Raw genomic sequence first — 143,011 nt, 5'->3', positions numbered from 1 at the left:
CAAGTAGCCAGTCAATGCTTTTCACAGGGACACTGGGAAGGGGGCCTAAGCGATCCTCCTCTGTCACATTCTGATCCAAGACAGCTTCAAAACCTGCATGTACAAACAGTAAAATTTGCAATTTTACAGGGCTGTCCAATAAAACAATAACAAAAAACAAAACAGCTTATGCTTTAAGAGCATCAACAGCAATCACAAATCACACATCTTAACAGCAATCACAAATAAAATAGTTTTAAAGTAATAACATCCCCGATGCAAAGACTATACACACCAGTCTGGTTTGTGATGAAAGATGTCAGTGTTTCCAATGTCCTGTCAGTCTGGTTGAACCTGGCCATTGGCTTTACTCCTTGAAAGAGAAGAATGTTTGGAACAGCTACAGTTCCAAACCTTGTGGAAAGACTAAAAAGGAGAGAGAGACAAGCAGAACTCGCATTTAATTTACGGAGGCAAGAGAAAGAAGTTTCTATATTCATGGCTGGCTGATATGTTTTAAGACACTTGTCACACTCAGACAGCTTACCTGCTGTGCTGGGATGCATCCAGAGCAAGGAAGTGCATACTAGGAAAGACCCTCGGTAGGGCATTGAAGTGTGGTGCAAGAGAAGCCGAGAACTGGCACCAGGTAGTGTAGAATAAAACTAAGGAGCACTCTGTACTGTTGGCGTTCAAGAACTCCATCAAATCCTGCAGAGAAAGAAAAAGCACACTGAAAGAGTTACCCAGAGCTTGCTCTCAGTCATTTTACACACATACACAAAATGTGTGACTGTCAGGTGGCATTAAAAATGTCTGAGATGCAATGAGGTACCTGTGAAGCATTTAGTATCGTCACTGTAAAGTTATCCATCTCTGTGATGTTCCTTTTATCACAACTGACTTTGTAGGTCTTTGTAGCTTCGGTGGAATTCTGTTCGTCAGCTGTCATGGTGTCCACATGTACCATCCCCAGAGTGACTGGCTCAGTCTCCTCTGTGGTTTTCGCATTAGGGGTCTCTTCGCCAGTCAACGGAGTAGGAGCTGCACTGCATTTTCCATCTTCCTCGCAGGGTGCAGAAAAGTCAGCCTGGAAATCTTTCGCATTTTTTGGAATAAGGGACTCCATGCTGGCTGGATCTGAGGGCACGTTTGTTCCCATCACCGCGTCTGCGATTTCCGCCGTCTTGAACTGCCTCTTCGTCTGCGACTCCAGACCATCTATTATTCCTACAAATTCGGGGCTGTTTTCCATTACGGAACTTGTGTAGGGTTCTTCAGAAAACTTGGCTTCAGACGTCTCATCTTTCTCTGATAGGAAAAAAGCGATTGTCGGAGAGTCTGTCTGGCCAGAGTAGCATTCGACAGAGAGCATATCTAGCTGGCTACCTTTGGCAACAGTTGTACTGCGCCCTAAAAATATTAACTACCGTTACTTTCTTTAGAGCTGGCTACTGAGATCAGCTAGCCATGACCACTGACATCTATTAGGCATATTCACGCAGGCTAATTAGCTAGCTAGCCTGATTGCTAACTGGCCATACTGACCGTTTTCGACACTTCTGGTAAAGGTCGTTTAGCTAACCAGCTAGCAACATTACTGTATTTTCTGTCTAGTTTAATTGACCAGAAGGTAGTTGCTTTTAACGTCAACTAAGATCATTTGACAAGTAACTCCACTTTAGCAAGCTAGGTACCTAGCCAGTTGGCTAACTAGCACAAACACTGCTGAGCCGGAGCAACTAGCCGCTAACAATCTATGTAGCAAACATTACTTACCTGTGGATGAAACCTGGCCCAGTTCAATCACATATAACGTAAAACACAAAGTGCATACAAATTCCAGTGTATTTGATGCCCACCCCATAACAGCACGAGCTAGCCTGTGCAACCAATTTTTGATATTCTACAGCCAAGCAGTAGCTTGTTAAATACGCTGTCACTTCATGTAAGCATGTATCTAGCTAGCAATTAACACGCTAGCGACAACATTGCCCACGATACAGTCAAGGCTGTTCGTATTAAGGCTGAACCGGTGAACTATTGAAATGATCTATTTCCAGGGCAAAGGTCTCGCTTAGTCTCCTCTTCCACTCTCGGTTTGGTTATGTTGTGACCGATTTCGGGGGGAAAATTAATAATTTAGGTACAAACCATTACTATTTTTGGGAAACCACATTTTAAAGAGAAAACATATTTGATGCTATAGCATGACCATTTATAAAAACCTGCGAAGAAAGGTTTTAACAGAGTGCTGATGGTCACGTGGTGCAGCGCTCGTGTCATTGGTGGTGTTCTTTGCGCGACACGCTTCGCAGATGTTGCGTAGATTTTGCGGGGGTCGTTTATCTCTCGGTCATTTCTGTTCTGCGTCAATCGGCTGCTGTCAACAGCTGAGGAACCCGGAAGTCAGCGGAGCCGCATCGCAGCTTCTCAGATCAAAAAACGCTTTGCCCACCACAAATCCAAACTCCAGCTCTTTAATGTGTAATTGTATTATTCTGATGCAGGGTGAGTTGTTTAGGGCAGAGAGGGCGTAAACCGACAGATACGCTAGATGCAATGAGCATGTTGGTGAGCCTGAAAAAAAAAAACAGACTCCATAAAACAGAATCTCTCACACATGCTTAAGCTGTCCCATTTCTTGGTATTCAGTACATAAGCCATATGTCCACGATTCAAAGCCACAGTCGTTCCCTTGTGGCCACTTGGATTACTGACGTTGGGGACATTCGCAGCGTTATGGTCACAGGCAGTTGGCAATCTACTCATCCCCAAGATGATTTCCAAACATAGTACACTGAAATTCTGCCTGTGACTCTGAAAAGACTCATGTGACATCATGTGAGACATCATGTGGGAGAAGACCGTCTCAGTGTAGTATAGTGGTAAGGGACAGGGCTCTTAACCAAAAGGTTGCTGGCTCAATTCCCTGCTGGGGTACTGCTGCTGTACCCTTGGGCAAGGTATTTAACGCACAGTTGTCTCAGTAAATATTCAGCTATATAAATGGATGACATGTAAAAATTGTAACCAATGTAAGTTGCTCTGGATGAGAGCATCAGATAAATGACAATAATGTAATTAAAAGCCTCTCTATGGTCTTTGTTACGGATTGAAAATCTGCTTTCCATATGTACTCTGTGTTTCATCCATAGCTATGTTGCCCTATTTTAACTGTTGCCAGGGTTCCATCATGATACATCTCCCTGGGTTGATTTATGATACTACAAATCTGTTAGCACACACTCTTTCAAATTACTGTCAAATTACTATGAATTTCAACTGAATACAACATGCTAAAAGAACACAAGTGATTTACTGTAATTATTGGGGCTTTAATACTGCAATTTGTTTTCTAACTTAAGATTCTGTCTGGAGTGATGGTTGCCAGCTGTATACTGCTACAGAACCTGCAAGCAGCATATTTTCAGGAGGCTTTGGTACAATTAAGTTTCCATTTGTCATGGTTTGTCTCCCAATCAAGCTTTCAATTTCAAATTTCTCTCCTAAAACACCATACTGCATTCAGTATATGAACTGAGCACAATATACACTCACTGTATTATAACATTGCTATTTGCAGTAATATCTTCAACATGTATTCATAAAAAAACCTCAAAAACCCACACATTATTAATTCTAAATTCATTTTTAGAAGACATTCCTTCTACAATGCTGGAATGGACATCAGGCACTCCGTTGGTATGCACAAGGACTAATTCAGTTCATGTGTAAAAGGGCTACACACAGTTTCATCCTTGTCTTTTCAGATTTAAGTTTAAAAGGAATGTGCAACTGTCCATGAAGTAGGGCAAGTTTTACAGAGTGCTACACAAGAACTGTATAAATGTGATTCTTCATTTTTCAGCTGTAGTGGTTAAGGGTCCAAAGATAGAGTATTACTTCAGAATATGGGATAGGAAGCTATCCAGGAACTTTAATATAATGTTTTGTACAGCAACACCGCTAGAGAAATTTCAATATTGATCTTAATAGTAGCTTTTTCCTCAGTTGTATTTACTGTGGAAAAAAATATATTATATATATATATATATATGTGTGTGTGTGTGTGTGTGTGTATTGTATAGGTAGTGTATCTTTTTTGTGGTTAAAAAAAAATGTTAAAATGTAAATGTATTGATCCCATTGCTATGAAATGAAGGGGTTAATCCATTAAGTCATTTTTTAGAAAGCAAGCAATATTCAGGATATCAATTTAAGGTTTATTACACAACTTGTCTCCACACTCAACAATCATGCAGGGAAAGCAAAACAAGAAAATAAAATACATACGTTTTCTATTCTGGTTATAATATGTCGATTATTGGGCTTCATTTCCAAGTAAATAATTTGGTCAAAATGGATGTGTCTGTTGAGGAGAAAAACATCTTCAAAAAATGATTTATTGGGAAAGTGTAACTGAAGTCCATGAAGGTTTCTGCTAGTAGAACTGTGTAGAACTGTAAAGAGAGAAAAAAAGACAAGCCCTTGAAAACAAAGTTCAGCATGTGATGGATTTCTCTGTCATTTATACAACTTCAACACATTTATGAGCAAAACACAAACACGATTATGTCTATCAGTTCACTTACATTGCTCTTTTTTGACAGCTATTCACGATATTTCCCTGTAAATATCTGCCCTGAAGGCTACACAACCGGCTATCGGTTCTTTTGTGTTTTCTAAATGTATTGAAGACATGGACAATATACCCTGTCAATACATCCACACAAGATGTGGCTTTGTGTCTCATAGTACTACCACACAAAGGCTGTCAACGGCCTACATTCATCATTGAACTGAATGAAGTCAGCGATGCAGGAATGTCCACTTTGGAATGCTGCTTGTTATTTAGTCCCAGGTATGTGTGTGTGTTTGTTTGTTTTGATACAGAATACTTTATACAATTTCTTCCCTACTTAGATGAAAACCTTAGGTTCACAAACATATTTCTAACAACAGTGTTATAGCAAGCAATATATCAGTACACATTTGATAAACAAGTGATAACTGTGTGATAGAAACCAAGCACAAATGGTCATATAATTTGAACAACAGGGTTCATTCTCACAAGACATCCAAAGCAAAAGGTACATCTTAAAATACCTTATGTTATCAAAGTAAAATACAAGTGAACTAAATACATATAAACTGAATATTGTACCCACAATGTCAAGCAAATGACAAAGCCCCTCTTCATAATAGCACAAAGGCAGGTGGTCATAGCAATATTATGAGTATGAATTTATAAACATTGTATCAAATATGAGACATTGCTACATATAGGCACTACAAAGGCAGTAAAATAGCACTGCAATATACAAAGTAAAGAAAAAGCAGTGGTCAACGCTCTACTGAATGTCGTGTTGTTTTTCTTAGGCATTTATAGAATTACCAATAGTTTCGGTTATTTGGAAAAGCTCCGGATGACCAGACAACATCTAAAATCTACATACAGCATACATACACACTTTAGAATACACATAACTTATGTAATCTTTATTAAAAAACATAATAAAGAGAAGATATTAATTTTCTTGATTATAGTAAAAATAGTAGAGGTAAATAAGTGCTCTTTTTTCCTGTGCGAGTTGCAGAAAAATCTACCATTTAAAATGAGAAGATTCATTTTGACCTTTATTCAGCTGCTTTGATTTTATTGAAGGAGCCAAGCTACCATGCACAAACGTAAATTCACACATAATTTTTGAAAGTTAAGAGGCAGATTACAGATTCTTTGGTTACGGGCAAAAAGAAAAAAAGTATGCAGAATGGTTGCAGGATATCGCAGCTCACTGAGGTTGGTTCATTTTTCAATAAACATTTGGAACTCTTTGTATGTTTTCCATTTTTTTAAAAATCCCCAAATACTATTAACCTTTTACAGGGACAAAACACAATAACATTTTTGGAGTTCTTTAAGGAAAAAGCCCAGAGTGGTATACAAAATTTCAAATGACTATCAATACTAATAATGGAATGAACAGAACATAAAACACACAACATCACATTTAATATTGCACTCAAAATGGCTGCCACAGGACTGTAACACATCAGTGAATTTATGTTCTCAATAACAAAACCTATACGTTGCCCAGTTTTAACTGTAAATGTTTCGTAATTGTTAGACTGTTGCCCTACAACCTTGAATTTATTGTCACTCAGTACAGACAGAAAATGTTTTAGATGTACTTCACAACACATGAAGGGAGGTTAAATCAACATCAGCCTACAGTGCTACCATTCATACCAGCACACACACAAATATAATCTATTCAGTGATATATATATGCTTTTACATGATAGTTAAACACATGTTCTCTTAATGTACTGGTGATCAATTCTTGTTAAAGTAGCAAAATCCATGAGTATTATTTCAACTGGACTATCATTAGTCATAATGAAAGCTGTACATAAGATGCTACATTAATATGTTAAAATATGAACATATTTTATGTTTTCATCAGCTGTAACATACACCCATTAGCACGATGGCTAAATCTCTATCTGGTACACACCATTTGTAAAAGCATATAACTGGCTGATTGTCTGTCACTTAAATTCAGTTCACAACACAAACAGCCATATTTCTGGCATTGCAATGCCTGAAAGTCTCAATATTTTATGGTGAGATGAGGAATAGCATTTTCCCTTATTACAACAGATAATGGCAAGCCATATTTGGTGTAGAAGACCAAAGACAGTAAGATCCATTAAATACCATTAACCTGTATCAAACACATCAACAAATTAAACAGGCCACACAGTATTTCCGATGTAATATTATCAGCGTGGTTTGGTCTTTAATACAATACGATGGGCAGGATTAATAATCCTTTCAAGGAATCTTGAAATAACTGTACACATTACACTCTCCTGAACAACAAGCCTACATCAATACATTCTGAAACATATAGCACCATTTAGATCTGTGGATATCAGCATGGCCTTTGAATGGTATGCATCTTCCAACATTCTTTCACTCTTGTCTAGCACATATTATGTCCTCAAACAAAATGAAAACCAATCTCCATTTTATTCATACAGTAAGAATAAAAAATGATTTATTTGTTGTAATATACGTCTTACAAGGGCAAAGAGACCCGAGGGAATTACAAAAAACTCATTTTCATTTGAAGATGTCAAGATTAAATTCAGACCATGATCAGACTTAAGGTTAAGTTCAGACCATGATCCCAAATTCTTGCACAATTGATTTAAGACAAAAAACTACAAATGGAGGGATACCAAAGTTGCTGGAGTGGTCACAGTCACAATCCTCTACCCATCCTCTGACTCACTAAAGCTTTATAGCTTTACAGTTTGGCAAACCTTTTACTCCTGGAGTGTAAGACGACAGTCATGCCCTGTCAATTCATTGCACCCTTGGGGACACTGTATAAAATATTCCCCATCCGTTGTCCCTTCTACATGTGCTGACTATATTTATCACAATTGCTACATACTTGTGACAAATAACGTGAGTCAGTGACTTTCAAAAAGACTGCACTGGAAAAAAATGCACTTCTATAGCGAAGGGATAGTGACTTTTTTTGCTTTAAACAGCATCGAAGATATCAAAATTTTAAAATATAGATTTTAAAGATAAAAAGCTTTTCAATTAGATGATTATATTTATTCAATTGTAAATGACAGCATGCAAGACACAACAAATGAGGGAAACTGGTGTTAGATACTCGAGTAACAGGTTTTTTTTTTTCTTTTTTTCACTGGAAGTCCTGTGGCAAAAGAAAAAAACTACTTTCTAATGTGAAACTATGACCATAGCATTTCAATTTTTGTTTCACACACAATATATATTTTATATATATTCATATGGAAAACAGATCTGATTGAGGCAGACACAGAGTAGATGTACATGCCAATCGAAAGGTAAAATTATTTTTTTTTAACATCGCTACGTCCTCACAAGAGTTTTGGAAATATTACAACACACTCTCTAACCGACAGCACTTGGGACATGCACTCAAATCTTTACTCCTCACAAGCAATGTGATAGATAGGAAAGCGGAACTTTACTCATTAGTTTCCTTCTCTTTGCCAGTGGATTCGCACAAACCTCTCTTGTGCATCATGGTGTATGGGAAGGCCGCACCGCTGCATGTACCATAGCCCAGTTTGGTGAGGCGAGAGAGGGTCTTGATGCTGCCAGGGGGCCGGCCTGGACTGACCTTGTAGCCTGCAGCCTTGGTCGTGCCCAGAGGCCTTCCTGGACTCGTTTTGAAACCCGCCGCCTTGGTGGTGCCTAGCGGCCGCCCAGTGCTGGTTCTGTAGCCTGCGGACTTAGTGGTCCCGGAAGGCCTTCCTCTTCTGCCGGATCTTCCTGTGCCTTTCTTTTTCTTGGAGTCCTCAGGCTTCTCATTGTTTTTGACCCCGCCCGCTTGGGGAAGGGGTTCGTTTCGGACATCTTGCCTTTGGCAGGACATGGGCTTTAGGGGGTTCTGTGGCGGGGGTGGAAGTGGAGGCAGGGGCATTTGCAAGGGGGGAGGGGGAGGAGGGGGGTAGAATTTGTTCGACTGTGAGGTGCATAGGTCAAAGTGACTGGTGGGGTGTCGACCGTCTTCAGCTAGGCACGACGGTCTGCCGCTCATACAGTAGTCGTTAGTGTTGCTGGCAACCTGGCGCATCATCTTCTGCTGGGGGAACAAAATGTGTGCAAGGAATGTCACATTGCCAGGTATCTCACTGCTGCTGAACTCCATGCTGTTAAATACAAGTAGTTCTCCGGTTTGATCTGAACACTGAAAAACACTGACTTGCGCACAGAAATAATAAAATGGTGAACTCTCAAGGTGAGTAAAACTCAAACTTGTAAAACCCTACAAGGTCTACAAAAATGCTGGCCTCATGCAATTAAGACATGGTCCCAATAACATCCGTCAGCTAAATGATAATAAATCATATTATGATGAGCCTAACACTAATTTGAAACAAGAACTTGAAACAGGATTATTTTCTTTTCATATGAATCAACCATTTTACATGTATCAATGTAAAGAAATGAATGCAATGTAATCAATGTTCCTTCCCTTAGTAATTGTAGGCCAGATCATTTTAATTAATTCTACATAAAAATAAAACATAAACAATACATCTCTGTAACTATCTGTAATGTGCTTTTGGCCAAGGAATGTCATGAAAGATTATAAAAAAGGTTCAAGACACATTTTGCAACAAGTAACAGTTACAGCTACTTGACAGTTACAAGAAAGTACAGTTTGTAGCTGTACTACATATTTAGAACTCATATGACACAGTTTTATGTAACTACCACAAAGGTAATGTAGGCTATTCTTGATTATAAATTTTGATCAACGAAGATTTCTTCGTGAATACATCAACAGAGCCTTCACAAAAATATATGCAAATGAACCACACAAAAGCACACCTACGTAAAACGTGAAGTAGTTTCCTGAAGGACTGTTATAGAATCTCTTAAATCAGTAGGGTAAAACAATCGGCCTGGCTCTCCTCTGCTTATGATTGACATGGCAGCTAGCTAACGAGCTAATTTTTTACTTGCAGATGCTTGAAAGCTAAGCGAGGTGGACGTTTATAATGCAGTCATGTCCAGGAACACACATTGTCACCATTGCCATCGGTTAAAAAATTCAGCACAGCTACCTACAGCATATGGCAGTAACCTAATGTTAAATGCACATACACCGTGTGCAGGAGTGCTAGCTCGCAAGCTAGTTACATAGTGGGCACTGTTGTCCCCGGAGGTTTTTCTTTGATCTCGAATAAAATGCATAGTCGGCCTACTACGCCTTGTCTTTAAATTTCTGTGGTCAAGACTGAATCGAACTATTAATCCTGACTAGAATATCCTATACCATTCTCGTCTGCTGTGATAGACAATCATAACGTTACTGTAAACGAACAAAAGGGTTCTTTGTTTTCCCGATAAAGAAAAAAATGATGCATCCTCTTAAGTAACTCGCATCGACAAAAACAAGAAGACTGTCTACAAACTGCAGTTTTGGCTCTACTGGACCTTGCACCATTACGTAATTTAAAAAAAACAACAAATTACTGTACCTCGATTGTTTGCAGATCATGGAATGCAAAGGGTTAAATATAAAAACGACAGATCTTCCATCCTTTAAATCCTAAAGCAGATTCATTTTTGCAGTAGATCGCAAGCGATCAACTACTACAAGTCAGTTGTATGTCTCTCTAGACTGCAAGAATATCCGAAACGTTGGTTATTTTCGAGGTATAGTTTCCTGTTGCAGAGAGGTTTGGTTGAGAAAGGCAGCCATTTCCATTAAAAATTAATAAGACAGGCGAGAAAACCTGCGCATGCGCAGTCTTTGAAAAAAGGAGGGGGTTGCTGCAACACAAGAGAAAATAATCACTGAAATTTTCATCATATTTAAACAGCTGCTTCAGCACGCACAGTTTGGAACTTAAAACGATTTAACATGTTTTATGTGGGCAGAGTAGCCTTCATGGACCGGACCCCCTTACTCTCTTTGCTTATAATACGTGCGCGATTACGTCATAGATGATTTCTCCTCACAAAATTTAAGACGAAAAGCAGAACATTGCCCCTGTCTATTCATAAACTTCACTGCCATATTATTTTTGAGAGATCAATATAAAGCCCACAAACGCGTATTGCTTCCTAAAATCAGCATGCATTATTTCTGAGTCAGATCTGTTCAGTTGAATTTTCAGATGGTGGTGTCTAGTATTGTAAATTATTTAACCATGGATTAGAAACTCCGCTCCCTACTACTCCCTAAATTATACTAACCCTGTCACTAACTCATTCAATGCCTGGATTGGTTTACTTTTAAAGCACATTAAAAAGGCAAAATGATCTTGTTCAAATTGCAAACCCAAAGCCCATGAACTTGTACTGTGCCATCCTGCAATGGAAATGAATTAACGCTGTTATACTTCTAATCATGAATTTGTGACAGCTACCATAAATATAGCATACTCTACAAAGAACCACACATGCATTCATTAAGAACCACTTTATATACAACAGATTTATCAATCTGTTCAAACGTCAAAATTTACTTGACTGTTCAAAATCCAAAGAGCAGTCTAGTATTTTACCTACACATTTGTACTTTTTTTTTATTACTGGAAACAAAAATAAAAACATATTACATCATTCAGATGGTTGTTTACACAAAGAAAATGGGTTCAAATTTAATTATACTGGGGGAAAAAAAAACACAAAAGTAAACAGGTTGCTAATCTTATACATCCTGGATGAGCAGCCTTCTCACCCAAGGGTATGGTGGCTTTGTAGAAATGAAATCTTATGAAAAGATTAGCCAGTTTTCCTCAGAGACACTGTGCAGTTAGAAACCTGGTGAGAAGCTTGGAAAATACAATGGAATGTGTATGAACTACATAAAATTTAAAACAGGTAAAGAGGAAGAAATGGGGAAACCAGCTACAGGAAGACAGGAAGTTTTAAATTTGAGTTCTAAATGTATTATTTATAGTTGTAATCCTTTTATTTGCCATTTAAAACAGGGATACAGCAAAAATGTGTTGTACTTGTGACACTTCAACCCGCACTGTGATTTCAATGACAGCAGATTAACAATGACCCTCAACAAGTCAGCAAAATTTGTAACTTGAGTGATTTATCCTAATCTGACATTGACTCCTCCAATCTTAATACACACAGCAAGAGAAGCTGAAAGGATAACCAAGTGGACATCTTTAGATCACACTAAAAGAAAAAAGGAAGTCCAGCTAAAAGACTGCAAGTGGAAACTTTTTTTTTATGTCTAACATGTTTAAAAACATACTAAAACATACTCGAAAAATCAATTTTAGGACGTGATGAAGGGAATTGTCACTGATGTCTCCTGGTTCGGCTCCCACGCTTCTACAAGACCTTGTATCTTCCTTTGCTGGTTGGCTGGTATGAGTTTTGCTGAAATTAAATTAAATGCAGGTTAATTTTAATCATCCAGGAAAAAAGCTGGAGCCACTGCAGCTGTATTCTAATGCATTAATGTTCTATAGTAGTTATAACCGCATATGATCAAGCCAGGGCTTGTTTTACTCTAGTTACCCTTACAGTACTGCAATTTGAGACCACAGGAATACTTATTTTTGTTGACTTTCTCCCCTTTTTTCATTCAAATTTTTTGGACGCCAATTATACATGAGGCTTGTTCCAGCATAACAATAAGTAACAATAATGCGAATACAGTCATCCTATAAGCACACCTACCGCAACTTTTTTCTACATTACAAGTCTCATGGTGCACCAGGAGGCAAATGCCATCAGAGGAAAGGTACATACCCTTATCTTGGTCTCTTAATGTTTTCACATGAACCAAACAGCTACATGAAGCTGAGGTTAAAAAAAAACAAAACAGCTGCACTCACCAATCGAATAAGCTCCTCTTTGATGAGCCTGGTGATTTCAGCTTTTGCCTTCTGGACAGCCAGTTCATTCGCACCTTAAAAAAAAAAACAGATTTCATTTCACCAAAAGGCAGAAAAGCTTCCCACAGGACACTGCTCAGATAACTGTAACCTTGATTAGTGCCAAGGTGGTTGTGCGGGACTCACTCTCGATGGCCAGGTAGATCTTGCGCTCTCCCTCTTTGGGCTCTTTGCCAGGAGGGAAGTATGTTCCTCGGATGGTAATGGCCGCCTCGGAGTATTCACCGATCCTCTGTAGGGCTTCCTTGGAAGTGACCTTCCACCTGGCCGTCTTTACAAGAGACAGAGCATCACACATTTCAACTTCCAGTCTGCAGACAGTGGTTACGGCCATAAGTCTGGATCACAAGTGTCACATTCTGTCATCTTAAGAGACAATAACCAATTTAAGAATTGTTTTGAGCAAAGAGTTACGCAAACCAAAAAGCCAGTTTCCCCCTCCCTTTCAAAAATGCAATTGAGGAACGAATAACATGATGATTTATTCTTGTAAATTTACCACAGACCATCTTAACATCTGCTAGTGGACTTCGCAGCCAGCCAGCTACAATGAAGGGCTGAAGCAGTCCCCAATGAATGGGCACTGGGCCAGGCATGCAATCTGACCTGGGGAAAGTCGTTGATCTCCAGCTCTTCCTCGTATCTCTTGATGGTTTCCGACTGTTCCGCGTTCTGTCTCTCCTCCTCCATCTTCTCCACCGGGATATAGTTGAGCTTGGCGTTGATCTTCTCTGCCAGCTGCTCAGCAATGGTCTTGGCTGAGACGGACGGCGCCATGATGGTGCCGCCCCTGAGGATGGCGTTGGTGGCTTGTTGCATCACATCCTGTTGCGGAGGGAATGGAGAGGGTCAGTGAAGGATGGGAATGGGTGCTTTGATACCTGCTGCAAATCTATTTACACACATTGCACCCCTGGGGCAAGACCTCCAAGTGCATCTGTTAGCCTGCCCTGTCAAGTGTAAGGAAGACTCAGTCTAGGAAAGGGTTGTGCTGTTGACATTTGTCCTTCTGCGCTCTGTGCTTATATTACAGGTGAATGTCTGGTTACCATCCTCACTCACATATGCACCTCTGGGCAAGTGTGGGAAAAGGAAAAAAAGGGCCAATTTAAAAAAAAAAAAAAAAAAAAACTTACTACAGCTGTGGGTCAGAAAGGTCATCCTATTAAAGGAAAGGCTGAACCGTGTGTATTTTATTTATGATGTAGCAGGGAAAACCAAGACAGGGTCGTCCTTCCCAGGCTGAGAGGTGAGATATGCTATGCGGCTGTCTTTGGGGCAGGCTAACTTTTAAGCACCATCACTGGCACTGACCTGGGCCTCAGCACCCAGGTTCTTCTGGGCGTTGATCTTGAGCGCCAGCCTCTTGGCGATCTCCAGCTTCTGGATGTTGCCAGCAGAGGGCATTGCGAGGCTAGCCAGCCCTCCGGCCGCTGCAGCGGTTCCCGCGGCGCCCGCCGCCGCTCCCCCGCCTCCTCCCCCGGGGGCCGACAGGTCCTTCACCCGCTTCTTGGAATTGAACATGCTCTCGATCTGCTCATCGATCTGCGAGGGGGAAAAGAGGCCAGCCGCATTAAAGCACAAAGCACGCTTCGTGGACCTCAGGGAACACAGGGGGGCTAGCGCTCGCTTCCTAATGAAATTGGTTAACGTGCTGTGGCAGAAGGAAAACCCTGAGAGCTGTCCAACTGCCTCAAAGGCCATCAAGGCTGGCATCTGCTATTTTCTGTCAAAAGTTGCCCTGGACTTCAGACAATCCGCTTAAGAGGCAGTGGTGGGAGGGACTCACGTCCAGGGCCGTGTCCTCGTCGTCTGAGTCCTGCAGGCCCAAGGCGGCCTTCTGCAGCTTCTTCCTCTCGTTGGCCAGGGCGTGCTCCGTTTCGTCAAACTTGAAACCCTTCCCGGAGAACCCGCTGCTGCTTTTGATGCTTTTGCCCTCCTGGAAAAATATCAAAAGGTGCACTGCACTGACTGGCTTGTTTACGGGCTCCGCACAACGACGCAACCCTTGCCAAGAAAGAAAGACAGTATCGGTTCCCAGCAGGCTGGATCTTGTCAGACTTGAAAACCAACAGAACATAGATAACACATTAACCCCGCAGTTGCCTAGAATGAACACTAATGCCCATCTCGTAAAATATAATTAATTGTACGAAATGTCACTTTGGGCTGTTAATAACTAAATAACGTGCCATGGATTAGCATGCATTTAACATTAACCTGCATTTATAACAGGAGCCCTAGCACAAGTAATTTATAAAAAGGAGTCTGAATATTTAAAAACAGATACTCAGGAGACCCTCACAAGGCTGACGTCTGTTTGGCATTTCCTTGGACTGCATGTTACTAGCACTTGAAAGGCAAATCTTTAATATATGTCTTTAATATATCTTTAATATATATCTTTAATATATTTTGGTATAAACATACCAAAAGAAAATCTGATACCAATCTGAATACCTTAAGTGGTTATTTTACATATCATTAGTGTTTGAATCAGGTGTAGGGCAGCAGTGTAGCACCGTGGTAAGGAGAAGGGGCTGTAATCAAAAGGTTGCCAGTTTGATTCCCTGCTGGGGCACTGCTGCTCCAACCCTTGGGCAAGGTACTTAACCCAGACAAGAGTGTCTGTTAAATGACAATAATGTAATGTAATGTAAAAGTGTTGAGACAGTCTCTCCTTACCGCTTTCTGCTGATCTTTGAAGTTCAGCCACAGCTGCTCCAGGTCTGTGGGTACAGGGGAACCTGCAAGCTCCAGGGCCTTTATGATGTCCCCAGCGTACCGCGCCTGTTCTTCTGTGATAAATGTGTATGCGTACCCCTGGAATCAAACAAACAGCACACATGCAACTTAACAAGCACAGAGATGGCTGTCACTGCTCAAGAGAGAGAGGTCTGGGTCAGTCTCTTCAACAGCTTAAAGATAAACATGAGGAAAGTCAGAAAAAGGAGCTCTGATGATCAATGCAGCATATGCAGTTTGAGAAATGTCATTCAACTCACTTTGTTCCCAGCCCTCCCGGTACGGCCGGCTCTGTGGACATAGTCCTCGTAATGGTTAGGGCAGCTGTAGTTGACCACCAGGATGAGCTGCTTGACGTCCAGGCCTCGGGCCGCCACGGAGGTGGCCACCATCAGCCGGCAGGTCCCATTCTTGAAGTCGTTGATGATGCTGTCCCTGTCGTACTGGTCGATTCCTGGAAGAAAAAAGGCACTCGTTAAGTGATGCCAACCTTTTCCATACTGCTTCCACGGAACACAGGGGCAGCAGTGTGGCATAATGGTAAGTAGCAGGGCTCACAACCAAAAGGCTGCCATTTCAGTTCCCCACTGGGGCACTGCTGCTGTACCCTTGGACAAGGTGCTTACCCCAGTACTGTCTCAGTAAATATCCAGCTGTAACAAGTGAAGAACTGTAACCTATGTAAACTGCTCTGGATAAGAGCATCTGCTAAATGACAATAATGTAATAAAATATTTCTGCCACTTTGAACTTTGAACACGTAGAAGGTTACAGCACAGCATACATGGTGCTTCAACGCAGCAAACGGATCCATGCTCAGAGACAGACACAGAGCGCAGCAGGAGATAGAGCTGAATGAAAGTCTGTGGGCCTTTACCTCCGTGCAGGGACATGCAGGGATACGAGGCCTTCATCAGGTCTTTCAGCAGCCCGTCCGCATGCTCCTGTTTGTCCACGAAGATGATGACCGAGCCCTTCTCCTGATAATGGCCAAGGATTTCCAGCAGCTTCAGGAACTTGTTCTCCTCCTCGATAACAATCTGGACGAACGCACAACAACCTCACATCATTATACTGCTTTATTCAGTGGCAGACCAGCTTTGTTCACATCATTGCTGAGTTGTTCCAATAAAGTACTAACCACAAATTTGCTCCTTCCTGGTGGCACTGACAGTGCCAGTTCGTAACTAACAGGCCTGCACAACACAGCTCTGGGACAGATGGCTTAATCTACGACTAAGAGTTTATTTTACTGGACATCCACCAAAAATACCGGGCACCAAACTGTATGTTTAGGAGTGCAGTTTAAAGCGCCAGTATCAGAAGAGAGTATGCAGGGGGCACTTTACCACGTGCTGTTCCACGTCAGAGCACACCACACTCCTGCCTCCCACTTGCACCTCGATGGGCTTGGACAGGATCCTCCGCGCCAGGGCCTCCATGGCTCGCGGGAAGGTGGCGGAGAACATGACGGTCTGCCGGTCGGGCCGGATGTTGTCCACAATGCGCATCACCTGGAAAACACGCACCCAGGGCAATATTATTAAAAGAATGTCCAACCAGAACAACGCAAGACCTCTGTCACCCTCTACAGGGAGGGACCAAACTGCCAAGCATTGATATACCTACCCTGTGGCTTTTAGCATTTTAAGGTGCTTCACAATAATAACCAGAAAAAAACATCATTTGCTAATTAGAGTACAACTACAGATATTTTAAAGTCTATGTGCAAAAAGCTGTGCTCAGGGGGTAACGCAGGATAAGATAAATCAATTCAAGTTCAGCTTGTTTTAGAATCATTTTTCCTAAAGATGTTAAGAGCAAGACAGGCTAAAAGGCTGAGGACACCCACCTGTGGCTCGAACCCCATGTCGAACATTCTGTCTGCTTCATCTACGACCACGTACGTGACTCGGCGGAGATTTGTCACTCGACCTACACTCAAGGACAGACACACGGAGACAGCTATTCACTCGAGTGTAGGGCGAACCCATCTTTCACATACGGCTTCAGTGCACATCAATTTGCCATTTCTACTGGGCTATCTACGTTTCAGAGCACACCACTTAAAAAAACATTGTAATTATTTCCCAATAAAGCTATCTTAAGTGGCCAAATAGTTTTTTTCTCAGCTTGCGTACCATCTCAGGGGCACGGGGAACCTGTAAAAGTCAGAAAACAGCCACATCATACAAATAAAAGAGTGAGATGGGGCCACATGAAGCATTATCTGACCGCCTTTTCACCTACAAAAAAACATATTAGAGATTACCTCGCATGTGTGGAAGAAAAAAATAAGCTCTTTGCTCTCATCAGATAGATACATCAAGGGAAATACTCACAAATATAAAGATACACAGTGTACTAGTATTTAACAGCAAAGTATTACTCATACAGGTGTTACTGTGATCTTTTCCTATGTCTCGGCTGGAATTAAATGGTAACCACCTACTTCCACAGAAACATACACACATCCTCCACAATGACTTAGGAATTTCTTAATGTGATCCCTAAACTACAACACATGATTTGGGATATAATGTCCTACACCTCATGTGGCTTCAATGGTTAGTTTAACGTATGTATCACATACATGCGCAAAATTGTAAACCTAAAATACAAGGAGCGATAAACGTGACCTATACCTTTAAGCAAAGCCAAAAAGGCCTGAGGTTTAGTATCTCTCCACCTACCTTTGGCTGATTTATCTTCAGGAACACTTCAAAAGTCTTGAGGATATGTTTCCCAAGGTGGTCAAATAATGTCAACAGTTTAGTAAGTGGTACTGACTCGACTCACAAACAGCAACATTCCATGCAATGCATGACAATTTTATCTAATCTCTTTCAAGCTGCAGTAGCCATTTGTTGATGTCCATTTCTTAATAGGTTTGATGTTTTCAAATCAGCACCAAATACAAATTTGGCCTGTGAACAACCATTGTGGAAATTATTTTTAACATAATGCCGCTGTCTTGAACACTACCACCAAGGATGTGGCAAATACAGACAAAAGCCCATACAACTTCATAGAAAAATTCATATTTCATGTCAAGCCTCTGAAGGTGATTAAAAATAATATCTACATAAAAATATGAATAATGTTGAATTTTAGGGAAACCAAAGTTCAGCTCATCTTTCTTAGTTACTACACTGTAATGACATTTCCTATCATGGTAACGACAATGCATTTCTGTGACAGGGTTTTCACTAAAAGTACACTACTTATTTTAATCACACATTGAGCTCTTCTAAAATGAGGAAACTGTCAGTATGCTCACATCAGCTAATTCAGCTGTGCCTCTAAACTAAAAAAACTAAAAATGTAACAGTTCCCACTTGCATAATTTGTGTCATTTTAAGATACACATTTGAAAGATCATTTATCATTACAATTAATATTTTAATCAGGTTAGCATTAAATGATTTCAGTGTTAAATACAGGAGGCTGGCATCATTTGCTTGGAGTATGCCTAGAGACTTCCACTACAGGGAAAATCTGCTAATACTGTACCACATCAATGCGAAATACTTATCCAGAAACTACTATGCCTGACACCAAAAAGTACTTAAAGTATAAAGACACTGTATTAATGCAATAATCAAGTGATCAAAAAGTAATTTTAGGCAATAATGGGCTGGGAATTGGAAGTGTTATGTGACTTGCGTATTAAAAACCACTACCAGCAAGTTCTGATAACAATAATTTACCATGTTTAAATCTGGACATTCAAATGATTGGGTAAGACATGGATGTGTAATCTAATGAGAACACTATCCATGAATCAGAGCTGCCAACAGCACGTGGACAACTTATAAATGCAAGAAGGTTATGTTCTGGGTCCGTTAAGTCTTGAAATTTACGTTGCTAAAAAATGCAGGAAATGGTTTCCTCTCTGGTCACATTTTATTTGTATCTCTCAGGTTTTACACCAGAATCAGAGAGGATTTACTCAACCACAGACTCAAACATACAAAATATTGATCCAGGAAATACTTAATCTTCTCTTGCGATCTTAAAGAAAAAAAAAAAAAAAAACACAACGGATGCAATTCTAATTTCCTTTTCCTTTGTGATGATTTCCGTAGCATACCAGTAATAATTTACAGAGGGCTTATTATATAAGGCTAAAAAGTCTCCACTGATTGTGAGACGTAGAGTATTAAATAAATAGGTGCAACAAAATCAATTTTCATTAAAAAACAGATACTGCAGCTTTCACAACAAGACCACCAGAAGCCACAAACTTTTAATATTCCTCTACAAGCAAAAAGATGAGGGAAAAGCGAATGTAGATCACTTACCACTGTTGGCACCTAACATGTCAATCATTCGGCCCGGTGTGCAGACGATGATCTCAGCGCCCCTCTTCAGCTCAGCAATCTGCCCGCAGCCAGGCGGAAAGAACATCATGCAGGTCAATTTGTGTTACAACTTCCATTATTCCCAACAGTTTTCACACCTCCCCAAGTTCTCTGTATGCGTTATTTACATGCCACACAGTTTAAACTGGTAGCGAATCAGTGGTTGAGAATACCTGCTCACTAATGCCGGTGCCTCCATAAACGCACACGACCCGCAGTCCCAGGGGTTTGGAGAACTTCTTGCATTCCTTGGTGATCTGCAAAGCCAGCTCTCTGGTGGGAGTCATGATCACGGCTGTGATGACAGATTATAGGTCATACTGTTAGTATTTATTAGTCTGTTGCCCTAACCAGGCATCTTCGGCCACATTAAATAGTCCGTGTTTTAAAGGGAGACTCCACCAAAATGTAAAATTTAATTTGCTGCTCCTTATCAGCTCAAGATAACAAGTGCTGTGCTCCCACTCACTGAAAAGGTACAGAGTCACGCTGACCCTTAGGTGTTGAACTTGTAGTTTTCCAACGAGTAAGTAATTTAACATTCAAAGAGACTGATCCAAGAGGTGATTTAACACGACCGGGAGGATGCCCTTACCGATGGGCCCCTCCCCTTCCTCCAGAGGTCTCTGGTCCAGGATGTGGCGGAACATGGGCAGGAGGAAGGCGATGGTCTTCCCGCTGCCCGTTTTGGCGATCCCAATCAGGTCCCGTCCAGACATGATAGCAGGAATGGCCTGGGCCTGGATGGGTGTGGGCTTTTCGTAGCTGTGTCTGTCAGAGGAGGAAAAATTACAGAAAAATCACTGGACAAAGCTAACAACAGGTGAGAGATGGTACATGATGTGGCTGTCAAACACACAGCAAATGTTACATCATTGAGAACACGTCATTGGTTAACGGAAGAATTCAACATAGAAGTGCATGGATGGAAGTTACTACTGATGGAAAAAAGCACTCCCAGTGCATAGCAGTTTGAGCCATTCTTGGGTTCACTAAAATGAGGATAATGCACCAACACTGGCATCCATAAAGTAGATTAACCTGCTTCATGATCTGGGATGTCAAAAAAACTGCTGTGCATTTCCAATTTTAAACATCGTAATGACGAACGCTTACTTTTTAAGGGCACACAAAATCTTCATGGAGATTCCACACTGCACCCAGGTCTTGATGGGTTTGGGACAGCCCTTTCCCTTCACGGTGATTCCTTCCAGCTCCAGCCTATACACATTCACCTCTTCAGGCAGACAGAAAATATTATTCAGTAAAAAGGGTTTGCATTCTGTGGCAATACAATGTAAACCCCAGTCAACTTGACTGCTCAACTGCGTGATGTACCTTCCGGTGTCATCTTGGCCAGTTCCGGCACCTCCACATAGAAGTTCTTGCGGTAGGGCTCATACTCAATCTTCTGATGGTCAACGGGCTCCAACACCTTCCTCTGCTTGGTCTGATAGCCAGTCAGCGCCGTCTGCAGATCGACTTCCTCCTCCTCAGAGGAATACTGCACGGACATGTCAAAAGTCAGCCTCACATTTGTCTTTTCGCTCCACAGATGGTGGACTACAATGTAATAAACGATGAAACGGCCAGACATTTCTCATACAGCATCATAAATCTAAGTAACTGAGATCTGAGCATGTACTTTTCTCTGAACAAACATCAATGCACACAGATCCTTGGCAAATTCCTTGTTTGACAGATTGTTGGCTTCCTTTCAAACAGCATAGCATAGCACAGTGTAAAAAAAATATCACCCCAGATAAACACCACAGTAGACAGAAAAACGATCCAATGAAAACTCAGCACTTTACCTCCATCGCATCCTGGTCGTTCTCCATTAACTCTCCTTTCTTTTTGGTGGTGTGCGAGGCCTTCTTTGTGGTGACAACAGTCACGACCTTGGTCACCTTCATTCCTCCCTTCTATTTAAGATAATTAAAACAGACAACACTGTTGAAAACATGAAAATAGTCACCCACCACAACCATTACGTTCAACTTCATGAGTTTTGAAGTCTTTAACCAGTTATGATGTGTTGTGTAGTGCCAAAAAATGCTTAACAGCAACAGCCTCAGTGCACAGAGCTTACCTTGTCGTTCCCTCCTTTCATGGTACCCATGTTGAACTTCTTCACCTCCTCTTTCACCTCCTCCATGTAAGCATCCAGGGGGTCCAGCTCTTCACCAGCCTCCTCCTCCATGGGTGTGTCCTCCACTGCTGCCTTCGCCTTCTCTTCCTCCTCCTCTGCCTCCACAGGAGCTGGGGCCTCCTCATCATCATCTAAAAAGAAAAACCTCAAATAATTCAAATAATGCCCCTCTCATGTTTCTCTATGTGCACCTGCATGAATTAACCTTGAAATGAGACACGTGTTCTACAGCAATGATCTAAAATCATCAAGGCCCAGAATGGTGGTGGTTTCACACGTATCTTTAAATAAGAGTCTAACTTAGTCTGTCAATCTCATGTGACTTCATTTCCTGTCTGAATGATGACCTCTTTTAACAACCATGAATAAACATCCGATGTAGGGATGAAAACAAGACCTATTCTGTCATGAAACGCCCTCAAGGGCTACCAATCTGGACTGATTTAGTGTATATGTTTTTTAATGTATATTGGAAGTCCTGAGATGGCAAGATGTGCCTTAGTGGGGGTTTTTTTTTTTTTTTTCTTTTTCTTCTTATATGTGTTGCTTGTTTGTTCTTGGGTCTGTTTGTTACTTTGTATTGGGAAAACTAAAGTAAGTAAGTGAAAGTATTGTGTGTTCATCAACCCTTTCTGAGACCTAATCTAATGTCTTTACAAACCAAGGTTTAGATCTGAGCATTTTCCTCACCATCATCGTCCTCCAGACTCCATTTCTTGCCCTGTTTCATCTCCTCCAGCTCTTTCTTCAGCTCCCCAATGTTCTCCATGGCCTTCTTCCTCTGCTCCTCCCTCCATTTCTCCACTCGCTCCTTCCTCTTCCTCATCTCCTCCTCCAGCTTGTTCTGATCAAAGTCTTGCTGCACAAAGAAAGGAGCAGACCAATTGTTAAAAAATCTCCAACACAGGCTCAGCTCAAGAGCAATTTAAAAATTCTCAACATTGTTCCATCAAGGGAAGGTGAGCCTTTAGTGAACTTACATCTTCAACTTTTTCTTCCTCTTTTTCTTCCTTTATTTTCTTTTTCTCTGTAGATTGGTCTGTGCTGTCAGACTTTTCCTTACTTTTTGACCTGTTAAGAGCAGCCACCACAACAACAATGAAACAAAACCAGATCAAGAAGAGTGAGTGACTGTGTGCCCAGTATAATTTTGATATAGTCATATGTAAACTTCATTAAGACACTTGTATCAGTGATCACCAGCATTGGCATCGATATGTAATGACACATCAGGACAGCATGTTACTTCATCAAAACGTTGATTAGTACAATTAAAAATAAAACTATTTTGAAATCTTTGCGTAAATAATTTTCAAGTCATCTCCGGCAGTGACATCTCACCTGGCATCGTTTTTTCTGCTCTTGCTGGGGCTGGCTGACCGTGACCTGTGCCCTCTGGTTCTGCTATGACTCCTTCTGCGCTCACGACTGCGGGATCGCCTTCTCTCCCGGCTCCTCGAGCGCCTGAAACGCACAGCTACTTCTTAACTTCCCTTAACTTCCAAGTACGGACACAATTGCCGTCAACCTGCTGTTACGGTGATAGACTGGCGACAAATTTAAGCTCCTTCCTTGACGATCTCACCTTGGGCGTTTCCTGTCTCTGGACCGTGAGCGACGGCGATCTCTGCTCCGCGACCGCTCTCTCCGGCTGCGGTCTCTGTCTCGGTTGCGGGAACCAGCCCTGTCATCTCGCTTGGAGCGCTTCTCTGGAGAGCGGCTCTTCGATCGGCTCCCGGACCGACCCCTTGAAGCCGACCGTTTTCGGTAGTGTCTGAGAAAGTGGAATTTTACACACTCCGTTATCCGTTTCAACGACGGACAAATAACAACGCAATAATTCCCACGTAATTGAAACCAAGCAACACAATGTACGACTTACGTTTAAGTCAGACTGAAATAATGGCAGTAAAGTATGCATTTGTTATCGAACCTAACAGTAAATCACAGACTCGCATGATCGTTTGGTATTATGATTTATTTGTCAAAGGCAGCTTAAAAGGCAAACACGATAAAATGCAGTAAATGCATGTTAGAGGCAAAATAGGATCAAGGACACCGAATAACCAGTAACACTGACTGATTTATACAACATAGTGATGTTTTCTTATTTCCATACAAATCAACATTTAAGAGGCTTTCTCCACCCCTTAACATTTTAATACAAAATATCAACAACCTTCTTGTACAAAAATGCTTAGCCTTAGTGTGAACTTTGGACCTACACCGAAATCTACTGTGAGAGTGGCTAGCGGTTGAAGTTAACGCATCTGGAACCCACACTTCAGTGTCATGTAGCCTTGTATTTGGTGCTAAACAGTGGGTCCTGGACATTGGAGGGTCCTTTCAACGCTAATAAACGGGCCCACGTGTTACGAACTATATGCATTTTTGTACAGGGACCTTAAATGAGAAAAGTTTGCTACACGACTCCTAGACGACAAGCAGTGTGGGATTTTATATTACAAATTTCCACACACAATACTGGAACTAAGTAACTTCATTTCAGACAACTCTACTTTAATTTCAAGTGCACTTGTATACTACTGGCTGGCTAGCCCAAAACGACGCAGCCAGCTAGCTAAACGATTTTAGCTAAAGTTAAGAACAGCTAGTCCAATCTTGGTAACTACTGTTAACCAGCTAACTATAACGACGGGACACTTCTTAGCCTCACGATAACTACCCTACTTACTGATACGTAAAACAAACAACCCTCCATTATTATAGACTGGGTAGGAAATACTAATCAACGAAAGGAATACCGTGATGTTAACGTAACAGGTTAGCTAGACAACTAAACTACAGTCTTACAGACCAACCCACGCCAGAATTAATTTTCCAGCGTTAACAATAACTGCCTATCTTACACAAGAGTCCGGGAAAAAATAACAATGCGACTCCCGTGGCTATGTTTTCCGGGTTAACCTAGCTAAGATGCCCTATGCAGTTATTAGCAGTCAGTAGCTAACGCTATCCACCATGCCTCCACCGGGATGCACACATAGCTAGACAACAATACTAAACGGCAAATCCCAAGATCGACGGCGTGGTGGAATTACACAGTTAGCGAGATAACCAGCTACCTATGTTGCTATATTACAGTCAGAGATTTCAAAGTTAAGAGTTGCCTTAGCACATGTAGCAAGCTAGCAAATAGTAAGCATGTTAATGTGGCAAACGTTCTCACGTATCTGTCCCTTTATTTTGGGCCTAGCAAAAATGAGCTAGCTGGCTCGCTAGATAATACACACAGCTCAGGTTATCTAAGTTAGCGATATACGCGTTTTTAATATTTAAAACGTAACATTATTTTACCTCGATTCCCGGCCCATCTTTGTATTGCAGTAGATATTTTTTTCTTCGTTATTCCACTACGCGGTCCCACAATGCTAAACGCCTATTCAACGTAATAAGTCAGCGACCGCTGTAAACATAACTCTGTGACTGTAACATTACAGTGCCTCTAGTGGTCGGAGGATTTCGGCTCTCCCAGAACAAACAGCGCTCGCTAAATTTCTAGGGATTTGAAGATTTATGGAATTAGAACAAAACAATCATTATGATTATCCTTTTCTGTTTTAACGACAAATCTCACTGTACCTCCGTGACAACAGTTCGCAAAAATGTACTTTCCATGCATTATTCTCTGGTTGATAACTGTTTAATTAAAAACAACCCGTTTTTTATTCATTCAGCTACTCATTTCAATTATCCAGTTACATCACGCCAGGGTCAGTAAATACCATTCAGCTGACAAAAATCTGGTTAACGTCTGTTTCGTTTTGAATACAGGTAGGCAGATAATAAAAGTAACACTGATCAATCTGTGTTCCAACTAAACACATCAGCATTTTCATATTATATCAAAATTAAGTAGCAGATAATATAAACACAAATAAATAAGAGGACTAAAAAAGCAAACATTATTTACAATGGAATATTTTCATACACAGGTTCAATAATTTAATGTGGAGTTATTTCATATTAAACACATAACATGCTATGACACCAGGGGAATGATAGTCATGAATAGCTAGCACACAGAAATGGCATTAGCTCTAACACAATCTATCAAACACATATACTGCTACAAGATTACAAAGATGTAGGTCCCACATGGATAAAGTGACAACAAAATATTCACCATAATACTGTAGTAGGACCGCTACAATACCGATTAATCAAAGGATTCCACCAATTCAGGTAATTCATAAAATGATTACATGGGTTTAATGTAGAACTGCATTCTGTTTTCATGCAGGATGCCTTTCAGTCACAGGTGTCATCACTCATGTTTATATAGAGGACACTTTCAGGGCATTTAAAGTAATTGTAGTGAAAGTAAAGTGAATGCAGTGAAAACTACATACGTGAGGAAAAGAAAACAAAAACAAAACAAAATCTACAAAAAAACTGACAACCAAATAAATAGTTTGCCTCCAGTGTATATTGACATTTTTTTACCTGAAAAAAATGCAACTCATCAATATCTGGGCTAATTTTCTAGCCTTTTCAGCATCATGTAACAAAGCAGCAAAAATAACGGAATGTTTAGCAGCAGCAGCGGGCTTAGTTACGCCCAAAACTGAAACGCAAACATCGTCCTTGTCAACCTCCCAGAGCCGGTTACCTGCCAGGAGAAATTTAATCTCTCCTTCAAAATCTGATGTTTTTGGATCCCCACGGTGGACACATATTCAGCACCCTATGGCTGACCATCTGTTCCAGACACCTTTCGGAATTCAGCGTAGGTAAAAAGAAGGCAGCCTCCCACGGATATGGAGGGGCGGACAGCCTGAGCAGGGCAGGGGAGGGAGGGGAAGTCGAGGCCTACTGCATCAGCCAGATTAGAGGAAACAGCCAGGAAGCGGCGGCCATATTATCCCTGCCCTTCAGGGGATTTCAGAGCCGAAGAGAAGGAGGATCTCGTGACACAGGATGAACGTGAAGAAGTAGACGCAGAGGTCGGTGAAGACGTCGCCCATCTTGCTGTAAGTGTCCATGGAGCGGTTGATGACTTCGGCCGGGATCCCGGACAGCAGGAGGGCTGCGGTCAGCACAGTGGTTTTCATCTTCTTTTCAGTCTGGGGGCGGAGCAGAGCACACGCAGCCCAGCGTGAACCAACACACACATACACACATGCCTGATGACCCTGAACATCAATGCTCCTCTTGTAGTACCTACTGACACTGCTTTCATCTGTTAACCTTACCTGGTCTACATTCTACTCCAATTTTTGCTGTTGGATCTGAGTGACCTGTTTGGTATAATATGTACACCTTTCCATGAGTTAGTATATAAAGCATGTACTGTTTATTGTTAATTCTTATGTATTTTATTTGAAATAATGTGAATTTAATCTGAAATAATATGCTTTGTCATTAATAAGTATGTCTGGTATAAAAATTAATTATTAACAATCAAGGAATTAATACAAAAATACTGCATTGACTCACCTTTGGGAAATATTTGTATAACCCCATGTAGGCCAGCTGGAGGGTAAGAAATGGTGCAAATATGGACTGAAAATGAGAAAATGGATAATTAAAATACTGACAGGCCCCTCAGTCTTCTTATTGGTGCCTGATAGAATTTCCGAGTGCTTTCAGACACAAACGTGCAAGATATTTTTGGAAATGGATTGTCTGGAAGCTAAATACTGAGTGTCTCCCTTACTCACCACGTACTTGCAGATGAACACCCTGACAGCGATAGCGAGAATGACGCTCCCAACCACCCTGAAGAGCCGGAAGGAGTCAAGCTCCTCTGGCTCTGAGCCGCCGTCCTGGGGCGTCTTCACACCGGCCACCTGGGCCCGCAGCCTCACGGCATCATCAAAGCGGGACAGGTACTTCTGCAGCCCCCTGCGGGGGGATCGGGGGACTCCGTCTGGCGGCACGTCCCCCTGGGACCTTTGCCTGAGCGCCCCTGTCACCTCTTCCTCGGCATCGCCACTTAGTATGTCGCTGCTGTCCAACAAGGGCGACCCGCTCCTCTCCAGAACATCGACGTGGTGGTTGCCGCTCGCCACCGCAGCGGCATATGGGGAGAGTCTGGTGGATGAAACTGATGTAGACCAAGGCTCGGTTCTGTCCAGATCCAGGTGGAACCGGGGCTTCATTCCATGTCTGTCAACTTCCCATGGAGAGGGAGGGAAAAAATCTGTGTGAGCTATTCTGAAGGTTCATCATTAACATCTAGGGATCTGACTGGCACAATAGCATTATATTATATTATTGTCATTTAGCAGACACTCTTATCCAGAACAACTTGCATACAGTAGGTTACAATTTTATTTATCTACACAGCTGGATATTTAATGAGGCAATTGTGGGTTAGATACCTCGCCCAAGGGTACAACAGCAGCACCCTAGCAAGGAATCGAATCAGCAACCTTTTCGTTACAAGTCCTGTTCCTTACCATTACACCACACTGCTGGCCAGCAATTGGCATATGTTGGTTATGTCATTCAGCTGTGCATTTTTTAAATCCAAAATTAAATAAAAATCAATGCACAGCATGGCTATTTTCAGGCTACCGAGTACATGAGGGATTTATGTACTTCCATCCACTTTTATGACCAATTACAGGACATAAATCACGCAAGTGTGGTAATGAATCCGCACAGCCTCGTGTTTCTGCCATCTGGGACACCTGGGTGAGATGCTTTGTAAAGTGAATATATTGTCAGACTTTGTCAATATATCAGCAATACTAGCACAAGCGACAGTCTGTTACATCAACCTTTACCAGCAACATTACCCAGCACGATGGCTCTGCATCGCAGCATTTCGTTCAAGGGGCGAATTGTAAATGTTTTGTAATAATAATGTTGCAATAATACCCGTAAACACTTAAATGTTTGAAATGCGCCTTAACTAACCGCACAAGCTAGCTATATTTGGTTGTCATTCTCTGTCACGGGTGCCTATCCAGCCAAACCCAGCATTGTTATAACAATCTGATAAGACGCTGAATTATTCATGTCTATGATCAGAAACTAGCTAGCTCGTTATAATAATTTTTGTTGCGAGCTGGTAGTGTGAGTCTTCCTTACCATTGGGTTCTCCATCGCTTTTGCCATACCCAACGATCCTGTTCATTCTGTCTTCAGAATTCATCAGCAATTTTCGTCTCCGGATTTCTGCTCTTCTTCTCGACGCAGACAAAGTGCTCTTTTCTTCAGGGCACTTCTCGGTCGTTTCCTCAACAACCTCCATTATTAGAGAGATTCTCGGACAACCCTATTCCACACGATCAAAGCACAGTGCGCTCCCAATCCCAGCCGCAACTATACCCTCAACACTGGCTATCGGACTGCGTTCAATCGCTGAAGGCCAGGCAGTGGTAATACCACGGCATTTTCATGCTGACGCACTCTGATGATCTCATTCTTACGATGGCCCGATCCCGCAGCGGCCAATATTTAGGAGCTTCCAGTAGCAGACACGACTTACACGTTAAATCTAATTTCAACACTGAGACCCACGTTCCATCCGCATTGAGTAAATGCATGTAATAAATAACTTATAACTAAACAGCATGATACTACGCAGTCTCCCGATTGAGAATATTCGACAGATTGCTCCCAGCTGCTGTACGTTTTTGTGATTCAAAATGCTTATCTGACATTGATCCAACATGAAAAGTATACATGTCCAAATGGTATCCATAAAGTAAAACAGGCTAAGCGCATGGCTTAAAACAATTCAGACGAGATAAACATGTACTTGGTATGCAATATGTGCAATACACAAAAAAAATCAGCTTTCATTTTGGGATTTCTGACGGCTTTTATTGTCCAATTTTCTGTACAAAATGTCACTATGTCGTGCTTTTTTGCAGTTTACTTACGTTCCTCCAGTTGCTAACTGCCATCATACAATTAAAGGGCTACACACTTTTTGCAGATCTAGTTTTTAATAGTTACATGAATGTACACTACTTTACAAAGTTATTTTTGTGTTCACAATGTACAAATCGTAACTGAAATTGTAAAGTGTGATTTGTTCACCATCATGTAGACATCTGAATAAACACTCACAATGGGAAAACAACTGAAAACAAATATCACAAAAATCTTCACTGACACCTTATGGGAGACACACAGCAAACAATGTGAAATTTCTGGAATAATGGTCCCAGTTGAAAAACTGAGCTTTGGGGGGATGGGGGAAATGAATGGAATTTAGAATGATAGCCATTTTTGTTCTTGTTTTTTTATTATTTTTTCAACAATTCCCTAAAGTTGAACAGAAAGGTGGACACTTCTTGATTAAATCAATTAAAATTGGTAACTTTCCCAAGAGGAAACATCACTGAAAATAGTTTTTAACACTTCCAGCATTCATCTGTACATTCATACGTTACTCCTTCATTTTAATTATTGTGTAAGGTAATTCAGGAATATACAAATGATGATTTTTTCAAAAGGAGACTTTCAACAGACACTGAGCTCAAATGAAAAATAAAAATCTTGCACTTAAATGTCAACTGCCTTTCCTTGATGCTTAAGTTAGTGGTTTTCCACAGATATCCAGCTGTTTCACAAATATTCAAATCGTATCCCTGTATAGAATGGTAAAAATTAATTGTGGCCGCACTTACAAATATTTCATGAAAGAGAGCGATGGCTATGAATAAAGACACATTTTTTGACTCAATCATGAAAGACACACTTTTAGCAGACACAGTCTTTTAACAAACACTGAATAGTTGTAACCTTTCAAAATTCTTCCTTTTACAACATAAGTCAACCACTAGGTTTAAAAGTCCCATCCACTTTATTTTTAGCATCATTTCACAGTAATGTCTACTGAAATCAACAATCCATTACCATTATAGTGTAGGTTTTTTAATATACAATTTTCAATAAAGCACAATTTAAGATCACAATGGCTTAATTATGTCTGTGTTAAAGAATTTACCCTTATCCTATTATATTAAAATATTTCATATATATATAGTGTCTGTATTTAAACACAAATGTTTAATAGTAAAAAGTGAGTTCCCATACAAGGTCATTAAAGAATTAAATCCAAAACAGGGATTTTCTGATAAATTAAAAAACAAGCAACCAAAAAAAAAAAAAAGACAGACAACTTCAAAGGTGTTCCAAATTTCCAAATGCAGAGAAACAGACCTTAAAGAACAGCATGGAACTAAGAAATAATAGCATGAATTTACACTATTTATTGGACACAGTCAAGGCAGCTAATTGTAAAGAGGTAAGATCACCTTTGAACACCTACTCTTCTGCCTTTGCTCTGACAAGCCTATATATTTGTTCGATGCAGATGGAAAAAAGCACACTTCTATCCAACAGTCTAGAAATAAGGGATATTGTTCTTGAATAAATGATGAATTTTAAACCTGTAGAAGGCTTTACTGATATTGTGGGTTTGATTCTGTTCTCAATGACAAAGTCACCAATAATATCCTCAAATGCAAATAATATTACCCCAGAAAGTATAAAGTATGATACATATATTACTTTCTTATCAAACATAAATGTGCTTCTTGAAACAAAATGGCTTCACATCAATTGCCATTATCTGGAAAGCTCTTATAATCAGCAGCATTCTAAGGAGGATAAAACACTGACTTTCTTACCTCTTCAGGTTTTAAACTGGTTTCAGAATGTTGTTCATTACCGCAAAGACCCTGGCCAGCAATGTACTACCACTCATCCCAGTCACTTTCCCCTTAACATAAAAAGACTGAATGAAGTCCACAGAGGGGCGAATTCTTCAGGAGAGGCGAGAGCGGGAAAACTAAAGGTGAGCCGTTTACTGCAGATGCCGTGAGAACGAGGGACCCGGCAGGCTGTCCATCATTAACCAACACGGATACAATTCTGTTCATCGGTAATCTCCAGCCCTCCTGTAGGCTGACTTACTTGCTGATTTGCTGTTGCAAATGGAGCAAGAACTCGTAATAAGACAGGGCAGACTCAGTCCGATCCTCAATCATGTTTTGCATAAAGCTGGCTTTGAGCTGGCTCTCATCCCTGAAAAGAGAGGCATCACAATTGAGCAGCCGTTAGTCTCTATGACCATGCAAGGTCTCAATCTTATTTTAATATTTCCATTTTTATGATATTTATCCTTTATAAAGCTCTTTCCCCTCCCAGTATATAACATGATTATTCCTATGGACAGGCTGTGTCAGATCAAAGGTGACTACTTAATTTCTAAAACATTTTACAAATGCAAAATGCAACATGCAACACGGTATTTTCAAACACAAATCATTTGATTTCAGATAGACTTCAGCTTTGTGATGATTTGCAACAAATACAGTTTGAACAGTTTTTTAGATTTATGAAATATAGAAAACACAAATCCCCCCCCCCACCCTTCACAACCACTGCAAATCATGTTAATCATGGTTTGATAATAATAATAATAATAATTCAAACCCATAAAGTTCAGGCCCCATCGGGTCCCCAGCCACTGCCTACCTGATGACATGCAGGATGGGGAAAAAGGGCCGCTGTTCTCTCAGCCAGCCAATGAAGGCTCTGGTTCTGACTGACTCGGCTGTTTCTAATTCCGGAAGCTGGTGCTGTGGGGGAGACACACACAGAGTGTTACTCAGCACACACCCGTGCATAAAGACCAGCCTCAGGGGACACAGTACAGATCTGACTTACCATGTTCTGAGGTACGGCAGCATAGCTCGGGACCCCCAGCACCTGCGTCAGGAAGTTGGGATTGCAGTTCCGTCCGATCCAGAGGAACATGACCTGGAAGAACGATAGACACCTTTCACCTCCAGTCCTTCTGTCACGATCCATTCAGGGTGTGAGTGTGCTGTGTGTGTATGGGGTGAGAGAGCAGGCACAGAGCATACTGACCAATCCAGCATCCATGAGGAAGGCTCCTTCCCGGCTCAGTCTCTCCACCGACAGCTGCAGGACTCTGGGCTGGGGGATGGTGCGCTCACTGATGTTCAGGGCCCCCTGTGGCACACACAGAAAAGAGAAGGCTTAGTCCATGGGGCTGTCGCAGTACGGAGACAGTGTGTGAGAATCAAGTCTCTTCGCGTCCCCCCCCCTCACCTCATCCGTAAGGTCGTCTACCCTGTACAGCGACGGGTGGATCATGAGCGTGAGGTAAGACAGCGGCTGGTATTTGAGCTGGTACATGGCGAAGACGCGGTCGTCCAGGCGCGTGCTTGTACCCGTGCGGAAGGCTCTCTGCAAGAGAAAGACGTCTTCATTCTTTCAGCTTCATACCAGAGACGAAACCCTCAACAACAGAAAGCACTGGAGAAGGCCACAAAAGTAATACACAATGTTTGCTCAGCTCAATACATTTTCCTTTGAACCGAATTCAGGCATAAGTCATTTCAAGGCAATGTGCATATGGAGAAAGGGAGGGGGTGTATTTGTATAAGGAGGGCATGGAGGTTGGCAGAGGGGTTGCCGTGTCGGTTTAAGACAGCCCATTGTGTAGAGGGGGAGGGGTTTGTACCTGTTTAAGGAGGGCCAGGATGTAGAGGGGGAAGAGGCGGAGACAGGCAGGGGCCAGGAGGCCAGGCTGCTGGATGGTCAGCACAGATGAGCGGTACACAGACAGCGAGTCGATGGCTGCGTTGGTCATGGCGTCCCTGGCGTCACTCAGACTGGCCGTCACAGAGCGATCCACAGCTGGAGGAAGAACAAAACCACCGGAGAGTCAGGAGAAATACCTGCACCCATCAGTTCCACATTTTCCCCCAGCAATGTTTCAGTTCACTCCCATAAGGTTCAAATTCCCCTGTCACATGCCTGTAAAGGAAAAGCAGACAGCCATGGATTTATGCTGTCTTACTGTACAGGCAACTTTTTGGACTCCCTTTCGGCCCTCTCTGGGACCTCAGGGAGCAACCACAACAGCATGCATTTTGTATCATCCACCATTCACAAGTTCATCAACCAGAACTGCCAGACTCCTGTGTGTGCAATATACCAACAGTTTTGTTCAAGATTGTTTTAAACCAAAGGCATCAAGGGTTCACATGTTATTAAGTCATAATAATAACAAAGACATTTTATCCAAGTGCTTTTTTACATGCTGATATATTTTGCAGGAACAATCACTGTAAATTTAAGATGAAATTCAACAGCAGATTTTTATGATCTTAATGCATGAAATTGCATTTTACATCTGTTGTGCTTGTATTTTATTCAGGACAAAAATGAAGCAAACAAGATTAATCAATTAATATGGTCACATTAACACAGGTGTATTCTCCACAAATATGTGGTTTTATTAAAAAGCTAATTCATTTCTTTTGTTTATTACCTTGCCTGCTGTTTGTCTGTATCAGGCTCCTTAAACAGACCCCAGATCACTGCAAACCAGTGTAGCAGTTTCCCATTAATAAAAGGGTTGCCAGGATACCAGGCCAACTTGAAAACCGCTCTCTTGCACAAGCTTAAGCTATTCCTGTCCTTCTGCCAGAACAAGCTGTTGACTCTTGAGCTGATTCTGTGCTGTTCAAACAGCATAAACGCCGCAGGTTCCCTGACATCCTCTCGTTCACTCTGACAGCCCAGCAGTCTTAGTGGGATTTTCGTGTCATTATGACGAGCGGCGTATTTCTTACCCATACTGGCAAGCAGTCCAGTCATGGCCTGGACATCGGCCCCAGCGAAGACGTCGGACAGAGAGTTGACGACGGGCAGACACATGGTGTGGACTCTGATCCGCCTCTCTCCTGTGTAAAAAAAAAAAAAAAAAAAAAAAAAAAAAAACCACTTGAGTCAAGACCATGACCGAGATTCCCACAGACATGTAGAAATGTCACCTGGGAAATGTAGTCACTGCATGAAGACACCCTCATGATATGACCAACCATTTCCTGAAGAACAAGCTGAACTGCACTGTGGGAAAGCACAAACTATCACATTTGAGTTCTTCACCAGGGAACAGCTTCCCTTTCCCTTTGACGGAACTGGACTACTATGGGGAGTGTTTACACCATCAAGAGGGTAGCAACCAAAGTACTTCATTAAGCCTCACTGCAGCACATACCTTTGCTGGACGTGTAGAGAAGGGCTGCCTGGAAGGACACCACCTGCATATCTACCAGGTTTTCCTCAATAGACATCTGCACAGCAAAGCCCGCATCCGGGTTCACGTTGGGCAGTGACAGCAGGTCCGTGGAGCGGACGAAGAAGTTCCCGTGGAAGGTGTGTATGGACAGACCTGAGGGGAGAGTTTTCCCAGGTGTTCCACAGGTTTCCACAGGTTTGAGTTTCAGCACATGAACTGGTCACTAAAGCACTTACACTAATATTGATTTGCAAGGAGGAAAGGAAGCCGATGAGGAGGGCGGTTACCCTCCCATAACACACCTTTAGTGCAGCGTATCCTCATGACAGCCTCAAAGCCGATCTTGCGGGTGAGATATCTCTTCAGATCTTTCTGGAAGCGCTCTACCTGAGCCAGGTTGTGCTGGTGGTGGTAGGAGGGGTAGTAGTAGACGCTACCTGCAGAGAACCTGGATATGCAACCTGGGAGGGAGCCGCAGAGGAAAGGAGGGCAGCGATGAGTCCATTAATCAGAGAGCTTCATCCTGTCTTCTACAGAACTTCATGTCTCACAGATCTCTATCTTAAGACCGCTGTGCACAAGAGGGCAACGCTCACCTAGGGAGGCCAAATCACAGTACTGTCCGCTCAGCAGGAACAAATCCACAGCCACCTGCTGGCCAGAACAGTCAAGCGCCAGCTTCTTGTAGAAATCGGTGGCAGGAGAGAGGTGCTGAATATCCTAGGGACAAGAACATGGAAAAATGGAGCACACACCACTGTCAGGTGACATGGTCACATAATGCCCCGTCTCTTTAGAAACAAAGGGAATTTAGTGAAAACCCACAGTGAATTGTCTACACAAAATGAGAGAACAGGACACAGTTGTAATCACCCTCGTCTTGTGGGTAGAATGTGGGCAGCAGTGTGGTATAATGGATAGGATGAGGGCTTGTAACTCAAAGGTTGCCAGCTCCTTAGTGAGACATTCTTGCTGTGTACTGTCTGCTAAGCAACTGTAATGTAATGTAGTGTAGTGTGTACCTTTGCAGACGCCCTCTGGTTGGGGTCCTCTCTGGATTTTAGGGCCCCCACTCCCAGCGTGGGAAGCTGGGTCTGGAAGACGGACACTCGTCCTCCGGTGGGCGACAGCAGTTTGAACGCAGCCTGAAGCGCCGGGCCCAGCGCAGAGTGGGTCTCCATCGTCTTGGTGAACATCTGGGGCAAACCCTTCAGCAGATCCTGCACCAGCTGCTCACAAAAAACAGCTCTTCTTAAACAGATGATTTCACGCAAAAACCAGAACATAAACCTGCTGCCTGACAAAGCCCTCAAGAATGAAACATGATGTGCTAACACCTGAGTGCAGGTAAAGCTGTTTTGTCATTAATCTCATAAGTACTTTTTGAGACAGAGAAAACACTTGTAGCATCAAGAATGATTATATGCACTTTGTAAGTGTAAAGGAAGCCCTTTTCACTTAATACAACAATGATCAAAACAGATTTTGTAAATCTGAAACTGCAATAAATCATACTTTCTGATGGTCACACAAAGTTCGTTACTCTTTTAATGCTCCACAAGTATTTACATATCTCTGATGAATCACAAGTTTCTCTCCAATCTTTCAAAGTGAGTGGATACCTTCAGGAAAAATACAAGAAATATATGGAGAAAGGAGGGAAAAAAAACTGTTTTTCAAACATTCTCATACCTCCTTGCACTCACTGAGGTTTACTAAAAGGCTGTCGGGAGTTGGGAGAAAAATATCTGCAGGGTAAAAAGAGAGAGCATGTTGGCATGAAGAAACAAACTATCTACCACACCTTCAGTTTAAGAAGCTCAACTGTTATTTTCTCCTTTCAAATGTATGCAGGAATTCACAAGTTCCATTTTTTGCCTGGCAATGGATTACGCCTGATGATTATGCTTTAAAAATGCTTCTCACCAGCAAGAGAGAATAAAATTCAAAGAAATAAACAATTTGGATGCTTTGGGTGGTGAAAAGGGGTGACTTTTGATCACAGCCAGTCCCACCCAAGTGACCTCATTCTAGCAGCACATTTATTGTTTACATTAGGCCTCAAGTGTTCATAACATTTCCGGGCACCATTCAAACAGTCAAAAACTGTCAAATATGAAATATGAAACAAAATGAGGCAAAACTTTCTAGAGACCAGTTACTTTGTCATCTTCTCACCTTCAATGTCTGAGACAATAAGCATTTGTGGTTGGGACAGGCCTTCCTGGAGGTTGTAGAAGTGGATTGTGCTGTCAAACGTGATGAAGCCAATCTTTGTCCTGGTGTCTCCTGGAAGTCTGGAAAACAGAAAACCACACACATCAATTTCTGCTCTAATATATTATCGGATGTCAACATGTCTGCCTCCCAAGTTACAATCCTTCATGTAGGACAGAGTATCTTATTTCAATATTCACACTGTCATCTAAAATGACAGCCCCTGCATCAAAAATGGTGTTGCTAAGCAGCGGCAGCAGCATTTGAAATGGTGATCGCCATTGAAAACCGGCAACAGAATGTCTCCAAATGAGGCGTGGTGTGTGCAAAATGAATTATGGAAATGTCGCACCACACAGGAATTACCACTGTCACACTCTCAGAAATATTCCACGGATACAGCTACATTTGTACTGTGCTTTCTCCCTGAGCATAATGAGTGCTGTTCATGTATTGCTAAAACACAATGTACCACACAATAGCAGACAGCACAATAAAGCAACACTGATGTGTTCAGCGCAGCCGGGTTTTGCGTTCCACTCTACGAGAGAGGTATACTTACGAATTTAGGTTGTCCAGGAGCGACTGACAGACAACATCCAAGTATCCCGTTTCCACGGCGTTGTGGGACACGTCAAGTACAAAGAGGTACACAGCGGGCTGAGGGGGTCTCAGCTGAGGAACAGACACTTGACATTAGACACGCAGACTGTCTCGAGTCAGGCAGCAAAGCAAATCATTTGAGCGCATCCAGTCCAATTCTTACACATCACACACAAAGTGAAGCACCATTCAGTGTTTCAGTCAAACACTACTACATGCATTGAACATTTCACACCAAATGATGATTTTGTAATCCAAACATCTGAATAACACCATGCCTCTAGTGCACCTCATTGCATTGTATCTGGAGGTTCATCCAGAGGAGAGGGCACAGTATAGTCACTTAAGATAAGAGGACCTGACTTTCAGGTAATATAACATGCTAAGTATAAATGAACTCATACTGCCCATGGGAGAATTTATTATTCAATCTGTCACCTCAAGTCAATAATCTACTATCTATTCAAGCCAATGGAATATTGTATTAATTAATGCTAGCACGGCAAATGACAACTTAATTAACCTTATAAAATCTTACTTTAACACCAGATAGTGATTACTGATTTTATACCTAGCGGTAGCAGGTGCGGTTAAAGGTGGATTACCATGTATTCCGATGGGGCGATAAACTCGATGGTGGGGTTCTGCACCTCAGGCCGCTTATGTGGCTCTCCATAGGATCTGCTGACGGGGTTGTACATGAACTCCTCGGGAACTGCACAGAAACACAGAGCAGAACACTTCTGTTGGAAAATGAGAATGAAGGACGAACATCTCAATCTCCACCACATGAGAACGAATGGAAAAAAAACGGTCCACCCGATGCCACTGTGGAACTTGCCTTAATATCCTGGCACGTTTCTAATTGCACTTTATTTACAGGGAAGGAAATCGCTTTGTCCAAACTGAACGGAGTAAGTAAAAAAATCCCGAAAAGCCTTCTGACAAATGGACACTTCACAGACACAAATGACCCCAGAATGCAGTCACACACCGTCATTGACCCTGTAGCACAGGTTACACTTCCATCTCCTCTGGTCCAGGAAGGAGACGAAGGGGTTAATGTAGGTTCTGCATGAGCGACACCGGACGATGGTGCTTGAGGTGACCACTGGCAGCTGCTGCAATGAAAAAAGAAAATTCTTCTTTAACCACAAAATTCCGGGTTGCGCTTATGGAAAAAAAAAAATGAAAACAACTCTTCAGATTTTAATCACTGCACTTCGTTTCCGTACTAACGGTGTTTCGTATATAGCGCACAGGAACATACTGTGCGCCAGCCATGCATCCACACTGCAAGGACACCGCATGAACCGCAGCTGCTAGTACCATCGCTGGGTTTTATGTGGTGAGCAGAGAGGTCCTGCAGACACTGGGAGGAGGAGCGATCAGCCTTACCGAGAGGTCTTTGAAAGGATGCAGCAGTAAGCCCAGGGGGAGTTTCGCTTTGCTCAACAGAGACTGCGTCTGAGGGATGTTGGTCAGCGTACTGCGGAAGACCCTGCGGGGGAAAAAGACAGAAAAGGAGACAGATAAAATACCTCGTCCATTGAAACAAGCGTATGCGCATACACTGTCTACTCATCCAGAGTGGTGTACAATGCTAATATGGCATTATGCATTTAATATATACCACAGGAGCAACAAGAATAGATACAGCCAGAATTAGCGGTAACACTATGTAATAAACACATGCTTTGTTTATACATATAAACACACTGTAACATCCTGCATAGGAAAACTGCTTGCAGTGTTACCTGCAACTGTAATTTCTAAAACTCTGCGACTGTGCTAGACCTTTTTAGAAAAGAGTAACTGGACAACTAGGTCCATACTACCAGAAAGAGTGGCCTTCAAGAGGAGGGCCAGAAGAAGGACTACAAGCTTTCGATACGGCCATCTTGAGGGTTTTTGAAACCATGAAACTACTTCTGCGAGCAGCAGCGGAGGAGATGCACTCACTCTGGGCTACAGTTGAGCTTCTGCAGGTCCTGAGGCAGGCAGGGCGTGGGGGCGGGGACGGGCCCCGGGGGAAGGAGATTCCGCTCCTGCAGCAGGTTGACCACCCTCAGGGCCTCTGGGGTCTGGGACTGCAGGCTCAGCCCCGCCATGGAGGGACTCAGCTGGGCCGGGCCAGCCGAGGGCTGCGAACACAACACGACACGGCATGGCGTGAAGAGCTGGCCTTAGCTGGGCCGGGCCAGACAAGGGCTGCCGACACCGCACTGCATGAAGGGCAGGCCACAGCTGTTACCCACTGCAGAATGCCTACAAGGCTTGAAATTACTACAGGGTCATTCACCAAGACCTCAAGTGTCAGTTAAACAAGATGACACAAGCTGCTGCTGCATCATTTGGAAGTGTTTTAACAAGATGTTGTAAATGGAATCCCTTTGTTGTTCATTCATTGCTTGCTATTTATTGATTTATGTAATGTGTTACGTGTTTTTATATTAAGATACAATGAAATGAGCCAAAGAAAACTTTCCAGCTGCACTATGTAATGGATAATAAAGACTTTTATATTGACTTCCGCCATAGAATAGGTTGAGAAATTATCCTTAAGCATTGCTCTCATTTTGGGGACACTATGCTAGGGTTAGGGGCTAGGTGGGTGAATCTCTGGATGTGGCTGGGACTGTGGTGTCTGTACCTGCTGATATGGCTGTGCTGCTGGGCTGTAAGGCTGCTTCAGCGGTGCCGCGGGGGAAGCGTTCGGGGGAGGGCCCGTGTTTTGGTAACCCGGTGGGAGCGTGGGGTACGAGTGGCCCAACTGCCTGCCAATCGTGCCAGGCTGAGGCGGGGGCGGACCGGCTGGAATCGGAGAGTTCAGCACAATTAAACAAACCAAAGCATCACACTGGTCAGCTTCAACAGGTACTGTTAAGAATATGGTGCAAAACGCTGCATTAGTCAAAAACGTGTGTGTCCTTTATATGGAGTAAGATGCACGTCTCATACCCATATTTTTTGCACCTGTCTCCAAATGGTCGAAGGCATTTGGGGCATGTGGGCCATCACCTGGGATGGGCAGGTGCCCCGCCACTGCTGTGGAATAGGAACATGAGATGTCACAAGAACTTGCAGGAAAGGTGTATTCATTTACAGTACCAGTCAAAAGTTTGGACACACCTGATTAAGATAATGGGAAACATGCATTCCAAGATATTTTGATCTGAAGGCTTATGCTTAAATGCTTCAAATGTGTTTCCTATACAAATATAAATAGTGAAGTTGATGTCTATATATGAATTTCTTTCCAAATGTTTTTTTTTTTAATTTTAAAAATTATTTTTGGCTACTCTGAAGAATCCAAAATATAAGATTCCATAGTTTTTGTCTTTACTATTACTCTAAAATGTGAAAAATAGTACAAATAAAGACAAGCCCTTCTATGAGTAGGTATGTTCAAACTTTTGACTGGTACTGTACAACAGTTACAATTATGCTGAATACCTGAATAGTCACACCTGACTGTGGAGACAGAAGAACAGCATGTGTGTTCAGTGACGTTGAAAGGCTAGCACGACCATGAAACAGAGGGAGTCACAAAGCACGACACCAGAAAGACTGAGGTATGCGGGATGTCTCGTCTGAATTTGTCTGAAAGGCCTACTGAACACTGGATTTAGCTTTCAGCTGAGGCCAAACTGTCAAATCCAAAAGGAAATCATGAAATGGGGGCGAGGGGGAGGATGGAGGCGAGTGGGGTCACTGAACTAATTATCAGCACGAACATGGACACAATGTTGGACCCAGTGATGATGTCACACCTGAGTGCTCAATATCACACTCCTTGTCCTCGTCATCAGAAGGGGATGACAAGGGACAGTCATCCGGAACCAAGCTATTAGCAACATTTCCACAAAGAACGGCTGGCGTGAAAAGAGCGAGAGAGAGGGAAATCCACAGGATGAAGTAAGAAAGTCATGCTATTTAAACAGACGGGAAACACTGGAAAGATCCTCTGAAACTGAAAGATGCCCCAGAAATATGCTCTGATCCCTTCACTCTTCCATGTGTTCAGTGTAAATGTCTCCCACTTTCATTCTTTACAGATCAAACAGAGTGCCCATACGTCAGTATCAGACAGATGTGCAACAATAAAGAATTATAATCAAACACACCCAAATTGTACAGCCAGTCCAAGACAGCTCTTTAAATACAGACGGCGGGTGCTTACCTTCATGTTTGGGGAGATGGGGGGGTGGGGTGGCACTGGCAGGAGGACCAGTTGGAGGCGGTGTGGGTCTCATGGCTGGAGGGGGCCCAGCTGTGAGTGGGGGTGCATAGGGTGCTCTGCCAGGCTGATATGGGTGAGGTGGTACAGGGCTTCCAGAGGGCGGGACAGGGGCTGTCAAACAACACACACAATACCACGATCATCTCGTCTCACCCAGTATAACGGCAGCCTCTTTTCTTTTCTATATTCCAGTAAAAAGCCTGTCAATCCTTTAACTGCATGCTTATACCTGGCACAGTTCAACCGACACTTGCATTTAAGACAGGATGAGACATTACTGCTTTCCAGTAATCATGAAGCCGTACAGCTCTGCTGTTACATTGGACACACCACCTACAGTTTGAGGGTCCCTGCATTGCTGGATAGTGTGATTACCTCATATCCAGAAATCCAATTCATATTCAGAGTTCAAATCAATGCAGGCAGGTTTCAAAAGCGGCATTCAGCACTTTTCAGTTGAGCTACTTTGTGAGTCGTTTTGAATTGAGAAGTTATCTTATGCCACCACTACCGTCTCATCAAACGCCCAAAAGTAAATACTCAATCCAAGTGATTTTTTGTACAACACCAGCTTTTGCTCTGACTGAACTGAACCTCTTCACGAAGGCCGACCTCACTTTGCCTCGGCACACATATACACGGCGGGGAAACTCTGCTGCAGCCAAGGCTGTAAAAATCATATATGATCTGATGACAGCAGACAGGGCTGACCCAGGACCAGTTCACATCAATGAGAGGAGGAGCACCGGGATGAGTCAGGGCTCTGCGGTCGCTCTCACTCTCCAGCCCTCACGCTGAGCCACTGGAGCGAAGACTTACAATACAGGCATTCAGAGTCTCACAGCACGGTACCGGCCGCTCACCCCGGAGTCCGACAGCACCGCGTGCGAGCACAACCTTAAAAGCAGTTAGCCGTCAGGTCGCTGCAGCGGCAGCTGAATCAGAACCGGATCTGAATAATTTGTACAGCCATTGGCTGAAAGGCCGCACTAGGCTGGTTTGCATTTCTCAGCACGGTTGCGCAATAGCGCCGGCTTTGTTGTGAAACGGCGGTGGCTCGGGGCAAAACGCAGGCCGCGCAGTTCAGAGCAGGAACAGAGCAGTATCTGGCATTGGAAAGATAGGAGCTCTTCAAGGAAAAAAAAATATGCGATAATAAAGGAGTCCTTGATGTTAAAAGTATTCAACAAAATCAATCGTTAAGCAACTCCCCACCTTCTTTGACAACATGAAGGCCAGCGTGTCTGTTGACAGCAGCAGATATGATAGTGACAGTCCTGTGACGTCTTGAAACTACCTTGAGAAGGTTTCAGTGACACCCGACAATCAGACTTCACTGTCAGTTTAGGCACACAGACCACAGCGGCATTCACAGCCAAGTCTGGGATGTCATATTATTTCTGGTATAAGGGAGTGAGATGAGCATGAAAAATAAAACAATCTTGACTGAGTCATCCTTTCTTACAGGAGAAAACATGAACAAGCTTCGGTCACACACTCTTCATACATGGACCATGTATAAATAGATATATGTAAATAAACACAGTAAATGTTATATATATGTGTGTGTATATATATATATATATATATTTACATTTACATTTTATTTATTTGGCAGACGCTTTTATCCAAAGCGACTTACATAGGTTACAGTTCTTTACAATGTTATCCATTTATACAGCTGGATATTTACTGAGGCAACTGTGGGTTAAGTACCTTGCCCAAGGGTACAGCAGCAGTGTCCCAGCGGAGACTGAACCGGCAACCTTTCGGTTACGAGTCCTGCTCCTTAACCACTATGCCACACTGCCGCCACATATATATATATTAAAAAAAAAAGTGAACATCCATAATAAGGAACGCACCACACCCTCGTAAATGGCATCGTCATCAGACAGATGGCACACTATCTTCGATCGTCACCTGACAGTAAACGGTTAGGTTTACTACGCTCCCTGATGCTTCCTTCCTTTACCCTATGATGTAAATAGGGGTAACTAGTTCAGCTCTTTTCTTATTATGTGTCAGCAAATCCTGAACCGAAACCTCTACAAGCTTGCTTTGCATGTAGCGGTACGACTGTCGGTTTCCACGTACACGCAGTAATTCTCAGACTTTAGAAACTATTTTGTGTTCAGAAGCAGGAGAAATGAAATATGCATATGAATTTACATGCGAGTTCTATAATCTCTCACACAGATGGGTGAACACACCTGTCAACATACTCCATCTGGCAGAGACAATGCCTAGATGCAGGATGGAAAGGGCACTAGAGCTGAATATCTAGCTATAATAGAACATCTGCGGCTCAGTCCTTCAGGTCTGAAAGCCCTTTTCCATGCTTCTGTAAAGGATCAAATCAAAAGATTGAGTTTGATTGGTGGTTTAGATTAGCCAAGGATTTCAGAAGTGATCTGACATTCTTGGTTGAACCAATGCGCCCATGCTCTGGTAAGCTCATAGCTACACATGAATCCCAGCCAGGAAGATAAGTGCTGCCAAGCTGGTCTCTAATATGTGAGCAGAGGGCAATGTTCACTTCCAACATCAGCCAGCTTGATTATGTTCCTGGAGTGATCCTTCCTGCCATCTCTTTTTACAGTTACTGTATTTCCAAGGCCGTTCAGAAATCTACCATCTTGGAGCCAAAGGTAATCGTTAGTCATCGCGGAACAGTCCTTCATTTCAAATGATTGGTTCAAAAAGTGTTCTTGGTTTGTAAACATGACACCATTCCTGTGCAGTGAGCAACAAGTTAAAATTAGAAGTATGCACCAAAAATAAACAAGAGATCTACCGCTGTGGACAGCGAGCCTGTCTCCTACCTGAGTGGGTGTAGATGGAGGCGGGTGGCGCCGGCGGTCCGGGGGCGAACGAGGCAGCGTTGTGGAAGGCAGGAGGCGGAGCCACGCTGTACCCTGATGTCGAAGGCTGGTTTGGTGCGGAGCTGGGTACTGAGGTCACATGATTCCCCACAGGGACGAGGGGCGCCGTGCCCATGGGCGGAGGCGCCCCGTACTGCCAGGTGGGCTGCGGGGGGTTCTGGGAACCCGGGTAGAAGCTCTCAGTGGACACCAGGGGAGAAGGGGAGTTCTGCCCGGGCACCGGGGGCAGCATCCGGGGGCTGTGGGCGGTGGGCGGAGGTGGCGTCATGGACTGCGGCGGGCCCATCGGCGGCCGGCTTAACGGCGGCTGACCGGGGATCTGATACGAGCTGACTGGGGGGACGATCTGGTAGGGCCCAGAGTTGTACAGCGGGGCCTTGGTTGGAATCTGGTTTGAATAAGGAGTCTGGCCGGCCATGTTGTAGCCAGGACCGGCAGGCTGCAGCAACAAGGGATTCTGGGAGGGGCCTGGGAGATGAAACACAAGGAAAGGAGAGCATTACAGTGAAGCCTTTTTTACAGGGCAGGAAGGTTGTTTCAACTCAAAAATCACAGCCGCCACCCCAAACAAACGCGGGTGACATTACGTTCTGAAAACGGTTCCCTTTTTTTTTTTTTTGTTATTATAATTTTTTAGGTTGAAAAGCTGCATACAAAATGCTGACACTACCACGCCTACGCTAATATGCATATCTGTAAGTAGAGCCAGGTGGATCCCCTCTATCTGGCAGAGCTGCAGAGGTAACAACAGCAGCACTGGGGAAGATGAGGACCACAAAGCCTCCTGAACAAGTCAAATGATGTAGGAAACGGTACAGCAATCAGATTAGACACAGCTCTTGATATAATCCCTTCACCTGGATTTGCAGAGCCTCCCAGGGCCCATGGCTGTGGAGAGAGGCTCTCCAGGAAATAATGACAAAATGAACACTGCAGGCAGAGTAAAGGGCCTCCTTCATGTAAGATGCCCTGCTTCACAACTGCCCAGGAAAATACTTTACATATAACCTCCTGGCTGCTGTGAAATGGCAGGAAATTTTCAAGGCAAAATAACTGGTATATTTTGCTGATCTTTTGCTTTACATTACATTATATACATCTCAATGAAGTTACAGGTCTGACCACAAGCCTGATTTTTACTATTACCGCAATTAAAGTGATTTAGTGGGTGAAAGGTGCAGGTGAAGTGCAGGGATTAAAAGACAAAACCTTTCGATGGGGCATAATCCCAGCACTTCCGCTAAGGGGGGGGGGATCTCCTGAATTAACGGCCTTGTCAACCCCGGTCAGGGCACACGGCCCCATTCAGACAACAGCCAGTCATTACAGTAAGCCCAGGGATGGGTCAGCTACACTGCTGGTTCAGAATACAGTGTCATACAAGGTTTAAAATGCTCACACAATTAACACAACATACAGCAAAGTATGAGCTTTAATACATTCACGTGATCTGCGCAGAGGAGACCTACACTTTTTTTTTTTAAGTAATCTGACTCACTAAACAGACAGAGGAACTGAAAGTAGCACAAGTTGTTTAAAATGCATTTTTGACAGGTCAGCCTTACATTACTAATTCTTACATACAGAAAAAAGTGCCAGAATAATTTAAGACAATACTATTTTACAGCTAGAAAAAATTGGGTGCACTGGTTAGGCCTTACTATATTGTTGTTATCATTATTACTACTAGTATTATCGCACTGAAAGTTAAGGATTTGTTTGTGATTGAGTAAATCTTAATATACAAGGTGGTCTGGAAAAGAACAGCAACCGCCATTCACACTTAAAGTCGACTATCAGAGAGTTTTAGATTGATACAAGCACAAACTGGATCAGAATGGCTACGTTCACAGTTCAAAGATCAATGTGGGCACAGAGGTAACTGCAGGTAGATAAGACTACCAAAGAAATCAAGACACAGGTAAGGTCAGATGTGCTTAATCATTTGTCATATAAATGCCACAACTACAACCTCAGCGACACCTGTTGCTTAAGCACACTGAAAGTATAGCAAAGTTAGTGTTACTATTGCCACTGTCGATCCAGCCTTTGGGGCGACACTAATTAACTACTGCAGGCTGACTACTAGGAGTTATATGAAAATAAGGCCTAAGTACGTAGAAGAAAGCATCCGTTTGAAATTTCACTATACAGACAAAAAGTTTTTTTACATACAAAAATACAATTTCGGGATAAGTATGTTTTAGTTTGGGTATGTTTGCCTGCAGCGAACCTTTATTAAAATTCTTATGTATAGTATGCTGCGTTTTAAGATATTTATTAAAATCTTCGTAAAAATATACAAAACCCTGCTAACCCAGATAACCTAGTAAGTCATATACGCCAAATAACCTATTAAATTCAACTACATTTCTTCAGTTGGCACACTCACACATGCCACATGTACACTCAGCTCTGCGACTGCAAAAAAAATGCCAGTTTCTTAACATCGGAATAACTTAAGCAGATCAACAACGTACTTGTGACAGAAAGTCAGCTGTATTCATCTTCAGATTTCACTGTCGAGCAACAGACCCCTTTCAATAAGCCTCACAGACTAATTAATGACCTTTCGTTATCACATGATCACGCGTAACAAAACCCAAACAAAGAAGAGCAACTGTTAAGGCCTTGGCCACAGTCGCCAGCTAGCAAGATCACAAGGTAATCAATTCAAATGTGTGTGGAGTGGAGGGTGTGTGTGTGTGTGTGGTGGGGGGCTCCTTCCACTACCTTCTCAACTAACAGGTCTTGAATAAAGTGTGACGGTAATGTTTAACCAATGTACATGATGAAAAATAACGCATTTAAACGCACCACCAGTACCTGCCTAGCAAGTTCCTATTTGGCTTAACGTGCACTACACTGATGAGCATGGTCATTGTAACACAGTATCAGTAAGCATTATTTCCAGTTTGGTGTTGGAGAGCTAAAAGGAATTTACTTATTAATTGTGCTTTTGTCGTTATAAAATTAAGTTGTATTTATCTACTAGATAATAATTAAGTCATTTCACAGCGTGCCTCCGATAGTGTTACGGTATTCTACTCCTAGTGAACAAGCTACATACGGCATTGTGCTACGGATGACATCATGAAACTTGTGCAATTTCAATTAGCTAGCTAGCGACTGTACTGAAGCTAACCTCAGTTAGCTGGCCACAAAGTTACTCAACATTGAGCACACTACCATACCACTACAACGAACTAATCTCATGAGACTTCCTTTAATCTCTTAAATAGCTACATTGTCTTGAGTTTACGGCGCGTACACTGCGTCTTTACCGCATCCAGACGAAGGAATTAAACTAGCTACCCAGCACAGCTTGCTAGCTCAAGCGCCAAGTTAGCGGGCTAGCTATCTTGCGAACTACCTTAGGGTACCTGCAGTTAAACTTTTTAACTAAACCCAAAGTTCTTTGTGGCGACAATAACAACGAGATAAACAACTAAGAAACAACAACGACAACATTTTTATTAGACTACTCACCATTTGTATACGGCTGTCCTCCTGCCCCATTCTGAGAGTTGTACCCAGAATTTGACATCTTGAAATTGATACCAGATCAAATTTAGCTAGAGGTGTTGCGCTGGCGAATAGTACGCCTTTAAACCTAGCTAGCTAACTAGCGGGAGCAGATCTGTAGATTGGCCGATCGGGCCTCTGACTTCGAGGTCGGTGTTAATAATCTGGCTAACACAGAACCATGGTTGGGGCTGTTCCCAGTATTTCTGGGGTACAGGCCCTGGTAAAAAGTAATCGTAAAAATCCTCCTCTGCTTGCACAGGAAGTAGGGATCACCCTGGATCAACGTAGATAGAGGTAGAGCCTTCCTCACACATGCGCAGTTGGTACACGTGGCATTTCCTGTGTAAGACGTTTTTCTGGTGTACGAGAAACAAGATGAAATGGGAGACGTGTCGGCCTTTTCTTTGAGGAGTATGTCAGAATAACCTTGAACGCTTGTAGCTTCTCGATTAATAATGAAAATCATGTAATTGCTTGCCATGATGAAATTAGCTTGGTAACGAAATAAATAGTAATGAGTGAAAATAGATGCTGATTTACTTTTAGAGAGAGGACAGTCATAGATATACATATTTGTTGATAGGTTAGTTGTAACAAATTAATTTTTTTCAGTAAGACGTAATGTGCACCGTTTAGTTTGTGTTCAATGAAACCATCGCAGCCAAGAATCTGTCCCTGCTTTGTATCTGCATTCATAAACGTCTGGTTAACCAATGTCTTTTGTTTCCACTCCGGAAAGATTATTGTGAAACACATGCAGGAAGAAGTACTGTCAGGATCAGGGAGCAGTCAGTCGGCCATTGATGTGTGTCGTGGCTCTTTAACAAAACACGAAGACAGCGAGGAAAGGTTAAATACGGGCTTACAGCGGGAGGGAGGCCTATTTTCTTAGTTTTAAGAGCAATTCTTCAGCACACAGATTACAGGTGAGTATTTGAAGGGACTGATGTCAATTCGTTTTTTAGCTAAACGGTTAAGGCTAGCTAGCTAACGTTAGTTAGCTTCCTTACTCGCTTTCAGGCTAACCAGTTGGTAGTTAGCCACATAGCTAAAGCACAAATGGGAAGGCTCAGTCTAATGTGAATTCTTGTGAAATATTTGCGATTTCTGTCGAACGTTCTTGATCGTGTTGGGAGCCTAAAAGCAGTTCTAACATGATCTTATGACAGATTACTAGCTCGCTGGTGTTGTTTTGGCTATCGTGTATCTCATGACTACCTGGTGTTTTTTTAGGTAGCTAGCTAAACCGCTTTAGCTCGTCTGGTAACGTTATCAGTGTGTTGAATTGTGTGGTTATGTGAAATTTCCAGCTAGCTGGCTTGCCCGCTTCACAAAGAACTAGCAAACAATGTGTAGAACTCCGCTAGCCACCGAATTGTCTAGCAAGCAAAGAGCGGCATTTGCTAACTTAGTGGCGAGCCTGTTCACAAGCGGGTAGCTAACCAGGAACGGTCAGCCTTTTAATTCCTAATGATAGCGGGCTAACTAATTGTTATGTTCAAAACGATTGGATACAGCTGACCGACCGGCTACCTAGTTTACAACTCGACACACGATTCCGATACTGTACGAAACCTGTTGGGTGACATGCCGGGTTGCGGTCCAGTTGTACCTTGTTCATAGGAGGGACACATCGGCTCTAGTGTTACGTGTGAGGTGTACTTGGTGCTGATTATGCGCGGAGATGTGCCAGCCTGACATTTCGACATCCGTTGCCCTGTGTTACGTGGAAACGCTTTGCCTCACGTACTTGGGTTCACTGGATGTGCTGATAACAGCTTACATTTCATTCTATCACGTTTTTGTGGGTTCGCTGCATGTCTATTCAGCTAGTATCGGCTTATTTAGCACACCGGAGATCGCCAGAACACGCTGGCATAGTATATGGCATGAATGAAAACAAGGCCTCTGGTTCACACTGACAACGAGATTGAGAATTCATTTGTTTTCATAGTTTTTTCTGATTTTTTCAATTTGCTATGAGTGACGACAGAGCACCAGTTGAAACCCTGTGAGCCCCCCCCCCCCCCCCCCCCCCCGGCAGCAGAATTCCCTTTCTTCAGAGATGAATTTCTTTTGAATTTGGAATTCTTTACCTTATACTGTAATTTCAGAGTTGGAGTTGTCTTTGTTTGACTAATTGCAATGGAGTTTTAACTGAGAAGTATCTGCACCTTTGGACATTAGGTATTTCTCCAGTTGACCTTTGTTCTGCAGTTTGATTCCTTGGTTATCTTGCAATTTAGTTTGTGGTCCTTTTGTTCCCTATCACTAATGTTTCATTAGAGTTCTTTGACAGTTGGGGTATGATCACAGTGTAGCATATGTTACATATGTTATGTTACCACTGCAAGCAGCAACAGATTAGGTCACAGCCCAGAGTAACAGGTGTGATCCTGTTCAGTGATCTTAAAACCTTGTAGATGATTTGCATTTATTCAGCTGTTCATTTGGTTTCTTCTTCATGCATGTAGTGTGCGTAAATATTCCCTGTTACTCAATTATGATGTCATAGCAACAAGCTGAAGTAAGCATGAAGAAATATGAGAGGAGCTAGTGACTGGTGTATTTTTGGAGGAGGATCACCCTGGTGTCACTTCACCCATGTGTGGACACAACATCCACTTTAGACTTAACGCCCTTTCTGCCTAGCTCAGTTTATGACCAGTGTGTGTTCACTGTTGTCCATGGGAGTTTTTTTACTTTGCATATACGCTGATTCTTTGTTTGATTTATAACTTTCAATAAAAGCTACAGTTGAGAGTGTTTTGCCTAAATGATATTGCTTCCTTTCAATTATGATTTGTGCTTGGAAATCGAGATATTTTTTCTGAGGCCGGTTGTTACAGTCAACATAAAAGAGGGTAGGGCTGTACATTACAGGGCTGGACAGCATTCAGTAAACAATCACCGCCACGGTTTCTGGTTAGAATGGAATCCTGCGAGTTTCATTCTGCCCCGGGGTTTAAAATTCTGAAAATTTCTGCAAATCTGGCTCGGAAGACTGTCACGTTAATCCACACAAGGGTACATGTAGAGTTGTTACACGCTGTTTAAATCCACACAGCCTGACACACAGTCACGTCACGCCTGGATCTTCCTGTTAGCAGTGTGTCTGGAGTACCGTCAGAGTGAGTGAGCGGGCGAGTGAGTGAGTGAGAGAGAGAGAGAAAGCTGCTGACGTGGATATTCTGTGGTATTTGCATGTTCTTGACCTTTGCTTCCACTATACCTTACCCAGAGCTTCTGTGCATGTTGTGTAACTAGAGCCACAGGTTAAGATGGCACATTCTGTTACCCCATTGATCTGTGCAAAAGACCGGTAGCAGCAGAGCTGTCAGTTAAATTGATACTTAGGCCGGTCACTCATTTAGAGTTCTTTTTAAATGCCAAGACATGTTCCCACTGAGGATACTCATTAAGTTGGCTTTGTAGTTTTAAGTTGCAAAAAACATTATTTCTTTTTAAACTGCTGGTGTTGATTGCATTGAGACAGGTGTTTGTCAAGCATGTTTATGTATTGCAGAGTTTCTCATTCTGAATGAAAATAAAATAGGCTTAGATTTTGCAAGAATAAACTAGCCGAGATTATACTGTTGCAACTGTAGCCTATTTCATCAGACTCTTAAATATTCTCAGTAGCAGCAGGATAAGAGATTTTACTGACCAGACTTAGTTTCCATTTATTTTGTACTTTTGATGCCTTCTTGTTAGTATTTCCTATTGCAATGTTTTGATGAGCTGCATTATTTTGAACTGTTTATAGAAATATAGGCCTATTGCCAAAATGGCTGGTGTAATCAGAAACTGCAGCCGAAGTGGGCACCAGGTGGATGGATATTGGTCTCGATTTCATACACTGTGTCAAGAGTGTTCAGCCAGTACAAAGTAACACAACTTGTGGATTACAATTAAGTGACCATTTCTTTATCATTTACAGCCAAACCTTAAAGATAGTGAGATATTTCTTGTTAGAATCACAGAAGATCAGGCCACAGGCATTGTTCACAGATTGCAGGGATTTTAAAGTCCAGAGCATGGTTGCTTGTTATCGTCTGTCCAAACCGGCATGTTTTAACAGAAGAAACGTAAGTGATACTTTTTCAGCTATGGCCTCTACTTACTCTGTCCACAAAGCAGTTTGTTACGTTGGCTTTGAGTCACAAAGTTAAGCTATTGTTGAGGTATTTTTTATTCTTGGGTTCTTTGTTTTCATTAACTCGGTGTGCTCTTAGCATTATGAATGAAACAGAAAAGAGAGTAGGCCTAAGCCTGATTTGTCAACTTCAAGCAAAGGACAAAGTGTGTTGCGCTGGTTAGAGTAATGGTCCATATCTTATTTAGCCCGTAACATGACCTGGCCTATAAACTTGCCAGAGTTATAAAACTAATGAATACTTACAGTTTTTGTGTGACATGGAAGCGTTTCAGTACATTTTTGCAGTCCTAAAGCTACAGGCCGGACATTGTTGAATGAGTGTCATTTCGTCAGGTCCTCAGAGCTGAGTCAGAGATGAAATTTGCTTTAGGTAATGATTCAGGAGAGAGATTACCATTTTTTTTCCTCGTTGTTTTTGCTTTTTCAAAAAAAGGGGACAGGGAGTACTAGTTTCACTGGATGACATACTGCTGTAAGACTGCAAAATATGCCAAGTTTTTCTGTCATAATACCTTGAGGCAGGGTGGTTTTCCAAGTGTGTCTAAGTGGGTGCAGCACCTATGCTTTCTAATTGTGTTTTTTCTTCATTTAGCCCTTTCTGTGTGCCTGTTACTCCATCCTTTGGTTTCTGTGTCTGATAAAACCTCACCAAACTTGATTTACATGAGCCTAGATCATTCTTAATATTGTATTTCCTCTTGCTGTCTTTCAGGATTGACAACATCCGGATATGTCCTTCATATTTGATTGGATCTACAGTGGTTTCAGTAGTGTATTACAGTTTTTAGGTAAGTAGTTCTTGGACATATTTCAAAATTGTATTTATCTGAGGGGTATCTCAAACCTTGTTGTGCATACATATTTTATTTCTCATATTTATCTAGGTTATTTACTTTAGGACTAGTACATATCCTGGTCTTTGATACCACCAGTCTGATTGTCAAAGTACATACTTGCCTTTATATGCCATTGCCATACCTTGAGGCATCATACTATTTCGTCACCATATTATTATGCAAGTATGTGTGCTGTCAGTAACTGAATATCCATAAGTGAAGAGTGTGATTCTTGTCTGTCAATTAGAAATTGATTCATTTTTTACCGACAACTCAATGAAAGTGTTCGCTTGCGCCATCTAGTGGGTAGGAGCAGCAGTGAAGTTTCTGCCTTGGGAGTGTTGAGCTGCATTTTTTGTGTAAAATGAAGTATGGCCCCTGTCCCCAGAGGCTGACTTTGGCTGCCTCGGCAGTCTGTCTCTTCATCTCCCCCACCGTCAGGAAGAAATTACCACGTGAGCCGTGACCCTGACTGAGGGCAGAATGGCATGCACTCGTGGTGTTTTTGTGTCCCAAAGGAAGGGCACATCCATAGAAGGGAGCGCTTATATTGAGTGTGTTTTCCGACTTTTGACTCTCTTGACTTCACCATGCAAGTTCAGTTCGGATTTATTTGAAGACGAACATCTGTGTTTTTCACATGATAGTGATGAGAAAGGAGATGCTCTGCTCCTGAACTCGGCTGACTGATGAGCGTTTAAGCCTTGAGACTTATCCAAGGCCTCTTTGTGGGAAGAGCAGAATCAACAATGCAAGCCTCTGCTTTCAAAGCAGACTGTTCACAGAGAGGGGTTTTCCAACTGAATTCATGTCACTCTTCCAGAAATAATATACAGAATCTTTGTATGGGGGGGGGGGGGGGTCATGGTATCATATCGCATTGTATTAAGTGCTTTTTCTGTCAGTTACATTTTTTCCTCCTGTGTTTCAGGACTGTACAAGAAATCTGGCAAGTTAGTATTTCTTGGACTGGACAATGCTGGCAAAACGACGCTACTGCACATGCTCAAAGACGACAGATTGGGCCAGCATGTGCCCACCTTACATCCAAGTAAGTTGACCTTCCCGCTGAGCTTCAATCAAACTGAAGCACCCTGTAGCGGTCTGGCTACATCCATTCATGCAGAAGAGTTATTATGCTATTTGCCAAGGGTAATGCATTCCAAGAACTCCTTAAGAACAGAAATAAGGGTGAAAACAGGAAATCAGTGATATTCTGTTAAGGAGAGGTTAAACGATCCCACGTAATGCTGAACATAATGTACATACATTGTGTATATTTTTATGTTGAATTCTTGAACTAGTTGTGTTTGTATGCACTCTGGCCTCTGTCAGTTAAAGCACACCATATTAGAGAGGAATCAATGAAGGAGGGGAATGGTTTGTCATTTGTATTGTCCGTATGTCTTCAACATATGGTAAATTAGACCAGAACTTTAGTGTGTACATTCTGGCCTGGGATTCCAGAATACCATGATAGGGATCTGCCCCAAAAATATTAATGTATATCTTGCTCCTTTGCGAACAGTAATAACCTTGAAGCATGTGTAACGGGCACAGGATTTCCAAGATATTCTGAAGTTTTTTTTTTTAGAAACGTCACCACCTCCGTGGCACAACTGGACCCCCTCTCTGTAATGAGGAGTGAATATGTGTTTCCTGTTACCACTCTCCACTGCTCTCATGTCACATAGAGAGGAAAGGGGCCCTGTGTCTTTGTGCTTATGTTTCTCTTTGTGTTATCATGGAAGTGTGCAGAATGTCTCTTAGTTTTTCTTCAAGCTGCTTTGGCAACATGGCATAAGGCATCACTATTAAAAGCAGTTTGTAGGAATATAAACTGTATAAACTGAAGAAATTAAATTTTTTGTTCCCTTTTTTATAACTCGGTGGGTATTGTGTGTACGTGTTTGTGTGTGTGTTTTTTTTTCCCCTTCTGCTTATACGTACACACATGCACATATCCTAGGATGGCCTTTCAGAGCTAATGCTCTCAGAGATCCATGATTTAACTGGTATGTTTTTCCACCAGCCTCTGAAGAGCTGACCATTGCTGGCATGACCTTCACCACCTTTGACCTGGGTGGCCACGCACAAGGTAAGCGCCCCCTTCTCCCATGTCTTCTGTTTTAATTGCTGTCCTCAGGACATCCATAGTCTCACTGCCCCCATCTCTATGTCCAGCTCGCAGAGTATGGAAAAACTACCTCCCTGCCATCAACGGCATCGTCTTCCTGGTGGACTGTGCAGACCACCCAAGACTCGCCGAGTCCAAAACAGAACTTGATGTAAGTGTTGTCCAGCCCGCCTATCCTTCATTCAGATTTCATATCGCACTTTCCAGCATGCACGCTCTGTAATAAGTGCATCTGCATAATTTGTTGCAGAACTGAAGACTAGACATTCCATTGTGTCTATGGCAGACTGTACATTGGTTTTAATGTTGAGGCGTGTATTCGGACATCAGTATTAACTGAGCATCGGGACAAGAGAAAGCTCAGAAATGCCATTGCAGGAAAGAGACATTGAGACGTGCATTTTTGCACGCCTGTTCTGCATGGACCTTTCTCAGCGTTACACCTTATCATTGGTGGGCGTGATTGCTGAGGATTCACTGAACTGTGATTGCTGTGATACTGCAGGCTGAATGTCAAGCCAGCAGCAAGGGGTTCACTCTGATTGGCCTGTGCCATGGAGCTCTCATCATATCTCACACAGAGACCGGTTCGAGTACAAGAGAGAGAGTATTCATAGTCCTCCAGCTCCACAATGTGTACCATCACTGTTCAGAGAGTGGCGTTCAGCATTTCTGGGGTGCAGATCAGACCTCTTACCTGATATTTCCCTAAGTCTGCGTATCTGAGCTGCAAAAGGCAGCAGCATCTCGGGAGGCTGAATTTGGTCAGCCGCTCTCTGGGAAAGGCATGTTACATGAGCTTTCTTGCTGCATGGAGAACAGACCTCTGTGGATGCACGCTGACAGACAGTATCCCCCTGGTGTTGCCAACAGGCGCTAATGACAGACGAAACCATTGGAAACGTGCCTATCTTGATCCTGGGAAACAAGATTGACAGGCCAGAAGCCATCAGTGAGGAGAAGCTGCGTGAACTGTTCGGACTGTACGGCCAGACAACGGGCAAGGTAAAGAGGAGACATGCCGTGCGTGTCCTAAAACTACCACGCTGTTATGTTTCTTAGCGTGTCAAAACAATCTTGTAAGTAACTAGCTGCCTGTAGGAAAGCATCTTAATGGGCTGTCAAAAAGCATACAAGTTGACATTTGAAATTTTGCAGTTGATATAAGATTACAGACATTAGCCTTGATTAAGAAGAACATAGTGAGTTTTTCTCAGCATATGAGCGTAAGGAAAACAGTGTAGAAGCAAAACCAAAACTGTTGTGAATCCCCCCCCCCGTCTCACACACACACACACAGTGGTTAGCATTGTATTCTACTTAGCATTATATTCAGATGAACCTGAGGCTCCATCTGAATACAGATGGCCGATGATAATGATGGAATAGTACCCAGCAAAGGCAGAGTTGTAAGAGAGAGCCTGTCCCGTCCTTCTGCTGTAACATCACGCTGGGTCCTTTTTTCCAGGGCAACGTCCCCATGAAGGAGCTGAACACAAGACCTCTGGAGGTGTTCATGTGCAGCGTGCTGAAGAGACAGGGCTACGGGGAGGGCTTCCGCTGGCTGTCCCAGTACATCGACTAGCGCCAGGAGCCGGCCACCACCATAATCAGTCCCATGTTTGGTTATAAAGTCTGCCTCTATCAAAACATGTACAACCTGAACCCAACAGACTTTTATTGGTTGAACATTTGGTTACACAGTTGTCATACTTTTCTAGAGAATAATGTAGTGTTGACTTTGCAGGAATGTCAAGTCCAAGGTTGTTGAAATTTTCTTTTTTTTTTTTTCTTTTTTGTCCATCCCCCTTAAGAAAATTGATGTTGAAAACACTGCATAACTAAACGAAGTGGATAATTTATTTGATTCTGGAAATGTCAGTATCCCCATCACCTTTTGAACAGTGAGACAAAACACGGTAGTTGTATGCTTCTGAATGCACGTTTTTTAACAGGAAAGACTGTATGCAGACATGTGACCAGTATTTAACCTACATCGTGTTCATTTTTCTTAGGGTTTTTTTTTTATTTCAGTAAACATGTGGCCATGCGTACATCTGTTACTTTTAAAAGTTTCTTCTCGTTTCAGGCTGCAAACCCTTTTGCCCTTGTTTGATATAATTACAACATTGCAAACAGTATCCCAATTCGTGATACATCTGAATACGATGTGCTATGGAACTTTTGAAAACCAACACGTGTCGTGCGGACCACTATGAGGTTCTTTGCCACTGTTTTGTGAAGGGAGCGCAGGCTTTATTCACGTTTCAGGTTACACGGTGCAGTGTGGGGTATAAAATGGCAAAGACAACCACAGTCTGAAGGAAGCGGTAGCTAGTGTTTGAAGGGGACGAGAGGAGTTCGTGGCAAGGTTTTGCTTGTGGCCTCAAGAGATAGCTAGCTACATTAACGTCTACGTTTCCACGATAAGAAGAGAGGACGATACCTAACTGTGAATGGAACTATTAAAAGTAGCGTGATTGTAACGTGCAGTAATCATTAGGCATTTTATTATTATAATTATTATTATTCCAAGAGTACCTGCAAGGTAGTGACCTTGTCAGCTGCGGTCTCGGGTCCCTTAACATCGGTCACGAGAGCAGACTTTGAAGGATGCTGGGGTGATACCATGATTCCCAGGAGAAACCGTATAAAATATGAGGATTATTTCTTGATCGACAACTGGTAGACTTATAAACGCAAGGAAACGAATATGAAATGTATATGAATACCATACATGGATTTAAAGAGGTTTCCAGAGTAGCGCCCAGTTTAATCGCCGTGCATTACAAAAAACTATTTTGCATGCCTTGTCCTTTAATCTTTTTTAACGACCACGTAAAAATGGAAGTTCACAATGCAGCAAATGCCAAATGTCCATTTAAAGAATAGAGAGTAATCTCTTATAAAAAAAAACAACTTAATGGAATGGCGCGTTAACACACATTTTCTGTTCTGTTACTATTTCTCGTCATTTCCTCATTCTATATTTCATGAGCTATTCCATTAAGATAAATTCTTTGTTGTTTGCAGCATAAATTGTAATAAATGTTTGCAATGAACAATCGACTGAATTGTGGTCACCTGATTAACCCTGCCGAGAACAGGAAACGAAAAGGTGGTGGGGAACTAAACGTTTTTTTTTTCCTTAAGAAACTGAACGAGGTTCGTTTAGTATCATGTTGTGAACTGTCAGCATTCTCCACACAGGTTCATTGTCAGTCTGACACGTTTACCATGAGATGTATGAAAATTCAATGAATCACCAACCAGCCTTTGAACTACACACTTTCCAGTAAAACAGAGATGAAAAGTGAATGTCCATCCAGTTTTTCATTCTTTGCCTAGCATTACATCATCAAGCGGTGTATGTGTTCAAAATAGAGTATGACAGAATATGACATGTCTTTTAAACATGAAAAATAATCACCTGAGCGGCCGTGGACATCTGTTGTGGACGGAATGTTTTGGAAATGTAGCCCTAATCAATTTTTAGGATTTGCGTGTGTGTGTGTGTGTAAGTGAGGAATTTCCAATTACAGCAACGCGGACACATATACACATTCAAAGTTCGAACACAGATGTGGCCATAATTAGGCGAAATCGCTCTGAATGGCAAAGTTTACTGTGGTTGGTCAATTCATTTAGAAAAACATATCAAGGTTGCAGTTCTAGGAGATAGGTGCAAAGCGAGTTAAATGAGAAGACATACTGAAATGCATACTTCTTATACATCTTATACATGAAATCAATAAATAAAATACAGTGATGACTGGTGCTTCTGATATGTCGTACTGTAGGGCAATAAAAAGACCGTAGAGGGCACCATCAGTCGATAAAGTGCAGGTAAAATACAGTCTAACATTCACAGACCAGGTGAGAGACGTTAAATACATAAAATACACACAACACAGTAAGTACTTTTATGTTTTAAACTTAAATAATATGTACAAGTTACTATGAATTTGTTCTCATTATTGTATATAACCAGGGAAAATGCGCATAATAATGTCAGCACTTACATATTTTACATTAAAAAAATTAATTAAGATAAAAAATAATCATTATCACATAACCGGGGGGAAAAAATTCCCCCAATATACCGCATTGCGCTTTAAACATGTCCTTTGGTTACTGGCCCCTAGAGGGCAGTACAGATTCATTTTTTTATGAGAACATTGTCGAGTCAGGATTTGACAAAACAAAGTATATATTTACACATTTTACATTATACTTTTCACTTTTCACTCATTCATAATCCATCTCGCTTTCATCTTCATGGAAATCTTTACACGCCACCAGGTCATGCATGCACACCCCTACTGCTATCAAAGGAGAGAAGATCACTATGGCCATGGCCAGGAGAAAGTGTCCACAAGCCCCGGGGCATCCCTGCTCGCCACGGGCCCGTCCCTCCGCCTTGGTGCCGCCGGCGCCGGGTTCATCGACGGTCGCGCTCACGGTCGGCACCGTGGCCGGCCACTCCGACGGGGCCCCTCGGTGACATAGCTGTGGCTTGGATGCCCTCCACGCGTCTCTGTCTCCTGGAGGTCCCTGGCCGCCTTGCCCGCGGTCCGCTTGATGTGCAAAGGCCCGGGCCTCAGATCTGGCCGCCTCCTCGCCAGCACCAGGTGGCGGGCCTCGGTCTGGAAGCGGCACAAAAACATCCCCGCTGTAGGCCGGGCAGCTCTGCGGAGGAAGCACTGGGAGGCCATTTTCCACCCTCAACGTCATCTGAGGCTGACTTGGCATTTCCAATGTTTGTCTGGGACTCAGGATTTGAGATGAAAAAAAAAAAAACACAAAGGTCCAGCTGTTTGTGTTTGAACGATGCTGCCGGATGAGAACTGAGGAGAGAACAGAAGTTAGTTATTTCACCTAAGCGGCCCCAGTTGCTGACCTGAGAACTTAGTCCATCACAATTCAATGTTTTTTGTTTTTTTTTTAAACTGCATAAATTTAGTTCCTTGATGTTGTTTCATGAGTATCTTTTTTTTGAAAGATAATACAAGTACACTCACCCTGCTCTCCCTCTTGTCTCTCCTCTTGAAATGTCTGTTGGCCTGTGAACACGTCGGCGCGGGGGTGTTATATGGCATATGGGCCAGCCTGGGCGAGGCTTCCACAGAATTGCCCTACCCCGATTATATCACCCCGGTCCCAGCCCTTCGCACCTGAGAACGCAGAACACACCTGCATATCTGGCTTGAACAGCATGCAGCACAGTCACTTCCTTCATAGTTCCCCCTAATCTGTATTTTAAATGAATTTTTTGCTTATCTGCATAAATTATCATGCTATTAACGGATGGAAAAATCTCTCAGGTTATACGCATTGAGGAAGTAACATTGTAATGAAGGCTAGCACAAAAGAATAAAAAAAATGTATTTCTTGAAATGATTTGATTCATCTACACTGAAAAGGAAGGTATGTTTAATTAAATTCTTTATGATGTGTTTAATCGCTTTTAAGAAACTTTTCATATGTTGACATCATTACATGCAGCCCAAAAACAACACAAACGCAATCATACATTTTTGAAAGCAGTAGAGAGCAAGTTTGCAGGTAAGATGTAGTGAGTCTGTCCATTCAAGTCCTGGGGTTTACCTGAGGCTTATGGAAAACAGTGCAACATCGTTAAAAAATGTAAACATTCTGAAGCATCTGCCATTCAGACCAATAAACAATAAACAGTGTCATTTCTACAATATTCCATCAATCTTTCATGGGTAGGGGGACAAACGGCATCTCACCATTTAAAACTGTCAGTGCCGGATATGTGTATCTATTCGATATATTGCAACAGAAATTTATTTTTATTGCCACCTCTTTTTTTATTATTTTATTATTATTTTTTTAAATTATTCATTATAAATGTCTGAATGATTCAATTAACAGGAACCTCAAATAATCCATAGTAAATCATGTTTAAGTGCAATGAAATGTGTAGCCGTGTGTTGATTTTAATTTTAAGTGCCTGTTGCAACCTTGTGCAACACTACACTGTGTTCAGTTCTTCAGTATCCGTTTGATTGATGCTTTTGCAATGTATGTGGATGTACGGACACTGAAAAAGACAGAACACTGATTTTGTCTTTAATGTGATCCTGCATTGGGCGGCAGTGTAGCATAGTGGTTAAGGAGCAGGACTTGTAATTGAAAGGTTGAAAGGTTCGATCCCCAGTGGGCCTCTGCTGCTGTACCCTTGGGCAAGGTACTTAATCGACAATTGCCTCAGTAAATATCCAGCTGTATAAATGGATAAAATTGTAAAGAACTGTAACCTATGTAAGTCACTTTGGATAAAAGCGTCTGCCAAATGAATAAATGTAAATGTACATATACCTCAGTTTACCTGTCTGAGAATGGGAAATGTATTTCCCTCTGATCATAGCATTGCAGTGTTTATGGCTGTAACACTGACAGCTATATAATGGGATTTTGGTTAAAAAAGTGAATTTCTGAAGGAACCAGTAGCATAGTTTTTACCAAAGGTCCTTCAGATTCATGCCACGGTTGTATGCAAATTCGTAAAGGACCTGTTATCCTGTCATCCTGTTTTGTTGCTTTAGTCTATTTCCTCCTCTTCTCTGTGTCGGTTTTGCCTGATTACTGCCCCATGCTCTTGTCAAAGGGTAATTCTCATGTGTTTCTCAGGCCAAAAGACGTTGCATAATATGAATCATTCTGTAGAACACCACCTCCCCATGGGGATTCTCCACTGGTACGCATTTCCTTTCTTGTAGTCATTAGTAACACTTTTATATTTCCTCTGTTTCATCTTATTTAACTTCAGCAGGACACTCTTCTTCAGTGCACTGAAGATTGTTGGAATTAATTTTTTTTTTTTTTTTTTTTTTTTTTGCAATGACGCAGTGGTGTCTCCTGTTGGCTCCTCATTCATTGTCTTAATGGCCAAAAGCATAAGGTCAAGACAACCTTCGCTCAACATCTAACAGCAGTTCTTGTGAAAATATTGATCAGGACTTCCAGGAGGTTTGTCCTTATTGATTCTTAAACCTCACGTTGTCCAATTCCATTCTTTCGATGTTGTGACAAGAACCAGGCGTTGAAAGTCCAACTTCTTTTCTTTGAATGTTTCAGCTCATCAGCCTGTGTCTGGGTGTTCACACAATGGGTTGTCGTAATATGCTCCAAGAACGAAATAGGAAATACCATTGTGAACTTGTTAGCTTTACCACACTCGTTAGCTTTACCTGCTAGTTTGTACCTTGCCTGGCCAACCTGTGGAACTTTGTCATGCAGTAGATCTAATATGGTTGACTCTGTATGATTTTTCGCTTGTGTTGTATTGTACCTCACTTGTAAGTCGCTCTGAATAAAAGCATCTGCCAAATGAATAAATGTAAATGTCAGTGTGAACAAGCTTCTGTGCACACAAAATCACAGTTTCTCACCTATTGTAATGTGTCAGTTTCACCAAAATGACATCTGGGGGAGCAGTCCCGATGAAAGTACCAATGACGAATAACTGTATGAAGTCTGCTCAATATGAAAACTTTCTGCTGTCAAACGATCACTTCCCTGTCATTTCAGCCCTTTTCACACTCTGCACAGGCGTGCCTTTTAGTCCATTGGAGAATGAGGGTGTATTTGACCTAAACCTCCCATTTGTTATTCAGCTAGGCAAAGCTAACTGTCTTCATGGGCAGAGAAAAGGATTGATTTGGACAAAGTGTCCTGGAGAGTGATTCTGCACATAGCCTTGAGTCTCAGGTTGTCAAGTGAGGTTATAAATATCTCATGAAGTGTTCAAGGAAGAACTATTAGAATCAAAAGAGAACCGCATTCCTTTTAGTCATTAGTGTTTCACTTTTTTGTGTTTATGTAATGCTCAACATAATTTCCTGCATCCTGTTCTATAATTAGCTCAATGGACTTGTGGTTAGAGTGTCCGCCCTAATATCAGATATACTGTCCTGGACCCCATCCATGTCACGCTAAAGGCTAATGAGGGGACATTGGCTATGAAATGTGAGTCTGTCGTGCTGAGTTATCTACCTCAGAGGTGCGATCCAGGGCTTCCTCTTATTATAGAGCACCAGCTGATGAACTAGCATTAACAGTTAATAATTAAAAAGAATCTATGAGGAGACCATAAAATGTCATTAATTTGAGTTTAATCAGTAGAGCCCTATTAATTATAAAAGGCAGGCGGTTTAATCAGATACCATCTATGGGCAAACAGCTATGTACAGAGGACACAGAATTGTACAACAGATGGAAAGGGAGAGACATAATGATGTCTGACCAAATCCAATCATAAACTAATTACCCAAGTTGGACCAGTGGTTGATATTTAAGATCACTGTCAATTTTGATGATCATTTGTGTGACAATACAAGTTCGCACTTTTGTTAGTATAAGTACTGACAGTAAACCAGTCTCATATTTTAACCAAGCATGAAGTTACTTTAAGCTCTCAAGTCAGGCTCAGCTGAAGTAGGACCATCCCACACTCAATCTGTTGGCTGGTTTTTCCCCCTTTCCTGGTCTGAGGAGTCCAGGCCTCCCTTGGTAACGATATATTAATCGCAGTGGGACTTCCTAGGAAAATAAATGATAAAGAAAAACAAAAAGGTGTTGGGGATCCACACTGGGGGCTGTCCCTTTGAAGTACCAGACAAAAACAAACCTCCCCAGTACCGCCTCCCCTTTTCCGTGGCCAGCCTTTGCCCTTTGGATTAGTGAAAGGTTCAATGGAACATTTAGCAAGTTATGATGTGTAATTCAACAATGTTGCAACTAACGCACACCACCCATTTTACACCCACAATACTGTGCTTCTACAGGGAGTTCTGCAGTATGAAGATGCATTAAGGTAATGGGCCTCTGATAGACTGCCATTCTGTCCAAAGGGAAGGGTACAGGGCAGGCCTACTTGGCTACTTTACTCCATGGGCATTTGGATAAACTTTATCCTCATGAGTTTCCAACCTCATCCTAAACCCAACCTAAACCTAATCCTAATCTTATTCTATCCATATCAACACTTGGACTGTGGTATTATAGTTACGAAGCAATAATATTCCAGATGTTTAGTAATGCTTGTTAAACACATGTTAAAATTTCATGTTAAAAATGTTAAAAATTTACATTTAATGACTGAATTTCCCATGGATGATTGAGGGCCTATGACGTTCAGTTTGTGATTATAGGAATCCCATCCTTTAGAGGTCACTGGCTATCCTGTGACAGACCTCAGGAAGAGGCACAAAAACCTCCACAATGAATCATCACATCAGTGCAGATTCCCTCAGTTTGGAAGCTGAATCGTAACACGATTCAGGAAACAAAAACAGCATGTTTGCGTCACCGCAAAGGTATGTCTGGAATGGCAGGTGTGGGGGTAAAAATACCCTCTGGTCTTCTGAATAATCACTTCCTTATTTTTTATGGGAAGGACAGTAGGTAGTCATCAGAATCTGAGCCCGCAAACATCTTTGAAGCGCCAAAAAAACGAACTCTATTTATAGCAGCAGGGAATAAGTGGTGCCACAGAGCTGTGTCCTTGAGTAATGGTGTGTGGCACAATGCCGCCTGCTTCGTGTGAGAGCTGAGAGAGGCTGCAACGTTAAGCCTGCCTTTTCAGATCATCCGCACTTGAAAAAGGCAGTCAGACAGAGATCTCATGGGTTCAGAATAATGCACGCTACAGTTTAACCGGTAAGAATGGAGGCAGTCTACGCAAACGTTCGCTTTACTTAATGACAGCTATCCCCACCTTGTCAAATAATGCTATTTTTAATGCGCAGCACACAAGCACAAGGGCAACTGAATGCGTTTTCAGGTTTTGAATTCATATAAATCGAGCTCTGCTAGTAGAACAGGACAGTTGCTCTTGGGAACTGTATTTCTAATCGCTTCACCAAAGAGGTAAACACATAGAACCCCTGCACAAATACTGCATTACATTTGATGGCAACTCCCATGGAAATGCTGAATCATATGAGACATTTGCTAGTTGTGTTGACAAATTTACAGTAAACAGATTTTGAATCTTTCCTCATGGAAGACTGTTTTGACACTGATGTAGCTGGCGTTTGTGTTTTTGTACGTGTGCTTTTATTCATGTATGTGAGAGAGACAAGAGACCATCCCAATTTTGTTTTTCACATCAGCGCATATACAGGCCACAGGAGGTCAGTAGTGAGTCACAAGCTGCAATGCTCAACACTTGCACTTCCTTTCCCTTCGGTATGCAGCTTTTTGAGTTGCCCAGCCCCCCTCCCCTAATGTTACTGGGAGAATCTCAAAGTCACGCCTGTTGACAGAGCGCGATCTGTCATGGCAGTAACCACCCACCTACGCTGCCACTTGTTTCTACCCTAAGTGATGCTTGTTGTCTTGGCATAACACACCCATGGTGACAAATTCCCCAGGAGAGGCTTCCCCTGCTTTTCATCAGCCTACCTGTATCTGACAGCGATATGTTAGTGCCCCCAAGTGGCAGGATGACCCAACTTCAGTATCAGGACAAGCCAACAAAATTCCAGTAAACAGATTGCAAACCATAAAGTATGTACTTCAAATGTGAGTGACAAATAAATGTGTGTAATTACAGTACATCAAACACATTGCCTCTTGAATCCCTAAATAGGATGTCATTTTCTTTAAAATAATGTGAAATAACTACTGCATACCTCTGAAAAGCATTACATTACATTATTGCCATTTAGGAGACACTCTTATCCAGAGTGACTTACATATGTTAAAATTTTTACATGTTATCCATTTATACAGCTGGATATTTACTGAGGCAATTGTGGGTTAAGTACCTTGTCAAAGGGTACAGCAGCAGTGCCCCGGCGGGGAATTGAACTAGCAACCTCACGGTTACAAGCCCTGCTCCTTCCCACTATGTTGTACTGCCTCAAAATATAACTAGTTGCAAGCAAGCCACAACCAAATGATTTTATACAGTAATTAGACTGAGCCAGTCAGTGTAAATAATCTGTGCAGCACATTCAGCAGTAGAGCCAACATCATGCCTGGCTCCCTGCTTTCCTCACAGGCAAGCGACAGCACCTCTCCCGGGCCGATAGAGAGAGAGAGGAAGAGAGAGAGAGAGAGAGCGCTTGTACTTAGACTCCGTGTTTCTGCCCTGGGCGGATTTATATGCGCAGACTAGGAAGCCATCCCTCAGTGACTGCAAAGGGCTGGACCGGGACCAACAACAACAATAACAAACCATTTTTCATTTCCAGAGGGGGATCATACCATACTTTAAACAAGTTCTTCAGAAAGTCATCACTGTTTCTTTAAGAACAGCGGGGCTTTAATTTATACCAGATAGCACAAGGGCTGTGCGTGTTCGCTATAGAGCCAATGGGAATACTTAGGCAACCGAGGATCTCCAGAGGACAATTCAGCCGTCTGCGATGAGGAGTGACATCAGTCTGACTCTACTCAAAAGTGGGTTGTGTAAATGTAATCATTACAACCACAGCAATTATGCTTGAGGCTAATTATCTAAAGGTTTGAACTGTTGAAATGTTTAATTGATAATCCATTTTTTAAAGTCAATTTAACAGTGATGGGAGAGCGAGGCCTCCTGAAGCCCATGATGGGTGGTACAATTATGGGTGGAAGTTTGTTCTGACAGTTAGGTTTGAATGAGCCAATCAAAAGCTTGCTCTCCACACAAATCTGATTGGTTCAAATCAGTGAGTCACTGATCCCTATGATCCTCCCATTTTGGCACTTATGAAGCCCCACTCTCCCACTACCGTTAATTATGTTATTAAAATAAAGTTTTACTTTTAAATCATTTTGATGACCAAAGGGCTACAACGATATATAGTGCAGTAAGTTAACTGTTAGTAAACATGGTTTGGTTTCCAGCTAGCTCTTGAAAACATTTGGCAGTTAACTGAATGCTTTTGATCATCCCTTTACTTGTGAGGAAGATTTACTGTCTTCTTTTAAAACAAAGTTAAAAAATTATTGTCTGGTCAAGGATTTAAAAATTTTCATTTTTTGATTTCATTTTTCACTGAAATATTAATCATCTTATGGCATATGAGCAACTCATACAAACTATAAACATTAATTTTACATTTGAGAAGATAACCTTATTCAGGTGGACAATTTGTGCTTTTAACCTTACTGTATATCTTCCATGAATTCTACAGTATAGTCACACCATTGTGGTGGAGTACTGTGATAAAGCCTACAATGAAGGAGTGATACCCAGTATCAGAAACCTATAATCCTCAGGTCTGATGTCCCCTACTTCAACCACTATTTGCAGACACAAAATTCAAGCAAAATCCACTATCATGTTGCAGTGAATGGATGAGACTGGATGAAATCAGTGCCTTCAGGCAGAATGCAAAGTCTTTTGTCAGTCATGCTGTGATTGACAACATGATGGTCCCACCCATTCATGAAGCCTTGTTTTTTCCAACATGAGGACTTTGTGAGGTGGAAGCCATGATCAATATTTCAAGGGTTGAGCTGCAGATTTCCATTTGAAGGCCTGTTCAGAAAATGTTTCATAGCTTCACCCTCTTAACTGATTTTTCAAGATACAAACTGCTGCACTAAACAGTTCAATAAAGAGCCTGCATTTTTGTCTTGCGCTTTCCCAAACTTATTTCCTAAAATAATTTTGAAAGAGAAACCTAAAGGTTATCAAGCGAAGTGCTGATCTGACATGGAACAACCTGTGGTTTGAGGAGCCGGGAGTACTGTGGGTTTGACGAAGGGAGATGCATTATGGTAAGCGTTCAGTCTGAGGCAGGGGAGTGAGGCTTGGGTTAGAGTTTAACAGAGAGCCCGGGGAGACTGTGGTACACAGAAAGCACTGCTTTATTGACTGCATTGGTCAACCACACCAGAGACAGCTTGGGTGACGGGGTCCTGGGGACGGGTGGGAGGACAATAGTGGATGCAGCCGTCGTTAAGGCAACACAAACAGCATGCAGGTACAGTCACATAAAACGTCCTATTGCTTTAAAGATTGATTAACATGGAAAATGTACAAAAAAGGAAAAAATAGGTTTTTGCACTAATGAAAAATACATTTTTTGTCGTTTCTTTTGTCCTACAAAGATTCTAATACAAGAAAATAAATATTGCAAAAAAAGCCAAAAAATAATTTAAAATAACTCTTTTTTTTAATATATCTTCAATATTTCTCTTTGCTATTAACAAATGGCACAACATTCTTTGAAACAAAGAATACAGAAGGATAAACTCCTGCAACATTCATATTATCGTATCAATAACTGACGCAGAGCAGAAATGTTTCAGGAATTGTACACGGCAACAGAAATGTCAACGCCTTTAAAGGACAAATAAGACCGCAAGTTGTTGGCTGAGACTTGTTACAGACCTGCTTTGACAGATGTATGACTGACCAATCAAAAACAATAATGCCAATATGCAAATTCATCAGTGCCTGAAATTGATGTTTTTACTGGAGCCTTTTTGGGGTGCAGCTTATGAGCGATTCCAACACTAAATACAGAACTCATCCACAGTCAAGACTTCAGCCTTCACTCAAGGCAACCCCTCATGGGATGAATAATAAAAAAAAAAATTAAAAAAAAAAACAGTAAAGGACAACTTGAAATGGACTCATCACAGCACTGAATTAAAGGAGGCAAAATTTATGCATAAAGTTGCCTGGCGGCATTTACAACTAAAGCCTTAAGGTAGGTAGACCAGGCTCAGATTGTACATTTGCAAGTGCATTTCTAAACGTTTTCAGACCATCCAAGGTAGAACGGTCTTGGGGAAAACAAAACAATGTGACAGAGATTTGAAACTTTTGTCATTTAATAACAGGCTAATAAATTAACTCAATCTAAACCTCACAGTCACAAACACCATCCCGCAAAGAGAGTAGCGGTTCCATGCGTCTGGTCTCAAAAAGACAGCCGTTTGCAAAGGCCGTGCCGACCGTCACACTAGGAGAAGATGAACCAGATTTACCTCCAAGCGACCCCAGGCCCTTTCCTACCCCTGCAGGGTCTCTTATCACATAAACCCATCAGCCGTACGGTTAACTTTTGCTTCCTTGTCAATTCTGCTCCAAAGATCTCTCAGCAAAAACAACGGTTTGAAGGAGAATTTCAACGACCGATCACAGAATCTTGATGAACTATGCACACACAAGGCCCAGATGTCTGAAGGGGAGCCCCTAACCGCTACAGGGCCTGGCACTTGCGTTGCCGAAATGCTGCTCCCTGTGATGTTTAGCTCCTCCGAGAGCAGACGGTGAACACAGAGGAGGAGAACATGGTGTCCACCCGCTCGAGCGGAGCCTTTTTTTTTTTTCCCGGGGTCGGGTGCAGGATGAAAACAGCCTTGTTATGGAAACATATGCTTGTCATTATTTGTCCTTTAAGTTTATTTCCTTTGATCCTCCTGTGCTAAAAAACTAACGGACTCGGGGATGCAGAACACAGAAGCTTGATGTGGTGGTTTGTGGGATTTATTTTTGAAACCATACTTCACTCTGTTGAAGTACACGGAAAGCAAGCGCCGGTAAGGATGCAGTAGGTCTGATTACAGGTCAGCATTCTAGTACGTATATGTGCTGCAGCTAAAGCATACAAAACAGCTTGCGAAGCCTGTTACAGGAAAAAAAAAAAAGGTTGCTAGTACTGTATTATACATTATTGTTGGTGCATACAAAACCAGGTATTGGCAGTTGACTACAGCCTTGAATCAGTCCCTATTGGAGTAAGCAGCTAACACAGAAGAAGAGATCCTTTGAAACATTTTCGTTTGAGTAACGTTGCCTTTTATGTTGAAGGCAGAGCTACAGCAACAGTCCTTTGTGTTCCTAAAACAGCACTGTAAAAGCACATTCTTCCTTGGCGATTCTAATGGTAGTCAAACCTCACATTATAGAACTATTCTCCCAAACGCTATTTTAAAAATGCCCTTCTATTATCTAAGTTGTGCATTTCGCCGAGAGACCAGCAAGCACAAAACTCGCAACCTGACTGCAGCTAACAGTGCAGGAAGAATGAACTTTTCACACTGCTACTGATTTTCCTACTCTCAGCAGGGCTGTGAAGGAGCAGCCCTCTTCACGCCCCCCCGACAACAGAATCAAACAGTGGAGTTACTGAAACCAAGTTTACATTTCATTGTCTTTGCAACACGTAAAAGAGAGTCACATGGAGGATTTCATGGAGCTAGTTTGCGGAGCGTGCCGTCCACACGCCAGCCTTTTCCGTTAAAATAAAATGTAAAAAAAAAACCAAAACAAAAAAAAATGTGAGCACTGTATGGCCTATTATTGTGTGAAAAGAAACCAAATGTTGTGTGTGCGATTTTTTTTTTCCCCCTCACTCTAACTGGAATCATTGCCTCCGAAACACTGCTCAAAAACTCTCTCTTGCGTTCTGAGTCCAGACTGCCACAGAGAAATTGTTTTAAAAGTTGTCTATATTTAAAAAAAAAAAAAAGACAAAAAAACAATGAACAGAAAAAAAAAAACGAAGAAAATAACCCTGTTACGTGAGCGCTGAGGCTTCCTGGGACCAGAGAGTCAGTCAGTCCTTTTAACGACACGGAGGCAAGATTCACGGTAAGCATTTGGCTCTTTTCCCACTGACGATGGGACACGAGTGCCCCTGCCCCCCTTACGCCACACCGGGGGTCCGCTGCGGACACCCCCGCGTGGGCAGGGTATGGCTGGGAGGGCCAGCGGAGGCGTTTTTTTTTTAATTTATTTTTTGGTGGGTGTCCGAGCGACCCCCGCTGCCCTGGCCGCACCCCCCGCCAGCGTTTGAGCGGCACGGCACTTATTGGATCCCACCACGTTATGTCTTCAGTGTATCCTTTCACGGATCACGGACACACACACACGGAAAAACAAAAAAACTATAAAACAAAAACAAAAAAACACATGGTGCCATGTTTACATACTGTTCTTTGGCATTGTCAAAACAAAAAAAAAACAAAACAAAACCAAAAAACTAGCCTTTTACATCACTGAGAGACAAACACTCAGTAGTAGCTGGAACAGTATAATTTGCCAAAACAGCCATAAAATAAATGTATAAACACATATCTATATATTTATCTATATATAGATATATCTACATATACATGTCTATATCTATATATACACATACATATATACATATATACACACATATATATTTATGTACATACACACATACACATATATATGGTTTAATTTGATTGAGTTTTTTCAATTCTTTCATTCTTAGACCCTGAGATAATACCGTGGACCGCTTGAAAGCAAAAAAAAAGCGCTTATTTCATATAGAAATGAGGAAATGTGACACATGAACAAAGTGTGTGACACAATGTCAGGGGGCTGGGACACTGATCACGGGTGGCTTTCAACCACTTAAGGCGCCTTAACTCTAAGTCACAAATTTTCGCGGACTATTACACATTTTAAAACTCTTACGCAAAACCTCTGTGGAACGTCAGCAACCGCTGGCATGCAAGAATGAACCGATGAAAAAAACGTAATCGATGCTTAAATTTGTGACTCGTAAGTCTGATTGAACCCTCCCGCGGAAGGCGACAGGGAATCGCTTCCTGTCGTACTTTGGGCTGCGTTCCACAACCTCGTGGTTGCATCTCTTGGAGTTTTGCTCGTAGTTGGGTTGATAGACAGCAGCTGTGACATATGCATACCTTTTTTTTTCCTTTATTTCCAGGCATGCCACGGTGAACAATGATTCTGAAGCACAGCTATGCTTACTTAGAAGTCAGGCACTACAGTATACAAGATCCGGATCCTCTCTTTTTACCCAAAGAGCAGTTTTTTTTCCTTTATTGATTGTTATAAGTCAGATTAGTGCGTGATTGTGATGAATCAGACTGAGTGTCTCATCATCTTTGTTTTGGAAGGGGGGGGGGGGTGGCTGAAGGCACATTCTATTTAAACGTTTTCCATGTCTCAACCTCTCAACCAAAGAAAAGCAAAGAGCGAGCCAGGACAGACTGGATAACAAAAGGAACAAGAGCAGCAGACTCTTTCTCACTGTATCCGCTTAAACACCGAGGATGTGACGTAAAGACATTAGGGAGATATTACCAAAAGGATCTGCTTTGATGTGTGTGTCTGTCTGTGTGTGTGTGTGTGTGTGTGTGTGTGTGTGTGTGTGTGTGTGTGTGTGTGCGCGCACGTGGGGTTGGTGGTACGACTGTCCCTGTTTTTCTCGTTGTGCTTTTAAAACATAGTTTTAAAAATGTAATTTTTTTTTTGTTTCGTTTTATTTTAAAAGTAAAATGCTCCGTAAGACTAATTGGTTACATCTCCTGTAAAGATAAAAGATAAACACTTGAACCAGCTTATAATGCCCTAAAGTATTCATCCCTGCTATTCTCACGGTTACTCCCAGCAACAACTGTCGTCAAGAGGGGGAAGTCACATGGCTCATCTAGACGATACTTCCAGCATGCAAATAATAAGCCAAAACCAGACGTGCACGCCCATTTCTGGAAATGCACACCACCTTTAAATGAGCACTAATGACTGTGGTCTCATCATCTGTCTAACAGTGCCCTAAATGAAGATAAAGGATATTGACTGTTTTCTTTTTTTTCCCCACTGAAATGCAGAGATTTGGTTTAAGAGAGCGATCTGTGGAGAGAAACCGTATGTGAATGCTCGGAACAGAACGGGACAGACAGTGGCCATGGCAGTTGGGACTGGGATGGAACGTCGATTTCGCTGTCAGTTTTCTGGTCAATGGTTTCAGTTTGTTTTTTTTTTCTTTTTTTTTTTTTTTTTTTTTTTTTTTTTTAATTTTAGGAGGCCAGCACGCTCCTCCTGACCACGTCCTCCTTCCCAGCATGCAGCTGGCCGAGGCCCAGTTTGCGTCCGCTGGCGCGCGTGTCCGTGTCACTCTGCTCCGCGTCCGAGAAATATCCGTCCGTCTCCGTGTCGAAGAGGGAGCTGTCCTTCGCCCCGGCGTCCCGCTCCGGCCGCTCCCCCTCCTGGCCCCCGCCCTTCGACCGGGCCTTCCCCTGCCTGGACAGCCGGAGGCGGAGTGTGGTGCGGGGCCCGCCCCCGGCCTTAGGCACTATGCCGGGGCAGCCGGGCTCCGCGGGAGGGGCGGCCTGGCTGTCCCAGGCCTCGTGCTCCTCCGAGATGTGGCAGGAGTCCATTTTGGAGATGGGGGGCTGCGGGGCGTCCGGCTTGGCCTCGTTGCTCCGCGCGTGCTGGTGGAGGTGGTGGTGGTGGTGGTGGTGCAGGGCCTTGGAGGACCGGGAACGCTCCGCCCTCCTCCCCCCGGCCCCGCCCTTCTCCTCCGGCAGGCCCCGGTTGCCCCTGGCGGCCGAGGCGGCAGCGGCGACGGCAGCGGCGCCCGCGGCGGCCGAGGCGGAGTTGGGGAGGGGCTTGTGGGCCTTGGCGCGGGGCTTGCCCTTGGTCTTCCGGCCCAGGTGCGGGGTCTTCCAGGTGGACTTCATGGAGTGGTCCATCATGAGGCTGAGCAGGCTCTCCTCGCCCTGCAGCAGCTGGTCCGACAGCAGGCTGGCCGTCTTGTCGCGGTGCTCCCCGCCCAGCGACCACTGGCTCAGCATGTCGTCTGCCGTGATCTGCACCGACTGCGCCAGCCAGCTGTCGAACAGCGTCCCGTCCAGGGGGAAGGTCTTGGAGAAACCTGGAGGACACGGGGGGAGGGGGAGGGGGGGCAGAGAGGTGAGAACCAATGAGACGACACCCTGTTTGGGCTGCGAGCGGTGGTGCCGTGGCCAGAGCCGCTGTGGGTTTTGTGCTCAGGTGATTCACAATGGCAGCACTCTACAGGAGTAAGTGTTTACCCCATCAATCACCACAAGCACCCATTCAACGCAAGCACATTAAAACGCTTCAGGGCAGTTGGTACAGGTGCTTTCAGTGCATCTGCCACAGCTTTAAACCTGCATATAGAACCAGAGGCAATATTTGTGCTACAGAGTGGTGATAGTTAAAGAATGTTAAATAGCGGCAAAAAATACAAGTCTGAGAAATGATTCAGTGTATCTGTTACTGAAATAACCCAGCTTGCCCTCTCCAGAAACAGTATTTTCCACATTTCCATGAGCTATAAAAGCCCTTTTTCCCCCCCAACAGTTTCAGCTTGCAGCTGAAATGGAAAGGCAAACACATTAGAAATGGAAATGATATATTTTGTGTAGCGCCACGTTAATTGAGCATTTAGTCAAATGAGCTTAAAAACTATTAAACATTTTGTATCGCAGACAAATGTCTTAAAATCACTGTGTGTCGAGAAAAAAAGAACTGTCATTTGCCCTGCAATTAATTTTTCTTTAAATAAGCATTTATTGAATATGACAAAAATGAATTTGCAATTTAAACGTTTCTGTGAAATTAGAGAAAAGTTCACAGCAATTACCAAGCAAGTAATCACTATTTGGCTTGGTAGCAGGACTCCTGTTTGTGCAGAATACAAGAATGACTATCAATGAAGCCACCTCATTAGCGTAATTACAAAAGAATAATACGCTCGTATTATCTGAATTGATGCATATGTTGGGCGCTAGTAGACAGAGTAGTATGTGTATACTATGTAGACATACTTCCAGGGGCTAAATTTCAGGTAGATTTGCAGTGTCCTGCTGTTATTTTTAGTGGAATCCCATCAGCTCCTTCCTCTCTGTCTCCCACAGAGGCACAGAGCAGCTACACTGCAGGTAACGATACACCACTGAAGATGATTCAGGCTGGTGGCTTGCAATGGGGTGTGACGTGACACGCCGGCGCTAACAGCCTTGAACAACGCTCCAGCAAACAGGCCTCTATTTTCATGCTACTTGACACAAACACCACAAACGATTTTGCATGCGTTTTTTTTTTTTTAAATCAACTGGTACGATGGCTCAGATTAGCTCTCGTTCCGCTGTTTTGGGAGATCCCCCAGATGCTTGTCACACTGGACAGACATGATTTTTCTGCAAAACTGTCATCTGATTTAGATTTACGTTGCATGTAATTGTGTATCAAGCAAATCTGTTCAGCCCAGTCATTCCACACCTGCTGAAGGATGCACAGCTATCCTTGTGAATTCCTGTTTGGGAGTCCCTATTGTTAAATTACTCTCAATCCCAAGGGTTTATTTGGGTAGATGCTGTTGTATTCTGACGTTCCATTTTTTTTTTTGCAAAGGTTATCCCCCTCGTCTACAAAGGCTTCTTATGCCACAAAGCGCACCCTGAATACCGAAAACCTGACACCGTGGAACTTGTCAGAACACAGATCAAGTACTAAGGCGCTCGACTTAATAAAGCCCCCTTTTTTTGGCAATGTCATCACTTGCTGTTCCTTCAAACAGTTTGAGAAAGCCATTCTGTGTGTGCTGTTATGATGTGTGCACGTCTGAGCTTTCCTCTCCCTGTAATTTAGCCCTCCCGCTGTCGGCCAAACCCGCGGCGGCGAGGCCAGATTAAAGGTGTAGGTTCTGTTTGGGGGGTTTCGGGGGACCGGTCGCAGGCAACACCGCGGCTGGTTTACTTTCAGCTGTTGCCGTCCCCCTCTGGAAGCGGACGGAGGCGGCATCGGGGGGCGGGCAGGAGCCGAGGGAAGCTCCAGAACAGTCCATGACAGGCGCTACCCCCCCCCCCAAATAAAAACAATGCGGTGCTTTTCAGAGCCCACGCTTGGAAAAAAAAAACGTTGACGAAGATTTGTTCGAGTTGACAAGGAATTTCACACGCCCACACACCCCAACCGACAAACAACAGAAACACGAGCGGCGAACGTACTAGCCCTTAACGCGAGCCGCCGAAATGTTAACACTGCAGCCGTCCTGGTCACGATTTCAGAGCGGTATATGAGTATTTGGACAAGCTAAAATTGCCATCACCAGTGCAAACACCGCACCAGGACAATGAGAGGCATTGTGCAGTGCGGAATTACCACTGTCTCCACCACCAGCCTGAGGAGTATAATGGGATTAAGAAGTGACTTAAGACGCTGTTTTTAATCACAGTAATTAACAAAGAATGCAAATACCGCTGTCTGCGCATGTCTGGATGAAACGAAATTGCAAAAAAAACGAGGAGGGAACCTCAGCCTAAAAAAACCCGATCTGCCCGACGCGTCCCGTTGGAGAGCGCCGAGGACCTCCGCGGTGCATTTGGCAGTGGTGGGATAAGAATTCGAAAACGAATTTCGTTCCTGTGAGCAACCTCTCCAGTCTGACGTGATATAAATAGAAGCCCACCGCAGCCCCCCCCCCCCCAGCCTTCCCGCCCCCCACCAAAAAAAAGCTTGGCAGCACTGGGAGACGGATGTACTGCTGTGCCAACAGCCCCCACACCACCACCAGCCAGCCCCCCCCTCCCCACCCAGGACCGATGCCCTTCAGGCCATGAAGAGTGGCGCTGGCCTGCCCCCCCCCCCCCCCCCCCCGCCCAACTCACACCCCCACCCCTCCAGCCTCAAAGTTTGGGTCTTTCCATGACGCAGTGCAGCGCTGCTGGGGAGGAGGGCGGGGGCAGCGCTCGGGGGGCCCGCCCAGGGGCGTGTCCTGTCCTGGCCGCAGCGCCTCCGAGGCCCCGGAACACTGTGTCCCACGGTACGACGGGCCTGGAATGCGGCTTCTTGGTGAGCGGCCAAGCTCTCATTCTGTTTGTGCAGGCCCCGCTACAGCTACAGCGGATTGTTCTCAGGTACCAGCCGTCGCCCTGACAACCCGGCGCAGGGGAGCTGGGTAAACTCAATACCTGCTGAACTAAACAAAGATCGGAACGCCCCGGCCCCTGGACGGCTCCCAATCGCCCCCGCCGAGACAGGACGACACCCAGGGGTCTTCGGGGGAAAACGCTCGAATTAAACCCGACGCGACAAACGCGTGAGAGGAGAATTCAACCGCGGCTGATACACACACAGCCAAGTCGCCGGAATGATGCACGTTAAAAACAAACACTTCCAGAATCCTCCGCAAACCACAGAATCATCCGGAAAGATCTAACTCCGGGGGAGTCTCGGAAACCTGAGCAGCCAATCCAGTAACCTCAGACCCATCCTTCCTCTCCCAATAAGCTTTCTTTTAAGAGTTCCACCTCATCTCCGCAAAAAAAAGCCCCGAGCACAACATAAAACATAACCCAAAACATCTGTACGCTTGTAAAACCTGAGAAGCAGATAACTAAAATTCTGAGACATCCAGCTCTCTTTTGCACAAAAAAAACAATCCCAGCGTCCACCTGTGTGTCCGCACGCACAGACCTCCCGATCGAACCGCGGGCGTGTGAGACGGCCATCCCATACATGATATCAGTGGGAACACGGCGTGCGCAGAGGGGCCGGAGCACGTATGGCGGGGCGGCGGGTACAGAATGTCCGCTACCTGACAGAGGCGCGAGTGTTTCCATGCGCACCGCGGGAAGCAGATGGCTCTGACACACACATTGTCCTCAGACAGCGGCGAGGACCTCGTAATGGAAACATACCAAGCTGCCCATTTCCAACCGTCTCTCAAAACAAGAAGTGTTGCTAAAAATAAGGATTGGGGGGGTGAGATTAAAACATCAGTCACCGGTCAGAGACAAAACAGGGGTTTGCCCATCGTGTTACCACATCACACCTTATATATGATACACACACAGACAGACACACTACACACTTTGATACTTTATTCCAGCTTTGCAGATATGAACCGTCTTTGCACAATCGCTGTCCACTGACACGGTGTTGTAAAAGATGTTTCTCCGCTGCTGTAAGTTGCTGAACTGAATCTTGTACATGCGCATGGAAAAGGAACACCAGCAGGGTGCTGGGACAAATACATCAATCTATCAATGCACTGAATATATAAAATATATACAGAAAAAAGACTGATGATATACTAAGCCCCATGAAAAGAAAAAAATGTAATAATTTAAACCTTTTTAAGAAGAAGGAAATGCCTACCTTTTCACATCATATGCAGGGTTAAATTATTTTAATACTACATGACATTACATATTACATACATACAGTCTACACAACATGGTCAAGATGGTCAAGACCATGTTGTAATGTGTTAAATCAATATTTAACTTGTTCCTAATCACTGATTGACAAAGGGCCTGCATATGCCTGTGGAGTGTATGCCAACAGAGGGAGAAGAAGGAGATCCAACAGGTTTCCAGTGCAAGACAACACTGCCGGCTGCTCTCCAGAGACACCGAGCAGCTCTGTGGTGAGAATGTACTTGCGAAGAAACAAACTACATACAAAACTCAGTTTGCTTCCAACACAGTGATCTAGCAAGACATGATACAATGTATGAGAACGAGCAGCAGGTAACTAAGGCTGGCATGTACCGCTACAAACGGCAGGTATCTAGCAGGTATCGAACTTTAATGACGATTCACGAAACAATCGGCTGTATCATTTCCCTGCACTTTACCTTACAATTTTAACAGCAGCGTAATTTGCTACCTTTCTCTTCGATAATCTGTCCATTAGAATGCGAGTGTGAGACTGACCCTTAACCCCCCCCCCCCAATTAATGTACGTTTTTGACCGGCAGCACAGAAAATCGCGATAACTACTCTTAGGATAGTGATGCACGTATTTGGAAGCCGCTCTGGGTAAGAGCGTCTGCTAAATGAAGTAACGTAATGTAATGCAACCTCAAACCTACAGTGGAATCACCAGCGGCTGACTCTGGTATTACGCTTGGTAACACCTGCCTGCTTTTCTGCCATGTGTAGGGTTTAAATACATCAACAGGGCCCGCCACAAAGAACGTGGAGAACAGAGAGGCCGCAGGCGTCTTCTGCGCTCCCGTTTCTGCACCTTCAAACCCCGCCATATTTTAGCACACTTTGCTTTGCCGTCTGTTGCCTCAGCCTGCGGCGAGAAAAGCTTTTAAACTATTTCTGGAGGCTGGGCCGCTCTGCAGCACCGCGGGGCCAACGCCACACCCAGGAGCTCCTCTTCACATTTTTCCCCACCACCTTTTTTATTCCTGCCAGCTTTTTGATTCGGAATCTAACGGGCGTGATGTTCGCGGCCGCGGCGGCGAGCGGCTTCGGAGCGAAGCTCTGTGGGTCTTCTTCCGTTTTCAGGTAGCGTGTTCAGAAACGGTCGGCTAATAGAAGCTGAGAATACGCCCCTTATAACACGCTACCAGAGACATTTCAGTTTTAGAGAAACACAACCGTTTAACTTTGTAACATGAAAACCAATCAAGAAACACTGATGCCATTTTGAGACAGATTGTTGCCTTTAATATGAGCATTCCATGATGAAGTTAGAAGCAAGGATTGCTAAGATAAAGCCAGCCAAACAGTACTTTATGATACTGTTGAAAGCTTTAGAAACGGTTTACATCCCATACAGATAATTGTCCAGCTTGATAGATATAGCAGTCTTGCTACAGATAGAGCTAACTTAATTCAATTGACATATTAGCAAGCTTACAGGCATTCCAAGGCTACAGGCATTCCATCTCTACTTATATATTCTCAGGGTAACTAAATGCATTATCTACTATTTATCTAATACTGTCAGCTAGTAGTAAAAATAGGTAGTTGTTATTCTGCACATCAAAAAGAAAATTAAATGTATAAGAGGAAATGTTTCAGTGATTTCCTTTAGAGTCATTAACCAAACAATATATCGACACATTGTACTTTAAGACCAGGACACACAGCTGGTTTGGACGCCACCCAAGCCCTAGACACCAGGCACGCAACTGTGGTAAACTGGGGTTATGTTTTATTCAAAACAAGAGCAAGAGGCGGCGCACACCTTTCCACCCGGCTGTGGCGAAAGCTGTGTCTGCAATCTAAATGCGCTTCACCCGTCCGGCTTTTACAGCCAAGGAAACTGGAGGGGGGCAGGGGTGCAAGTCGTACCCGAGACTTGGCCCTGGAGCGGGATGATGTCATCGACAATGAGCTTGGGAGAGGTCGTGAGAACCGTGGGGAGGGAACCGCGAAAGCGTCGGTCAACCGGCGGGGAAATTCGGTAAGGACGTCAGCGACTGGCCATTTCCTGGAGATGTTATACTAGGGGGCGACTGGCGGAACGCCCTGAATGTAAACACGGCGCCCACAAGCCAGGCCTCATCTGCTCTGCCCCGGCGTGTCTGGCGCATGGGCTGTAGCTGAGCCTTAGCGCGGGCCGTTACCCGCACCATTTCATTCACAGACTTCTCCAAGGAAGACTCTGTCTGAGTGGCAGTTTGTTTAGGTTTGAACCTCCGCCCCGGGACTTACCCAGCTGTTTGAGAAGTGACCCGTTCTCCGCCTTCCACCTCTCCTTCTTCTCCGGGCTGCTCTTCCTGCGCTCTTTCCCTCGCTCTTTCACTCCGTTCTGCCTTCCTTTCTCCCCCTTCAAGGTTTTTTCTGGAGTAAAGAACAATTAGGTAAGAACATCACGATGGGCAAAGACAGCAAAGACATCCAATGGCTGTGGATTCAGGTTTTTCTTTTTTTTAACCAAACCGTTGGATTTTCCCTCCTGCTGCGGGTTCAAATCTGGACACCCATGAGTGATGGATGACCACATTTCAGTGCATAACAGTACGGACACAGAGGATGTTCCCACAGTATGCAGTGCAGTACCAAGGGAGCGGAGGACAGCACTACATGGATACCATTACTACTGAGGGAAGATTACAGCATATTATATAATACTTAAGGTGTACGTAGAACTGCAGTATGAGCAGTGCTGAGAGAACACAGGGTACAGTACTACCGCAGTACCGAGGGAGTGCTAAGAACAGTACTATAGAAGAGACCAGTACTGACGGAGTAAGTTGTACTAAAGTAGAGAGCATTACTAAGACAGTATGTAGTGTTACAATACACAGCAGTACTGACTGAGTTTATAATACTACAGTAGTGAGCAGTATTGATGGAGTGTGTAATACCATAACCATTTAATGACGATTCACGAAACAATCGGCTGTGTCATTTCTCCGCGCTTTACCTTACCATTTTAACAGCAGCGTAATTTGCTACCTTTCTCTTCAATAATCTGTCCATTCGAATGCGAGTGTGAGATTTCTAATACTACATTACTATAATACTATAATACTACAGTATTATAATACTACCGTAGTATTTGTAATACTACAGTAGTGAACAGTATTGATGGAGTGTGTAATACCATAGCGGAGAGCAGTTCTGAGCAGGTACATGGTATTACAGCACAGAGCAGTACTGGGATTATATAGTACTACAGCGGAGAGTAGAACTGATGGAGTATATATTGCTACAGTAAAGACCAGTACTGATGGAGTATATGTCATTATAGCTGAGAGCAGTTCTGAGGAAGAATATGGTGTGACAGTTCTGAGCGGTACTAAGGGTGCGGTTGGGGTTTCACCAGGAGTCAGACAAACGGAGGAAATGAGAAGCCAAGTGGAGCTTGGTCATCGCTGGTCAGCGGCGTGGGACAGGAGAAGTGGTCAGGACACTGCGGTCAGGCGCCCGCTCCCACACTGGGAGGGACCCTACTGCTGCATCACTGAGGAAAGCACTCAACCGCCAAGTTCAACGGGTGCAAAAGAACCAGAGAAGGCAAAAACAATAGATGTGGGCAGCGAGTGGAGAAACACGCTCCGAATGTGAGCCGTCTGTTCCTTTAAGGTATTGTGCTGAGCTGGGCGGGCGCTGTTTTCTGTAGCGTGGGCAGAGATGTGCGTGTGAGCGTCAGCGGGTCAGGGGCTTTCCCTGGCGGCCCGGCTGAGTAAAACCTCTCTGGAGAAGCACGTCATTCGCAGGGGCCCGTCCTCTCGGCCCGGAGAGACGCGGGCCGCTCTCTCCCGAACGACGGCCGCTCCGGGAGGGAGCGTCTCACACAGCGTGATGAGAACTCGGCAGAGCGGGGGGTGGGGGGGGGTGTCGGTGTCAACGCACGCCAAGCTGTCTTTGGAGAGCTGCCCTGTCTTGCCAAGGGTGTTCAGACAGTTTCTCCACCTGCGAGAGCCCCCCCCCCCCCCACACACACCCCTCTCCATCACCCCCACCCCCCCCTCCTCGCTCTCAGGATCTGCGGTGAGGTGGGCATGTCCCGACACGTGCTCGCTGTTCAAACAAGCAGCCGAGAGCTGAGCCCTGCGTGACTTCCTCTCAGCCCTTCTTCCCTGCCACAACGTACGTGCGTGTGTGTGTGTGTGTGTGTGTGTGTGTGTGTGTGTGTGTGTGTGTGTGTGTGTATGGGTTTGGTGCAGTGGAGGTCCCTCTACACCTCACTACTACCCCAGAGTTCCACACCTCTGCCACCAGCCACATAAGAGGGGGAGCAATAACGAGAAGGCCCCGTCCTGCATCTCAGCATTAAGAAACAATTTAAGGGGGAGGACATCTTCTCACGTTTTTTTTTCTTTCTTTGTTTTATCTGCCTTTCAGAGAAAAGAAAAAGAAAGAAACAGAAAGAGGGAAAAAAAAGAGAAGACTGTCCGCCTCTGGAAATGAGTCGGTGCCTGGGGAATGGTCTTTGAAGTGCATGATTAATTTCCTGTCTTTCTGGGCCTGCTCGGCGCGGTGTGCGAGCAGCGACCGTGTCCCACTTCCTGCCTGCGCTTGTTAGCGAGGTGCGGGTGCTTTCGAGATGACTGGGAGCCTGACACCAGCCCTTCCCCGCTCTCGCAATCTGCTTGAGTCCCGCCGCATCAACCCCCCCCCCTCCCCCACGCAAAAGGAACAGATCAAAGGGCGGGGGGGGACAGGTACGGACGGCAGCATCGGATGCACCAGCAGAATGCATCTTGCACAGCTTTGAAAGGAAACAACTGGACGCTGGATACCGAGCGTAGTGACAGGCTGAAGACCCTTAGCTGTGAGGGTATACGGATCAGCTGAGCTCTGTGACAATAAAGGGCACCCTAAGGAAATGTGTGCTGGTTGCAGCTTGCTACCCACCCTAATGTCACACGCTAGCAGAGACTGCTCTGTTGCACTGATCAGCAAAGTTCACAGTTCATTTTAGGGGTTGGTGAAGGCCAAGGCCAAAGAGAGCACAACTGGGGGCATGACGCTTGAACTTATGGAGGGAGAAAACGAGCATTTCACTCCAACTTTCCTTGATTAGCGGTGGATCATTTTTAGGAGTGGGCATGTCAAACGGAGCGCGAAACATTAGAACAGGAGACATGCCGTGAGGCTGAGCAGACACCACCAACACCACCACCACCACCAAAAAAAATGAGCGTCATTTTCCCTCAGTAAGCAAAAAGGTCATCAGATAGGCCCTGCGGCTAATATTACTGCCGGGCTGTCCCCATGCGGGCCTCAATTAGAATCGGCACATAGATACTTCCGTTTCAACGCCATCTGAAAAAACCTTAGATGGCTGATAAAGTGTTGAGTCGGGAGGTCTACGAACGCCACTGTCCTGACCTGGAGACCGTGCTCTTCAGCGGAGGATAAATCTCTCCCGCGCATTTCAGCACCTTCCTCCCCCTGCTCAACCCCCGTAAAATAAGGGCCCGTTAAAATGTGTGTCAGAGCGGGGCCTACTTTTACAGTGGGAGGAGGGAGACCCCCTCGGCGTGGGGATGGGCGGTTTCTGCCTCGCCACGCTGCGGCGTCCCCTCTGTACCTTTCGAGAAGGCTGCGTGACATTTCGGATCGCCTGGTCGTCGCGTGTCAGCGGGGCTTGCTTCTTGTACCCACCCTCAGAGAGCGGGAAAGACGCAATAACGCTTTCATTCGAACGTGGTCTCATGTTTTCTGGATGCACGCCTGTTAACATAGCCTGACTGCATGCGCTTACCTCTGCGTGCCTTCTGCAATAGGACCTTTTGACAAATGAATAAACGCAGAGGTAAAATGCGGAACATTCTCTGGCGACACAGATGCTATAAATATAATAGATTTTCTGCTTAGCAGACAGCCATTTTCCAGGGTCACATGCATCGCTTACCTTTTATGTAGAACCCATTTCCATAGCTGCCTATTTAATGAAGCCATACAGGATAAATACCTTAGCTCAAGCAAGGAGCACAATGAGCCCATCTGGGACTTGACCCTACAAGCTTCTGATTTGGATGTGCCATTATGCAGGGTGACATATGTACATTTTATATGTTACCAATTTATACTGCCGGATTTAACCTGCTCAAGAGAGCAGCCGCAGTAAGCCACCCTGGCTGTAAACTGGCAACCTCTGTGCTGGCCACTCACCTCCCGCAAGGTCCTCCTGGAGGAGCTGGATCTGGAGGTGGAAGATCTTCTCCTGCAGGTCACACAGGGAGTGCTTCATCTTCTCACGCCGAGTCACCATGTAGCACAGGTTCCTGACCTGGTGGTGGGGACAGACAGACAGACACGGGCGTTAACACCCCAGGAGACCAGCCTGACCCTGGCTCAGCCCCGCACATCTGAACACAGCGGCTGTTGCCGTGGCGACCAGGTGTGCAGCTGATGCTCATGCCTCCGTCTCATTTCGCATCGGAACACCCCGAGGGAACCAGGGAGCAGAGCCCTGGCCCAATCACACGACATTATTCATTCATGGGGGGCGGGGCCGGGAAGGGCGTGCCCCGCATTTGTCCTGCCGTCGACCTCTGAACCAAATCACAGCGATCAGCGCCGCGGCTCTCCCCTGAGCCACAGCAAAGCCCGGTGAACATCGCCAGACGCCCCCGAGGACAGGGCGTGAGCCGCGTGGAAGCGCCTGCTCTCAGACGGCGAGAGAGAGCGGGACGGGCGCTCTCCTCTCAGCCGTCCCCTCCTCCCCCTTTTCCCCTTTCCCTGCTCTGCGAAATCACTTTCATATGTTTTCGCTGCGGAGCAACATGTGGCGGAGGAGCATTGTGTTCCGCAGCGGCTGGACGCACGGCTGTCTCCTCCGGGAGCTGCCTGGCTGGGCCGCAGCCAATCCCCGCTGGTGTACTCACCAGTAACGAGTCAGGGGGTGGCAGCGAGCCAGGCCCCGGTCTCCACACCGTATGTGCTCTGTGTGTGTGTGTGTGTGTGTGTGTGTGTGTGTGTGTGTGTGTGTATGTGTGTACGTGTGTGTTTGAGTCAGAGTGTGTGTGTGTTTTTATGTGTGTGTGTGTGTGTGTGTGTGTGTGTGTACGTGCATCTTTGAGTCAAAGAGTGTGCGTGAGTGGGGAGAGGGGGGGTTGTTTCAGTGTTTTTCTTAGTAAGTGTGTGTGTGTCAGTAGGTGTGTGTGTGTGCAAGCACGTGTGAGTCAACAGAGTGTGTGTGTGTGTGTGTGTGTGTGTCTGTGTATGTGTCTGTGTTTGTGTGTGAGTGGGAGTGTGTTGGGAATGGGGGGAGGTTGTCTCACTGTTTTTCTTAGTAAGTACGTGTGTGGGTATGAGTACTAGAGACACAAGGCAAGCAAAAGAACAGGGGGGGGAGGGAGAGAGAGAGAAAAGAAGAAGGGGGGAGGGACAGAGAGAAACTCCTTTGTTTTCTGCTACCCTGGCTCTGTCAGGTTGCCATGCCGTCACTCTGGGGTTGGTACAGGGTGGTGGTGCCGAGACACCCAAACAGTCAACAATGCCAGACTTGTTCCCCTCGGCCTTCTGTCCAGACAGACAGCAGATGAGCCTGTTTTCATCTCCCATCCTTGGCAACCCTCAGCCCAAAAATTAATTACACTCTCAGAATCTGATCTCGTGAAATAAAAGACAGAATTACTCCAAACAGGCAAATATATACTGTAACCATGCAGCTGAATATTAAAAACGAATGCGTTCGGCTTGCCTTGGTGTGCTGTTTTGTTTCAAAAGTCAATCGAATAATACACTCTGCTTTTAAAACGTACTGTACTTTAAAAAATCATTTCTCGCCTGTTAACTGCAATGCAATCAGAGTCATCTGAGACCTAACGTATCAGTATGGTAAAGTATAAATGTATAAATGTACATAAAGTATCAGTATCACTTCCTGATATGCAGAATAATAAAATCTTTGTTAGGCATTAAATGAAGGCTGCTCTTCCTCTCTGGCGTCATCCCAAATGGGGGAAGAGGGGTGAGAACCTCGGGGGCTTCCCTGTGACATCAGACCCACGGCCCTCTCCCTCTCTCTCTCCCCCCTCTGATTAACAGCGTAGTAACCGCGGTTATGATCCCCGCTCCTCAGACGCCAGACACCTGTTGATTTAATTACCTCCCGATGAAAGAGCGTGCGAGGCTACGCACTCCGTTTTCCGCCAGGGCCGCCAGCCGCCAGTGGTGGCGTTCCCGCATCAGGGCCGTTTCTCTGAGGCAGGGAGGCGCAGGTATATGACCCCGCCCGCGAGGGAGAGCTGGTCAATACACGGTACGCACGGAGACATGAGCGTGCGCGGGGCATCACTGCCGGGGTCCGTCGTTTCCATGGCGAAAGAGGGCACCGCTGACAGCTGAACTGCAGAGATGACTCTGCAGTTCGATTATCACTACCATAAACGACAGAGCTGGCTGGAAGGGAGTTACCGTGGGAGTGCGATCAGTACTTCATTACATTATTGTCACTTAGCAGACGCTCATATCTAGAGCGACTTACATAGGTTACGATTTTACAAGTTAGCCATTTACACAGCTGGATATTTACTGAGGCAATGGGTTAAGTGCCTTGCCCAGGGGATACAGCAGCAGGGTTGCAGTGTAGCATAGTGGTTAAGGAGCAGGACTCGTGACCGAAAGGTTGCTGGTTCGATTCCCTACTGGAGCACTGCTGCTGTACCCTTGGGCAAGGTACTTAACCCAGAATTGCCTCAGTAAATATCCAGCTGTATAAATGGGTAATGTAAAAAAAACTCTAAGTCGCTCTGGATAAGAGCGTCTGCTAAATGCCAATAATGTAATGTAATGTAATAACGAGGGGGATCGAACTTGCAACCTTTTGGTTACGGGCCCTGCTCCTACACTGTGATTACCGTGCTCTGAGCAGCCAGCAAGCTGAGCGGGCTCCTCTCTCCTTCCCCCCCCAGGTGATGCAGATAAACACAGATACAGTAACCCCCACAAGCACTATCCTCCACAAACACAAACCCGGCGAGGAACACGCGGTTTCACATATCAAAAGACCGGCAGGGGAGAGACAACGGTAAAAGTGGGTCAGATAACAATACCGAGTGTCACAACTCCTGAATAAACTTCTGCTGTGAGCTGCTGCTGGAAGTCGGAAGCCGCCTTGACTCGGTAATGCAGGCTGACTGTGGAGCTGAAAGGCCGGGGGGGGGGACTTTAAGACAGAGCGCACTTAACATCCCAGCCAAAGCACATTCAATCAATACACGCCCACCCCCATGATCCTGCTCAGTAATTAGCCTCCACCAGCACCTTCCTGATTCAAAAGCGACTAACTTTAAAAAAAGAAAAAAGAAACAACAACAACAGTCCAAGCACTGACAGAAAAGCATTCTGGGATGGCGCTCGACAGCACGTTCCTCCCACGCAAGGCTGCAGTGCTGGTAGGCTTCCAACAGATGGCAGTGCCAAGTAGCGGGGGAGACGCCTTCCCAGTCCCCACGTTCCTGTACCTTTCGGCTCTCACTGATGCGTGGAGAGGTCACCCGGACATGTAACCCGTCGCTCTTCCGAATTGCGCTTCTCACCCCAACGGACCCCTGCCCAAACGGCGGCCCGCCCGTCACCCTCCTGAATCTTTAATGCCATGCGAAGAGAGAGAGGATGATGAAAAGGCAGCAGGGCTCTGTGATGTAGACAAATGTGCCCAAACGCAGCACGTTCGCAAACTCTTCGCGGAGTGAGGGAGGCTCCAGCAGAGGCTTTGCCTGGACATCCAAAGCACCGACGCCCGGCCCCCCGGTCTCCATTCAAAACCTTAATTACAGGACTTTGGAAAAGCGCAGGAGCTACTGTGTTTCTGCAAGGGAAAAATCCCATATTTAATCTGCTCCCACACACACACACACACACACACACACACACTCACTCACTCCCACACACAGGCATGCACACATACACACGCGCGCACACAGACACACACAGAGACATGCATGCACACACACACACGCACACACACAGGCATGCACACATACACACGCGCGCACACAGACACACACACACACACACACACACACACACACACAGACACAGACACAGACACACGCACACACAGAGACATGCACATGCGCGCACACACACACACACATACACACACGCGCACACACACAGACACACACACGCGCACACACACAGACACACACACGCGCACACACACAGGCATGTACACACACAGACACACACAGAGACACGCACATGTACACACACACACACGCGCCGCCGGCTCAACAGACTCTATCGGAAACATTACGGCACAGGCCCTGGGAGATGGGAAGCTGATGATAGCCAGACTTCTCATCTGGTTATATCTCTTCCTCAGAAAGCTTGTATTTATTTATCTCTCACAACATGCTAATGAGCAGCCCCTCTCCTTGGATCAATGCTTTTTCGCAATAATGCCATTGTGATGAAGTGCCATTCGATATCCAGTAAAGCTCAGCGGCCATGGAGCCGGGCAAACAAAGGCATCGCTGAACAACAAAGTCTACGGAGCACACAGGGCAGGGCCACACAAGAGCAACTCCCGGAAAATAAAGTACCCTCAACACCGGGTCCGAGGAAGAAAAAGGGTTCCAACAATGTCTGCGGGGACATAATTCAAAGCTTGTCATCTGGGTGAAATAGAAAGACTTTGAGTCAAAAAATGGCTCATGAAAACTGTAAACAGTGCTGTTTAGAATCATATCAAATGACAACGCCGGGCGGCACTGTGGCAACCAGGTTCCAGGTTTGACTCTGATGTGGTTCGCTGCTCCTCCACCCATGAGCAAGGTATTTAACCCAAACTGCTTCAATAAACATCCAGATATAGAAATGCATAACATGTAAAACGTAAACTATGCACCTCGCCCCTGGACAAGGCCGTCTGCTACAAAAATAACTCATCTATTGCAGCATTTTTTTCTCCGGGAATCCTGAAATACTGATAGCAATAGCGATAGCATTTTTCGAGGATGAAATCGGAGAGGAAACGGCGCGTGCTCTCCGTCTGAGAACGCGGTTTTCGCGGCCGAGCTCGGAGCATGGCGTGCGGACTCGTCTCAGAAAAGCGCTACTGTAAAATATTAAAAAGGCAGGTCAGCAGCGGGCCAGTTATTGCGGTCGTTACTTATTGATGCGCTTGCATCCGAGTGTAACTGAGTTAGTGTGTGGGGGGGCGAGGCACATGTTGTCGGGCTGCTTGCCTGCGGGGTTATAGCGTTGAACGCAACCCCCTCCCCAATTCAGCAGTCTGCCCTCCTCAAGCGCGGGTCCCCATTGCGGCACAGACCGAAACTTAGAGGGGCGGGAGGGTTTCGATCTGAACATGTTGGGGTTTTAGTGGGACGTGGGCGCGGGGTGACACAGTCGGCTCTCTGATGAGAGGGGCTGGATCGAGGCAGATTCCCTCCGCCGACTCGCCGGAGCCATTCCGAATTCAAGGTTTTGCATTTCAATAATTTATCTGACCGCCGCATGTCCCAGCACATTCAGCCCGCGAGCGGCGGGGTGAAAGAATATACCGCACCAAAGAATGATATGGTGGGGCCGCTATAAATATTTATACCTGCCTCATATTTTTTTCATCCCTAAGCCAGATATCAGAAGGGTCCCACTGAAGCCCTTGCTGGCCGTGTGCTTGAAGCTGCTTTTGGAGGGAAGAGCTTTCTTTAGAGGGACAAAACTGGCGTTTCCACACTGGGACACCACCACTCCCAACACTGCCACCAACTCCACACCAGGACTTCCACACTGAGACCACTCCCACAGTAGGACTGATTCCACACTGAGACTTCTACACTGACACCACTCCCACACTGAGACTTCCACAGTGACACCACCTCCACACTGAGACTTCCACAATGACACCACTCCCACACCGAGACTTCCACAATGACACCACTCCCACACCGAGACTTCCACAATGACACCACCTCCACACCGAGACTTCCACAATGACACCACTCCCACACCGAGACTTCCACAATGACACCACTCCCACACTGAGACTTCCACAATGACACCACTCCCACACCGAGACGTCCACAGTGACACCACCTCCACACTGAGACTTCCACAATGACACCACCTCCACACCGAGACTTCCACAATGACACCACTCCCACACCGAGACTTCCACAATGACACCACTCCCACACCGAGACTTCCACAATGACACCACTCCCACAGAGACTTCCAAAGCCTGTAATTTCTGTGGCAGAAGTCATCATAAAACAAGGAGCTGAGCTTCTGCAGTGCTCTGCTAGCCTGAGTAAAAGGTAGGCTGTGTGGTATGTTCTTTAGCACAGAGGAAGAACAGAAATGTCAAGGAAATTGTCAACACCACGCTAAAAATAAAACAACAGCGGCAGCTGGGGAATGCTTCCAGTCTGACAGCGTACTGATCCGGGTCTAGATTTAAGATGTTGTAACCCCCCCGCCCCCCACTGCCTCTCTCCTCAGTCAAATGGGAGGCGATGTGCGAGTGAGCTCTAACCCGGTCCAGACGGGCCGGTCCATCTGCTCTGTGACCCGACCCACCGGCCCCACGGCATTAGAACCCGCTGAGAGCGCGGCACTGTCCTCTCCGGGCAGAAAGGCAAGCCGGCTGTCCGCGGACCTGCCCTTTCTGTGAACCCCCTTCCCATTACATAACACCAGAGGCCTGTGTGAAAGGGGGAGATGTCGAAAACAATCAGAGAAAACGCATCTAAACACGAGAGGGGCGGGGGGGCGGGTGGGGGTGGAGGGCAGGGGACGCGCAGGACAAACAGAAAGCAAACGCCACCCCCCCCATCCCCCCCGTGTTCTGCCTTCCTCAACCTGACCCTCCACCTCACTGGCGCTGGGACGCAGGAGAGCCAAGCCAAGCCAAGAAAAACCCGCTGACACCATCTCCGGCACACCGAAAATGAAATCGGCCCCGCTCTGCCACCGGGACACTCCCTTCCCCTTCACGTATAAAGTGCTTTCATAAGTGTTCTGCTGGCATCCTCCCCCCCACCCCCCACCCCCTGTCCTGCTGGGCTCTGCACACCAGCCCACAGAAAGGGAGGTGCTGCCTGCGAGCTTAAATCCGCCGTGTGAAGGTGCCTCGTGGCTCGAGCACATCTGAATCTCTGAGGAGATCTGGGTAAACACGCTTTGAATGTTTCACTTTCCGTTTTTCGGGATTCACACCAAAACCAACACTGCCTTCCTTTTTTCTTTTTTTTGGACCATCTGCACCTTCCCCCTTCTCTGTGTGTAGCCATCACTGAGGAGGAGGAGGAAGAGGAGGGAGAGGAGGAGGGGGAGGAAAGGCAAGGTAGCAGCCTCTCTGGCAGCCTGGTGCTGTGTGCAGGAGAACTCCTCCCTGATTGGGGGTAACGCTGTCTGGTGCTCTGTACAGGAGCGCTCTCCTCTGATTGCGGGTAATGCTTTCTGGTGCTCTGTACAGGAGCGCTCTCCTCTGATTGGGGGTAACGCTGTCTGGTGCTCTGTACAGGAGCGCTCTCCTCTGATTGGGGGTAACGCTGTCTGGTGCTCTGTACAGGAGCGCTCTCCTCTGATTGGGGGTAATGCTTTCTGGTGCTCTGTACAGGAGCGCTCTCCTCTGATTGGGGGTAACGCTTTCTGGTGCTCTGTACAGGAGCGCTCTCCTCTGATTGGGGGTAACGCTGTCTGGTGCTCTGTATAGGAGCGCTCTCCTCTGATTGGGGGTAACGCTGTCTGGTGCTCTGTACAGGAGCGCTCTCCTCTGATTGGGGGTAACGCTGTCTGGTGCTCTGTACAGGAGCGCTCTCCTCTGATTGGGGGTAATGCTTTCTGGTGCTCTGTACAGGAGCGCTCTCCTCTGATTGGGGGTAACGCTGTCTGGTGCTCTGTATAGGAGCGCTCTCCTCTGATTGGGGGTAACGCTGTCTGGTGCTCTGTATAGGAGCGCTCTCCTCTGATTGGGGGTAACGCTGTCTGGTGCTCTGTACAGGAGCGCTCTCCTCTGATTGGGGGTAATGCTTTCTGGTGCTCTGTACAGGAGCGCTCTCCTCTGATTGGGGGTAATGCTTTCTGGTGCTCTGTACAGGAGCACTCTCCTGTGATTGGGGGTAACACTGTGCCGTCCCCTCTCACTCCTCCCCAGCTCTGACCTGGCAGTCTCCCGCAGTCGGCGGGGCTAATTGGGTATAACCCACGGCGCTGCCGTGGACACCCGGCAACCACACACCCCATCATTTACATCATTTACCGTCTCAGACCGCTGCACCTCTGCTACAGGAGTGAGGTGATGGAAACCAAGAGGGGGACGGGTGGAGGGGAGGGGAGGGATTTCGGGGGGGGGGGGGGGGGGGGTACGCACAGGCACACAGCAGCAAAGCTCAACAGCGCATTAGAGACGGCGTGGCTCGATTCGCAGCACTTCAAAGCTGGGTGCTAATCCGCGCCCGACATTCCCCCGGAATCTTCCGTCAAAGTCCCTCTGAACGGGGGAAACGTGCGGAGACGGGGCCGGCCGGACGGGGCCGGAACATTTCCTCTCGCGATTCGCCAGTAAATTAAGAGACGATCGGAATGCGCTGGCCTCAACGGAAATAGCACTTCCACCGTTAGAAAGGGAAAAAAAAGAGAAAAGGACAGGCCCTATCAGAGGAAGGGCGGAAAATGTACTGTGGCTGGGCAGTGATTTACACAAACAGCTCCCGCATGGAGCAGGTACTCAGGCCTATTTTTAAACGAGCCTTACTTCATCCGAAGCAGACCGCAGGTAGGGAAATAGATCATATTTCAGGTTATAGATGCTTACCCGCACAAAAGGGGCTTAGGCGGCGTTAGTCTTGGCATTTTATCACGGATGTTCACTTGCTAAGCTCCTACACTAAATTTAAACTGGCCGCTCTACAGTGTAAAAGCTCTAGAGGTGGTCCAAAAGCATCTGGGCTCACACCGTCGCATCAGCGGGGGGGAGATCTTCTGTTGATTTCTGGATTCGGAGGTTATCAGCGTTCCCGACATGAACCCGGTCTTCTAAAATCAGGTAAACAGAAAGCCTAAGCCTTTAAGTCCTTCGCCTTGTATGTCTACGTCCCCCCCCCCCTTTCCCCAGCAAGCCCATTAAACCAACAAGCGTGTCAAATTAAAAAGGAAATCCTCGCACAGCATCACATACACCGGGGCTGTGTGAGAGAGAGCGCGGTACTGCTTAAACAATTCCCATGCAACTGGCTGCCACCGACAGCCTCCTCCCGAACTCTAATTGAGAAGCCGCAGCGTTCTCTCCTCGGGGGTGCAGCCGGGCCCCTCTGCCCCGCTAACGGAGGTGCTCCAGTCGGGGGCCCAGCGGTGCGGGTTTAGCAGGAGGGTGGAGCAGGGATTGGCGCGCATCATTACAGATGTTAGCTAAATCCTTTAATGTTTACCTACCGACAGAAATGCAAATGTGGGATTCTGTTGGGGTTGGGGGGGTGTGGTGGGGGTGGAAAAACTATCCACGACTGAGCATACCAACAATTTTCTCTCTATTGATTCAGGTTGAAGGAGTGAAATTAAGTCTGAATAGCCCGGTTAACCCCTTGACGCAACCTGGCAAATTCCTCCAAGATCCAGCCACTGAGTTTAATTATGAACTGCAAAGCTGCTCAATTAAATACTGAGCGGGAAGGATTGGATGGGCATTTATTTTCCCCGGCAGCCCACCCCACCCCCGTCGCTCCACACGTTTGGCCGCCGTAAATCGGCTGATCCGGCCGCGGGTCGGTGAGGGAAACGGAAGGGACCGTGCAAGCGCTCATCCAGACATCCGACAATTTTAAGGCCTGTGGTGGAATACGGGGGTGGGGGGGGAGGAAAGCAGAGCTGAGAGATGTATCGATCCCTCCGCTGAGATCAGTGCTACGCCTCTGACGGGGGGCCAGCTACCCGGGTGCCTTGGGGACCGCCGGGGTGGATCTCCCCACTCCCCCCCCGGCTCTCTCTCTCTCTCTCCCTCTCTCAATCCTGATAATTAATTGCCCATTTGGACCTAGTTAGCCTCTTTTCTAATCGTTAAAGTTGAGCAGCTGATTGCTTTATAAAGCGTTTTGGACGTGGGAGCACCCTAGAGGAAACCCTGCCTCAGTTTCACTTTAAATTACTGCCCATGTCCCGTGTAGGCCTATCCCAGCACTGTGTGAAAGCCGGGGCCATACAGCCAGGAGCATATCTGGGCTCCTACTGGTGCAGTCTGCCAAGGAACCTTTCTCAAGTCCTAGGATGCAGGACACACAAGGGTCCAGGGTGTCCGTGTATGTGATGTACAGACACAGAGGTAAGCAGGGGTACTTTTATTGTACAGTAGTGTCTGCATGAGGGAAGAGTGGTGAGTACTGAGCGTCGGCTAGACACACTAAAGGACTTCCAGATCAGACTGTCTGAGAGGGAATCGGTGAATGGACTGAGTGCCACCAGACTGAGTGAGTGAGTCAGTGGAATCAGTGAGTGAGTGCGAAGAGTGACTGAGAAGAGTACACTGGAGCGAGTGAGTGAATGGATTCAGTGCGTCAGTGAGTGCAAAGAGTGACTGAGAAGAGTACACTGGAGCGAGTGAGTGAATGGATTCAGTGAGTCAGTGGGCGAAGTGAATGAGGGAGTCAGAAGGAGTGAGTCAGTCAGTAGAGTGAAGAGTGAACAGAATGAGTGGCGGATGAATGGATGCACCCTGACTGTACCAGTATATACAGAAGTTGGCTGTCATCCCTGTATGTAATTACAGACTCCTCTATCTCCACATCTGCCCTTGTCAATGAAAGGAGCAGCCTTCTTCTGCAGCCCTGAGGAGCAGTAGCTGTTAGATGCACTTTGTGCACACGTCTGTATGAGAATGCCTGCTAAGTAAATGATAATGTCATGTGTCATGTGATGTTCAGCAACAGACTCATCCCTCCAAAGTGCTCCAGAGTGTCACAGGCGATCGTTCTTACCAGCAGCGATAAAACTGTTTAACTCCGCCCCCTTCTGCCGTGGGGAGATCACCATTTGCCCCCCCCCCATTTGCCCCCCTTCCCATACGTGCAGGAAGCACACTATGGACATTACAGAAATTCTGCGACTTGTTACTCTAATGGTGCAGTTGCCATTGCAGTATTTATTGTTCTATTTATTGTCATACATCTATTTACTGTTTTATGTTTTATGTTTATTATATGTTGTATACTTCTGTTCCCAACATGCTTGACTATTGGCAAGGCAATTTCCTTTTTGGATCAATAAAGTTTTATCTATCTATCCATGTTATGCGGATACCAGGTAGGGCTGGGCGATATAGCCGTCGCAATATATCGAATAGCTATTCTTAGCACAATAACAGCTATCCCCGGTATGTGGCGTCAGGTTTCTTCCTGTATTTTTTTCCCTTCAGTCATACCTGAAGGGAAAAATTACTGCCCATGTCCCGTGTAGGCCTATCCCAGCACTGTGTGAAAGCTGGGGCCATACAGCCAGGAGCATATCTGGGCTCCTTCTGGTGCAGTCTGCCAAGGAACCTTTCTCAAGTCCTAGGATGCAGGACACACAAGGGTCCAGTGTGTCCGCGTATGTGATGTACAGACACAGAGGTAAGCAGGGGTACTTTTATTGTACAGTAGCGTCTGCATGAGGGAAGAGTGGTGAGTACTGAGCGTCGGCTAGACACACTAAAGGACTTCCAGATCAGACTGTCTGAGAGGGAATCGGTGAATGGACTGAGTGCCACCAGTTTTATCTATCTATCCATGTTATGCGGATACCAGGTAGGGCTGGGCGATATAGCCGTCGCAATATATCGAATAGCTATTCTTAGCACAATAACAGCTATCCCCGGTATGTGGCATCAGGTTTCTTCCTGTATTTTCTTCCCTTCAGTCATACCTGATGCGGGAGCACACCTGCAGTTTTCCGAGGCCATTTGAAATGCTTCCAGGGGAAAAAATACCACATTGAATGTATCTATTCAATGCTGATATCACAGCAACAGCACTATGCTGCTTCCATTTGGTAGATAGAAACACATGGCTACAACCATAAAGAGTGAAAACATACGCTATGTGTTTTTCAAGGATAATAGGTAAGTTAGCCAACACATAGATACAAGTGATATTCTTCTGCCGCGGAAGCATTTCACTGAACTTTGGAGGTGTGCTCCTGCATCAGGTATGACAAAAGGGAAAAAAAATATGGGAAGAAACCTAAAGCCACATGCCGGGGGATAGCTGTTATTGTGCTAGAAACAGCTATTCTACATATCGCGATATAGTATCGCCCAACCCTAAATTAGCAGGTGCAGTGCAGTGTGGCAGGAGGACTCACCCTCTCCAGGTCCTGCCGCAGGTGCGTGAAGAGCTTGAGACGGCGGTACAGGACGTCTTGCTCCTGCTGGGCCAGGTTGTCCACCTCGTCCCTCTTGAGGGCGAGCAGCGGCTGGTTGTAGTTGGACTTCCTGCGCAGCTTCCAGTACTGGTAGAGGAAGTCGACGTGGGCGTCGGGCAGGCCCAGGCTCTCCGCCACGTCCTTGGGGTCCACCAGCAGGTAGAACTCGTCCTCCAGCTCCTGCAGCTTCTGCTTGCGCTGGCTGGCCTTCTCCAGCTCCGTCTGGTCGGGCTTGTCCTTGTCGGGCCGGGTCTCTGGCTGCGCCTGGGCCTGCCCCTGCGTCTGCTCCGGGTCGGCCTGCTCGGCCCGCTCCGCCTTGCTGCTCCCGTTGGGGGCGCTGCTGTGCTCCAGGCAGTAGGACTTGAAGCGCACCTCGTCGTTCTCCGCCAGGATGGTGCGCATCTCCAGGCCGTGGTCGAAGGCGCAGGTCACGTGGAAGGCCACAATGCAAGAGGGCATGGAGCACTGGAGGGGGGAGTGGGGGGCAAGCACACAAGCAGGCCGTGAGACGTCCGGCTCTCTCTCTCTCTCTCTCTCTCTCTGTGTCTCCCTCTCTCTCTCTCTCTCTCTCTCTTTCTCCCCCCCCTCTCTCTCTGTCTCTCACACACTTACACACACACACAGACACACATACAAGCATACTTTCCAGTCTCCTTTCAGTGTGCAATTATTAGATTTAGTTTCAAATTGGCTGGCTCAATCAGGGCCACTAAAATAAACATGCATATTTTACAATTTGACAGAATGGTTAAACAGTAAAACTGGTTGTTACAAAATGACCTCAGATTTAATAGTAGAATTGGAGGGTCAGTTCTAGTGCAGACAAAACTTCAACTCTATCATCAAATCTGATTAAAGTTTGGTCTAAACATAGGCACAGGCATTGAGAAAGTCTCGACTGATTAGAGCCATGGCCTAGATTCAAACCTGTTTAACTGCATCCAGGAACAACACTTGAACACACACACACTAAAAAATGATCAAATTAGTCCCCAAGGCACATTTAGTAGTGTTTATTTTGAAGAGGGGGAAAACAAGGACCCTCACACTGCTGTCTAAAACTAAACCTGTTTCCACCTATCAGAACTATCCACTTCAGAGCTCAACATAAGCCACGCCCCTTGAGTACAGCCAATCAGGTCCCTCCCTCGTTCCACTTCCTGTTGACATATGTGCCATACATTCATAAATATAGGTATGACACACTGTACCAGTCAAAAGTTTGGACACACCTACTCATAGAAGAGTTTTTCTTTTCCCGCATTTTAGAATAATAGTAAAGACATCAAAACAATGAAATAACACAAATGGAATTATACAGTGACCGAAACAGTATTAAACAAATCAAAACTACCTTATAATTTAGATTCTTCAAAGTAGCCACAATTTTTTTTTTTAATTAAAATTATTGTTTTTAAAGAAATCCGTAGATAGACAAATACAAATAGTGAAGTTGATGCCTAAGAAATAAATTTCAATCATTTAAGCATAACCCTTTAGATCAAAATGTCTTTAAATGCGTGTTTCCCATTATCTTAATCAGGTGTGTCCAAGCTTTTGACCGGTGCTGTAAAAGCCCCTCCCTCCTACTACAGCCTCTGCTCTTCTACTTTCCGACACCAGACCAAATTAGCTCTTTTCGGCCAATCGGGGACCCCGTCCTGCGAGATGCAACAGGTGTGGATGCGCACCCCTCCGGCACGCACACGCCCCACCGACGCTCAAGTCGAATTCCCAGAACAGTCCGAGGACACCCGTCGAACGAGGCGAGGGAGGGCCGGCTGCCCGCCCCCCGCTCCTACTCTAATTACCGTGCAGACAAGAGCAACACAAGGCTCTGTTCTCAGCCCTCCAGTCAATCAGTAGGCTCTTGCCCCGGGCTTTCCAGCGAGAGCCGGGAGCTTCATTACATTAGAGGCCTCCGCCAAGGAGTGAAAATATATAATCGCCCGGGAGGAAGAGGGCTGCGGGGCGGGGGCGGGGGGGAAGCTACGGCGGAGCCCCGCTTTCCAATTTGCTGTCATTTCCACTATCTGATAAGTGAGAATTGCGCCGCCGTCCATCAAAGCCCGGGGCTGCGGCTGCGCTGTCCGGAAAGGTCAGCATACATATTAATGCGCCGGGGACTGAGTCATGGCACCTCCCTGCCACAGACACGAGACAACAGAGAGACTGCCGCTGTCCTCCACTCCTCTACTCCTCTCCCCTCCTCCTCCTCCTCCTCCTCCCTGCTTGGCTTCATTACAGTGCATTACATTATGTTATTGTCATTTAGCAGACACTCTTATCCAAAGTAACTTATGCAGGGTTACAGTTTTTACATGTCTTACATTTATACTGCTGGAGACTTACTGAGGCGATTGTGGGTTAAGTACCTCGCACCAAGGGTACAGCGGCAGTGCCCCAGTGGGGAACTGAACCTGCAACCTTTCCGTTACAAGCCCTGCACCTTACCACTATGCTGAACCGCCGCCCCATGGTAGAAGGGTGTGCCCACGTGTAACTCTGGATCACCCACAGCCCAACACGCCCGCTCACACCATCACACCTCTGTGATGTTGGTGGCAGCGTTGGCTGGCGGACAGCGCTGTGTTCAGGCTGTAATCGCTGCCGCAGCGTAATGCGAGGAGGGAATCACATTGCTGTGGTCACAGGGACAGTGCAGAACAGGCTAGAGGCACTGTGTGTTTGGGGGTGTGAAATCACAGTCACAGCGCATAATAATCCGGCCTTGTGTTCAGCTACTACAACTGCTTTCACAGTCTACAGAAGGCAAAGAGATGGTTCATTCAGTTACTGCGGTCGTGTCAGCAGTGTACTACGACTACACAAGCGTATTCAATGTATTCAAGTACTGCGCTCCAGTTTCCAGGAACAGCGCAGCGCCCGGGAGCGTTGCTGTGGTAACGGCATGCGACGGGCGTGGCCGCCTGAGCAAGACCCACCTGTATGCAGGTGCCGGTGTGTTCCTTGCACAGGCTGCAGGAGAGGGCCCAGCGGCTGGCGGGGATATGGGACACCTTGGTGATGGGCTCCATCTTCTCGGGACAGCCTATACTCACCTGCAGAGAGAGCACACCTGTGTTAACACACCGGCTGGGGCGGGGGGGGGGTGTTAACAGAGCGAGGTTCTGAAAGTTAGGTGAATTTGAGAAGAAGCTCCCTTTTTCGGGCTTTTGGGCTTAGCGGCGCACCGCTCTACGCCAGCTGCTGATCCAGCTCTTTTCTTTGCGCATCATCCGTCCTCGGAGATGAACACCCTCCCCTGAAAGGCTCCTTTTGTGTGACCCTTTCCACGTGCGGCGCCCAGTATCTCCCTCACGATCCCCCTGCTCCTTTATCCCTCTCCTCGCTCCTCTAATCCGCAGAATTAAAAAAAAAAAAAGACATTCTGACTCCGGCCATTAAGCAGGGCAGCGAAAGCACCTTGAATCAGAATGTCAGAGGACGTCCTTCCCTCTCCCCTCTCCTTTTGTGCCCTCCTGATTGGAATGTCCGCGACGAGCTCCCCTCAACCCGACAGAATCATTAAAAAAGGGAGAGGGGGCTGCCGCGCGGGGTTCCTAATCTAGCCCCCCGTCCTCGCTTTAATTAGTTCTTATGTCTAAGAAGCCGCAAAGCCTTCATTACAGTGACGCAACTACAAGGGGGCGAAATCAAGACTCGTTTTAAAGCCATTTAATTTCGAGCTGTCCTTTTCTTCCTCTGTGACAAAGATGCATTTAGGCGGTGAATGTGTCGAGCGCTCAGCCCTCAGCTCTCGCAAAGGATATCCTCAAAGCTAGACAGCACTGCCACTCTAACAAGGCGGCAAAACATTCAAGACTTTCTCGATTTACTAATTATTCAGTTTTTTCTGTCAGCAAATGACAAATCAAGGCTCATTTCTGCAAACTCTCAGTTTCACGCCCAACCCGCTTGTGTAAAATTCTCATCTTCACTTTGTCTTATTAACACTTCTGTGCTTCCTTGGCAGCACAGAAATGGAAATCTTAAGGAAAACAAACAAACAGAAGTCTAATGTTTAATCAAACCAAGGATTACAGAAATTAATTACTGAGGGGCTTGAACACACAAATATTCCCAAATGTATGCGCGTCTCTAAGGTGTGTACATGTGTGTGTATAAGTACGGGATGTGCAGCCTGTATGATGTGTGTCGTATGTATATATGTCTTACGTCAATGCAATGGTGGCACGGTCACCACCCTCCCAGTGACAGACTGGTGGCCTGTGGTCTCACCTCGGGGATCCATAAGGCACAGCTGACGTGGACCCACTTGGTGCCGCTGCGGGTCGGCTTCAAGGCTCCGCCTCTCTTGGGACACAGCAGACATTTGGGCTGCACCCCTAAGGCGCAGGTGCGGCACAGCCAGTTGCCCAGGGGCACCTTCAGGATTCCGTAGCAGGCCTGCAGTCAGAGGGGGAGCGAGAGCGTTCGGCGAAGAAGGCCCAAAGCCTGCGACCCATGTTCTTTCAAAGGCTTCTGCAACTGTCATGGGACTGTCAAGCCAATTAGCACCGTTTCACCCACTAAAGCTTGAAGACTTGGAACGAAAGCTTGCGGTTAGCACTTCTATTTCTGGGGAGTGGTTTCTCGGTGTTTATAAGTCCGCAACCTTGAAAAAGCGTTCAGCGTTTGTTTTTTTTTTTCCTTTCTTTCTTTCTTTCAGAACAGCACTGATAACAATGATCACCGTTTCGGAGGGAGGGTTCAGGAGGAAGCCACACGCCCCTTCCTTCCTTCCTCCCGTCCTACCTGGTGCACGCAGATGTTGCACTTGTCGCAGAAGACCATCTCGTTGCCGTCCTCTCCCTCGGGTGAGCGGCAGACGTCGCACACCACGTCCTCGTCGTACTCGATGCCCAGCCCCTCCTCCGTCTCGATGGCCAGCTGCATGTTGTCCTGACAACGGCTCTCCAGCTCCACCACCACGCGCTCCATGGTCAGCTCGTCCAGCTCAGGCAGCGCTGTTGGGGGGGGGGGGGAGACGGGGTTCAGAGACCCTGCGCTGGTCACGGCCAGGCCTGAGGTCAAGCTGGTTGAGACCTCGGCAAACCCAACTGATTCTGCATCTCTGACTCGAAACTTGGACCCGGAGCAACCGCTTTGAAGACGCCTGGCCTAATTCCTGTGGTAATGACAGCATTGTGGGATGTGGTGGAGGGCAGCCGCCTTCACCCTTCCCCACACCACAGGCATTCCCGAAACAATGACCTCACCCCCATTCGGAGCTGGGCATCCCCCCTGCCTCACCCTGTTTGAATACTGGTTTAACCAGAGGACCCATAACCCATGGTATATTTCCAGAGCAGTCTGGGCTACATTTCACCATTTCGCAGTTTTGGTGGTCTTATTCTTTAGAGGGTAATACATTCAAATAAAGTGCAACACGCTTAATATTCCCTCTGTTGAGCAGAACAAGCATGTGCTAAATATACATTAAGCAGGGTGTGATTTTATTGTCAGGCTGTACCGCTATTACAGAACTACATGGCAATTTATTGGTCAGGTCTTATGTTTTCAATGATCCAATAATGTGCTTAACCACGCTGTCGGTAACATACCGCATGGTAGCTTATTTTAAGGAAACCGCCACACAGTACTTCTCAAGATGATGTAACTCCTCTCAGTCTAGCAAAGCAGAGGATAAAATAATCAAACATATACAAGGTTACTGTATACTGTACACAAGGTTTTTCACTGCAAAAAAAACACACTACCACCCCTTGAATATGATGAGAGACTATTCTGGCTATGCTGTGTATGCTAAAAACTCAGGAGACACAAAATAAATTTAAATACCTAGCCAAATGCCTTTACATTTTTGTAGCACATTTAGAATACTTCTCACAGCTGGCAGAATTTGGGACATGCAAGTTATCAAGCCAGAGTTCAATGCCAGCTACATCCACTGCTATTCAGTTGGCTGCACATCTTTTTCCACATCTACTTCCAAGATTCAATTCTCAGACCACTGACATATAGCCACTGATGCAACCTGCAGATCAGTGGGAGCTGAAGCAAGCAATAAATTTAACAGCACATCACTAGCTGGGAGCTGGGAGAGATGATTCTACCTGAGACAAAGTGAACATTAGTGAGTGAAAGTGACCTTCTCTATACAGGTGTGCACTGTTGACCCCTTTGAGTTGAGAGGACATGCACTTTTGTGCTGTAGTCACAACAAGCCCGCTGACCACACCTTAACAACACCACCCTACTGACTCTGATCAGGTGTTCCTCAAGCTTTGGCACTTATGTATGATATTACTTCTTAAATCTTTTATATTAACACTCCACACTAAAAAAGACAAAAAAAATCTGTAACTGGCTACCATGGAGGTGACATTAAACAGGTTTTCAGGTGATATTAAAAGAGTCCATTTAACAGTAAAAGCAACTTGGACAGCAGGCAGTCTTTAAAAGAACATGACATTAAAAGGATTGTGATATTAAACTATGATATTAACTGGGTTCATCTGGCATGAAGGTCAACACAGCTCGACACAGACCTGAGACTGACTGTGGTAATTAATGCAAAGGGCACACAGGTTTACTTGAGTCAACAACCTGTCAGTGTGTTTTTTTTCCCCCCACAACAGCACAGAATACACACTTTCCAGGGAGCTGAGCGTGGAGGGTATCTCCCCTCCGGCAGAGAGGATTGAGTTTCCTCCATATATTCCTACTCCCGCGAGAGCGGCCGACAGATTAGCTCCGTGTTCAGTTATTGCCATCCTTTCGTTTTTTTATCCCCACCGCGAGACACTGTCCATTTGAAGTCTAATTCCGCACCGTGAAGACCTCTCAAGCTTTACACAGGTCCCCGTGGAAGTAGCAGACCAGGAGCAATAAGAGAGGCCCTTGTTTTCACAGCAAACAAGGTGGAAGCCAAGTTAACCATTGACTTGAGACTCTGTGACATTTAAATAGAGAGTAAGTGGACGGAAGGAGGAAAAAAACCGAGGCGGTTTGAGCTATCAGCTGACAGTCAGAGATAGTGAGTCACCGCGCAGTTTGTGTGTGTGTGTGTGTGTACGTCCCTCTGTATGTGTGTCTGTGTGACTGAAACGCCGTGGACACCATGCAAAATGGCCGAACCTCACTGCAACCACGGCCCTATTTGTTTAGTCTCACATAAGGCTGCGAGAGGCAGATGAATGTGATCTTTTTTCTTTCCCAATTTCCAAACAGAAAAATACACAAGTACACGTTTGAGAAACACTATTCCATAATCACTTAAAAGCAGAGCAAATATGCAGGGGGCCGGGGGACACAGAAATTCAATTATTTTTCTTATCTATACGCATAGGATCAGATTGCAAATAAACTGGGCCAATTTCAGATCTTCAGGGTCAGCAGTTGTCACCATTCCAAGATACAGAGCTTGGCTGAGGCCCAGCACTGAAGACTGGGGAAAAATCCTGCTGTGTACACAGAGGGACGAGAGACACCCCCGTACACCCCTCCACATGGAACGTGCTGGAATATGCAAACCAGAGGTGAGAGAGACTCACTGTGTTACCTTCTGAGCGGAAGGTGCCAGTGTAAACACATAAGGGGGGGGGCACCGTGGAGCAGTGAGGCGGCAATGTCACAGACAGGGGCGGCAGTGTGGAGGTGTGGGGCAGGACAGGGTGGCAGAGGGGCGTGGCGCTGCAGCTGTTGGGGGCAAGGTGGCTGTAGTTGGGGGTAGTAAACAGCCATGGGGCATAGCAGTCAGCAGCTGGGGGTAGTGTGGTGGCAGTTGGGGGGTAGTGTGGCAGCAGTTGGAGGTAGTAGTCAGCAGCTGGGGGTAGTGTGGTGGCAGTTGGGGGGGTAGTGTGGCAGCAGTTGGAGGTAGTAGTCAGCAGCTGGGGGTAGTGTGGTGGCAGTTGGGGGGGTAGTGTGGCAGCAGTTGGAGGTAGTAGTCAGCAGCTGGGGGTAGTGTGGCGGCAGCTGGGGGGGTAGTAGACAGCTGTTAGGGGTAGCAGAAAGCTGTTGGCATAGTGTGCTAGCAGTTGGGGGTAGCATGGTAGCAGTTAGGGGTAGCAGACAGAAGTGGGGGGTAGCAGAAGTAGTCTGGGGTGAAGAAAATGATTGTTGATGTAGGGTAGTTAGTAGTTAGCAGCTGGGGGGGGTATTGTGGCAGCAGCTGGGGGGCAGTAGGTAGCTGATAGGCAGTGTGGCAGCAGAAGAGACCAGTGCGATGCTGAAGAGCACAGCACCGGAGGGGAGCACTACTGGGGAAAAGAGCAAACATCTCACCCAGCTCCCTGAACTCCGCATTGACCAGCTCCAGCCAGGACACGTCCAGGTCGTCCAGGTCGTACTGGATCAGCTGCTCCGCGGGGGGTCGCGTCTCGCCCTGTCCCGACTCGGCGAACCCCCTGCTCTGGGACGTCGAGTAGAAGGGGATCCGGCTCACTTCGGGCAGCACCCTGCGTTCGGACACAAAGGGACACAAACACACATCATCCAACTGCATCCTGCTTACGCCACCCTCACAGTAAAAACACAGTGCTAATCACAACTGATATTAGTATCACCACCGTAACAGTGCTAGTGATAATAACCAAAGGAATAATAACTGTAATTGTCATTTTTATCACCATTAGATGAACAGCCGTCTCCTAAATTAAGGCACAATGCTGGTAGATTTGAACTGTCCTGCGTCTGCAGCAGTTCAGAGCAGTTCAGACAGCCCGGGCATGCTACCGAAGTAAAACAGCTGTCACAGCACTGCTCATCGCTGTCTGCCTCAAACTGGGACAGGGGGGGCCACCCTACTGTTCCCTCCCCTGCCATAAACATTTCCGCAGCGTAACACCGACTTCCCAAGTACAATATTATCGATGAACCAATCACAGCCTGACCTCTCTGTCATCAAGTTCTGTTCAAGCCTCTTAATCAGCCCAAATGGATTTCATGTTATGTCATGTCACATTCAAAAAAAAAAAAGAAATGCTGTTTGACTTTAGCCGTCAGTTAATCACTGTATGTGGTGATTTGACAACACGGCTACCTCTCCGCCCCCATGGTGGCAAGACACATTTCTGGCATTTCGGAAATATACAATGAGGTCCATCTGAAATTTCCCTGATCTGGACGCCAGACACTGCTGGTTTCAGTTACGATAAGCTGGTACAGCAAAGTCACCCAGGAGTCATCCCCACGATGCACTGCTCTGGTGCCATGGCTCAGTTGCGCTCAGAGCAGCGGCTGCAGACTCACTTGCGCGCATACATACATACATACAGACACCACACACACACACACACACACACACACACACACACACACACACACACACACACACACACACACACACACACACGGTGGCGCACGCTTGCAGCAGGCAGCGGGGAGAGAGTGTGAAACTGGATTCATTATGTCTGCGGGTGAAAGCGGGAGCTACAGGCCCTTCCAGGACCGATGTGGGTATTTAGGTCAGTGGACTGCTGCTTAGCTCCGCAGCCCCGATTTGCCGGTTTCTCCCCGGACTCGGCTCCCGCCCAGCGGCCGGCAGCGGCGGAGGAGGAAGGGGTTTGCGGACGTGGCTAGAAAGACCCCGGCGCCGAGCGCGGAGAGGCAGGGGGGGGGATGGGCGAGGTTAACTGGATATTGTCCGCTCTGGCACTCACTCTTGACCTTTTGAGATTGGGGGGGGGGGGGGGGGGAGAAGAGCGATACAGAGACCGTCCACCCGGCCTGCCTCCCATCCACTCGGACGAGTCCGTCTCCTTCCTCACACCAGCAGCAGCGGCTCTGCTGTACAGTCATACAGATCTCCCTCTGAGAAATCCCCCCCAGCTGCAACACCACCACAATCCTGATAAGATGACCACGAAGGATCGAATGTGAGAGGCACACTCATTTGAAAAACTTAACTGCAATATCACCATGATGGTTAATCCTGAGGTGATTTTTTTTTTTCCTCCAGTCGACAAAATCTAAATGAATCTAAACTGATGCCAGTCACACTACCCGCTTTGCCAGTATCTAAATGCTATCACTGAGTACGATGTGGTTATGCTCCTGTTACGGGCAGAAGCTGTGTTCTTCAGATAATTTTTTCAGACATTGTGCATATTTCCTGTAATCTGTCTGGCTGTTCAGTAGCCATCACTGATGTTCTTGCTGTTCCTGTGATATGCATTTAAGGTATCTTTCCATATTAGCAGCTCCTTGCCAGTCACTCTGGATCAGAACATCTGTGAAATAAATAAGCGATAACAATAATCTAAACAGCAGAGACGGACACTGAGGTCCTGGGAGTTGAGGAGACCCTCTATTGGGTTTCACAGGGAGGGCTACGTGACTTTTATTCACTGTCCCCGCTCGCAGATGCTGTGAAACCTCGCCGCCGAGGTAAGGGGGTGGGGCCAGCGGCGTTGCCGGGTCACAGGGAACAGCGTGTTCCTCGGCGGGGGGCCACACGTGCACGGAGCTCGTGGGGAGACGCTGGAGACGACGCAGAGACCCGACTCGGCGCGCGCTCCCCTCCCCTGCTCCACGAAATCAATCACGCCTCAATGCGCTCTCTGAGGGACGGCCAGGAGACGGTGAGAAATTCATCCAGTCCATCATATCAGAATCCATTACATCTGCTCTACATCTTCAATCATTGTGCCTGTGACACGATTTGCCAGGACAGGGGAGAACCAGCCCACGGGGAGGGAGTGGGGGGGGACGGAGGAGAAACGATACAGCGAATGGTCACCCTCCGCTAAGCGCCGCCATGTCTCGGCCCAGCACAGGGGACCTGAGGGCGAAAGATGTGATTTAGGACAGGGGAAAGTGGCTGTTGTCGTGCTCTGTCCCCCAGAGGGCGGGGGGGGGGGGGCAAGATCTGTGCCTGCCTGGCTTGGATGGACAGGCAATCACTGTGTACAGCATAAGAGGGGCTGTGTGTGTGTGTGTGTAACCGGGCAGGCGGCGCACAGCCCGGGACGGACACTCAAGCCCCTGTGACACAGCCGCCACCCACAGTGAGCCGCGGCAGCCACAGACAAGCCCGGCACGCCCCCGCTACAGACCGGTGCTGCAGAGTCATGCTGAGCCTGGGCCGTGTCGCTCGCCAGGCAGACGCGGGTACGACCCGTCTGCACTGATCCAATAAAGCACAGCTGCACCCTGAACACATCTGCGGCTTCGCGCAGTCACTGTGGATTCTGCCTCCCTCGCCCAGAGCACACACAGAGCATTCTCCCCCCTCAGCAGTTAACACAACGCCCCGTCCAGAAAGCAGCAGGCTGAGCGTAACTCGGGTGGGTGCGGGTCAGGGCTTTTAACAGACTAAGCGTACTTGACTTGACAGTTCAACAAGTGACAACGCCTTTCGCCAAGGTCTCTTTTCATTCGTTTCTAGGGCGTTTTTTTTAAACACCTTCGACTTGCTGAACGTTTTCCTCAAGATGCTGATGATATTCTCCCTTTTTACATGCCGTCAGCGGATGTGTTCCACCCTGGGTGCAGGGCTACAGGGGCTGGCGTTTCCCTCATCATTCACTGTCTCCATCTCCCCTTTCCTTCTCTCCATCTCTTCTACCTCTCCGCTCCATCTCCAGTGTATTACATTACATTGTCATTTAGCAGACGCTCTTATCCAGAGTGACTTACATAGTTTACAATTTGATCCATTTACACAGCTGGATATTTACTGATGCAATTGTGGCTTAAGTGCCTAAGGGTACAGTGGCAGTACTCCAGAAGGGAATTGAACCAGCAACCTTTCGGTTACTAGCCCTGCCACTTACCGCTACGCTACACTTCCGCCCGATAATACACATTAGCTTCCAGTCGTTTTCTACTTCATCTTCCCCCCACCTTTCCACCTCCCAGTGTCATTCCCTCTCCCTCCCTCTGACAGACACCCTGGGGACACCGAGATATACCCCTGGTCCCCCCTGGTTCCCCCCTGCCCTCCCCCCAAATCCACGCAGCCACCCTGCCCACCCTCATGGCCGCCCCAGCCTCAGCCCCCTACGTGCGGGCCAGCCAGGCGGAAAAGTAGGCCACACTCCCCCGGGCGCTGAGCTCCAGGCCAGGGAACCCGTGCGGGACAGCCATCACTTTCAGAGGCTGTATTTGTCACCCCCTGACAGGCTGCTCCTGTGGTGAACTCCACATGAGGGCAATACTCTCCTCTCCAAAAAGATTCAGGGAGAATCTCAGCTCAACGGGCTGCCTAGCAGATGCACAGGCACATTTAATACACAGAGTCTACCCTTTTAGCTTAGTTACACCTCTGCCTCTTAATGTAGCGGGATTTAGTGCAAGGTATGGCATTGCTCTAGAGGCAGCTCAATTCCACAAAAAAATATAACTGCACGGAAGACTAATCTCATCTCTGCCGTGAAAACACTAATAACTGCAAATCTTCCCGAGAAAAGAATGCAGCCTAAGAAAATAAACACAGTAATGAAACATGACCACCCAAGTTACCTGAACCATAGAATGAATCCAATTTCATGATAAATTGTTGGCTGAGTATGAAACATTATACATGTCCTACAGAAACACAGAGCACAGAGCACAGTAACCATTGTAATCATCCACCCGGCCAAAAATAAGAAAATTGTAATGGAACATTAATGAATGTTAAAAAATATGTATTTTTGTAATTATGGTAGTTTAGATTTAAAAGAGGATTTAAGTAATTCACCATAAGGAGACAAGTAGCTGCCCCTTTAAGATTTTGTCAGGGGGTTTATTTCTTTTATTAAATTACATTAAATATGAAAAAGCCGGCAGGCTCAGAATCACCATGGAGAGAATGTAAGTCCATGTAAACAACACGCTCCCCCACAGACTCAAAACAGCCAGCGCCGTTTGGCTCGGCCCCGGCACGCCGGGGGTTAACGCAAGTCCTCAGCCGAGGCTTTCAGTTCGCTGCCATTTTGTGATTCCTTCGGATGCCAATGCGGTCTGCCCAGGAATGCCAAGCGTGTTGTCATGGATATGGCTGTACCTTGTTAACATCCACAGCCCCGGCCCGTTTTACTACACACACAAAAATGAGTCTAGCCGTTGTTTTTTTTTTTTTTTTTTGCCCCTCTCCCCTCTCTCCCTCTCTCTCTCGCTCTCTCACTCCCCTTTTTCCTCTCCTCTGGCAAAAACCCACCTCAAACATCGCTACCCCCATCCCTTACGGCAAGGAGCGCATGTAAAAAAAAAAAAAAAAAAAAAAAAAAAAAAAAAATTCAACAAAACATAATAACCCCGCTTGGGGAAAGAAAAAGAGAAAGATTTTTTTTTTTGAAGGGGGTGGGGGCTGTTTTCATTCACATTTTCCACTGAGTCAGTTGCAAGCCAGAGAGGCTGGGAGACTGCTGCCCAGAGCAGCACTGGCACCGTGCCAACACCACGCTTCAGGTCTCCCAAGCTCTGCCTCTGCCTCCTTTTCTCTCTCTTTTTTTCCCTCTCTCCACCACCCCCCCCCCCCTTTTTTCTGTTGCTAAAACACTGCAGTGTTAAGGAACACTAGTGTGAAGAGCCACCCTGTGTCTGCCTCATCAGCGGGGACAGGAATGGGAGTGCCGGGCATTCAGCCATCGGCACTGCTGCTGCTGCTGCCGCCGTCTCCGCTGGTCTGTCTCTGCCTGGTGCACCATTTTCCCTCCGAACGCCGAAAAACATGCACTCTGCAGCCCCCCGAGGGGGGAAAGGACTAATACCTCTTTACATAAATGATTATGTAATATCAGCCAGCGAGAGGGGCCACGCCTTCGACTGTCTTCAGTCTGGTTAAAGCACTTCCCGCTGGACTGGTTCTCACTGTGCAAAACTCCTGCGTTTTTTTCTCTTTTTTTTTTGTTTGCTTTAAAAAAAAAAAAAAAAAAAAAATGAAATGGGAGGAGGGAGGAAAGGAGCAGCACAGCGGTGGACAGGGTTATAAAAGGGCATTGTTTATTCTGTGTGTGCGCACGTGTACGTGAGTGCATGTGCGCCGCCTGCGTGTGCGTGTCCGCGCGTGTCAGCGCGTGTCAGCGCCGCACGCTCGCCCGGGCGTTTGATGGCGTGTGCGTGTCACCGCCTCTGCGTGAGTAAGCCCGACAGCATGTGCACCTGCGGCCGTGTGTGCGCGCGTGTCTCCGTGCATATGTGCATGAGTAAGAGCGCTGTGTGTGCGTGTGCGTGTGTGTGTGTGTGTGTGTCGGCGAGTGCGTCTGCGTGTGAGTAAGTGTCAGTGCATGTGTGGGAGTTGTTTGAGACGCTTGGTTGATGGATGAGAGTGGAGAGCAAGATGCTCCAGGATAGCTACCGTTGCCATACACTTGTCAGAGGAAACAGCCACACAGGCTGTCACAAACCAGACCCGCTCTAACGGTTTAGTACCCAGCGGAGAACACTATCAAGACTACCCACACTGCACATGTGTAGTCACTGTACACATAAAATGCCTCACAACTTGAAATATAAAGAGATCATCGGAATAAACTGTATGCTAATCAGACTGTCAGATATGCCCAGTTATGGGCATTTCACTAAAAACCACATCACCGGTTTAAACATTCCAAGCTTTTAAGGTCAGTTATCCAAGACGTATCCATACAGGAAATTTACTCTGGCATTTAAACCTCACTTCACCGTTGGAGAGTCTGAGTGAAATGCCATGACCATTACAGAGTAAGCGTCGCTCAGTGCTGCTGTCTGTGTTAGTAACAACTCCAGTAAACACATGCCAGTTTTCCAAACAGCAAAGCGTTTTCCTTAACATCACACCCATCGATTTCATTGGCTGGAGGAAATAAAACGGCGTCCAATCAGCATCACGTGCATCTTCCAGCTTTAAGTATCAGGTAAGAGCACTTCAGAAAGGCCACAGATGGGTTCGTTCTCAGAGAGCTCTCAGTGTGAGGCTTCACAAACACCGTAACCGGTGGCGGTGCCCTGTGCTGTCAATATCTAACTAGATCACTGCTGAAATAATGAAAATTCTTTGCCATCCATGGATTTGTTGATATCAGTAAGTCACGGATGGCGTAGCGGCTCACATTGCTTTGGAGTTCATGAAGTCTCGGTTCTCCCATCCGCAGTGTTCAACACTTGTTTTCAAAATGCTGTAAACAAGGAGTCAATGGTTACCATTCAGCCTCTGCCAACCAATTAACTGTCCCAGCCCGACTTATAGAATAGAATGACAAAGCACACCCTGTACAGTGCGGGGGAGACTTTCTGATGTCATTGTGGATCACCACTGACAGGCATAAAAAAACAACGAGCCTGCAGTGAATTAATCATTCACTGGTGAGGGGGGTATCAGAAAACATAATGGAGAAGCCGTATGGTCCTTGAGTGGGGAAACCAGACGCTCATAACATAATGATGTCAAGTGGATCGGTTAGTTAGAACTACTATCTGTAAGTGGATGAAAATTTATGGGATACAGGGAAGAATGATTTTCTCTCTGCCATTTAAGCAGGACGTATGAAAAGCATGCTCAGCACGAAAAAAAGGTACACCGGTCATGAATATTAATCCTAATGGGCTGGAAAACAATAGGGCTGACTTCTGTCATTTTTTCGCCGTTGAGGAGCCCTTTCGCGAGAACATTTCTAAGGGGAATATCCACCGATCTGCAATAAGCTGTCCTTCTTAATTGCTTCATTGTGAACACTTTAACAAGTGCTGAAAGGCCCAGGGGATTGAGGGCGAGAAGCTCGGAGAAATCGAAGTTGTGCGGGCTGCATTTCAACGGCACGGGGATCGTAATGGAGGAACCCACAGAAAAAAAAGAAGCATTTCTCTCTCTCTCACACACACACACACACACACACACACAAACAACCACACACACGCACATTTGGGTCAGGCAAAAAAACAGGTCCCAGTCCTGCAGATGTGGGGAACTGGATCATCCAGGAAGCGTGGTAGCCTGGGAGAGCCGGCGGGCGGCGTTCAGGGTCATGTGCCTTCCTGAAAGGGGAGCTAACATGCTGTGAACTTGGTGCTGGTGGCCGAGCGGCCTACGTCACCAGCCCTGGGGGGGGGTAGCTGTGTACGGAGCGTGAACGGCACGGCACGTGACTCCCCCTTTCGCAGAGCATTTGGCAACCCGGCAGCGGTCAAATCTGCTGGAAAGTAATTGCGAGCAGAAAAAAGAAAAAAAAAAAAAAACGTTATCTGCTGACATTTACACAAGATTACAGTTCCCTTCATCTGGTTTGTTTACTTTCGGGAACAATGATATATTCACAGAGTGGCTCGCTTCTGTTTCTCCTCTTCTTTATCGCAGTTCAGCGCGCTGGAACCAAAATAGGAAACAAAAGTATCTGAGCGGTGCCCGTCAAATAAAACAACATGTGTTTCCTTCAGAGCGCTGCGGGGCTGGGATGGGAGACGCGCGCTTTTCGGGTCCTCTTCCTCCCAGACAGCTGGGACGGAGCCTCTGCATCCTGGGCGCGCCCGACACCTGGCCGGCACCGAACGGGAAGTTTTCGGCCTCAGCCCCGCCTCCTTCCGGGTCGCCGCCGTCTGAGCCGCTTCCAGGCGGCCCGACTGCCGCGGCCGGATCCAGCCGGGCGTCGCGGCCCGCCGCGGCTTTACTGCAGGTGTTACTGCGCTCATTTTCTCGGGAAGGGGAAGGTGTTTGTTTATCAGCTCCCCTGTGCCTCATCTGTCATCCCCCCCCCCCCACACAAAACGCGGCAGAGGCGCTGACTGGGAATGAGGTCATCCAAAACAAAGCTGCAGGCAACGTAGCAGACGGCAGCGGAGGAGAGAGCGGAGAGAGGCCTGGCCGAAGGGGGCCGACGCGGGGGGGGGGGTCAGGAGCTAAACGCCGACGCGTTAGCCTAGCGCGCCTGAGGGCTTCCTTCTGCATCCGCTCTGCTGCAAGGCATTTCTCTGAGGGTGGACGACGGGGAGGCCCAACGGTATGCACGACTTCTGGAAATAAACGGTCGGCTGGTGGCAGCTCTGGCCACTGGGGGGTCGCGGGTGGCTTTGGCAGTTCAGCTGCGAGGCTGAGCAATCCAACCCCCCCCCCCCGCACGCGCGCTGTCCCCTACGCGCCCCTGCTGCCTGAGAGGCGAGCGAGGTGAGGCGGAACGGACGTCACCGGTGGGCGGAAAAAAAAAATGTCACTCTGTAAATAAGCGGGACGTGTCTGACTCACGCCGCCCTGGCCCAAGCCTTCAAGAAAACACCACGGGGAGAGAGAAGACGAGCCAGAGGCCGTGGGGGTCCTGACGACCGCATCGCCTCAGAGGGGAGGGCGATCGGAGGGACGGGACGGGCTTTTCTCAGCACGGCGACGGGCGCCTGGCGGCACAGATCTGGATCAAGGCCGGCCTGGAGCGGAACCCTAATGGGCCGAGGATGGCTACTGCCATAACAGCCCGCAGCCAGGCTTGCACTAAAACAACATGGTGACTCACTGAAGCTACTCCTGACAGGCCTCTCTGTATACAGCAGTGGAGCGTAGTGGTATAGTGGTAAGGAACAGGGCTCGTAACCAAGAGGTTGCTGGTTCGATTTACCCAGAATTGCCTCCGTCAATATCCAGCTGTATAAATGATTGTTAAAAAAAAAAAATAAAAAATAAAAAAAAAAAAAAACTTACCTACATAAGCTGCTCTGGATAAGAGCATCTGTTAAATGACAATAATGTAATGTATACAGCAGCGTGGCGTAGCGGTAGGGAGCAGGCCTTGTAAGCTGAACTGTGCAGGTTCTGTTCCCAGGTGGAGCTCTGCTGCTGTACCCTTGAGCAAGGTACTTAACCTGCACGGCTTGAGTAAATGTCCCGCTGTACAGATTGATGATGTGTTAGCCACGTAAGTCGCTCCGGATAAGGACGTCCGGCTAAGCAAATAACGTAATGCAAGGAGACAGAGACGGCAGGCATACGGGAGGCTGCTGCTGGTTGGAGACCTGAGAGATTCTCCAGCTGTTCCTCCGCTCCGCCGTGCCAAGCAGGGCTTTGATCTGGCATGTGTTGCCCGGGCACGCCCATCCCAGAGCACCCAGAGGGAACGCGAGGGGGGGTGTACAGGCTGTGTCACTCCCATCACCGACTGCAACTGGCTTGCTCGCAAGGGAGACCTTCCAGGTGCATGACCTGGGACGGCCGACAAACCAACACCCCACGGGAGACCTGCCAGGGCCTTGCTTGTAACTGCTTGTAAACGCCCTTCTCTAAAACGCGTGTGCGGTTTTTGCTGAGGATTCATACATTTCTGCAGGGAGCTCAAAGGGATGAGTGCTCTCTGTTCAGGTCAGGGCACTCAGCTGCGAGCTTTCTCATCAATCCACTCAGAGGTTTACCAAGGCATTTTAACACCCAACGGTGTGAACTGGAGATACAACGGGACACAACGTGTTGGCGACAACTAAAGCAAACAGCTCTTACACTCCTGGCTTAAACATAATCCCATAAAACTTTTGCACTGTTTGCATGAACAGCTCCAGTGAGATACAGTACAAACAAAAGTAGAAAGGCTTCCTCATTGCTGGAGTTGTGGCATTCGGTCCACGTGAGTAACTATGTGCCTGGAAGTGTTCCCCAGCACCAATGAGAGAAGGGAGACCAGCGGCTGAAAATGCTTACAGCGCAAAAACGCAAATAGACTGTATAGCGCAGGCAGACACAGGTATATACACAGGACTATATTGTGTAGGTATACAACTGGGAAGCTCAGGGGCAACTATCAACAGAAGGCTGTACTGCAGCACATGTACAGCTGTGAAACAAAGGTAAGACTGTAAAGTCCTTGTATGACTTTAAACAGCTGCTGAAATTGTAACAGGTACAACTCTAAAAATCAGGCAAGACTGCAAAGTACAGGGAACACTAAAGAGCAGACTTAGTTGTAAAGAGCAGGTACAGGGGCTTCCAAGTGGCTCAGTTTGCAAGGTACCTGTCTCATATGCAGGGCGAACCCTACGGTCAAGCTTTTTTCCGCAGCTGTAGCATCAATCAGCAATGACCTGAAGCCCACAGCAGCTGAAAAAAATCAGCCGTGTCCGCCAAGGAGAGGGGCAGGCAGGTCAGCCAAGGTTTCCTCATCTCGGTGCTCTCGCCTACCCTGCAATTTGTCAGTTGTCTGCGAGTTTCTCACATGTCGTCCGCGGAGAAGCACCTATCCTCCAATTGGCACCCGCTTCCCTCCTCCAACTGGTAAACTGTGTGGGACTTGTACTGTGGGAAAACAGCCACTGGCTTTGTGTGAATTTACCAGAGTTGTGCTTTTGTTTTTTTTTCTTCAAACTACTGCACAAGTGCAGAGGTCACAATCGGATAAACCTAATGCAGAATTGGAGGCATAAAAGGAGGGGGTACAACTGTGGAGCACAGGTCAGCCCAAAATGCACAGATAAGACACTAAAGCAAAGGTATGACTGCAAAGAGCAGCTGATATATTCTCTCCTTCACTTCCCTATCATACCCATTCTTAATAAAGCAGTCCTTCCCAGATTCCTCTGCACTGCAGACACTGTCTGTAGTGTGGTTTTATCTTGTCATACCAAACCCAGAACAAATTTCATGTGTCAGAAACCCCCCCCCCTCCCCCCCTCCATAACAAAGCCAGTGATTTCACTCCTCTGTGACATGCTCTGAATCTTTTACAGTCAGACACATGAGAAGAGGATTATGGGAAACGGTCCACAGGAAACTGAAACATTACCTTTTATTATTTGGCTTCTGTGAAATCGCACAAATGACCAATCAACGCACTGTATTGCAATGTATGGGAGCAAAAAAAAAAAATTTGTTTTATTTCAGATTAGCTTTTAAAGCAAGATTTAAAAACCTTTCTCCTCCTGAGAAGAGTAATACCACGCCCTATTGGCTCAAACTTCACTGCTGGGTCGATAAGATTATTTGTAGGGAGTCTACTACACGCGCGTAGCGCGAGTTTAAAACTGCTGCCGGCAAGTAGCAGCAAGCAAACATTATTACAAGCAGCTCTTGCTAAATACTCAAAGGGAGCATTTCGTGAAAGTGGCACGCTGATGCTTTGTTTCCGCACATAATGTCCCTCTAGATTACAAGCAAAAAGTGAGTAGCAACAAACATCTTGGAAGCACTTTGCATACAAGCACTTGTCAGTCGGGTAGGGCAATGTCTTTCAGAGACGCAGCTGAAAACCTGTTTGCGAAAAAAAAAGCCTTTGGTGAAAACCGGAGAACAATCCAAACCTTTATGACAGGTTGTGGTTTTTATCAACCTGCTGTCACTTTTCTGACAGTGTGCAGAGCATTTGATCCTAACTAGGCCAAACATCTTGACCTTGCCTCAGTAAAAGCGTGAGTATATTGCCCTGTCAAAACTATATCAGGGCGTAACAACCGTGAACTCTTTATCAACTCCATAGCAGACTTCAGATTGCAAGATTTTTTTTTTGTCTTAAAGATGTCTGGGTGACAAATGTATGTCGTCAGATTTTATCAAACAGCTTGCCAATATCAGAAAACTATAAATGCAAGACAACACAATTACACACGATTGCAAATCATGCCTGGGGCAGAATATAGATTGTAAGGATTACAGCCAATGTAAAAATATGTATTGATGTCATAAAAAGTATATGCAAATTGCAGGCAATTTGTATGCAAATTAATGGTATGCATACATTTCCCTGACTTCAAGCATTAAATGTGTACATTTCCCTAGCTACACTGCTAATTGTCTGAATCCTGCCCAGAGTAAAGATTTCTGTGATAATATCAGAACCACACCACAGTACATATCATTATTACTGATATTTTTACATTATAAAGCGCAAGCTCCCTGAAAGCCAACAGACAATACGATGTGGTCAGATGTGACTTACGGTGACATTTGAGATGATTTTATTAAATACTTCGACATTAATGAAAGGGAGATGAGTTACTTTAAAGCTGGAGGCACACCAGTCTCAATGATCACAACTGAATAGGTTCTCTTCCAAGAAACACAAAGACCCGATTCTCAAGGCTGACACGGAGCATTGCCAGCTCATCAGCGGCACTAACCCAAGAATTTTACCTGCAATCAATATGTGTCCCGTGCACTTTAAAACAAACGTTATTTTTTCGTCTTTGTGTAAGATAAATGCAACAAAGCTTGAACTTTGCACAAACATTTGAGCTTGCTTGTTTGGACCAACTGCTGCAACACAAGGACGAGAATTGTAGCGGTTGCTAGTATTCCATTGGTTGCATGCTGCAACTTTTCAACTGAGCCCTGTTCGCTTGCCTTTCACCTGCAGCAGGGATTCTCAGGGGAGCGTACAGGTGCGACGGAGAACCCAGGCACCCCTGCGTGCTGTGCTCTCGCTTCTCCTGCGGGTTATGCGCCGCTTTCATCAGTTAGCTGCGGTGGAAATGGAGCACGGTGAGAAATCGTTCCGTCTATCTGTGGAAGAGGTTGGCCTTTTTCTTTTTTTTTTTTTTTGGAAATGGGCAACGCAGGAGTCTGGCAGCTGTGGCAGAGGCAGAAACGGCGCTTCGGGAGATCACGGTTTGGTGGCCTGCTTGAGCGGTTGATTTTCAATTGAACGTAAAGGCGCGTGCTTTCGTGCGATGCAAGTTTACTGAGGGGAGTAAAAATCACAACCGCGCCAAGTTCCATCCCAAACGTTGAGATTCAGACTCCCCGAGTGCCTTCAAGAGAAAGCTGAAAACTCATCTCTTCAAGCTGTATCTCCAGTCTACCTTCCTCTCCATCTATCCTATTTATCCCTATTTTTCTATTTTAAAAAAAGCACTCTACACTAGCTTAGCAATTAACTCAGTATCTTATTGACCTCCTGTAATACTTTGATAACTACTCTTAGCATAGTGATGCGCTTATTTGGCGCGTCTGCTAAATGATGTAACGTAATGTAATGTTCTGAGAACGCCCCCTCAGTTGTGGTCTGATGGTTTTAATTCATGCTATTGAAAGATTATTTCAATATCAAGGATTCAGATATAGCTGTGATTGAGCAGCCATGTGACACACTCGCAATCATATCAAACAGTCAAAAGAGCTTGCTGAAAAAGCGCCCTAAATGGCCACGCCACAAAGCATTCTTGTGCTCACCACCATTGGTGCTGTAGGAAACCACTTGGCCCAATCAGCAGCTGCCCTATCGCCGTGCAGCAGCCATCCTATTGAGGGCAACATTGAGTTCTTGTGCTGTAATGTAATGGTATAATCCCAGATCCCCTCCCCCCAGTTAACCATGGTTATTTTGGCAGTTACCCGATATGTAATTTCCAGTACTGGTGCAAGCCGAACTGTATCTCTGCAATCTCCTCTCCGAGGGCCGCTAGGAGGAAAGGACTCTGACCGGGCCATGAGCTCTGGACTTGCGGAAAAGTTTTTTCGCCGCGAGGTTAGCGTGGTTGGCCCATTCCAGTTCTGGACGTCCACTCGGCCACGCGATGCTCTGTGGCCCCTGGCACTTGGCCTTTATCTCTCCGCAGCAGTCAGGCAAAGGGCTATCTTTGAGCTACTCGACTTCTCTCGCAGACTTAAGCTTTTTACATGGCTCAGAAATCATCCACTTTTGGCCCGTGAGGAGCTTCGGAGACGAGGTTTCCAATTTACTGCAGTGGAAAATTAAGCTGTGTCAAGGCTTTTTTTTCCTCATCTTTTCCTTTTTTTAATCATTTCATACATGTAATTATTATTTTTTTCCCCCCTACATTTCAAGGGGACTTAGGCTAAAGAGCCCGCGCCAATTCGTCATTCTCTGTCTGCTGAATGGGACTGTTACGCAATAGCTAATTACTTCCACTTGGCCCAGGGAGTAGCTTGTCTTCCCCCCACTGCACTGTGTGGTTATCTCCTGAAGACCGGGATTGAGAGAGCTGCACAATGCGGGCCCGCTGCGACAAAGCCGCCACCCTGTCCTCTGCCACACACCTCTGAAGACAACCGCGCTACTGCAGCTAGCATGTCGTAGCGCTAAAAACACAACGAGAAAGCGGCCAAAAAGAGCGGGGGGGAGGGGTGGGTGGCAGAAGGTTCCCCGCGGCACAAGAAGGAGAAACTCGAACGACACGGAGGACATGCACAAAGCAATCTGAAGCGGCACGTTATGAAGTCACGATACGGTGCGATTAATTCAAAACGCCCGCATTCTCTGGGCCCCTCCGACCGCTGCAGAAAAAGTGGGGGAAAGGGAAAAAAAGAAACAAAAAAAAAAAAGAGGATTCTTGCTGCCTTTGAAAATGCGCTTGGAAGCCGGCCCAATCGAATGTCTGTTTTTCTCCTCTGTGCGCTCCTTCGCCGCGGCCGAAACACCCAGAGGAAGGCAAGGCGCTGGCCGAGCCCGGCGCCGACGCTCTCGGCCTCGATCCCGCCGGCTGGGCTCCGCCGCCCCGGTTATCACCGGCTCGCATGCCGCACGTGAGAAGGGCCGCGGGTTCGAAGTCCTCCGCGGCAGTGACTCGCCGCCCAGCTATGCGCTGCGGTGTCTAATACGTCCTCCCCGCCCCCCCCGCTCCGCGAGCTGTCCCCTGGCTCGCGGCAGCAGCCGGTCGGGAATCGTTTAACCCTTCTCGGGTGCCGTCACGTTCACTTGAGCCTGTGAGATGCTCATCTCGCCGAGCTAGGCATGCCGGAATACCGCCGCTCCTCGGTTTCCTGCGCGCTGTTTGGCAAACCCCAGGCTTTATCAGTGATTTGCAGAACCGGTGTAGGGTGATTACCGAGCTGCTGCGAGGCCGACTGCGGGGGATCTGTTAAGTGCTCGGGCACGCCCCCTCAAGCACATGTTAGCGCGTATGTGTGCGTGAGTGTGTGTGTGTGTGCGCGCATGCATGCAGGGTAGGGTAATGCTACTTTATGGATGGTGTGGGTGTGCGTGTTTGCATAGGAGAGCATTTTGACAAGGGTACAGTACAGATTTAAAAGATGACAGAAGATTTAGCTGGAGGAAGAGTGCAGTTCATGTAAATGTTGAGGCTGGCGCATTGGAGCGTGAGGCTGGCAGAACTGCATGATGTCTACAGTGACTGTGAGTGTTGATGGCAGGTACTTTGAGCAAGCGTGCTGTATATGGTAATGGTGAATGTTTCCATGCAGGTACATCGTACGAGGTGGCATGTTCGTGTAAGAATTCTGAGGGGGTGTGGGAGGGCAGTACCTGACCACGGGCTCTGGGATGGCCTCCACGTTGGCTGGGACCTGCACCCCTTTCTCCCACTCCTGCCGCCAGGGGTCGGACAGCACGTAGAACTCCTCGGGGCTCAACTGCGCCGAGTCGGGGAGCTTCATGGCGGTGATGAAGTCGGTCCGGAACACCTGTAAGCCAGGGCACAGAGACAAAGACGGAGGGAATCAGTCAGTCACACCGCTCCGTCCAATCAGGCGTGACCGTATGGTCACATGACTGAGGGGCAACGAAACACCAAACAGAGCAAACATTAAGAAGCATTAAAGGACCCATAACGCCCAAAGCCTTGACTGGGACACACAGTATCTAAAGCCATCTGCTTCACCAGCTCACTGCCTGCATCTCAACTGGGTGCTCTTCCACAGGAAGAAATACTCACAGCTGTAAATAACAGCCCGATGACGCCTACAAATGTGCCACTGTAAGTACAAAGGCAACATGATGGCAGCGTATAAAACACGCATATAAAAAGACCTATATAAATAAGCGCAAGTGTACTGGCACTCGCCTATTCGTGTCAAGGATGTGCTCCTTAGAAATACGACAAGTGGAACAATGTAAATCAGACATGCTTTTCCCATAAACTTAAGTGTTATAATTGGGAGGGGGGGTGAATTTACATCGCTAATTTACGACGCCCCAGCCTGACTATAACGTCACCTAATTATCAGAGCCATGCATTAACCAAATCAATACAGAAATGCATGAATAGACAATGAAATGAGCACAGACATGCCTGCTCTCTAAAAATATGGGGTTATTGGCAGGGACAAAGAGGCCTGCTGGTCTCTGCACCTGAAAGTGCACTGACATACAAGGCTTTAAAACGGCGAAGATGAACTTCTTTTTCACCTCGTGCAGCTTGCAGCAGCGAAGGAGATAACCAAAAGCTCAAATACATTTTCTAATCAAGCGGCAGGCAATATTTCTGCCACATGGGTTTACTTACTGAAAAATTCTTTTACACAGACCAGCTTTACTCCCCCGTTTCATTAACGCCGTACTGGACACGTCGCAAATCATGCCGAGATAAAACGTGAATTACCAACATAAATAAACCGAATGGAGATTTTTACCTGCAGAGTGAGCTTTGCCCTCAGTTTTGACCAGACTTCAGCCCTTTTGCCTGCTGGAGCTGGAGCCAACAGCTCTGATATTATCAGCTCCATAATAACAGGAGATGCCAGCCCACACCAACCTTACTCAAGGACATCTGCAGCACAACACATTATCCTCCGAGACGGCGAGTTCAGCCTTCTGACACAGGCTTCATTATACACTTTATCATTTCTTTATAAGCCCCCTTATCCCGGCTTTATTAGCCAGCACTCTCTGCAGAGGCGCTACGAGCCCCGCCACTCCACACATCCGATATAATCAAATATTCTTATTAAAGGAAAAAACACAGAAAGAGAGAGAGAGAGAGACACACAGAGAGAGGGAGAAAGGGAGAGAGAGACTCATGTGACTGATTGCCTTTTACTTCAAACGCCCAGGAAAACCAGACCAGCCCCACCGATTGGATTAAGCGTGGTGGGTGGATAGGTGACTCTGACTGAGTGTGAAACGCCAGAGAGAGACAGGGAAACGCAACAGGGATCGAGAGGGACCGATGGAGAGAGACATTACGAAAGGGTGGAAATGAGAGGTGTGAGACCGGAAAGAGTCAAGAAGGGTGGGGCCGATGGAGAGGAGCTGGGAGAGCGATATTAAAGAAGGATGGGAGTGACGGAGGGAGACAGGAGGGAGAGACATTAAGGAAGGGCGAGGCAGGGAAAGAAAGATGCTATGGAAGTGTGGGATGGAGAGAGAGACATCAAGGAAAGGTGACACTGACAGAGGGAAAGACCAGGGAGACATTACAGAAAAGTGGGACTGATGGACGGAGACTGAAGAGAGACATGAAGGAAAGATGGGGCTGATGGAGAGAGAGACGTTGAGGAAGGATCGGACTGATGGAGGGTGAGATTGAGGAGAAACGCAAAGGACAGGGAGATGGACACAGAGTCCGCACGTGATGAGACCAGACAGGGCCCACCCCCGGCGCTCCAACGACAGGCACGCTTTGGCCGCTGCTGCCGGGCCGTAGCGCCTGTGATTCATTTTTACAGCCGCATGTTTATACAACTGAACCGCAGCTAATTAATGTCAGGGAAATAGAATTACAAGGTGCCTGGTTTTTAGTGTATACTCTCTCTAATATTAAACAGTCCCCCCCCCCCCCGTCTGCACAGGCCGAGGTCATGTGCCGCCCCAGTGACTGCCGGCGTGGTAATGGCTACAGGACAGAGTGAGCCAAAGACAACGTCTCTTGGACCAGGCTGCCAAGGCAAGGAAAGACCCGAACTGGTGCTTTTGCACACATGCTTCAGCTTTTGGGAGTGTGTCCATTTACACGAGGAGCAGCATAGCATAGTGTTAAGGAGCAGGACTCGTAACCAAAAGGTTGCTGGTTTGATTTCCTGGGGCACTGTTGCTGTACCCTAGGGCAAGGTACTTAACCCACAACTGCCTCGGTACATATCCAGCTGTAGAAATGGACAACACTGCATAAACTGCAGTGGCCAACCTATCAAAGGCTTGTATCTGCGGTGCATGATCAGCTCAGAAGCTTAGGGCTCTAGGTTTACGTCCAGGCAACCCGCCACGGCAACCGCTTTATTAAAAATGCAGCCCAGGAGGAATATCCAGCAGTCAAGTTGAAAGGAGCATGGTTGAATCAAAGGGCTTGTTGGTTAACAGCACTCTTCTTCCTGTGAATCACCCCCATCCATGTCTATGTAACTACAAACTATGTCACTTCACAACCTGTACCTATGGGAGAAAAGCCTTCCTGTTCCTTTAAAAGCCTTTGCATGCAATAGGTTGCACAAGAAATAAAAAAAACTTAGGCCTCATATAGGGCTGTACAAGACTGAAGTGCTACAAGTACATCCTTCAGCATGGAGACAGATGTCAGCGCGTGGAGGGGATTCTAATTTTAGCGTCCGTGTGCTTTTAATGATGGGGTTTTTTTGAAGGTTTGGAGGAGTTCGAGGAAAGCTACGTGAGCTCTGCTGTTTATGTTCACCACACGGCTCCATGAGTCACGGCCAAAGGCGTAAGCTAACGCCGAGCGAACTTCCACCCCAGCTCAACCCTCCACCGACTCCTCCTCTCCCCGCTGCAGCTATGGTGCAATGGATGCCGCTCCACTCCGACGGAGACGCCCAACCTCTACTTTCCCAGCAAGCTGCACACAAACTCCTCCCACTCGTGGGGCGGGGACAGTGAGGTCCGGCGCGGACACGAGGCATTGGGTGTATGGCGAGAAAATAAGCCGCATGGCCCAGCAGGGTGTGACACCCCAGCACCCAGCATCCTCTGCGCCCTCTCTTGCAATTACGACCGCAAGTGTCCCTGTGCCTCAAATTAGCGTTCATTCAAATGTCAGGCCAAACGGGAGAGAAGGAGCGAGAGAGTGAGAGAAGGCAAGTGAGCAAGAGAAATCCTCTTTCTGCTCTTTTTCATCCAAATTTTTTTTTCTCTTTTAGAGGGACTTTAATTCCAGCTGGGGAGGCATCCAGATGTTCATCTGCGAAGCTTTATGGAGCAGACACTTGGATGAAGGGAAGGGGGGGGGGGGTCGGGGGGGCCCCGAGCAGGGACGCTGGGACTCGCTGCCGTGCGCGTGGGGCCGTTACGCTCGACGATACGCCTCTGCATCGGGGCCGGGAAAAGCCTGACATTCAGAAGCAGACATGGGCTCTTACTACCAGAAGAGCGACGAGGATTTCCACAGTCTGGAGGACGCAGCTGGGCGAATGAAGATGTGAGGAGCGGAGAGATCAGTTATTCTTCACAAAGTCTTCCCTAAACACGAGCCCCACAAAAACCGCCTGTGGGAGACGGATAGAAACGAAATAACACACTCAGAGAAAAAGGCCCCTTTCAATCGCGCCAGATAGGGCATAAGCTAAAGATCCCTCGTTTCCCATGATTCTATGCTCCTTTTTAGCCCTTACATCCTCGTCTTGATCTTCTTCCCTTTTACGCTTTTGAAATTCGCTTTTCCCCGACTCATTCAGCGTCTCAAATGAAAGTAATTTCATTCACATCATGCTGCCTTTCAATGTGTCAATTACACCCCTGAATTGAGGGGGCCATTTCACATTCTCCTCAAAAACATTAAGTCTTGATCACAAGCCAGCGAAAAGGTTTAGGAAAAAAGTCTATACGTACTTCTAAGGGCAGTTTATCCATCATCTTTTATTCAGAGGTCATATCGTTCACGAATATTATACCTCTCTCAACATTTCTACCAAAGTAGGTTGCCACCTTAACTCTCAAAGCTCAGCCACACAATATCTCAAGGTTTTAGAGATGAAATTCTCTTATATATGCAACAGAATTTTCATGTGTGTCCTTTTTTTTCCCTTTGGAAAAGGGAAGGACGTGACATCTGCATGGAAAAGAACAAGATCTGAACTGTACAGAGTGTATGACATTATTTGCCATCCTCACAAGAGGTCCAAAGCATAAACCAGAGCCCAGACCTTGACAGAGAGAGCCGACGTTCAATCTTTCAGACGACAGATTGACTGATTTCATGCCATTACTCCCGGGTTGACAGACGACAAGGCGTAAACTTCAGTTAATGCGCAATTCCACCGAACGACCAGAGGATTTTTTCCATCCGATAGTCTTCCACGCCCTCAATAGTCCTAAGTGACCATGATACACGTGCCTAAGTGGCAGATAAAACACAGCTCACACTTATCAGTGAGAAACATGGCTAATGCTTTCCAACACTTAATTAGCCATGCAGAGCCAGTACTGGGAGAAGATAAATACAAAACAGTGAGCATTCATTGGACCAAACTTTCTCTTGGACCAATCGTAGAGGAGAGCTCTCAGAGGCTAGCCAATGGTGTGTGGTCTGCCGAGCCACTTCTGCCTCCTGCCCACTTTCCAGCTTCAGCTCCGCTGTCCGGCCGATGCAAAGTTCTGAGTGAATCAGCAAGTGGAAAAACCCAGCTGGTGAGATGGCAGCACAGCCATATTAAGATAAGCATCAAGTGGTTATGATATGGGGGTGGGGCTTCTTTGCCACCTCTGGCTTTGCCCTTCGGGGCGGCTCCCTCAAACGCCTGACGAGTCGTGCCTCGGCCACCTGGCGCACGAACCGCGAGCCATCGGCGGTATGCTAATGGTAGCCCACAGGCCGCTCTGATCCTGCAGTCATCTGAATCACGGTGCCATCCAGAGCCTGCGCATCCATACGCAGGGCCTGGCAGCGGTTCCAGGGGGAGCCGGCCATCCCTGGCTGCGTTCCTGCAGCTGTTTGCATCTGGTTGCCATGGATCTGCGCAGATGTTTCTGGCCGGCTTAATGGGCTCCAGCAGCTGTTTGACGTCCCCTCTGGTGGGCGTGGACAGATGCTGGCTCCTGGATCTGTTGATTTATTTTAGTTCATTATTTCATTTTGCAGTTGGTGGCACCTAGCTGCAATATGGCCGCTCGGATCACGGCATGTGCTTCCAGCCTGGAGCGGGCTGCAGGGTGGGAGGGACTCATCCACAGGCACGGTTCCAGGGCGTACGATGCCTCACACTCTCCACGAGGCGGTTTAGACACTTTTTTTGACCAGTCTGAGGAATAAATGGACCTTTATTTGGAACGCAACCACACCATGCTGGAAAAAAATGCATTCTTGCTGAATGCACTGAATGCATTCTTATTGCATAAATTCACTAGGAAAATACTCTAGCACAAATACTAAAAATTCTACTGACAATCACTAAGCTTCTTCATTTGCCCCTGGAGAGAGCATTTTTTTCCATTTTACAAACTGCTAGGCACCCACTGGAGTGTCAGTGGATTTTAAGTTTCTAAAATAAGTTATCCATTGAACAATGGGAATACACTATTCTTTTAGTAAATCATGAAAATTAGGAAACTCTCTCAAGGAAACTGAAGAATACTCTTTTTTCTTGCTGCAGCTGTGTTGCTGTACCTCTGACGGACCCCACTGGAGAATACCATGAGCATTTTACCAGAATCATTCTTCTGAACAAATGCGCTGTTTTTTTTTTTTTTTTTTTTTTTGACTTACCAACATGTAGCTGACAAAGCAGGGGGTTTCTGCTCATCTGCGTAGCACATGGGGTTAATTCATTAAATGCCAAGCAAGCAAATGCTTCGGGGAGGAGGAAAGAAATGAAAGGGAAACAAACACCCCTTTTCACCAGCATGCGCTGTTACGTTTCAATAATCTGAGGCGCGCGGCAGCATCTGTGCCCTTCCGCAGCGTTAGCCACGCGCTGACAACTGTCACGGAATCCTCCGGAGACACAACAAAGGAGCAGCGCTCTGAACGCTGCCACCCTCCAGAGCAGGTTTGATTCATCAAACGCAAACATCGCCCGTTCTGAAGGTGCCCTTTTCTCCCGGATCTAATAAGGAGCGGGGAAAACGTTCGATCGAAACCCGTTGACGACTGCTGTAGGTGTTGGACGGGAACGGGAGTGTAAAAAGGAGCAAACTTCACCGATGCTGACGTCTTGTTTGGAGATGGAAACTCGGACCGGGTGGAAAAGACTGCTTATGAATAAGGTACGGAAACCCTTCATAGCACGTGTACCCAGATGACTATCCAAGGGTCGGTTAGGCTGGACTGAAGGGCTACAGAAGAAGGGCTTGCTCTTCTGCTGAGAGGGTGTTGCTGGCACAGGAAGGCATGCCGTGGGTAACTCACCTCTGACGGTTTCTTCTGCTCCTGTCGCACCCAGGTGCTATTGGTCCCCGTGTTCTTGGAGCATCTTGACCAGGTGGTCACGTGACCTGAAGACAAACAACCTGTTTCAGACGAAGCACACCTCTCACCAGCCCCCTAAAATACATGTCAGAATATCACCACTGGAGACGCTTGCCGGCACACGGACCCCCACCCTAGGTCCCTCCACGCTGCTTGGCAGTGGAGAGTTCTGGGAGGGTTCCCGCTGGGCCGCCCTGGTTCTATTTCACGATCACAGCTCTGTTATTGGTCTGGCGGAGATCTGGCCTTGTTTTTACAGCCCGTTAAATGTGGACCAGCGGAGAGGGAGCTCAGGCGCGACGGGGGAGGCAAGATCCACAGTCAGCTGGGATCATGGCTCTCCTGGGAGGCGTCCTCCCAGCAGACGGGAAAATCCAGCCACATTCCCCAGCTAGAGCTGACAGGTACAAGCCACTTTAATCACTCAGATTACTGCTACTCTGAGCTGCGCTGTGCACGAGTGCCCCCTAAAATATAAAAATACCACCTCGGGTATCTAACCTGCAGGTGGTCCTGGGTGGTCCTAATCACACAGCTTTATTTATAGGCCAAGATCAAACCTCTCCTCTTGAGTAAAAGAAAAAAAAAATACATTAAAAAATCCTCACAGCGAAGCAGGAAGACAGACATTAATCTTGTAAATAACTGACATCTCCATTCACGCCAGTGACAGCTTGTTATGTTTGAGATGTGTGGTGTTCTGTCTGTCTGACGGGAGTTTGCAGAGGCGTGTTTCCATACGCGCCAGGCAGAGGTGGCCCATCGCGGCACGCGGCGGGGGCGCTCGAAAACCCAACTCTCAGCCCTGCCCTGCAGGCGTCCAATGCGCATCTCTAGCTTTGATCACGTGACTAATCAAAATCCGGGAATGTATGGCTTGTGAGTCATCATGTGGACCTTTCACACAATGGCCATCTAACAGAGGACAGCTGACGCAATTCCTGAGCTATTTAAAGGGCCATTATAAAGCATCTGCAACATCCAAACCTACCAACTGCCTGGGGAAATGGACTTAAGCTCTTAAATATAAGCCCCCAGCTATCGTCACCAAATGTTGCCCTGATGCCGGAATAACGCCCCCTGGTGCTAGCGAGGAAGACGCTTCGGGTGATCTGCTAATGAGCAGTCAAACACCCTTTGAGGGCCCGAGCCCTACGCAAGCACCCAGAACTCATAAGAGGAGCGAACAGGCGGCATCAGGCGAGGCGAGCCCACACAGGATCATTTCAAACGATCTGCTCCAGCACTTGTTTGTTTTCGCCTGTTTGCTTTTCCTTTGGCCGTCAAACACAGGCCGCTGCCCGCCCATAATCTCCGCCGTTTAGTCGGAGTGCGGCACGCACGACGCGCTCCAAACTAATTAGTCTCCAATGGTGACAATCCCTCCCCTGCCCACCTTTCATCTCGCCGAAGCGAGGCTACTCACTGTCAGTGGTGTCGGAGTCATTGCTGCTGGTGGAGTACTTCCTCCTCTTTTTCTCACTCTCCATCTGGTGGAAGACAAAACAGAGGGGGGGGGGGACACTTGAGTGTGCAGCAGCAGCAGTTGCAGAGGCAGAATCAGCAGCAGCATCAAAAGCGCTGGGTTTACTGCCCTTGGCCTGCCAGCCACTGCCCTGCTCCCACGCCCAATTCAGCCACTCTTTGATACACTGAGAGAAGGAGCAGGGTGTGGCGCAGTGGGGATGTCTGATCTACAGATACACTGAGCATGTTAGGGATGCTGGTGTGTGTGTGTGTGGATAAACACCCACACACACACACCACACAGATAAAGAGAGTGACACACACGCACACACAGAAACACACACACTTGATCTGCCGTCCCACGGGACCACAGTCGGCCAGGAAAAAAGCGCACAGAAGGAAAAAACGGGTTACGGCCCTCAGTGTCTCCGGGCAGATTTATGTGGCCATAAAACTGGTCTTTTCCCACTTACGCTGCACTCTCCCTGCTGCCGAGCCGCCCGCACCCGGCTTTACAACCGACATTTAGACTTACAAACGGCGATCCCCTCCATTCCCTCCACAGAAGGGGTGACACAGAAAGTGTTCCCCGAGGCATCGCGTGCGTGTCAGCCCGTCTGACCCGGCCCACAGACCCGGCCCTGCCCCCCTGAGACCCGACCCCCCCCCCGGGGGCCGCGGAACGTGCCAGGGGAACCTCTCCCTCTCAGAGGCGAAGCGAAAGCCCGCAGGCGGACTCGGGTTTCCCTGGATGCGGCCCTGTCAGACAGCCGCCCGTCTCCTACCTCAAGCGTCGGGGCGCAAATCGATCCGACCGCAGGGCTGCCCGCCGACTTTCACTGCGCGAAAACCGCGCTCCGCTCCTTGCCGCGCCTCCCAGGAACGAAACCCTAAACGGGAGGGCGGGCCACTGCCCCCGCCACGGCAGGAGGAAGTAAACGCGAGATGCTCGAGAGGAGCGGGGGACGCAGGAGGAATGCGCATCTCCCGCTACAAAACCAACACAACCGCGGCGTATGCTTTCGGCCAGGAACAGCAAAAAAATGCGGAGCCCTCCCCCCAAGGGGCGCGTTTCCACAGACCGGCGGAATGGCACCTGCAGGTATCATGCTGGTGTCGACTTCACACCGTAAAACAAATTGAGTGCTCAGCAGAGACCGGGGGAGTGCAGGTGCTGCACTCGGCCCGCCCTCTAAAACACTCTGTAGTAGTTGGCATCAAACGCATCTCGCTGCGGCCAAGCTGGATTACATTACTGCGCTATGAGACTCCAACGCGGGCCCCCCGCTCCTCTCCATCCACCTTCACTGCGAGGTGACCGCCAGCTCGCCCAGCGTCTGTGCCGCGCGCGCGCCCGGGAACTGACTCCGGTTCAGCCCTCCCGACGAACCCTACAACTTTTCTCAATGGAGGCCTCTCCGCCGACGGCTGACATCCGCACCTCTCCTGGTCTCGCCCGCCCAGGTCCACCTCCGGTTTTCTTGGCACCGGCCGTGCAGCAGGTGGGGGGAAGTGAGCTAGCTGAGCAGTTCCGGACTAAAGACTAAATCCACTACAAGTCCTCCGGCTGGCAGGCGTCGGTGTTGACAGCGGATGTGGAGAGGAACTGTCGAGAGCACTGAAGGGCTTCGAGCGAGACCCTCAGAGACACTGCGGCTTCCGTTCTCCCGCATCACGCGAACGCCTCTCACACAAAATGCTGCCAACGCCAATAACCAGTCCGGTTACAGTGCTGCACAGACCTGCAGACCGACCACAAACCTGGTGCAAACTGTAATCACCCAGCATGCCGCTGTGGAACAATTAAGCATCCATCCATTAGGCGAAGGATGCCCATCACCCTGCAGCAAACAAATCTGCTCTCAGGGTGCTGGTGAAAGCACCAAAATAGCTTCCCCTCACACCAATAATGGTGACAGTTGTTGTTGTTGTTGTGTACACACACCATAAGCTCTCTAAAATTCCTGCAGGACCTCCTGGGCAGCCCGATTAGACAGCCTGCATGGAGGCAGCTTCATCAACTGGTATCCCAGGGTGCCGCATCCTGCCCTCACAGAGAAGATGGAGGCGGAAGCCAGGTCCCGGGATCGAGGGTACAAAAGCAGGTGGCCACGTGTGCAGCTCCGCTTGGGGGAGTGCCAAGCCCTCCTTTTGCCTTTTTTGTTTGTTGACAATGGCTGTCCCTCCTCTCCGCTGAATGAGGGAGGAGGGGGGGCGCTGCAACATGAGCAGCCACCCAGCGCCGTGTTAATGGCATGTGTACCAAACAAGGCCGCGACAACGAGAGAGGGATACCGCCGCAACCCCCCCGCGGGACCCACTCCCGCTCCCCTTTCCCTCCCCTCAGCGCCCACGCCCGCCCACCCGCCCGGAATCCTCCAAAGAGGAGGAGAGCAAACACAAGAGGAAGATGAGCATTGCTCCAGCAATGTCAGGCTTCTGAGCGCCCCCCCGCATGCATCACCAAGAACTGGGGTGGCAGTGAATTTAACAGTTAAGGAGCAGGACTTGCAACCGAAAGGTTGCCGGTTGGATTCCCCACGGAGGTACTGCAGCTGTACCCTTGGGCAAGGTACTTATCCCACAACCACCTCAGTAAATTTCCAGCTGTATAAATGGATAACATTGTTAAAACCCGTAGCCGATGCAAGTCGCTCTGGAGAAGAGCGTCCGCTAAATGCCAACGATAATAATCATAATAATAGAACGGAATTGGCCGAGCGATCCCAGTGACATCATCGCCCAGCTACACAGAAGCAACCGCACCACAGCTGCCCGCTCCAAAGCGAACTCTCACAGCTGCGCTGACAGTCAGAGAGGCATTGTGACTTAGGCTTCCTACAGCACTCCGTCCACATCGCCTCAATCGCCCAAAAAACAATGATGCACGACTGCACTTCGCCCCATTGTACAACCCCCCCCCCCCCCCCCCCCTTTCTCCAGGTTTGGGCAGGGAGGTAATGACGGCATCGGTTTCCTGCACCTGTGCGTCCACTGAGGAGCCGGTGCACCGCCGAGGGTGAAGCTGCAGAGTTAATGACTGAGCGAAGGCTTGACCACAGCACTGGCGCAACCTCCCCCAATGACCTCACCGCTAAGCACGAGTCATCTCCCCAAAGACAGCCATGAAGAAAGGAAGAGAGAGGAGGGGAAAAAAAACACCGAAATTTCCTTATGAATTGCCCGGGTTTCAGCGGCAGAAGTATTAGCATTATTTATTGACCCCCCCCCCCCCCCAGTTTTAATTTTCTCTCCCGAGCAAACAGTTCATTAAAAAAAAAAAAAAAGGGGGGGGGGGGGGTCCAAATCACTCCGGAGCCTCGTCCTGAAAGTGCTGACAAACAGGCCGGGGAAGTATCCAGCAGACCTGAGAGACTGCCAAGACACAGGGCTTGAAAAGCAGGGAAGCTGCTGGAGATTAATCCTCCGCACTCACCTCCCCTGCCATCAGCAGTTCATTAGTCCAGTGAGGGATGGGGGAGAGCGCGCTGCCCTCTGTCTCAGACTGACCCTGTTAAGCTTGAAGGAGGTGGGAGGTGTGAGGGAGAGAGGGGGGGGTTCAGGGTGGGTGCAGGGGGACTGTGTGGGGCAAAGGGGGGTCTGGGGTGCGCTGGAAGGGGAGGGCCAGGGGGGAAAAAAAAAAAAAAAAAAAAAAAAACTGCTCCCAAAACCACAGTTTGCATGGTCATGAGTTAAGGTACACACCTCAGGCAGGTGAACAGTTTAACGTCTCACACTCCAAACTACCCGTTTCAAGGATCTTTGTGCAAGAATTGTGATGAATAAAGCACTCCAGTGTAAAATTACATGTTCTGGCATCCTTAACTGAAAGGACGGTGCAGAAAGAAAGTCAGAGCAACCGAGAAAATCATTCAGGAGACTGAGGTGCACATTGTGCACCAAACCAAAAGACTGCAGGGTAGGTATCTACCGCTACAATCCTATTTGCAAATGCAAAAAAAAAAAAAGACATTACCCGATTCATTTTAATTTCTAACTGATTTCGGTTTGAACTGCGGGTAATTTATTCTTCCCAGAGGTGAGGGGGGGGAGAAAAAAAAAATATTTCCATTCCTTCAGGATGAAATCCTGCTGGGCTATTACATTTCAATAAATTCTCTGTGAGTCATCTTGCCTGGGTGAAAGGCATTCATCGCCCTGCTCCCGGAGATGTCACCCTCTGCCCACTGAACGGCGGCGGGCAGAGCGACGCGGGCTGGGCTAATGAGCGCCCGGGCCGCGTCCGGGTCATCTGCAGTCCACGCCGTTGTGCCAGCCTTTTGCAGCCCCGCGTGCATACGCAGCGTGGGGGCAATAAAGGCGAGAGAACAAGCACTCGCGTGTGAGCGCATCGTCCCCCCCGGCTGTTCCCCCCCCCCCCTCAGTCGACACACATGAGCGGCTCACGCTGCTGCTGCTGGGGGGAGGTGGGGTTGGGGGGTGTGTGTGCATGTGCGTGTGTGTGTGTGTGTGTGTGTGTGTGTGTGTGGGGGGGTGGGGGGGCGGTGGGGAGAGAGTAGCGCTGTGTGGAGTGACGAAGTGCCGTGGGCGGCAGTTCATTCATGAATAACACTCCCCCCTGTGGAGGGACCGCTAATAGGATACTACTGCCCATGTGACGGGGCTGAGCCCCTCCTCAGCCAATCCGGAGAGGCCCCCCCGCTCGCGCACATGCACCATCTCCGCAGTGCTCCATTACTGGGAGGCAGGTCACTGACAGGAGCTGAGTGACGGCAACTCGCAGCGCTACACTGATGACACACAGGCCTGGGAGACGTGGATTCCTGCACTTCCAGCCCGGCAGAGCCCCCTCATCCCTCTCTCTCTCTCTCTCTCTCCCTCTCTAGTGCTCGTACAGCCTATCAGTCTCATTTAAGCGAGGACTGCATGCCTCTCCTGAGAGCGAAAGGGCCCCTATGCCCCTCAGCTTGACTCATCTCCTGTTCCTTGGCCCCCCGAGGGAGACGGGGCTATGCTGTCACTGCTGGGAAAATGTAACAAGTCTCAGGATGATTCAGACCATCTTAATTGATTCAAGGGAAAGGCTGTTTGCTTGTATCTGTATCTGTGCGCAAGGACCAGACGCTACATTAAGCCGGAGTCTGGGTACTGGGAGTGATGGATTAACATCAATTGCGAAGAGCAAAGCTTTCAGGAAATGCCTCAAAGCGGGGTGAATTCACTTGCCTTTCCCAGTCGTGTTTTGGTGATTTTTTCCCTTTTTTTCACCAATGTAGTTCTCTGACCACACAGGTTTAAGGCTTGAGTAGACCTTGGAAGGGCATGCAATTTAAACTGCAAATTCAAAATTATAATTAACCCATTTCAGAGAAATTCTCTATAAACACAAGCTAACGACAAAGATAACTAATAAATCAGTTATCCTGGACTATGCGTTTACCAAACGGAATCATTTTCGTGAGTTACTTTTGCAAACTTTATCATCGGTAAACGGTACAGATGCATGGACAATCACGCTTCAGGTCCTGACACTGACGTTGCGCCTTCTGCAACGCCATGCCCACACCATGCAAAAAAAAAGGTGTATCAAATTGCCTTGCGGTCGTCCGTACTGTTATAAAATCGCCGATTCCTTAAAGAGCAGCGATGCACACCCAAAAAAATTACCACAATCTCGCAATGAGAAATCCGATCGCCCCCCGCATGGGTGTACAGAAGCGCCTATCAAGATTAACCTCTCGAGGGATCCGCTATTACAAGTCACGTCATGCGCAGCAAAAAAAAAAAGCTGGAGAGTCCCGCCCCCTTCGCAATGAGCGCACAGACTTTCTGAAGGTAAACAGCCACTCCCCCGAGTTCGTCCTGCTCCTAACCACGCAGCGAAAAGGGGGCTGTAGCCTCCGCTTCAAAAAAAAAAAACCCTTTGCACCTTCCTCTCCGATATGTGCGCGGTTTAACCGTTCATATAATAGTAAACTCTGGGGCGTAATTCGCGCAAGAGCATATGTTCCCATTCCACGGCGAAATACGTGAGAGAGGAAAAAAAATCCTCTGCAACCCGTACCATCATCAAAACGCCTGTTTCCAGCTAGCTGGCTAAGCGTTAGCCTCTCTCCCCCCCCTCCCACCCGCGGCACAGAGCACACTTCGGATGAATTCTGTTTCATTCATTTGACATCATTATTACCAGTGATATTTAATAGCCAACTGGCCGTTTAATAAAATCGCAGCGCAACGCGCACAGGAAACTGCTACCTATGCAGCTAGCAAGCTAGCGAGTCTGGCATAAGTTTGTAATAACTTAGCTAGCTCACTTCCTGTCAGCGGTAACAGCAAACTGAACGTTATTAGCTGGGTTAGCTCGCTAGCTAATACGTTGCCAAGACATTCAACTATGATCCCGCGGACCCTCCACAATCTGTCCGAATGCTCTCATTAATGCCTCCGTGTTTTAGCACAACTGCGTGCACCACGCCGTTTTCACTCGATGGCGTCAATAATTCATGTATATCACAACAACCGTTTCTCCCAATTACGGAAAAGTTAGTCTAAAGTATCGTTTCTGCCCATATTATCTCCAGAAAACATCTGACCTACATGCGTGAGCCAGCTTCAAATCTCACGATTCGCTCCTAAAGTGTACTCTTCACAGTTGGGGGGAAAAAGATTAACGGGTGCAAACGTACCTTTTTACCTTGTTTGCAGGCTGCTTTGGGTGTCAAAGTGTCCTCGATTCTGGAGGATGAACGATGCTGTGAAATTAGGAGATCATTGGTAACCACTGACATGTACAGAGATAATTCTAGTATAGCTAGCTAGCCAGATATAACTAGCTAAATTAGCATTCCACGTTGGTAGCAAGTGACAGCGTTAGCTAGCGAGCTAGATGCACTCCCAAGTCGAAATAAAAAGTAGCAAGAAGCTAACTATTATCACGTTATTCCATATTAAATCCTATCCAAGAGCACAACATATTATGCAACAAAACTGCGATGGCCGCCTACGCAGTTCTTAATTGTATTAACTTAGCTAATCTTTTTTAGACTTTGTAGCGATATCATCCGAAATCCAAATAATCTAGCCAACCAGCTAGCTTGCACAGCTAACTATGATATCTAGCTAGCTAGCTGACTAGCTAGTTAGCTAAATTTGCTAAACCATGTCGCATTTTCGGAAAGAATCCAGGTCCGGGGTGGTATCCGTCAGTTCAAGATAAATAATCAGATTGTCTTTTTCTCTTCAATTCCCGTAAAAAAATCGAAAGGCTGAAATTGCAATGTACGAGTCGGCTAAGGTTTGCTAGCTAGCTAGCTAGTTTCGCAATGCTCTGCCATAAAAACATTTCTATCCTCTCGTGGTTGCTCGCTCGCTCCCTCTCTCGCCTGCCCGTGCTCTCCCTCCTGTCTGATTGCACAGGCGTATACTGGGTCTTGCAACCTTACAAAAATAAGCTCACACTTAAAAATCTTTTGGCGCCATATTAATGACGTACTTTAAATTTGCCATTTCCAAATGGCGTCTCATATAGAACTAACGATGTACTCTTGCGCACAACAATATCTAACACAACGACAGCTGTATTTTTTTCACCTGTCAAGTTTCTTGGGAAAGTGATAGCTACCATTAAGATAACGTCAGCGGCATGTTGAGTCAGAAGATGGGGCGGTTCGTGGTATTACCGTCCATTTTATTGGTATCATAGAGAGCAAACCCACTGTGAAAAAAATCGGATAAGTAATAGATGTTATGTATCTTACCAAATATAACTTTTTGGGGTCAAAAAAGCACTATAATCTACAAAGTTAGCACTACCGCGCAAAACACTTTTAAAACTGCGGTTGTGCAGGTTGCAAAGTATTGTCAGGTTATGCGTTAAGTTTTTGTGTGCAAATATTTGCCTCCACAAATAACCTCCCTGCAAGCTAACGAATAGATTTTTCTTTTGGTAGCATTTTAAAAAGCGCACGATCCGGTCACGTGTACAACTTACTGTATCTCTTGCAGTTCCGAACACTTGCAAATGCATGCATAGCAAACACCTGCCAAGATGGTCAGACGTTTTTTTTTTTTTTCTTAAAGCACCTCCCCATTTTATACATTTGTGTCTATAAAGGCCTGTTATCAATACTTACAAAATAGCAACTGTAGCAACTTTACCATTTCCTTATTTGAGAAAATAAATAAATAAACAATATAATTAATTTCCTATTTTAATTTTGTTTTTATGCGTGTATTGAACCTAAGGAAGCGCCACTATAATTATATTAGGACTTTGATTGTCCAGACCACGGTTTCTGGGCCGTTTTAAATAATATCCACCAAAAATACACTGACTGATTTTTGGGGTTGTATGCTGTAGTATGCTCTTATTTAGATCTTTTTCATAAGCAATTAATTATTTACTTTTTTTAAGATGACATTCTGATTTTTATGTCCTTACTTAATTTTTCATCTTTCTGTATTTCATATCCTAAATATTATGTGTGGGAGAAATAGGTAGAATATTTTTGTGAAGAGTGACCCTCTACTTCCATAAATTTCACATTACAGAAGGAGAGCAGGGTACTAATTACAGTAATGTTTCATGAGAGCAGATGCAACCAAGCACACAAATGCTAATTGCTGTCAGGTGTCATTCTATCTGTATTGCTGAGATGCTCCTTTGCAAACAGCAAAGTGTGGCTGTCAAGGACAATGCATCATTTGGCACAGATTCAATGTTTTTCAGCAAATTCAAGGTGTTTGCTCTTGATGAAGAGCAAGCCAGCACCCCCACATCAACAGTATGCTGTGGTTGCTCCTCTTGTAAAATCTAGCATTTCCACTTTTTATATTTAACACAGTATGCAAATAAAAAGAACATTGTGTGTTTGCAATTACAGATGAGATGCAACGGGTGGTAAAACTGCTCCAGAAACCTATTCCATTCCATAAAAAAATGTTATGACACTGTGAACAATTCAAATATATATATTATTCATATCTATATATAATATCATATTTATTTATCTTTAGGCCCCAAGGCACAGACAGAAGTACCAGAACTATGTCCAAATGCAGATTCTAACTACCTTTTACAGTCATGAGCTTTATGTTGAGTATAAATCTTAACTCACTGGGAGACAGTTAAAAGCAAAAGGACTCAGTGACAACAATCCAAGGTAACGTCCAGAGGAAACTGCCCAGAACAGACGTAGTGCATGATCAAGACCAAGGGCAATGGCTTGGTTTGGACAAAGCAAAGTTAAGCAATATGTAGGCAACATACTGAGACTGCCTTCAAATTCTGCCTGTTTCTGAGGGGCTGTTGACTGTACGAAAGCAGGGGACAAGAAAGAGACTTAGTCTGCTAAGGGGATATTGTTAAAATGCAGCTACCTGTCTTCATTTGTTAAACATTTCAAAAAGCATTTCTGTCAAAATGTCAATCAATAATTGCAAAGAGGTCACATGTTCCTTTAGCCCTAAAAGGAACCCTCATTTAGGCTGTGATATTGTTTCTGCAGCCTTTTCCTCTTTTAATTTACATGAATAAAGCATCTGTATGCATTCTTAGCACCAACCCTGAATACAAATTTGTACATAGTTGTGTAATAAGAGAGAAAATGAACAGAATACATTATTTCAGTATTACCTTCCATACCAAGGTGAAAGGTGGATGTCCTGAAGAGTGATTATGTACAAGTTCTGGGCAAGATATACTGCAACGTGTGTAGTAATGAGACCACTAGGTCAGACTATAGTACCTCCTGGTGGTCACTATGAGAACTGACAGCTATACTTAAGTCAAACAGGGGTCAATCACAAGGCCTCTGAACCCCACGTCCAGTCTGTATTTTCACAGGTTGATGTCTGAGATTCACAGAATTTCATCAATCAATCACAGGTTTCAGGTTATCTATGTCGGTCTCTCTTTTTTATAACGGATTCTATTTAAGGTTTTTTCATACTTCTACAGTAACTACAGGCTGTTAATATTGTGGTCTGTCATTACAATGTTTTTGTTAAAATCCATAATAAGTAAATTTCGCCAAACAATTATTGCTTATGATTGCAAGTAATGTTGAAATGTAAAAGAAGATATCTCAAGCTGACAAGGCCATTTTGAGTGACAGTCATTTATTGTCATTTTGTGTTGTAGTATTCTGTAGTTATGTCTGCTGTATTATTTTCCAGTTCTTCCTTGTTTTTTTTCCCAGTACTTCCTTGTTTCTGCCTGATTTCATAAAGAGGGAAATTTAGATCATAATCATTTATTTATACCGCAGAATTTTATCTGTCTTATTCAAGTCCTGAGACTGTTCATGAATTAATATCTCTACATCTCATCTTTCCCATTTATGAACACGAATATGAGACAGAACCATATTTGCATTCAGCCTGCTTGTAAAATCACTTTCCCTTCAGCAGTGTTGTATCAGGAAGTTCTGTTACCTGTTAGAATCCTACATGCTGTTAGTTTTTCCCTGACTCAGCAGGGGAGTGACTCATCAAAACTGAGATGTTGCCATGCCTCCTGGAAGAGAGGATTATTATATTATAAGTCTATATTTCACTTGGGGGGAGGGGGTTGCAATGAACAAACTATTTAGCAAATAGCATCCATCAGACTATAAAGAAAAGATTATTATATGTGTCAAATTGAGTTTTTTGTTTTTTCCTCTGACACCATCTCCAAGTCCCATTTTGATTTGCAAATCTAGTAAGATCCTGTAAATCAAGATCTTTTATTACTTTAGTACTTACAATGATTAGCAGTGGGAACCACATCCAGCTTCCCTGATTTGTGTACCATAAACTGTTGAATCTCGTTTCTCGTGTCTCTTCCTCAAAAAAGTTACAGCAGAGACATTGACTACGTAAATTTGTATATTTAAAATAAACTATGAGAGCATAACAGGTTTCAGTAAAAGGTCAATGTTCATTAACCATTGTTATTTATGATATTAACCAGTTAATAATTATTTCATGTGTAAAAAATGTAGTTTTATGTTTTATTCAGCCCCCCATCTCACACGTTGGAAATAATTTAAGTAAATAATAATAATAATAATAATAATAATCCAGAATTCAGTGGGATACAGACATGCAGTAAAATGAACATTCACTATTATCTTATCCATTTGAACTCCATGTAGGGGAAAAAATTATTTCCCATCTTCCATGTCAGTGAGGTGGCACCTGAATTACTTTGAATACAAGGCTGAAAACGAGTTTCAATGCCTGCATGAACATGTTTGTATTACAGCAACCCATTTCTGTGTGAGGTAGAGAACCAGCCATGCAAAGTGAGATCAGAGCTGTGTAATTGATCCAGTGTCTGAGGACTGTAATGATAAGCCATTAAAGCATTTTATGTAGTTGCCTAGCTATTGGTGGGGGGTGCAAAAATCCATTACCTAATAACATGAATCACAGTCAATGTAATAATTTCATTGTATAAACCATACAAAAAATGTTCAGTGTAGTTTATTATTCTTTCTTACCTGAATATGCCTGATTCAGGGTTAATGTATAGTGTTACTATATGGATTCTAAGGAAGGTCTACTGTAAAAGGCTATGTGAACACAGCTCCCTGCTGAGGTCAATGCATTTCCCCTCCAGAAAGCAGCTCCCCAACAGCCCTGTCAACACTTCTGCTTGGCTAACTAGGAGACGTAAGGTCCTTCCAGAGGATTCTCTGTTTGACTTTGCGACTGACACTTGCCCTTTTTTTCCCCTCGTGTTCCAAGAAAACCACTTGTGCTGCTGCACCATTTGGTGTGATGTGGCGCACAAGAGCTTTTCCTCCTGTTGTCTCCCTCTTCTGCCGTTGCCGTTCCATTGCGCCATCTCAGGAACGTTGCTGTGACAGAATCTGAGTCTGAAAGGGGCCTCTCTTGTTTTGTTCTGCTCCTTTTTTTTTTTTGCAACACTGCAAATGTGTTATTTTTCCTGTAACTCTCCAGGGCTTTGTGGCTTGCAAAAACAGTGGGTTTCTTTTTATTATTTTTTTTTACTGACTTTCTATTTTTTTTTTTTTTAATTGAACTATTTCTCCAAAACTTACCAAATTTGGTGCGTAGATACTTAGTTATCCTCTGTTTTAAGCATTGGCCGTGGGAGCACACTCAGCATTGTCATACTTCGGTGGTCAATATGATTAATTCTGAGTGCCTGATATATGTTTATCCAAAAACATTACATATATGAATCTTGCTGTAGATACTGGTGACTTGTTATGTAATGTTCAAAAGCACAGGATGTTTCATCACATTTTATGGAAATGGGAGTTCACATTTGATTAATTAAAATCAACATAACTGCTACATCAACACCCTAAGTGTGACAGCAGAGAGTGTGTAGGAATGGGACTTGTGACTATTGTAGTTGGGCCTGATATTATTTATTTGTTTGTAGACACAGTTATCAAGAGCTACACACAAAGCCATCATGGACTTTGGAGAGACCCCTAATATTAGTAGTTAGGGTTTTCTAGTTGTAGATGCTACATGCAATGGCCAAATCTGATGAAACCTGAATCTTGTATGTCTTATCTATGTCTTTCTAGACTCTTATTCTTTCAGAAAGTGAATTGCTTAAATGATTCTTGACTCACAAACCCTACCACTGGTAATTTTAAACAATAAAAATATGATTTCTTTCCCTTTCAGTTGGTTTGTAGTTCCGTGTTGTATACCTAGGTTTTAATTCATGCTTTTCTGTAAGAAAATGTATAAGGAAATATTGATCAAATATGCTAACTCAGTTTATACCAATATAAATTGTCTTTTTTGCCATGGAATTTTGCCGTTGAATGAAAGATTTGCATGTATGTATTTCAAAATTTGTGTATTTGAATCAGGGTATCTTTAACAAAAAGTCTGGAATTTAAAGGGAAGTCGCTTCACTTACATAATCTTGCTCTGTTTTTTCCAACTGCTGATTATATGTGCAACAATCATCACTAGACTTCAAAGATATTAAAGTCTAGACGTAAATGTACCACACAAAAGTTGTCTGGATTGGTGGTACTGTGAACAAGACACTTCCTCAGGGGTTGTGAGTTCAATCCCAGGTCTATTCTCCACTTGAATTTTTACTTTGTTGAGATATACTTCTGGTCAGTGTAAGACGAAACCCTAGGTCTTACATAGAGGCTTACACTTGTGTGGTAGTAGGTATCTGTGTACAATCTGCCTTACTTTGCCTTGCAACATCCTTTTTGTTGCCCTGGGCTTAACCCCCTCAGGTGCTGCTTATAACTGTCATTATTATTATGGTAATAACCACCTGGTTATAATTGTATACTTAGGTTGTGGGGTTACTTTAAACAGATTATAATATGCTATTTTATTTCGTTTAGCCTGTAATTATAATCATCTGGTTATAATTGCATGATATTTTCCTTGAAACCAGTGACATGTGGCTAGTTTCTTCATTGCTGCTGCTCGGTCTGTGTGTGTCTGTGGGTGAACGGTGTGCTGCAACCAATTTGCAGGAGCCTGTGCCATTGCTTATGAGACGCTTGCTTTGAAGGGTCCGAGGGTATTTCCATAACCGTGTCAGCTATGCAGCCAGTGAAAGCAGTTGGCTAGAATGCTCCAGCTTACTTCTCTCTGCGCTCACCCTTATGTTTGCTTGGAAGACTGTGCCCGCTGCATCTGAAACTCTGCATGGCTCTTCAGCAGGCGAACTTGCCAAGTAGCAGAATTTATCCAGGCAAGACAGAGCCTCCTTCTGCCATTCCTGTGGTTGCTCTTATGGTTCCTTGTCACTGTCTAGGCTGTGAAGTTAAAAAATGTCTCCCTTTTGTGATCACGGTACAAAGACCACACATACCACACACGTTTACGTAGTCGATTGATAAAGTACTGTGTGTTCTCGCTTCGCCCGTTTTGGCTAGACGCCCACCCAGTGTGGAGTGTGGGTGCAGTGTCGGGTCTCTTACCTTGTGGGCCATGCTCCTGGGGCCCTCTCCCAGGTTGATGTTCGTGCAGCTGCCAGTTGGGCTCTGTTTTCAACCTGGATGTTTCCACCAACGCATTTACGGGGGTGTCAGTGCATTCTTCTCAGGCTTTGTCCGAGAATA

The 143,011-nt window shown here is 46.0% G+C and overlaps 7 protein-coding genes across 11 annotated transcripts in view; 1 reads left to right on the top strand and 6 right to left on the bottom strand.

Moving 5' to 3' along the window:
* Positions 1–2,032, bottom strand: part of txndc15 (thioredoxin domain containing 15) — a 2,227-nt gene extending 195 nt beyond the window's left edge. The window contains exons 1-5 of the mRNA XM_036525339.1: positions 1,759–2,032; positions 815–1,290; positions 527–690; positions 275–405; positions 1–93 (exon numbers count right to left, since the gene is read on the bottom strand). The exon at positions 1–93 is cut by the window's left edge and continues 195 nt beyond it. Coding sequence (XP_036381232.1) covers positions 1–93; positions 275–405; positions 527–690; positions 815–1,290; positions 1,759–1,846 — 952 coding nt within the window. The 5' untranslated portion in view covers positions 1,847–2,032. The remainder of the gene's footprint in view (positions 94–274; positions 406–526; positions 691–814; positions 1,291–1,758) is intronic.
* A 5,873-nt stretch (positions 2,033–7,905) lies between these two features.
* c3h5orf24 (chromosome 3 C5orf24 homolog) lies at positions 7,906–10,259 on the bottom strand. 2 transcript variants are annotated; one of them, XM_036524878.1, is made up of 2 exons: positions 10,045–10,259; positions 7,906–8,639 (listed from the first exon to the last, which is right to left on the bottom strand). In XM_036524878.1, the coding sequence occupies exon 2, from the start codon at positions 8,631–8,633 to the stop codon at positions 8,019–8,021; it is 615 nt and encodes a 204-aa protein (XP_036380771.1). In that variant the 5' UTR covers positions 8,634–8,639; positions 10,045–10,259; the 3' UTR covers positions 7,906–8,018. The 2 variants fall into 2 exon arrangements, with proteins under 2 accessions (XP_036380771.1, XP_036380770.1); XM_036524877.1 differs by having other exon boundaries at positions 7,906–8,636.
* A 909-nt stretch (positions 10,260–11,168) lies between these two features.
* ddx46 (DEAD (Asp-Glu-Ala-Asp) box polypeptide 46) lies at positions 11,169–25,568 on the bottom strand. The gene is made up of 23 exons (XM_036523521.1): positions 25,015–25,568; positions 23,282–23,470; positions 23,038–23,160; positions 22,677–22,767; positions 22,387–22,555; positions 21,637–21,827; positions 21,359–21,469; positions 20,883–21,048; positions 20,661–20,781; positions 20,140–20,315; positions 19,718–19,839; positions 19,485–19,563; positions 17,033–17,115; positions 16,530–16,694; positions 16,058–16,220; positions 15,441–15,634; positions 15,121–15,258; positions 14,225–14,374; positions 13,750–13,980; positions 13,042–13,260; positions 12,562–12,706; positions 12,376–12,449; positions 11,169–11,914 (listed from the first exon to the last, which is right to left on the bottom strand). Exons 1-23 carry the CDS (start codon positions 25,029–25,031, stop codon positions 11,867–11,869), a joined length of 3,165 nt encoding a protein of 1,054 aa, XP_036379414.1. The 5' UTR covers positions 25,032–25,568; the 3' UTR covers positions 11,169–11,866.
* Positions 25,569–25,678: 110 nt separating this feature from the next.
* camlg (calcium modulating ligand) lies at positions 25,679–29,047 on the bottom strand. Its single transcript, XM_036523522.1, has 4 exons — positions 28,759–29,047; positions 27,381–27,835; positions 27,157–27,222; positions 25,679–26,783 (listed from the first exon to the last, which is right to left on the bottom strand). The coding sequence occupies exons 1-4, from the start codon at positions 28,919–28,921 to the stop codon at positions 26,592–26,594; spliced, it is 876 nt and encodes a 291-aa protein (XP_036379415.1). The 5' UTR covers positions 28,922–29,047; the 3' UTR covers positions 25,679–26,591.
* Positions 29,048–30,839: 1,792 nt separating this feature from the next.
* sec24a (SEC24 homolog A, COPII coat complex component) lies at positions 30,840–48,533 on the bottom strand. The gene is made up of 23 exons (XM_036524687.1): positions 48,182–48,533; positions 44,633–45,160; positions 41,748–41,918; positions 40,526–40,612; positions 40,218–40,378; positions 39,527–39,708; positions 38,963–39,065; positions 38,559–38,685; positions 38,170–38,279; positions 37,524–37,636; positions 36,923–37,041; positions 36,437–36,492; positions 35,767–35,973; positions 35,341–35,464; positions 35,047–35,205; positions 34,724–34,897; positions 34,296–34,406; positions 33,179–33,354; positions 32,764–32,901; positions 32,560–32,664; positions 32,356–32,448; positions 32,164–32,267; positions 30,840–31,710 (listed from the first exon to the last, which is right to left on the bottom strand). The coding sequence occupies exons 1-23, from the start codon at positions 48,237–48,239 to the stop codon at positions 31,596–31,598; spliced, it is 3,321 nt and encodes a 1,106-aa protein (XP_036380580.1). The 5' UTR covers positions 48,240–48,533; the 3' UTR covers positions 30,840–31,595.
* A 426-nt stretch (positions 48,534–48,959) lies between these two features.
* On the top strand, positions 48,960–57,595 carry sar1b (secretion associated, Ras related GTPase 1B). The gene is made up of 7 exons (XM_036525543.1): positions 48,960–49,146; positions 53,092–53,167; positions 54,147–54,266; positions 55,248–55,313; positions 55,400–55,503; positions 56,226–56,357; positions 56,821–57,595. The coding sequence occupies exons 2-7, from the start codon at positions 53,110–53,112 to the stop codon at positions 56,935–56,937; spliced, it is 597 nt and encodes a 198-aa protein (XP_036381436.1). The 5' UTR covers positions 48,960–49,146; positions 53,092–53,109; the 3' UTR covers positions 56,938–57,595.
* A 15,501-nt stretch (positions 57,596–73,096) lies between these two features.
* Positions 73,097–136,985, bottom strand: jade2 (jade family PHD finger 2). Of its 4 annotated transcripts, none has more exons than XM_036523690.1 (13): positions 136,930–136,985; positions 135,626–135,691; positions 128,938–129,001; positions 127,452–127,537; positions 120,686–120,843; positions 104,886–105,058; positions 101,394–101,605; positions 100,878–101,045; positions 99,581–99,697; positions 96,576–97,100; positions 84,456–84,573; positions 80,541–80,669; positions 73,097–73,987 (listed from the first exon to the last, which is right to left on the bottom strand). In XM_036523690.1, exons 1-13 carry the CDS (start codon positions 136,963–136,965, stop codon positions 73,131–73,133), a joined length of 2,709 nt encoding a protein of 902 aa, XP_036379583.1. In that variant the 5' UTR covers positions 136,966–136,985; the 3' UTR covers positions 73,097–73,130. The 4 variants fall into 4 exon arrangements, with proteins under 4 accessions (XP_036379583.1, XP_036379584.1, XP_036379585.1 ...); XM_036523691.1 differs by lacking the exon at positions 136,930–136,985 and adding an exon at positions 136,561–136,632; XM_036523692.1 differs by lacking the exon at positions 136,930–136,985 and adding an exon at positions 136,530–136,579.
* Between the last annotated feature and the right edge of the window lie 6,026 nt (positions 136,986–143,011).

This window comes from Megalops cyprinoides, chromosome 3 (assembly GCF_013368585.1).
Source record: "Megalops cyprinoides isolate fMegCyp1 chromosome 3, fMegCyp1.pri, whole genome shotgun sequence".
NCBI classification, from domain to species: Eukaryota; Metazoa; Chordata; class Actinopteri; order Elopiformes; family Megalopidae; genus Megalops; species Megalops cyprinoides.
This window is presented reverse-complemented; position numbering and strand designations above follow the sequence as displayed.

Excerpts from the sequence above, each read along its gene's own strand:
- c3h5orf24 (XM_036524878.1), bottom strand. The coding sequence starts at position 8,633 with ATGATGCGCCAGGTTGCCAGCAACACTAACGACTACTGTATGAGCGGC.
- ddx46 (XM_036523521.1), bottom strand. Across the intron at positions 15,259-15,440 it reads CCGGGAGGGCTGGGAACAAA|GGGTACGCATACACATTTAT; the intron begins GTGAGTTGAATG and ends GTTTGATTCCAG. Across the intron at positions 12,450-12,561 it reads GATCTACCTGGCCATCGAGA|GTGCGAATGAACTGGCTGTC; the intron begins GTGAGTCCCGCA and ends TTTTTTTTTAAG.
- camlg (XM_036523522.1), bottom strand. The coding sequence starts at position 28,921 with ATGGAGGTTGTTGAGGAAACGACCGAGAAGTGCCCTGAAGAAAAGAGC. Across the intron at positions 27,836-28,758 it reads AAGCGATGGAGAACCCAATG|TTGACAGACATGGAATGAAG; the intron begins GTAAGGAAGACT and ends CTCCATGGGAAG. Across the intron at positions 27,223-27,380 it reads TGTTCATCTGCAAGTACGTG|TCCATATTTGCACCATTTCT; the intron begins GTGAGTAAGGGA and ends TCTCATTTTCAG.
- sec24a (XM_036524687.1), bottom strand. The coding sequence starts at position 48,239 with ATGTCAAATTCTGGGTACAACTCTCAGAATGGGGCAGGAGGACAGCCG. Across the intron at positions 38,280-38,558 it reads GTGCTACAGGGTCAATGACG|TTCCCGAGGAGTTCATGTAC; the intron begins GTGTGTGACTGC and ends GTTTCTGTGCAG. Across the intron at positions 34,407-34,723 it reads TCTCTACACGTCCAGCAAAG|GAGAGAGGCGGATCAGAGTC; the intron begins GTATGTGCTGCA and ends TTTTTTACACAG.
- sar1b (XM_036525543.1), top strand. The coding sequence starts at position 53,110 with ATGTCCTTCATATTTGATTGGATCTACAGTGGTTTCAGTAGTGTATTA. Across the intron at positions 54,267-55,247 it reads TGTGCCCACCTTACATCCAA|CCTCTGAAGAGCTGACCATT; the intron begins GTAAGTTGACCT and ends TTTTTCCACCAG. Across the intron at positions 55,314-55,399 it reads CCTGGGTGGCCACGCACAAG|CTCGCAGAGTATGGAAAAAC; the intron begins GTAAGCGCCCCC and ends CTCTATGTCCAG.
- jade2 (XM_036523690.1), bottom strand. The coding sequence starts at position 136,965 with ATGCATTTGCAAGTGTTCGGAACTGCAAGAGATACA. Across the intron at positions 129,002-135,625 it reads CCTGCAAACAAGGTAAAAAG|ATGGAGAGTGAGAAAAAGAG; the intron begins GTACGTTTGCAC and ends GTCTTCCACCAG. Across the intron at positions 101,046-101,393 it reads GCAACATCTGCGTGCACCAG|GCCTGCTACGGAATCCTGAA; the intron begins GTAGGACGGGAG and ends CTCTGACTGCAG.